At 44.3% G+C, this 123,963-nt stretch overlaps 1 protein-coding gene and 1 pseudogene across 1 annotated transcript; both read left to right on the forward strand.

Moving 5' to 3' along the window:
* Positions 1 to 7,379: 7,379 nt before the first annotated feature.
* CHRNA6 (cholinergic receptor nicotinic alpha 6 subunit) lies at positions 7,380 to 69,665 on the forward strand. The gene is made up of 6 exons (XM_088481459.1): positions 7,380 to 7,656; positions 33,735 to 33,874; positions 51,669 to 51,713; positions 56,154 to 56,263; positions 56,347 to 57,325; positions 68,149 to 69,665. Exons 1-6 carry the CDS (start codon positions 7,581 to 7,583, stop codon positions 68,275 to 68,277), a joined length of 1,479 nt encoding a protein of 492 aa, XP_088337585.1. The 5' UTR covers positions 7,380 to 7,580; the 3' UTR covers positions 68,278 to 69,665.
* On the forward strand, positions 15,035 to 27,016 carry LOC148513714 (uncharacterized; annotated as a pseudogene).
* Positions 69,666 to 123,963: the final 54,298 nt, after the last annotated feature.

Genomic DNA, 123,963 nt, shown 5'->3' on the forward strand with positions numbered 1-123,963 from the left:
GAAGGAATGGGACAGGCAAAAATGGAGGGGGCAAATGACCTTTGCCGATCAGTTCTGTGTTTTTCAGCCTGACATTCCCTGAAGCATAGGTCAACTTTGATACACAACAAAATCATGTTGTTCAGATTAGTAGGAAGCTCTCGAGTGACTAGATCATCCTTTAGTTGGTCTGACAACCCATGCCAGAAGGCCGAGGTGAGGGCTTCCTCATTCCATTTGAGCTCTGATGCTAAAATTTGAAATTGCACGGCATATTGACTGACAGGTTGGACCCCTTGTCTCAGTGTCATGATGTTTGATGATGCTGATACAGTACGCCCAGGTTCATCAAAAATCCTCCTGAAAGATGACACAAAGCCTGCGTAATTATCCAGCAGCGGATCTGAGCACTCCCAGAGTGGGGAAGCCCATTCTAAGGCCTGGCCGGATATCAGAGAGACTATATAAGCCACTTTAGTTCTTGCAGTTAGAAAGTTGTCAGGCTGCAGGGTAAAATGTATGTCACACTGATTTAGGAATCCTTGGCAGAGTTTAGGGTTGCCGTCAAATTTACTTGGTAAAGGAAGATGTAAGCTGGGAGATGATCTGCCTCCTGTATTCCCAGACGCTAATGCGGATGTAGATGCTGGTACTACAGGGGTAGAAAAGGAAGTTTGCAAACTATCCTGTCGCTTGGACATCTCTTGCAGAAATTGAGCCATCTGATGCTGCATGTTTTCCAGATTTTCTAAACGACCAGAAATGCACAGGAACAAATCCACTCCTGACTCCTGATCCATGGCCGGCTCCATGGGTCCAGTGCAAACTGTTATGTTATGGGTTGTTTGTGGACCCGGGGTGGTAGCAGGAGCGATCACAGAAGCGGATTTGAATAAGAAACTAGGTTTTTTAATAGGTGCTTGAGAAGACATAACATATGGCAGTAAATAAAAGTCCAGGAATATATAAATGTGCACAAGAGTTCTGTGGTGGAAGTAATGGGTTAAAGTCCAAGTAGAAACAATTAGAGCTGTCCAGATGTGCAGGTAGTGAGACTGAAAATAATCAACCAGGTATGCAGGTAGTGATGTAGGAAAATAATAGCCAGGTATGCAGGTAGTGAACTAAGGCACTGAGCAGGATGTCAGCAGGCTCAGGCACTCAGGTATGGGCAAGGGTGATGGAGGAAGCGAGGTAGTCCAGCGGAATCTAGGAGCTGACAGGCAGACTGGCAGACAGCGAATTCACAGGAACAGGATAAGCACAGAGAACTCCCTCTCAGCTAGGCTGAGATACACGTTGCACTGGCAAAGAAGGAAGGCACTGACCCTTCCTAAATACCCCATGCCGTGCTGTTACTGGCCGGAGGGAACATGTGACTCACCAGGATTGGCCAGCCGCATCACATGGCCAGAAGGCAAGATGGCGGCGCCCATGCCAAACGGAATGGAGACGCCGCCAGGCCTTACCAGCGCAGAGTGATAACAGGCCCGCACAACAACATGCGCAGCCAAAGCCCCCCACCAGACACCAGCTCCGACACCAGACAGCCCGCGCCACAACGACCTCACAGGTAACACCCGCCTAGCGCCATGCTGAAATACCCTGGCCGTGACAAATTGCTGATGATGTGTCACCAAGCATTGCCTCTATGGGTTGTGAGGGAAAGCTTGCAATGCCTGTGGACGCCTTATGCAATTCTACAACAGTGCATTGTGTCCAGCTGGCCAAACTGAATTCCCCCTATAAATATGGAGGAAGTGAGGAATATGGCGACAAACAAGGCAAAATCATGTCCAGGATGAGACATTATTGGGAATCTCCCGATATGTCTTTCTCAAGTCACATTATTTCCAGGTGTGCACCAATTACATTTAATGATACAATAAAAATACATGAAAATGATGTTAATGAGCTTTGCACACAACAATGTACCACTATTTGCCATTAGCATGCAATTATACATACAGTTCAACAGGAAAAACTTTGTTACATCAAATGTCATTATTAACCCACGCCATCACAGAAAAACTAAAATCAGATTCTACCCCTAAGGTAAATGACTACTGTCATTGGTAAAATATGCCTAATCTTAATCTGAATGTAGGGTGGGAACTTTAGAAGATTACAGTTACAAATAATGTGGTCACTTCTGAGCATATAGTATTATTCCAATCCTTGTTTTTATTACTAGACATACTGTATTTCTGTAAAAGAGGATAAATGATTTAATTCCCCAATAATAAATCACTCTAGATTATAGATACATTTCCTTCGGGGCAGAACCTTCCTCTGCTGCAGCAGTCCATATCTTTGTCTTTCTCTTTAGTAAAATTGGGCTACTTTTTCTGTAAATATCTTGCTAATCCAGATAAATCTCTTGCAGGTTTCTATCTTCTCCACTTCGCTTGTTTGGGCTCATTTTCAAAAGCGTGGGCATTCCAATAACACGTTTAAAATGCAGATGATGTACAAGCATTGTGCAATGTCATTTATACCCTAAAATATTTCTGAGCTTCGATCAAATAAATAAAATTAATGAAATCCTCACAGTAGGGTTTACGTTCCTGCTCTGCAGCGAGTACCAATATATGTGACCATGGTATTGCAAATGGGAATCCTTACAGCTGGACCAACTGATGATTGATTTAGGTCCTGGCGCTCAGTCAGCCTTCTATAATCAACAGGTTCAGTGTCAGGTTCACTGGAGAGGGCTTGTGGAGAGAAGATTTCAATTATTTATTGCTATTCATTTTGACCTTGGCAACCGTTATCAAACCTGTTTCCATAGACAGCAAGACTAGATTTTCCATACAAATAACATGTAATGCTTACCGTTTGATTCAGCTTCAATGTATTCTATGACAACAACAATAAAAAAAAATAGTGTGAACTATCATTTGAATAAAAAAAATGTTGTCACTTAGTTTAGCTGATTATGATTTTTTTTAGTGTTAAAAACCCAACCCCTCAAAAAAGACTCCCAACGCTGGATTTAGGATTAGGTCTACTGAGACCTGATAATCTGCTCTCATGCAATGTGCTGGATCAAGAATTTTTGTAACTAGAAGAGAACATAAAATTAATGAAATTTAGATCAATGTCATTTTGCAAAAACATCCATCCGTCTAGTGGAATATTGTTGTTTATGGATTTTCTAAGCAGGTACTGTTCATAACGCCCAATGTTCTCCTAATTTGGATACAGAATCTGGAGCATTTATGTAATGTCAACATTGCTGAGTCCTTTCAAGCCTGCCTGTGTTTTTAGGTGTCAAACTCTATTACTTTAGTTACATTACGAGTATTAAATGGGCCACATAAGAGCCAAAATTATTGGCCAGTTTGTCCAGTCAATACCATGTGTGGGCCCCCTCTAAGCAACTTGGTGACCAAGGACAATTGTAAGTGTTCTGACTTAAAATCTCTATGTTGTGTATATATCAACAGAAATAATTGACCATTCCTAAATTGTATAAGAGCACTTGTTAGTTACACACAACAAATAGAAATGGTACAAGTCATTATGGGGAGACCAATATTCATGAAAGCGCAAAATTAAGCACACCACAAAGGCGCTTCATGACAAATATTGTGGTAGTTAATTGAAAGACTACATCATTACCATGAATATTATTTCAGGTGACAAAATGGCTACCTTCACTTCGTGTAGGCAAAAATCACTCTCTAATATTAGAAAAGAAAAACTAGTGTAGTGTAGGTATACATACTTTCATTCTATAAGCCTGAATAGTTAAGTGCTTTTCAGATAATATAATTCACTGAATGAAAATGCAAAGTGCCATTTTTTCTGATTCACTCTCTCCTGGGTAGATTTCAAGACAGCCTTTTATGTATAAGTTCAAACACACCTGAGGTCTATGTGTAAACTCAAAGCCAAATAGACTCGTATGAAATTCCCAGGCTTGTATCTAACATTACAGAAACAGTTCAGTGTAGCCAATTATCTATATGGAAAGAATGCACGTGGTAGGATGTAACTCTTTTCTTTACATGATCTCATTACCCAGGCAGTTCCCTTGGTCTCAGAACTGCTTTCAAGTACTGTATTTGCTAATTCTACATCTTCGTTTGAAAATGTAAATGTAATTATATGTTTTCATAAGGGAAGAGAATGAGTATCAGAATGCATTCATTACCATCTGTGTATTGAAAATGACATGAAATATTCTGAAAACCATTTAATTAATAAGAAAAGTATTTACAGACTTACAGCAGACTGTGCAATTTAATTGCAAGTTGTTTTATTTAAAATGTCCTATATGTAATAGGAAAAAATTACTGAAATATAAGTATGTGCTATATACCAGTACTTGACAGAAAACTGTGAATGAAGTATTTCCTGCATTTTAAAATTAGTCATGAGTTAATGCCATTTATTATACTGTCTTCCATATCCAAAATGCTTGGGACCAGGGGTATTTTGGATATTGGAATATACCGTATTTTGGAATATTTGCATATCATCATGAAATCTCTTGGGAATCGGGCCCAAATATACACACAGAATGCATTTATGTGTTATATACACCTTATACACACAGACTGCATTTATGTGTTATATACACCTTATACACACAGAATGCATGTATGTGTTATATACACCTTATACACACAGACTGCAGGTAATTTTATACAATATTTTCAATAATTTTGTGACTCAAGCAAAGTTTGTGTACAGGAATGAAATTCATTTATGTTTCATAAACACCTTATACACATAACCTGAAGGTAATTTTATACAATATTTTTAATAATTTGTGCCTTAGACAAAGTTTGTGTACATTGAACCATCAAAAATCAAAGGTTTCATTATCTGAGTCATGCCAAAATGATTCTGTATTTCGGAATATTCTGTATTTCAGAATATTTGGATATGGGAGACTCAACCTGTATTGCATTTGTCAGCAATAAACTTGATTGCTTCATAGAAATACATGATGTTTGTGGGTCATTGACCACGACTAGGCTAATTGAATATCTTTATACAGTGTGTTTGGAAAGTCCCTCTGCAGTGACATTGGGGGAAATGTACTAAGCTCTGTAAAGTGATAAATTGGAAAGTGATAAACTACTAGTCAATCAGCTCCTAACTGTCATCTTACAGGCTGTTTTTGAAAAATTAAAATTAGGAGCTGATTAGTTGGCAGTTTATCACTTTCCAGAGCTTAGTACATCTGCCCCGCAGTGTGCTAAATGTGTGACAGACAGTGGCGGCTCCATAGATGGGGCTGCAGCACAGTCCAAAATTCAAATAGGGGAGCCACACCAACTGCTTCCCAAAATGATGCCGTACATCGCCAGCCGGAATCCTGGCAGTTGGTGTGGCTCATCTATTTGAATTTTGGACTGTTACACACTTAGGTCCTCATTTAGCAGTGCAGATCAGGTCTACGATCCTGCCCATAGACTGACAGCAGACTGTCATTGATTGACAGTCTGCTGCCATTTGTGGGCGGGGAGGGGGCGGCGATGGACTCCGTTTCCCAAAACTGAGGCGTGTCGCCATAGCTGGGGGGAGGGTAGAGGCCAGGATCTCCATCAGCTGACAGAGATTCCTGTCTTCTTCCTCTCATCTGCGGCGGCTGGCTGCATGACCCCATGGATCACCTTAGCCTGCCGATCTTCTGCAGATTATCCAATGCTGCGTGGACAACACAGCTCGAATAAGTAATGCAGCAGTAGGCGTGATGCCTCCTACTGCATTACCATATCTGCACACATGGAATTGCAAAGCTGCTTGTGTGCATCTTTGCAATTCCGTCCAAAGCTGAATCAGGCCCTTAGTACACAGTCACTGTGGAGGAACTTGCCAAACTCCCTTTATGTTATATACCACATTGGATGCTCCATTTTTCATGGTTTCATGGATAATATCAAATTTGGTAACAAAATATTTATATTTTTTACATTTCTTTATTTGTGAAAGAAAGAGCATAGAAATAACCAATCACGGGTGTAGAATCAATAAAATCCAGGCATACAGTATATATGAAATATAATCAACAAAATACACACAATATCATAACAGAAAAATAATATGTGAGAAGACTGTTGGGAACAGTGTTGTCTTTTTTTTTAAATTATGTTTAAGAGAAGGCATGGGAGGGAAAGGGTCACTGGGGGGGTGGGGAAGACATCTTCTCCAGGGCTCAAGCAGCCTGCCAAACAGAAGCCCAAAGAGAACAAAGAGAACCTACATCATTAAGAAGTACCATGGAGAGGGGAATTTTGGAAGGAGTAAAACAGAGACCGTGAAATTTGTGGATGTAGCTATGAAGCAATATAGTGTAATACTACTCCATCAATGCTACATGCCTAACTCGAGCAAGCATAGAATATATTGAATATATAATTGATATGTTTTAAATCGAACTGTATGTTGTGACTCATTACATCACACCACGTCTAGATCTCCACCATACTTATCACAGACTCCTATTGCTCTCCTCACTGTCTGCCATTATCTCACACAGAATACCCTAAGATCACCCACACCCCACTGAGTCTCGACATACAGATAAAACACTCATCATTACACCACCACCTAACCACCATACACATCTAGGGCCTGATTCTAAATGCAAATAACTTTGTACCTGGACAAGCCATATTGCAATGCAAGATGTACATTAATTATTTCTGCATGCAACGTAAACACTGGCTGCTTTCGTATGCAACCCAGATATACTGGACAGCTTTATCTTGACACTGCATTTAGATTTGAGCTTGTGCATGCCCCCTTCATAACTAAATCTCTCTGCACACTTTAAATCAACCTAACTTGATGTATTAATACTAAAACAGTACAAGTCTTTTCACCCTGCTTTAACTTATTTTAATTACTTTAGTAATAAATAAATTACTTCTACAATGACGTAGATTGTATATAAAGTCCTTCATGCCCTGCAGCTTAATATCACACATCTACCCCATGTAACGGAGTCCCCCAGGGGTATGGCCGCTATAATCTGAATATAAAGGTGCCTGGGAGACACACATATGTACTGTACATTGATATAAGGAATCCGAAGAGGAAATAATGTCAGCCTTAGTGCACTGACCTATAAAACACCTGCTATAGTCATTCAAGTATTGGATCCAGAGAAGTTGGTCAGTTATTCCCATACCAAGCCATGCAATGTAACATAGATATACAGTATAAATTGTTTGCAGTAACACCAAGTCTAGGTGGGTGAGATTGGTAGCAAACATCTGGGCATCAGTGATTCAGGTTGCATGCTGTTGCTGTGCATCTCTGGCTTTTTCTCTTATAATATCCTCAGTGTTTCCTATGTTTATCCCCTGGGGCTGTATTCTCTATCACATGAACGGATACTTTTCCCTGTGAATCTTTTGCTCATGAAAGAAACACACATGCAGTCTCTGTGAGAGGAGAGCGGATTACATTCTCCAATTTACCTGTACGTGTTTCAGGAAGATTTCTGGCTGTCGTGACACCTGTGTCTAGTCTCTGAAAGAGATCTTGGTTTTCAACAACGTTTGAGTCCATGTTTTTATCTGGATCCTGACATCACATTTGTTTGTTAACCTCCAGTTTGTTTTTCTACTCCAGAAGAAATGATTCTTTGCAAGGTTAAAAAAATTGAAACACTGTTCGTCTGCCATGTACTTACTCTGCTGACTGCTTTCAAAGGTAAGACTATTAAATATAATTATCTGCAATGTTGTGTATTATATAGTGTTTATTTATATTTTAAATTTAGCTCACATAGAAATTGTATATGCATGTTTTTATTTGTTGTTCTTTTGCATTCAAAGTGTAATTTACATATTGTTTTGTTCTTATTTTATATGTATTTTATTTTTGTTTTACCATTTAGAATTTATGATTTTTCAATAGGTAAATCAGTCATTGATTCGATATAATTGATATAATGGGGAGATGCCATTGTAGATCAATGGTTAAAGTACTGTACACCATACATAACAGAGGTGAACAATATCATTATTTAGAATACTGTGTATGTTCATTTCGAAAAGCTTCAGTCTTCTAGCAGTGTTTATATTTATTTAGGTATTTTGGTCAATGAGTCATTTTCTTTAATTTAATGTAATTTCTTATTTAATGGATGGTAATTATACAGCAAGGAAAAGGCAAAATTAAATTTCCAGAATACTCTGCATTGAATTGTTGGGAATAACAGGCCCGCTGGCACTAAAAGGGTTGAAAGACCAAGACAATTTAGTCTATGAAATTTTAATATGGTTTAGCCATGCATTAAACAAGGACTTAGGGGAGAGTTGCAGTCACAAGTACCTTGCGTAACATCTGCTTCACTTGTCATATCAAGATTAAGTGGATATTGCAGAAATGCTTTGTAAACCTAATTCTGGGATCCTTTCAGTGGGTTTGCTCAATAAAATGTTAAAGTCTTGATGTTACTAGGCTTTTAACCTAATTTACAAGTTGAACAGATTACTGTGAAGATAAGTGAAGTCTATCTTATCTATCTTGCGTGTGTATGTATGGGCCTGTGATTGTGGGCATGTCGGTGATGAGAGCAATGTAATCTCTCATATAAAGGGCTTTCTGGATAATTAGTGTAAATCTATTTATATATCAGTAAATAGTTAAGGCACAGGCACAGCAAATATGTTAAAGAAAGTTCAGCTACTTCATGTTTCGGCTAGGGGTATTTATTGGAGACATAGACCCTGCTATACTCTTATTTCATTTCTTCATAGTTGTCTGCATATATTTTGCATGACAGCTGGCTAGCTTTCTATGACACAAAAGTGCATAAGAACATAAGTAAAATGGCACCTAAGGTTCTCCATAATACCATATTTTGGGGCCTATATTATTATTATCATCCTTAGTGTGACAATGCTTTTATAATCCAATTTATCAAACAGTTATTTTTAGCTGTGAACAGTGGCTATCATTTACTGCCGCCTAGGACATGCATATGGAAAATGTGATGTATGGGAGGTGAGGAGGATGAAAGCAGATGTTGTTAGCTAACAGGGCCAAGCTCCAAAAAGCAAAAGTTTTTGGAGCTTGGTAAACAGAACCAGACCACAGTCCCCATTGAGAATAATATGAACTGTGGTCTGCAGTGTTTGTAGGACTAATGTGGGAGATATATTTGATATCTCCAGCTTTAGACTATTCTTAAATAGCCATGATACTTGCTGTTTCACTTTCACATAAGTTTAAGGAAATAGTGTTACTTTTTTCACCTATAGCACACTTCACTATAGGCAGAATCAGAACAAACTAAGAGCAGCCTCCGATCTGCACAAACAACACACCCCAAATTCACTCAAACCTACCAGTGTGATGCAGTCCCACCACACTCAGCACTATTGGAAGGTATACACAAACGACTGCTCATTAGAGCATTTATTCATTTTGGGTTATATTTACATTGGTTTATTTATATTGATGCAACTTTATGAAATGCACTTAGATGACATATAGATCCATTGTAAATAGTGATTGAGATTCAAGGTTGGTTCCTGGAATAGCCAAAAGGGATACTTACCATGGGACATCTGGATGGGTGGGGGTTTGGGGGAGGGGAGAGCTGTCATTAACATTCCCGGTGCTTAGTTAGAAGACCTAAAAAAGCTATTATATCACACCCTTGGTATCATTGGTAGACAAGAGATACCCGTGTTTCAAAGAGGAGTCTATTCATTCAGGTTAAGGTGGTACAAGGTCTCCTGGTACACACAACATAAATGTAAAACAAAAGTAATATTGTATTATCTCTCAACTTTTTGAAGAGCATAGAAAAACAGCATGTGCTTTGTGTAGATACCATGGCCTAAATGTAATAGCCTCAGAATTTCCAAGCTGGTTTAGCCTTTAAAATGATTGCCACTTTATAAAAACTGGGAGACTCACATAAATCCCTGCAGCGTTAGAAACTCAGAGGCTATTACATTTAACCCCCCTGACTTAGCTTCAGTTAGTCAGCATACTATAACATTATGCCAAAGGCCAAACATGACTGCATTCCAAGCTTTATCCAAAGACTTTACATTAGAACAAGACCTAGGGGCCTATTCATCAAAACATAATTATCACATGTGATAATTATGGTTTGAACTCGCTGCGAGTTCAAACGCAGTTTAGGAGGCATTCATCATGCCTCCTGCCCTAAATTATCACTTCCGAAAAACTGCTGTTTCTGCGAAGCAGTTTTTCAGAAGTGAGAGACTTTTCTCTTGTCCCTCTTCAGTTTTCACTGCCTGTCTTCAAGCTGCACATGCGCAGCTTGAAGACAGGCAGCGAAGACAGACTTAACCCCTTCCTTCCACTAACCTTGCTGGCGTCTTGTAAAGCTGCCGGCTACTCCCGTGTCGCCCGGAGCCTCCCCACCGCTGAGAGCTGCCAGATGCACTCTCTTTCTGCCGTGGCCGCTGGAGACTGTGCGCTCTCCCCCCCCTGCTGAGACCTGCTAGATCCTTGTCCCCTGCCGCAACTGCTGTAGGTCCCTCGCCGCGGCCGCCGGATCCTGTGTACCCCCGCTGACCGAGTAGGGCCACCGCCACTGCTGTGCATGGGACCTACTCGCCTAAGCTGTTGCCGGAGACAGCCGGCCCCCCCATCATGCCAGCTGCCCCTGTAGGATAGCCGCCTCCGCTGGCCGCTGCTGCTGGCCGCCGCCGCTGTGCCCTCTCCTGGCCCCGGCTCACAGAAGGACTGCTCTGAGAGCCGGGAGGGAGCATCAGGCAGGTGAGAGAGCACAGCAGGGAGGGATCTTTTCAGATCCCTCTGCTGTATCGGATGCTATTCGCCATCTCAGAGTGGCGAATAGCATCACTGTCAAGTTCCGAAAAGATGAGAGGTTATTGACAGTGAGCATTCAGGCTCTAGAGGGATTACCTACACAGTCACAAACTTACAACACATACCAACAACGAAGGTATACAGTAAGATGTTTTAATTGCAACACATAAGAAAGCACTGTAAAGCGGGAAACTGGGGGCCACTTAAGAAGAGAACACATAGATACACACAGAGAGGGCACTCACAAGATTCAGGAAAGTTCCAACAGTTACCTCACATAGTGACAGCAAATTTCCTCACATAGTGACAGCAAATGCTCTGCTGGAGAGTGATAGTCAGTGCTAGGGGTCAGGTCATACCTGTAGGCTAAAACCAGTCAGGTTAACTGAGAATACTAGGGAAGAACCTACAATGACGGTTGATATATCTGGTACTAAACACACTTTTCTTGTAGATACAGGTGCAACCAGAACCGTAATAAATTCTCTGTTTAATTTACAGGTTACCAACAAGACCGTATCAGCAATGGGAGTAACGGGGAGAGTACAGCATTACCCTTTAACCAAATCTGCAGAGGTTACTATTGGGCTGCTGCACACCAAGCATTCCTTTCTCCTGGCAGCAGCGGCTCCTACTAACCTGCTGGGAAGGGATTTACTGCGTAAAATGGGATGTGTCATATACTGTACCCCTGATGGTATATTCCTAGATATACCAGAGAAGGTTGTGCATGAGGTACAGGATATATAGTACACACCACAAAGGTTAATGCTGCACTCTGCTGTTCTAGAACAAAGTCCATCTCAGGTAAAAGAGATGTTATTGCAAATACCGGGTTCCCTCTGGACCAAAGATGGACAAGACACTGGATTGATGGCAAATGTAGCTCCCGTGATGGTTAACTTGAAGAGTGGTAGACAGGCTCCAAAAATCCCTCAGTATCCATTAAAGCCGGAGGTGGAGTTAGGGGTGTATCCCATAATTGAGAGGTTATTGCAACAAGGGATTTTAATTCGTACAGCAAGTTCAGCCAATAGTCCCATTTTTCCAGTGAAGAAGAGTGGGGGGAGGGGCTATAGATAAGTACAGGACCTTAGAGGAATTAACAAAGTCGCTGAAAGCCAATTCCCCGTAGTGCCCAATCCAGCTGTCATCCTTATGCAGATTCCACCGTCTCCTACTCATTTCACTGTCATTGATTTATGGTCTGCTTTTTTCTCTGTTCCTCTTCACCCTGACTGTCAATATCTATTTGCATTCTCCTACAGAGGGGTACAATATACATGGACACGATTGCCTTCATAACCCCAGTATTTTCTCCCAGGCCTTACACGACTGTTTGCAATCTTTTCAACCAAGCAATGGGTCTGTCCTAATTCAATACATAGACGATTTGTTGTTGTGCTCTGATTCGTTTATGTCATGTTTGAATGATACTAAATTGTTGTTGCTTCATCTTTCACAAACAGGACACAAGGTTGAAAAGGACAAATTACAGCCATGCTAGACTAAGGTCAAATACTTGAGACACTGTCTAACCCAGGGGCTAAGATACTTGACAACGGACAGAATTCAGGCCATACAGACCATGACACTGCCACAAAACCAGCAGCAGATTCGTACCTTCTTGGGGATGTGTGGATATTGCAGGACGTGGATCCCAGGTTTTTCTATTTTGGCATTACTATTGCAGGACTTATGGTGCGTACACACTGGGCGATAAAGTGGACAACTGAACGATAACGATATCGTTATCGTTCAGTCGTCCACTTTATCGTCCATTTTTAACATCAAGACGATGAACGATGACAATGACGCGCGTTCCCGTGGGTCGTTCGTCATCATCATTCATCGGGCTGACATGCAGGCCAACCTGACGATCTCGTCAGGTTGCTGCATGTCAGGGAATGGGGGATAGAGCCCGGCGCTGAACGATATCGTTAATGATATCGTTCAGCGGCTGTGCTCAATGTCATGAACGACATTGAGCACAGCCTGCCGGGGACAACACTACACGATATCGCTCAGGGAGCATATCGTGTAGTGTGTACCCACCATTAGTCTCATCCTCAAAACCCAACAGTGTCACACACACTGAGGAGACAGAGCAGACTTTCCTTAACCTTAAGGATAGTCTGACGAGAGCACCTGCCTTGGGAATACCAGATTATGAAAAGCCCTTTGAATTATATTGTATGAAAGCTGATGGCTGTGCAGCATGTGTCCTTACACAGAAACATCATGATGCTAGCAGACCGGTAGCATACTACAGTGCACAATTGGACACTGTGGCATGATCACTCCCGACGTGTTTAAGAAGTGTAGCTGCAACTGCCATTCTGGTAAATAAGAGCGAGGACGTAGTATTAGGGCATGATACAACTGTCTATACACCACATGCAGTATTTGCTTTGTTGAATTCAGCCCAAACCAGACATGTCTCTTCAGCAAGGTTCACAAAATGGGAACTAGCTCTGATGGCACCTGCAAACATCACCATTAAAAGGTGCAATACATTAAATCCCACAACATACTTACCATATATGCCTTGAGATGTACAAAGAGTGGAAGGAGGTGAGTTTTGCAGGTATGCTGATACACATGATTGTATGGAATTTTGAAACAGACCTTTACTGCAAGTCCAGGCATACGTGACACACCATTAGAAGATGTAGATTTGACATTTTACACGGATTGGAGTTGTCATAGACAGACACTATGAGAACTATGCACCGGTTATGCTGTTGTAGATGATGAGGATGTTATAGAAGCTGAACCTCTTGGTCCACCTCACTCAGCCCAGGTGGCAGAACTAGTGGCATTAAGGAGAGCGTGTGAGTTGGCAGAAGGTAAATCAGCTAATATATACACTGACTCTAGGTACGCCTTCGGGGTAGTACATGATTTTGGGGCTCTTTTGCATCTTAGGAGCTTTATGACAGCAGCAGGCACACTGGTAGCACATTCACAACACATAAAAGGACTGCTGACAGCAATTAATTTAGCAAAGGTAGTAGCCATCATCAAATGCAAAGCCCACACATGCGAAGAAGACCCGGTGTCAATGGGCAATAACAGAGCAGATGAAGCTGCAAAATGGGCAACAGGATTACGTGTAAATATACCAACTAACAAACTGATGGTCTTCCAGACAATAGACACACAGAAATTAATTGAAATGCAAGATTTGTGTTCCCTACAGGAAAAGGCGGTCTGGAGATCGAAGGGATATGGTCAAAAGTCCTCTGGACTCTGGAGAGATGGACAAGGTAGGCCTGTGGCTCCCAGGGCATACTACTCAAGCCTGGCTGAGGTAGCACATGGTCTGACACACCTGGGAAAAGAAGGTATGTGCACGTTAGTCTGAGCATATTGGTGTGCACCATGCTTTTCCTCTCAAGCTGAAAAAAGGGCAATGTCCTGTCTGATTTGTTTGTGGAAAAATATCGGAAAGACAATACCAACTGAGCCATCCCATATGCCTCCGACGGATGGACTTTTTCAGGTAATACAAATTGACTTAATCCAATTACCACCTTGCAGGAATCTCAAGTATGTATTAGTTTGTACTGATGCATTTTTTAATTGGGTAGAGGCATATCCAGCTGCCACTAATACTGCTGTTTTTACTGCTAAGAAGATTGTTCAGGAATTTGTATGCAGATACGGTATCCCTAGAATCATAGAAAGTGATAGGGGTACTCATTTCACTGGTGCTGTTTTCCAGAACATGTGTAAACTTATGGAAATCAATAGTAGACTTCACACCCCCTACCGACCACAAGCCAGTGCGAAGGTGGAGAGAGTGAACTGTACCATTAAGAATAAACTGAGTAAGATCGTGGCTGAAACTGGAAACTTAATCTGTCCCCCTTTGAGATACTGTTTGGAAGGCAACCTCATTTGATCATAGGTCCACAGTGTAAACATGAGTTTACTGTTCAATATCTTATAAAAATGAGCAGACAACTGAAACAACAGCAATAGAAACTCAAAATGTTGTTACCTGGTATGCCAGGAACAAAATTGTCATGATGTTGATCCTGGAGAATATGTTATGATCCGAAATTTCTTACGCTCAGGTTGTTTAACAGACCAGTGGGAAGGTCCTTACCAGGTGTTGATGACAAGTACCACATCTTTGAAAGTAGCAGAAAGAGATACCTGGGTCCATTCCACTCACTGCCGAAAAGTCAACCACCCGAAGGAGGTACAAGGCGAAGTTTTTTTTATATGTTTCAGGATTTCCTATTTCTGTGATGGAGTACAGATGATGAAGAGGGAGGCCGATAGTGATGTCGATAGAGTGAAGTCGGAGGAGAGGGCGATAGAACGATCAGGGCAACACATGGCCAAACTCGGTTCAGGGATTATTAAGAGATCTGTTAGCTATGGAACTCGGAGACAGTGTGAGGGGTTATTGTCTGAGGAATATTGTATCTGTGAGTACTGTGGATCCCTAGTTGATGAGAAATTCATCCAACGATGCCAGTCCAAGAGTAATCTGTAATTGGGCGGGCATCCTTTAGAGGATTACCATTCCTTAGTGGGTAAGGTCTTAAACCAGACTGAATGTTGGGTGTGCACTCACGTGCCTCAGGTACAACATAATGTAGGATTAGTACCATTCCCATTAAATTTCTCTGAGGTCCTTGAATTACGGGGAGGGAGGTCCATAGACGGGAAGTATAACATCACCAGGTCCCTTAGTTTAAAGCTCCGCCAATACTCCATAGATCGATCTTTGCTGTGTTTAAACATATCATACATAGAAAGACTGGAGAATTGGGAAGCAGACTTATAGGATCAGACAATGGCTCGCCACACCAGTAGTGATGAACCCCAGAGACGAGGACATAGGAACAGACCGAATGTGGTATCTATTGGAAAAATTCCTATGGGTTATTGTCGAAATGTTATTCAGGCTGAAACGTGTCTGGAGCAGATGGGGAAAATAGGCATAGGTAGTTTTGTTAAAACTTTATGTGATATTGTGCAGGACCGTAATATACCTTATGTCCTCCCAGATAATGTATACTATGTTTGTGGAAGAAGGGCTTATTCTTGGTTATCTCCGATTTCCAAGGGTTTATGTTTTATAGGCAAATTGGTCCAAGAGGTAATGACCCTTACACATGACGAAATGATTGGTATCCATAAAACCACACCACCTCCATACATACACACAGAGTATGAACATCGTGACAAAAGAAATATGATCCCTGGTGAAGAACATGTAGCCACACAGTTGATTAGTGAAACGACTGGCTTCCAAATTTTGGTAGCATTAGATCCCACCAGGTTCACTCGGAGAAATTTAAATTTTAGATATATCCAAAACCTGGCTAAATTAATAGACAATATCACCAAGATGTACGATGACACTTTCAGGTATACGGAGCTGCAGGCTTATAAAAAGGAGTTGGTACAGCATAGGTTAGTGTTAAACTGCCTGAAATCTATTACTGGTGGATATTGTGTGACTTTGGCCACCTAATTTAGTGTCAAATGTTGCACATACATGTGATGTCCCAGTTTTGTTGTGGGCCCGGGGTGGTGATAGGAGCAGACACAGAAGCAGATTTAAAACAAAACGTGGAACTTTTAATAAGTGGTTTGGCAGACATGAACAATGGGAGAGAATAAGTCCAGGGATGGCACTCATGTGCAAATGGGAACTGAGGTGAATGCAATGAGTAAAAGTCCAGGTAGTGGCAGATAGGAGCAGTCCAGTATCCAGGTCTTGTGAGGGTGGTGAAAAAAGACTTGTCCAGCAGTGTGAGGTTCTGGTTAATAGGGAAATGTCCAGTTAATGACAGGCAGGGGAAATCAGATGTAGTGGTTGAAAAGAAAAATGCAGTGTCAGTGGAGGCAAGGTGCAGGGTGAACAGCAGACTCAGGTTCTCAGGCAAGGGGAAGGTAATGGAGGATGCAGGGTAGTCCAGCGGGGTAGGAGAAGACAGGCAGGCAGATAGCGTTACACAGGAACAGATGGTGAGCACAGGGACCTCTCTCTCAGCTATACTGAGAAACACGTTGCACTGGCAATGAAGAGAGGCTCTGGACCTCCCTAAATACCAAGTGCCGTATCGTGACTGGCCAGAGAGAGCACGTGACACACCAGGATATCACATGGCCAGAGGCAAGATGGCGGCGCCCATGCCGAACGGAACAGAAGCACCACCAGGCCTCACCAGCCCAGAGTGACAACATGCCCGCAAAGAACCACGCACAGCCAATGCCCCTTGCCAAACACCAGCGCCATCGCCAGATGCCCCCCGCCACAGTGATCTCACAGGTATTTCCCGTTGACCACTATGCCAAGAAACCCTGGTCGTGACAGTACCCCCCCTTATGGGTGGCCTCAGGACACTCACCAGGTCTTTCGAGTTGAGTGGAGTGGAATTTTCTGACGAGTGCGGGAGAATGGATGTCTCGAGCATCAGTCCAACAGTGTTCCTCCAGACCGTAACCCCTCCAATCCAGGAGATACTGCAATCGTCCTCTGCGGATGCGAGAATCCAGGACCTGAGAGACCTCGAACTCCACGCCTCTCTCTCTGGATGAAAGGGGGGACAGGAAGGACCTTGCAGAATCTGTTCAATATTAGGGGTTTTAGGAGGGAGATATGGAATGAGTTTGGAATTTTTAGATAGGCAGGCAGCTGAAGGCGATAAGCCACAGGGTTGATTATTTCTGTGGAAAAGGGTCTGATGAACTGGGGAGCAAACTTCATCGAAGGTACTCTGAGACAGATGTTCCGGGTGGACAAAGAGACTTGGTCTCCAACTTGCATGCAACTTGCATGCAAGGTACCTTCCTACATCTCCTATCTGCCTGAAGTTTATAATGGGAGGATGCCCTCTCCAAATCAGAACGTACTTGAGCCCAATTAGATGCAAATCTCTGTACAGTATCCTCCACGGCTAGCACATCAAAGGCAGACTGGCTTCGAAACTCAGGAATACGAGGGTGAAGACCGTAGACGATTTGAAATGGGGTTTGATTTGTCAAGGAATGATACGAGGCATTATGTGCAAATTCCGCCCATGGTAGCAATTCAGACCAATTGTCTTGGGATGACGTCATGAAGATCCTTAGAAAGGTCTCAAGATCTTGATTGACCCTCTCTGTGGATCCATTGCTTTGAGGGTGATAGGCCGTGGAGAAGTTTAACTTTACTTGTAGAACAGAGCATAAGGCTCTCCAGAACTTTGCCACAAATTGAGTGCCATGATCAGAAACTATTTTGGTAGGTAGTCCATGGAGGTAAAATATGTGCTGGACAAACAGATGAGCCAAGTCAGGAGCAGTAGGCAGTTTCTTTAGAGGTATATAATGAACCATCTTCGAAAATCGGTCTACCACAACCCAGATGGTGGTGGAACCCTGGGAGCTAGGTAAATTGACATGTTGGAATAGGCAGGGGTAACAATTTACCAGCTGGGGGCTTTACACGAAGACTTATGCTGAGCACACGAGGTACAAGAGGAAATAAACTCCAATACATCAGTTTTCATGGACGGCCACCAATAACTTCTCTTTAAAAGTTCCAGAGTCTTCCGAGTACCTGTGTGACCTGCAAAACGAGAGGAGTGAGCCCAGGTGAGGAGCTGCTTCCTTAACTCCGGGGCCACAAAAGTTTACCCAGTAGGTAGCTGTATCTGTACAGTGGCAAACAATCTTGACTCCAGGACAGGGGCACTACGCAGGGTCTCCGAATCGTCGTTACAGAGGAGAGATCTAGACAGCATCTGCTTTCTGATTTAGAGCTCCAGATCAGAAGATCAGGGTGAACTGAAAGCTAGCAAAGAAAATTGCCCATCGGGCCAGATGAGGGCTCACACACTGGATGTTTTTGAGGAAGAGGAGGTTCCGATGATCAGTGAAGACAGTGAAGGGACATTTAGCCTCTTCCAGTAGGTATCTCCACTCCTTGAGCTCCAACTTCACTGCCAAGAGGTCTTGTTCACCTATAGCATAGTTCCTTTTGGCAGGAGAGATCTTATTGGAGAAAAACCCACAGGGATGAACTCGGTTGTCTTCATATCGGTGGGATAGGACTGCTCCTACTGCTTCAGATGAGGCATCAACCTCTAACAAAAAAGGTCTATTCAGGTCTGGTTGTCTTAAGACTGGAGCTGTGATAAAGGCTTGTTTCAAAAGCTGGAAGGCTGTCTCTGCCTCGGGTGACCATAGGGCAGGATTAGCGCCTTTATGGGTCAGGGACATAATGGGAGCCATCAGTGATGAAAATCCCTTGATAAAGCGTCTATAATAGTTGGTGAATCCGAGTAGTCTCTGGATAGCTTTCAAGGTTTGAGGTCGGGACCAATCCAGGATTGCCTGCACTTTTTTGGGATCCATTTTTAGACTGGAGCCAGAGATGACGTAACCAAGAAATTACACACTGGGTACACTAAAGACACACTTTTCCAGTTTACAGTAGAGGTAGTTCTTCCTCAGACAAGACAGCACTTCCTTCACATGGTGATGATGTTCCTCTAGAGAAGACGAGAAAATCAATATGTTGTCCAGCTAGACTACAACTGACACATATAATAGATCCCAGAAAATTTCATTAATGAAGCCCTGAAAGACAGCGGGGGCATTGCACAACCCGAAAGGCATCACAAGGTATTCAAAATGTCCATCCCTAGTATTAAAAGCGGTCTTCCACTCGTCACATAAGCAAATACGAATGAGATTGTAGGCCCCTTTCAGATCTAACTTGGAGACTATGATGGACCCCTTGACCCTGTCAAATAACTCTGTGATTAGTGGAAGCGGATATCAATTTTTGACCATTATATCATTCAGGCCTCAGTAGTCTATACAAGGTCTTAAACCACCATCCTTCTTGTGAACGAAAAAGAACCCAGCTCCTGCAGAAGAGGTGGAAGGATGAATAAATCCTTTCTCCAAATTCTCTTTGATGTATTCAGACATCACTGGTCTCTGGCAAGGATAGAGGATAGGTGCAGCCACGAGGAGGCATCTTGTCAGGCAATAAATCAATTGGACAATCCCATTCCCCGTGAGGAGGTAAGATATTCACTTGCTGTTCAGAAAAGACGTCAGTAAACATTTGATACTCCTTGGGAATTGCTGAAGATGCTAATGAGACTGTTTTCCTCACAGGTCGTATCTTGGGAAGACAGGATTTCTGACAGTCAACTCCCCATGAAAGGATTTGCATCGAGCACCAGTCGATCCTGGGATTGTGCTGGCATAACCAGGGTTACCCTAAAATGATTTCTTGGGAGACCTCAGGTATCACTAAGAATTTTAGAGACTCAGAATGGAGTGCCCCAATACGGACCAGTACTGGTTGAGTTTCCTTGGTGACAACTCTGTTAGCCAGAGGACGTCCATCTACAGCGGTCAGGGAAATCACGTGATCAAGGGATGAACAAGGAATCTGTAGCTTGTTAACTAAGCTGGAGGTCATAAAATTTCTGGCTGCTCCAGAATCTAGTAGAGCAGTAACGAAGACAGGTTTTGACTTGAGATCTATGGCTAAGATCAATACAAAATCTTTAGAATTTGGGGACGGGCTCATAACTCCTAACTTGATGCCCCCAGAGTCAGTTAGGAGCGGGCGTTTCTCGATTTTCGGGAACAGGAGGCCACCTGGTGACCCGATTCTCCACAGTATAGGCAGGGGTTTTTAAATATTCTTCTCTGGCGTTCCTCTTTGGAGAGATGGGTATGATTCACCTGCATTGGCTCTTCATCTGTAGAAGGACCGGTTGGATGGGTAGTAGAGGGAGGAGTAGATGACCTTTGCCGGTCAGTTGTGTTTTTCAGCCTGACATTCTCTGAAGCGTAGGTCAATCTTATTACAGAGGAAAATCATATCGTTTAGGTTAGCAAGAAGGTCATCCTTTAGTCGATCAGAAAGCCCATGCCAGAAAGCTGAGGTGAGGGCTTCCTCATTCCACTTGAGTTCTGATGCTAAAATCTGAAACTGTACGGCATATTGGCTGACAGGATGGGTTCCATGTTTCAGAGTTATAATACCAGATGAAGCTGATACAGTACATCCGTGCTCATCAAAGATCCTCCTGAATGATGACACAAAGGCTGTATAGTTATCCAGCAGAGAATCTGAACTCTCCCAGAGTGGGGAAGCCCAATCCAAGGCTGAGCCAGACAACAGAGACACTATATAAGCCACTTTAGTTTTTGCAGTGGGAAAGTTATCAGGCTGTAAGGTGAAATGTATATCGCACTGATTCAGAAACCCCCAGCAGAGTTTAGGGTTGCTGTCAAATTTGCCTCGCATTGGAAGGTGTAAGCGAGGCGATGTCCTGTTACCAGTATTTCCAGATGCAGGAGAGAGCGTAGGGATTGTTACCCCAGGGGAGGACAAGGAGGTTTGCAGATTATCCTGTCATTTAGACATCTCCTGTAAAAACTGAGCCATATGATGCTGCATGGTTTCCAGATTTTCCAAACGGCCAGCAATGCACAGAAATAAATCTACTGTAGACTCCTGTTCCATGGCCGGGTCCATTGGGCCAGTGCAAACTGTGATGTCCCGGTTTTGTTGTGGGCCCGGGGTGGTGATAGGAGCAGACACAGAAACAGAATTAAAACAAAATGTGGAACTTTTAATAAGTGGTTTTGTAGACATGAACAATGGGAGAGAATAAGTCCAGGGATGGCACTATGTGCAAATGGGAACTGGGGTGAATGCAATGAGTAAAAGTCCAGGTAGTGGCAGATAGGAGCAGTCCAGTATCCGGGTCTTGTGAGGGCGATGAAAAAAGACTTGTCCAGCAGTGTGAGGTTCTGGTTAATAGGGAAATGTCCAGTTAATGACAGGCAGGGGAAATCAGGTGTAGTGGTTGAAAAGAAAAATGCAGCAGAGTGTCAGTGGAGGCAAGGTTCAGGGTGAACAGCAGACTCAGGTTCTCAGGCAAGGGGAAGGTAATGGAGGATGCAGGGTAGTCCAGCGGGGTAGGAGAAGACAAGCAGGCGGCAGGTAGCGTTACACAGGAATACATGGTGAGCACAGGGAAATCTCTCTCAGCTATGCTGAGAAACACGTTGCACTGGCAATGAAGAGAGGCTCTGGACCTCCATTAATACCAAGTGCCGTACCATGACTGGCCAGAGAGAGCACGTGACACACCAGGATAGGATGGCTGAATCACATGGCCGGAGGCAAGATGGCGGTGTCCATGCCAAACGGAAGCACCACCAGGCCTCACCAGCCCAGAGTGACAACAGGCCCACACAGAACCATGCACAGCCAATGCCCCTCGCCAAACACCAGCACCACCGCCAGACGCCCCCCGCCACAGTGACCTCACAGGTATTCCCCTTCGACCACTATGCCCTGGATGTGACAATACATCACCAATAATACTAATGACCCCAAAGAAGTGATTGACCGGAGAATGGATGAAATCCTACAACTGAAATGGGAATTTCAGAAGAATCATAATTCTTCACTGTATGAGATGAAGGAAGAGGTAGAGGAATGGTTCTCATGGCTGAACCCTATAAAATGGATCTCCAGTCTAGGACAGTGGGCCCAGGAAATGACTGCTAGTGTAGGTAAGTTCCTTATTCTTATACTTGTTGTCATTTTAGTAATTGGTTCATGTGTCAGATGTGTTCCTACTGTGTTGAAGTGTGGAAAACGTACCACCAAGGTAAACAGTGAAAACTAAATCATGATGGTGGTGAGTAGTGGTAGTATAGGTACTAAAGTCAATAAAGAATTGCATTATGATCCTGAAATTGAATGTACCACCAGATAATAAAATGTGAATAGGCTTAGTCATGTATAATAAAATGTATCGTAAATGTTACATTAAACATCATAGATAATGTAGTCTCAATTCCCCCAAACTTCCTTTATAGGTTAGATGAGGTCCCACATCCTACCAATGGTCCCCTATAGATCCGCTGAGTGCATATAAGGGTTGTTTTACCCTTTCCTGAGGCGCACTATTGACGGTTCAATTACCAAAATGTGTCATACCATATAGAACATTAGATAATAATTTATTATACCTGACTAAATAGGTTAAGAATAGAATATGATAGTGTTATGTTTGCTATCAAAGGGTGGACTGTCGAAGTCAGATGACTGGATGAGATCAGTCTGACAATTAATATCTATCGATGCTATCGTCCTTTTTCTGATAGCAATGTGACTGGCATGCTACTGCGTGCCGGGGTCAATTCCACACACACACACATACACAGATGCACCTATGCAAATTCAGCACACAAATGCACATATATAAAATGGTTCCCACACATTATAGATAATAACTAGAGTTATTAAAGGTATTATGTGTTAATAAATATGATGTAAGATGTATGTAAAAGTTTTCTAAGGTTCGGAATACAATGGATATGTCATGTTTGGTATCATACTTAATCGCTCTTTATTTGCAGACATCCGTTTCTATCAGCAAAGAAGTCGCATGATGTGTCCGCTAGTTATGGATGATAGGGAGTTATTGAGTAGAATGCTATTTCTTGTATGCAGTGTTGTAGCCAGTTTTAACCAGTTCTTCTGCGGGTAGATACACAATGTGACCGTTGGAAGACTGATCCATAACCCTGATGACACCGTATGAACTGACCAATGACCAGATTGACCAGAAGCAAGAACCAATGAAAACCTGCCAACTTGTCTCCTTTGTTATCTCTGTAACGTGTACCGTATATATATAGGCTTGTGCACTGGCTGCAGTATACAGACATCTTCTTTGCGACTGCAGACTTCAGGACTGAATGACTGTATACTGGGACCAGTGCGCGTGCTTTTGTATTGGCTGTACTTATTGTATAATTATTGCTTTTTACTCTAATTGTTAAACTTCTACCGTGTTACACTTTTTACATAAAATAACTTTTCGTGCTTTGGAACCACACGACTAGATTGGAAAGAAATAATTTTTCATTAGCGACTATACGGCATTCATATTTCAAACACTTGACAGTTAGGATCTGATTGGTTGGAGCACCATTTAAGATTAGTAACGAGTGATAACAAGAATATTACTCATTGATAATGAGGCCTTTAGTGCCATAAACCCTAACACATTATTTCTACTTGCAGGACCATGAAGAAATTGTTTTTGCTTTTTTATTTGTCCCATCTATTGAGCACTTGATTCACTATCATTCTAGAACACCATTAAAAGTTATCTTTAATGTTTTGAAAAAGGATACAGATGGCTACTAATGTGATCGTTACCTAATAATGGGTACACACTGTACAGAGGGCCTGATTCAGACCCGCGAGCGAGCGCTGAGCGCTCGCAAGCGCGTCAATGTTGCCCAAGTGCGCATGTGCACGACAGAGGAGGCTCCGTTGTGTGCATGCACGAGCCCCGAATAACGATGGCCAAGCCGTCGTTATGGGTCTCGCGCCAAAGGGGGCGTGCTGTCGATGGTGATTGACAGCACGCCCCCTTTGGTGGGCGTGCCGGGGGCGTGGCTGCCCAGACAGAGGCGTTCCCATGGGAACGCCTAACGTCTGGGGCCGGCCCCACTGACATCACTAGTGATGTCAGTGGGAGTGCTTTTGGCTCTGATAGAGCCAAAAGCACTCCAGGGCTTGCGGCAGACGAGACCCTACCACACTTCCGGCGGCTATTGAGCTACCGGTATATCATACCCATTCCACCAAATATACCTAGAACGAGATGCATCACATTTTAAATGCAATGTGTCCCGCAACTGATTGCATCCACAGGGGCATTTATTAATGCCGTATGCATGTAGATTTAACCAAAGGATAGCTCTCCCAATATCAGCTATCCTTTGCGGTGTGTGGGTTTATTACCTGGGAGTCCTTCTGCAAATGTGCGCCCATCGGTCAGCGCATGCGTGAGCAGCAGGGTACACTGAGAGGGATCTTATTAGTATTATTAAATACTGCGGAGAAAGGCCCCCTTGGCTTCTATTAGGCAATGCCATCTATATATTGTGTTGCCTATTGGCTACAAGCTCCGGGAAGTTTTGCTTCCCAGAGCTTGATGCATATGAGGAAAGCACTCAAAGCTCCAAAAAACTGCATCTTTGGAGGTTGTTGGTGTTGATGCATCCCACTCATAGGGCCTGATTCAGACCTGCTCGCGAGCGCTATGCGCTCGCAACCGGGTCGATGGTGGCCCAGTGCGCATGCGCACGATGGAGCCGGCTCCGTCGTGCACATGTGCGAGACCCGCATAGCGACAGGCAAACCGTCGCTCCGGGTTTCGTACTAAAGGGGGCGTGCTGTGGATTTTGAGTGACAGCACGCCCCCTTTGGTGGGCGGGCCAGGGGTGTGGCTGCCCAAACGGAGGCGTTCCCATGTGAACGCCTCCGTTTGGGTCCGGCCCCACTGACATCACGAGTGATGTCAGTGGGAGAGATTTCGGCTCTGTCTTGACCATCGCGACCATCTTCATGGCCGCTCGCTATAGCTGTGGGTGGTCACCCTCAGCTATGCGAGCTGCCAGGAGGCCGCTCTAAAAAACCAGAAGGTTTGAGCATCTCTCGTCCCACAAAAATAAATATATTTATTTCCTTTATGAGCAGTATCAAGCTCATTACTGCATCTGTCTCACTTTTTAATTTGTGTACCCTAATTCGCCTATGTTTAGCCAGCAGCTTCCATCAAATATGATTAAGCTCAACTGGGCATAAATAACATTACAAAAGTGTATATTTCATGTGTATTTGTGACATGGGAGATGTGGGGGAAACATAGCCATAATTTAAATCGTAAATTATAATGAATTATTAAGTGCTATCACTTAATATGTATTTGCAGGGGTGTTTCAAGAGGGGGGGGGCATGTACATTCTCCATCACGGGCCCCCTCCTCTCAGTCCAACGGCCAGCAGCGCACTGAGCGGAGCGCGGCCAGTGCCACACTGATAGACTCTGGGCACTAGGTTGTGCCCAGAGTCTAGAGCGCATGCGCAGGTCACCGGGAACATGGCAGTGGTGGCCATTTTCCTTGAACTACGCATGCGAAAAATTATGGGAAAATGGCCACGGCGGCCATTTTCCATCCATTTTTACAGCGCTGGCACCGAAACGACGTGGAACTCTGGAGAGGTAAGTATAATATGGGTGCAAGGGGCCCTTGGGCACCGCACACCCTGCACCCGTTATAAATATGTCTTTGTGTTTTATTAAATAGTGTTAAACACATGATCAAATTAGGGCTAAATTTTTAATAAACCTTTTAAAATTGCCATAGTTTCAGGAGCTAGGCAGTCCTCAGTGATTCCATTACATTTACTATACCGCCACTTTTAAATTCCCTTTCCAACTACCTTATAGAGTGGCATTAGGCATTGCATTTCTCTGTCTTTGTTTTGAAATTCATGCATCCAAAGATATGTACAACCTTATTTGTAGTGTTCAGAGCAAAGGTGTGAAAATCATCATCATCAGCAGCTTATACATTTGCGTCCAGTTTAAGTAAGTACATAATACAAAAAAAATTTGGTTGAGGAATGGCACTGATTTGCCACACAGTGTTAATGTCCACCTGACTGCAACCACCAATAAGAATAATAGGTGTCTTACTCTATAAATAATGTTCAGAATAAAATCAGGGAATGTTCATCCGTGACTGGATTTTGAAAAACTTTGATTTTATTTTTTCAACAGTAAAGAAATCATCCTTCCATATATTCCGTATATTCTTTCCTCTCATTCAGTCTCTCAAAAAAAAGGAGAAAGAAGAATAGTGTAGCACAGTAGGTACAAAGGGACAAAGGTTTATTTATACATTAAACTCACATTCAGTAAGTTTTAAACAGGCATATAAAACCAACATCTATGGTCTCCCAGTGGAAACAATCTATTCAAGATGTACAACGCCTACCACTCCAGATGGTGTATGGGGTAAGGTCACAACAGGTCCTGGGAACCAGTAGTCCTTATATTGACAGGTGTTGGCAACAAAAAACAGTAAGCCCACCTCAAGGGAATTAAGTCTCATCCCCAGCTTAACATATTTCGGACCGCCTGTTCCTTCCTCAGAAGCTGGGTGATGAGGGTCTATAAAATCCTTAAATACACTTTAGATGGGCTAATCCCACCCCTATCTAACACATCATTTCCTGTCTAAAATCCCGCGTTTCCACAGACCAGAAGTGCTTCATCAGTATGTGCCAGTATCCCATATCTCCGCTGACCGGAAGTACATCATCCTGGATACCAAAACCGGAACCGGAAGTGCGTCAGCGTCTTGCCGCAGACCGGAAGTTGTCATAAAACACACACCATGTGTTTGGGCAAGTTGTTGAAGAAGGATTTTTGGGATACCACAATAAAGATGGCCGACATCCATAACAATAATCCATAAGAAAATGTTTCACATGTTCCATTATTCCCATATTCATTCCTATTGCGGGACGGACTTCCGAAGTGATTAAACATATAAAATAAAATAGACATCAAAGAGGATCTATCTTAGCAGCATATTTGTCAATAAAAATATAAATAGAATTAAAAATATAAAAAACATATAACCTTAAAATTACTAAAAATGACAGAACATTTGGGCTAAAAGAATAAATAGACATTCTCATAAAAAACACTTGATTTCAAACTCTCCATTAAGGCCCTTCAGTACTAGTGTATCCAATTTGTATATCCATCTCATTTCAGCCTCAGAAAGTCTCGTCTCTAGATCCTTAGATCTCCAGTTGGGGTAACTACCTGTATCCCCCAAAAAGATTTAATATAACATTCTTTACAGTTATGTTTGTCCTTAAAATGAGATGACACTGTGCCTTTTCTTATATTGAACATGTGCTCCGCTAGTCTAATTTTCAGTCCTCTACCTGTCTTGCCAATATAGATTAGGCCACATTTTTAGTAATTTTAAGGTTATATGTTTTTTATATTTTTAATTCTATTTATATTTTTATTGACAAAATATACTGCTCATATAGATCCTTCTTCAACAACTTGGACCAAACAAGAAAAAAAAACCATCCAGCGCTATAACAACTGAACTAAATATGAAATCTCTATGTTAAACACCAATGTGATAATTGAAATGATAATATTACAGTAGCAAAGACAAAATGTGCTAGTGATAATGTCCATATCCAGGTATGTGTGAACGGGTGGGTGTCGGAGGAGGCTGCAACTCCCCATATGTATTTGTCTCCCATTCCCCCAAAGCAGTAACTATTAGCAGCTCCCTGAGCCCCCACTCCCCATATGTCTCTGTCTCCCCCTCCCATAGCAGTATCATCAGCCCCCACTCCCCATATGTCTCTGTCTCCCCCTCCCATAGCAGTGTCTTCAGCCCCCACTCCCCATATGTGTCTGCCTCCCCTCATCCAGCTCTTACCTTTATGCTGTGTGGTGGGGCAGGGTCTAGCAGCAGCTCCGCAGGTGTTGCCTGCCTTTCCTCTGCACAGCTAGATCCCCTTCCGTCCTCCTCTGCACTCTGCAGCTGCTGCCAGCGAAAGTAAACCCTTCCTGCCTGTGTGAGAAGTGTCCTGACTGGCTCATGTTGCCAAAAATCTACATCTGGCCCTAGGCTTGGGATGCCCCTAGGCATTCCTGTTGCCCCTAGGCAACAATACCTATGCCTAGGGCCAGACCTGGTTCTACTCCCCCCCACTCTTCTTCTTTGCTGACCATCTCCTGCAATGCCCAAAGCTCTACTACATGACAGGGAAGGTTTACACGCATGTTCAGCACTCAGGGGGAATCCTAGGCATCGGGAAACCTCTCTAGAGGGCCCTCTGATGTATTATCACTAACAAAGGTACGAAGGTTGATTGAAAAGTCCCATAGGTAGATGTGGCAAAGCAATGCTGGTTATTGTGAAGCTCATACATCGATGTATCTGAATATGTGGTTGGACTTCCATAGTCTTCTTTGTTTGGTCACAGTGAGTGGAAGATCTTCATATGTTTTGTCATGGCGGATGAGGAAGACGTGTCTGTGAGATTACGTCAGAGATGTGTGATTACATTTTGTGTTAAACTTGGAAAAAGCTGAAATGAAACTCATGAAATGTTACGGCAAGCATAGAATCAACTAGCCATGCTGCAGTATTTCAGTGGTGGAAGCACATCAAAGAGGGCAATACGCGAGTGACTGACACATGGATCAAGTTAGTCAATCTTTTGATGTTATCAAGGGCCTATCATTCTGGAATGAACCCATCTGACTTAGATGGGCTAGAGAGGGGATGATTCCCTCGCCTACACTCCTTGAGTTCATTTAGTTTGCGTGACCACCTCAGTGGAGACATTCTTTGTAGAGTAGCCCATTGTGAACTTGTGAATTTATTTTTATTTTTCAATTTTATTTTATTCTTTATTCTTTATTTATTTCTTATTATATTTTATTCTATATATTATTTTATATCATTTTCATTTATTATTATTTTTTATATTTTTTACTTTTACTCCCATCCTTGTCTAAATTCAGTCCCCTTTTTTCTACTACTACATTTTTGTTGTTGTTATGGGCTATTATGTAGCCTCCTATTTTTTACACGCTATGGAGTTGATACCCCTTTCTCCACTACATATATGTTTTACATATACATTCTAATTAGCTCTATCTCCCTATTTATTATGATTATTGCTATGGGTTACTATGTATTATTTTGTTTTCTTTTGTATTAATTATGCTCCCCCCTTCCTTTTTCGATGTTATTATTATCCCTTCTTCTTCTACTTAGTAATTCATTTACATTCTCTCTTTTGATTTTCCTGGAGGTCTTTTAAAAAATCTGTCTCATTACTTTTAATTTAGCCCTCGTATATATATACATTTATTTATTTGTTGACTTAGCATAAATATTAAAATAAAGTAACAATTTATATTCCAGCCATGTTATTTTTGGGTAAATATAGGTCATATGATTTCACCATTAGTTCCATGTTCCATGCTTTCTATATACTATGAAATCAACTTAAACATACTTATAATAGCCCATATCAAGCCCTCTGAACAGTGTATAGACAGCTTATCAGGAAATGACAGCACATTACCTCAGTATCATGGATATTATTAGTGTGAGCCTGTGACACAGAGATACAGCACTGCATGAGCCATTATGGTCACTTGCCATCTCTAGCAACAGCAGAAGGCACGTACTTGCTCTTTGCCAAAAGCAGCAGCGCAGTAACACTGTGGCTGCTGCATGTGCATGATTAACTAAAGGAGATCATCTATATTGTCTGTACAATGTAGTAAATACAATGTATTCCAAAGAGGTAGCATAACTAACTTAGATAATCTCTCTGCATGAACCATGAAAGCTCAAAATAGTATTATTCCACATAGCCCACACTTCAACCTTGCGCAAATAGCTACCAAAACAACATATAATCTTGTTAGATACGCTATACTTCAGCCCAACAGCAATGCAGTTTTACAGCGAATAGCACAATATTATTCTGCTTGTCACCTTAGACATTGTATCTAAATATTCTATAATAATGATAAGGTGTCTGTGGAGGTATGTTAATGCTGCTGGAACAATGTACATAACAATAGGTTAAGCTACAATCAGTAAAAAAAGGACAGAACAATATTAAAATACATTAGTGAAAAGAAATAACAAACAACAAAAAATGGATTAATCAGTATAAAATGAAAAAGAATTGTAGAATGTTTTAATAACTATTTTTGCTTTGATTATTATGCAAAGTTTTTGAACAGAATTAATACCCCAGGGGTAAAACAAATGTGCCTAGAGGAATAGAGGAAAGGACTAAAGTGTGGAATTTTACATATAATACATCAAAATGCTAAATAGTTCCTGTGGGACACAAGAATCCGAAAGCAGAATACAGAATATGTGGTGTTGTAATGTCAACAATAATAGAGGAAATAGGACTTGGATTATATCAAAGGATGCCAGCAAGTGCATGGAAAGGACAGCTGAATACTTGGTTGTACAGGGAGAGGTTTTTGTAGCAGGAAGATGGAGGTTCTGTAGGTCACTTACATGACCTTACCTTGTATATACAGTAGTTCTGAAGTGCCTATCTACAAAATGACATTAATAAAATAATTCACAGAATTAAACTAAAATAATGCATTGGCTGCAAATCAGAGTTGTCAGGAAAGACTTTAAGAGCAGAACATATACAGCTCAGAGAAGAAACAGAGACGATATGATAGAAACATTCAAATAGATAAAATAAAAACCTATTAATACAGGTCAGTCAGGAAGGAAGTATAAATGTAAATGGGGTGGGGGCGGGGGACTTTGTACTTGTAGTGCAGAAGACTGAAAGGTAGCATAAGGAAGAACATTGTCATTGGAATGGTGATTGATATATGCAAAAGTCTTCCAGAAGGTCAGACGGAGACTCGTATGGGGTAATTCAATTCTCCCTTATCTGCCTCCGGAATGGTCATGAAAGGACTCATTTTTTATCACACCCCGTAGTGTGCTAGAGAATGGTCATAGATTATTGTTATCAGAGATGGAAGCTATGGCACAGCTGCTGCCTCTTTGTGCTAAAACATTCAAAAGGCGCAGGCGGTGTCTTCAGTAAAAAGACGTTTACTGCTGACTCATGTGATCCGTTGCTGCATCCGAAGACGCAGCCAACGGATCAGCTGCGTAACCATCGATCATCTGAGTAACCCTCAGGTTACTCAGGATGTCCGGCCAATTTACACAGCCGGGGACAGTGAAACCACTGACTTTGGCCGGCCCAGAAAATGAGGCCGACGCAGCCCCCGTTTTCTGGAGCACTGACTGTTGCCACCCACAAATGCCAGCTGCATGTCAATCAAGCTTTGGCTTTGGGGAACTGCGAGCAACTTCGCAGGATCTGACCTGCACATACGCAGTACGGCTCCTGCACATTCGCAGATCTTCAATCATCAAAGATTTATGCGAACAATGGCGTTCAGTAAATCTCTGAATAGGCCCGATGTGCGCAGCAGTACAACACAGCAGTACATTGCGGGGCATTTATATCCCTCCATAAGTGTAGATTGAATCAGCAAGGAGGTGCAGCTCTGCATATTTCTGGTTATTACAGTAGGTGAAACATGACATTCTTACTCCTCTATGGGGTTTCAAGCAATTACGAGGGCTGATTGAAAAGTAATGAAACTGATTTTTTTATTCAGAATCAGATGACTCCACAGGATCTGAACATTTTCTTTTCCAAAGTTGCGTCCTTCACATTCAATACATTTTTTGCAGCGTTTCAACAACGATCAAAGACGTGCAGTAGACTGTTTTGTGACATCTGTCCACGGGGAACCCAGTGCTGTAGGATCATACCGTGCGCATCAAAGAACAGCAGAGGCATGACTTTACACGCTGAAGGAATCACACAGAATTTTTTGTATGGAGGTAAATTCGCGTGTTTCCATACACTGGACTGTTTTTTGGATTCCAGATCATAACGACGAATCCACGATTCGTCACACTTCACAATCGATGTCAGGAAATCGGGTCAACTCCCTGTCGCATCTGCTCTCCTGTGAGATTTCTGAGTACCCACCTGGCACACACGCCATGCATTTTCAGTTCCTTTGTCACAATATGCTGAACCCGTTCATATTTTTTTATTTATTTATTTATTAACAGTTTCTTATATAGCGCAGCATATTCCGTTGCGCTTTACAATTGGAACATTATGAGATGCCAAGCCGAAAGTTTGCATAAAGTTAACCTTCTGTCATTTTGCAACATCTCCGCAGCAGATGTTGACATCTGTAAACCCGGTGGATAGTCTCCCAGAACGCACTTTGGGCCTCATTCAGACCCACTCGCAAGCGGCTGTCCGCTCGCAAGTGGGTCGATGGTGTGCACTGCGCATGCGCACGACGGAGGGAGCTCCGTCATGCGCATGCACCAGACGCGACGAGCGAAGGACTTTCCTTCGCTCGTTGTGTCTGATCAAAGGGGGCGTGCTGTCGATGTTGATTGACAGCACGCCCCCTTTGGTGGGCGTGCCGGGGGCGTGCCTGCCAGACGGAGGCGTTCCCAAGGGAACGCCTACCGTCAGAAGCCGGCCCCACTCACATCACTAGTGATGTCAGTGGGAGTGATTTTGGCTCTGATAGAGCCAAAATCACTCCAGGGCATGTGGTCAAAAACCCCGACCACAGGCTTCTGGTCGCACTGGCGATGGTCGCGATGGTCAAGACCATCGCGACCATCATCCTGCACGCTCGTATGTGCTGTGGGTGGTGACCCACAGCTATCCGAGCATCCTGGAGGACGCTCCATTTTTATGGAGGACGGCCCTCATTCAGAGCGAGCGCTCTGCTCAGAGCGTCCGGCTCTGAATGAGGGCCTTTGTCAGTTACTCGAGAATTACCCTCTTTGAATTGCTTCCACCTCCGAAATACTGCTGCACGGTTAATTGTTTCTCCACAGTATGCTTGCCGTAACATTTCATGAGTTTCATTTCCGCCTTTTCCAAGTATAACATAAAATTCAATCACACAACTCGGACATAACCTCACAGACACGTCTTCCTCATGCGCCATGAAGAAACGAAGATCTTCCATTTGCTGTAACCAAAGAAAACTAAGGCAGTCCAACCGCAGGTTCAGACACATCGAAGTGTGAGCTCCACAATAACCAGAATAGCGTTGCTACGTCTACCTATGAGACAGAAAAACATAGACAGTCTCATTACTTTTCAATTAGCCCTCGTATAACAAGTTGTACTAAACTTATATCCTGTGCAAATTGAATCAGCTCTATACATTAAAATAATTCTTGAATATCTTAATAGAAATATGCTACAACAAACATGTATCTATTGCTAAGACTTAGAAAATATTAACAAAGAAATAGAAAAAATGCCCCCCTCCAAAAAAACAGATAAAACCACAAAAACAAGCACAATCAAAAAGTACAGATTACAGTGTTTTTTTTCTGCTATCAAATTCTTTGTTTTTAAAGTACAAAAAGCTGGGCTGATTTACATGTTTTCACTCAGAACCACTCACTGCAGTATATTGTTTTCAGGTTCTTCACAGTGTGAGACTGAAGAGAGACTGTTCCGTAAGCTCTTTGCGCATTACAATCAGTATATACGGCCAGTGGAAAATGTATCTAATCCTGTTATGGTACACTTTGAGGTTGCTATAACTCAGCTTGTTAATGTGGTAAGTCATGTTTCCATAGGTCCTATTTTTACTTTCAAACATTGTGTATAAATTTGCTATGGATCTTAAAGTATTCCTTATTTTATACTATTTAATGTATTCATATGCTTTGTAACTGATCTTATCATCAACAGATTACTGGCACCTTTTGTACTTGCCCTATATATTCTATTGTCATTTTTATTAAATGAAAGATGTCCTGTCCACTTGAGATAAAGATGAGAAAGATAAAATACTAAACTACTAGTTTCTAATACTGGGCACACACTATACGATATATCGTACAATATATCTCTCCGACGCAGATTGGAACGATACATCATACATTGTGTACACCTGATCCGTTGTTCAATATCTTGTTCATAGGCCCATTTTATAAGAAAGCTATACCACTCTTGGGTGTGCGTATAGCATATATATATACTGTGTATATATATATATATATATTGTGACACAGTTGGGATAGGGGTCCCTCTCATGGGGTAGATAGACTCCCTCTTTGCACACACAGCAGCCGTAGAAACAGGAAACAAGTCAGGGGTTCTTGTACAAACTGGTCGGCGCCAGTCTTTATTGTGCCAAATGAATATAAACATAGCCAAAACATAAACATAAGTCCTAACCTGGCTGGGCACAAGCTACATGGCAGATTTCATCTCTATAATAATGGTAGGGCCTATTGCCCTCACCATCAACAAAACACGAGCACAGTACTTACAAGGATTATCACCAAGTGTCTCTGAACCGGCAAGTCTGCCTGCTCTCCCAGGTGTGAGACACTCAGCCACAAACAAACCATGCTTATATTAGCCATTTCCAGCTGCAAGCACTAATGAGCCTGTTACCAGGCTGAAACGCACAAAACCTGGAGTGGCCTGTGGATGGAGCCCTCCCTCTCCTCACATCCACACCCCCAGGACCCAAACTGGCTTTTCCAAAAGCCAATACTCTGGTCTGCTTACAAAACAGACATCTCCTGGGGGTTTTTAGAACACATAGGCCAAAAACCTAGGACAAATGTACCTGCCATTGGCCACTTTAACAGTGCTTCTATCACATATACCCCCCCTTTGTTTCGACCTGTGGGGCGGAACAACCGCAGCCCCCAAGCAATGGACATGTGGCAAAGCATCTGCATTGGCCGGCTGGCTTCCTGGCCTGTGTTCCACCATACATTTAAAGGTTTGTAATGCCAAGAACCATCTTGTTATTCTCACATTACTGTCCTTGTTTTCTGACATCCACTTCAGAGGGGCATGGTCAGTGATAAATCTGAACTTCCTTCCCACAAAGTAGTACCTGAGAGTCTCTAATGCCCACTTAATGGCCAATGCTTCTTTCTTGACCGTAGCATAGTTTCTTTCATGTACATTTAATTTTTGGCTTAAGAAGAAAATCGGGTGTTCTTCACCCTCTTTGCTTTGGGACAGGACTGCTCCGATGCCTACATCTGACGCATCGGTTTGTACAACAAACTCTCTGTCAAAATCAGGGGTCATCAGAACTGGTTGGGTACATAATGCTATTTTTAACTCCTGGAAAGCCTTCTCTGCTTCAGGACCTCATTCCACCATCACTTTATGTTTGCCTTTGGTAAGGTCAGTCAGTGGGACTGCAATGGTGGCAAAATTGGGTATAAACCTCCTGTAATACCCAGTGATCCCTAAGAAGGCTCTCACCTGCTTCTTATTCAGGGGTCGTGGCCAGTTTTGGATTGCCTCAATCTTATTGAGCTGTGGCTTTATCAAACCTCTGCCAATGGTGTACCCAAGATATTTTACTTCTTCCATCGACAGACAACACTTTTTTGGGTTGGCTGTCAAACCTGCCTTATAGATGGATTCCAACACTGCTTGTACTCTGGGCAAGTGAGACTGCCAATCAGGACTATGAATGACCACATCATCTAGATAAGCAGCAGCATACTGTCTATGGGGCCTTAGAATCCTATCCATCATTCTTTGAAAGGTAGCAGGTGCCTCATGTAGCCCAAAGGGCAACATTTTGTTTTGAAACAACCCTTCTGGTGCAGAAAAAGCTGTCTTTTCTTTGGCGTTCTCAGTTAACGGCACTTGCCAATACCCTTTGGTTAAGTCAAGAGTAGTTAAATACGGGATATGTTTAAGAAGCTGGCAGCCGCAATCCCTACCACCGGCTTCCCAAACCCTCTATCCCGCCTAGGGTTAAATGACAGGCATCTAAAATCTAGACACCTGTCATTTTCCCGACACCGGGAGACAGGCGCCCAGCATCCTGATCGAAGGGAAGCCAGGTGCCGCGAGCGGACAGCCGGGGGGGGGTGAGGGTTAGGTTTAGGGCACCCGGGGGGGAATCAGGGTTAGGCACCCCGCGGGAAACTTAGGTTTAGGCAGCGGGGAAGGGGGGGTTTGGGTTAGGCACTTAGAGGGGGGAGGTTAGGGTTAGGCACCTGTAAGGAGGGTTAGGGGGATTGGATAGGTTAGTTTATACTTACCTTAGGGACGATCGGGATTTCCAGTGCTGTCGGGCTTCCGCTGCCGGGCTCTGCTGTTTTGTCGGGCTGCCACAGCCGGGAATCAAACTGCCGATCATGCGGCAGCCGGGATCCCATACCGAATGCGTATTGGCTGTCCCCAGCCTTTCAATTAGTTTGTCTACCCTAGGCATAGGGTAGGCATCAAACTTTGACACACTGTTCAATTTCCAGAAGTCATTGCAGAATCGCACACTCCCGTCGGGTTTTGGAATGAGCACAATGGGACTTGACCACTCACTATGTGATTTTTCAATTACACCCAACTCCAACATTTTTTTAATTTCCTTCCACACTGATTCTCTTTGGGCTTCTGGTAACCTATAGGGCTTTAGGTTAACCTTAACCCCTGGGTCAGTGATTATGTCATGTTTGATGACTGTGGTTTTCCCTGGTAGGTCAGAAAACAGCACCCTATTTCTGATCAGAAATTCCTTAACTTCCCGCTGTTGACTGGCTGACAGGGTTTTTGCCACTGTCACTTCGGGTACCATGGGCCCTGGGTTTACTGGAGGGGCTCAGATGGCTGACAGTGCTGCTCTATCCTTCCAGGGTTTTATAAGATTTACATGGTATATCTGTTCTTGCTTTCTTTTCCCCAGCTGGTAAACTTTATAATTGACCTGCCCCACTTTTTCTAAGATTTCAAAGGGTCCTTGCCATTTAGCCAAAAGTTTACTTTCTACTGTGGGAACCAACACCAACACTCTGTCCCCAGGAGCAAAGTTGCGTAAGCGAGCATTGCGGTTGTATCCCTCTTCTGTGCCTGCTGGGCCTGTTCCAAGTGCTCTCTTACTATCGGCACCACAGCAGCAATTCTTTCTTGCATTTGAGAAAGATGCTCAATAGCTGTTGTATATGGACTGGACTGCCCCTCCCATGTCTCTTTGGCAATGTCAAGTAACCCCCTTGGATGTCTCCCGTACAATAATCAAAAGGGGAAAACCCTGTGGAGGATTGGGGAACCTCTCTTATGGCCAACAGCAAATAAGGTAACAAGTAATCCCAATCTCTACCATCTTTGTGCACTACTTTCCTTAGCATGTGTTTTAAAGTTTTATTAAACCTCTCCACTAACCCATCGGTCTGGGGATGGTACACAGAGGTTCTTAATTGGTCAATTTTGAACAGGTGGCATAACTCCTTCATGATTTTTGACATAAATGGGGTACCTTGGTCAGTCAGGATCTCCTTAGGTATTCCCAACCTGCTAAAGACATGGACTAATTCTCTAGCAATGGTCTTGGTTGACATATTGTGTAATGGTATCGCTTCTGGGTACCTGGTAGCGTAATCCATTATCACCAGAATATATTGATGGCCCCAGGCAGATTTCATTAATGGCCCAACCAAAGTCATAGCTATTCTTTCAAACAGAACCTCAATAATTGGTAACGGTACCAGGGGACTTTTGAAATGTGGCCTTGGAGCATGATACTGACATTCAGGGCAGGATGCACAATAGTCAGATACCTCTTTATGGACCCCGGGCCAAAAAACCTCTGCACAATTCACTCAGTAGTTTTCTCTACCCCTAGGTGGCCTGCCGTTATATGACCACGAGCCAGATCTAACACTGTTCTTCTGTATGCTTTGGGAACTATTAATTGTTCCACAATATCTTCGACCTTCTTAGTCACCTGGTACAATAAATCCTGACATACTGCCATGTGAGGATATGACAAAGGACTATCGGGGTCTATGGGTTTACCATTAATCACCTTGACATTCTCCCTGGCTTTTACCAGAGTAGGGTCATTCAACTGCTCCATGGCAAAGACCTCTCTCCTGACCTCAAGATCAGGCAGGCGGGCCATGGGCCCAATAACCCTCCACACCTCAGTGGGAGGCACACCACTTGGCAAGCCACCATCACGCTCCGCATTCTCTAGTTCGCCAATCATACTATAAAAAGCAACATCTCTGACTCTGCTACTACGTCAGTAACCCTCTCAAATGAGTCAGGGTGATTTACCTCTATGCAAAATCGGCTTTTCCAGAAGTGAACAAAGTCTCTCCCCAATATTGCATCATACATTAAGCACTGTACCAAACCCACAGAGACTATTGCGGAACCACATGGTGTTTCTATGTTCACTTCTGCAGTAACATAATACCGGGTATCCCCATGTTGGCAGGTCACACCAACAGTTTTCCCCTTATACTTTATTATTATTATCCTTTATTTATATGGCGCCACAAGTGTTCCGCAGCGCCTTACATAGTACATAGAACTAATAGGTGAACAAGAAACAAGTAACTTACAGTACATTACAGTGCAGGACAAGGACACAACTTTTATACATTGCTGAAATAGTGATTAAAGCACTCACAATAAGCTGCCGGGAGTTAGCAGTCCCGTGTTAGGGGCCCTAATGGGGAGTAGAGAGTAGAAGAAAATATAAAGAGAAGCACATGAGGGAAGAGGTCCCTGCTCATGAGAGCTTACATTCTAAGGGGAGGGGCAGACAGACAGGCGTGACACCGTAGGTGAACATAGGAAGGAAAGCGCATGAGGTGGGTTAGGATGAGACCTGGAAGGCCTTGATGAAGTAGTGGGTCTTGAGAGCCCGTTTGAAGATTTGTAGAGAGGTGGAAAGTCTGATAGGGAGAGGGAGAGCATTCCAAAGGTAGGGAGCAACACGGGCAAAATCTCGGATGCAGGAGTGGGAGAAAGTAATCAGTTGTCAAGAGAGGCGGCATGCATTAGTTGAGCGAAGTGGACGGGTGGGAGTGTGAAGGGAGAGAAGGTCAGAAATGTATGCGGGAGAGGATTTGGTGAGGGCTTTGTAGGTGAATGTAAGTACCTTGAATTGGCATCTGAAGGGGAAGGGGAGCCAATGTAGGGCTTGAAGGAGAGGGGAAGCAGATGTAGAACATCTGGAGAGGAAGATGAGCCGAGCAGCAGCATTGAGAACCGATTGTAGTGGAGAGAGGTGAGAGACAGGGAGGCCAGCTAGGAGAAGGTTAAAGTAGTCCAATCTGGAAATGACCAGTGAGTGGATGAGGGTTTTAGTGGCATCCTGGGGGAGGAAGGGTCTAATCCTGGAGATATTTTTTAGGTGAAAACGGCAGGACTGCGAGAAATGCTCAATGTGCGGTTTAAAAGAGATGGAGGAGTCTAGGATAACTCCAAGACAGCACACTTTGGGGCTAGAGGAGATAGTTGTGCCATCAATAGATAATGAAATTGTGGGAAGTGATGTAGTGGAAGAGGGTGGGAAGATGATCAGCTCAGTCTTAGACATGTTAAGTTTAAGAAAGCGCTGGGACATCCATGAAGAGACAGCAGAGACACAGTTGGAGATACGGGTAAGGAGCCAGGGGGAGAGCTCAGGGGTGGAAAGGTAGATTTGAGTATCATCAGCATAGAGATGATATTGGAGGTCAAAAGAGTTGATGAGTTCACCTAAAGAGGACATATATAGGGAGAATAGGAGAGGTCCAAGAACAGAACCTTGGGGAACTCATACTGTTAGTGGAAGTGGGGGGGAAGAGGAGTCATGAGAGGACACAGCAAAGGAACGATCAGAGAGGTAGGAGGAAAGCCAGGAGAGGGCAGTGCCACGTAAACTGAGAGAGTAAAGGATTTGCAGGAGGAGAGGGTGGTCTACAGTGTCAAATGCAGCAGAGAGGTCAAGGAGAATGAGCAGAGAGTAGTGGCCCTTGGATTTGGCAGCAAGGAGGTCATTGCTGACTTTCGTGAGGGCAGTTTCAGTGGAGTGGAGAGATCGGAATCCAGATTGAAATGAGTCAAGGAGGGAATGGGAGGAAAGAAAGGTGGTAAGGTGGTTGTAGACAATACGCTCAAGGAGTTTGGAAGCAAAAGGGAGAAGAGAGATGGGTCGATAGTTGGAAAGTATGTTAGGATCAAGGGTAGGTTTTTTAAGAATGGGGGAGACTAGAGCATGTTTGAATGCAGAAGGGACAGTGCCAGATGATAGGGAGAGATTAAGGAGGTGAGCCAGATGGGAACAGGCAGAAGGAGACAGGTGGGAGAGGAGAGAGGAAGGGATAGGCTCAAGAGGGGAGGTGGAAGGAGGGGAGGACCAGATGAGGGCCATGACTTCCTCTCCAGAAGCAGGGGAGAAGGATGTCAGAGTTGGTGAGACAGAAGGGGAGGGGTGGTAAGGGAAAGGAGGGGGAGGAGTGCTGAGGGTCTCATGGGATATGATGTCCTCACGTATGGAGTCAATTTTAGATGTAAAGTAGGTGGCAAAGTCGAGGGCAGAGAGCGAGGAGGGAAGGTGAGGAGGGGAAGGGCAGAGTAGGGAGTTGAAAGTGACAAAGAGACTCCGGGGGTTTGAGGACTGGGATGAGATGAGGTTCTTGAAATATGTTTGTTTGGAGAGAGAGAGGGCAGCACTGTAGGAATAGAGAATAAATTTGAATGGAGGAAGTCAGCCTTAGAGCGTGACTTTCTCCACTGACGCTCTGCAATTCTTGAACACTTTTGTAGGTATCTGGTGCATTTGACACTTCAAGGGGTTCACCAGTTCAGCTTTCATAAGTGTAACCAGGCTACCAGAATCTAACAGAGCCTCTACTCGGTTGCCTTCTACAGTGAGTATACACATATGTTTATCTGTCTCAACCTGCCGGTTAGCAGTACAGGCTGGTTGGGCAAAAAAGACATCCTGCAGCTGCAGTTGACATGAGTAGTATCACATTGCATAGGTTCAGAGGTAAGCGAACAATTAGCCGCAATATGGCTGAAACCACCACATCGGAAATATTGAATTACATTAATATCTAGTCTTTTACGGGGTAGGAACCTTCCTGGCCTGGCTGGCCCGTCTCCAGGTTCCATACCCCCAGTCTTGAGTACCTTCCACCGCCCAGCACCCTTCTCCCCTGGAACAGTCTTACCAGTGTCAATGGAAGTTTGCCGATGCACCATCGGGGCTCGGTGGGGCACACTCATTAGCTCCTCAGCCGCCACGTATGTCTCCACCAGTTCGACTAGCTGGTCTGCGTACTTAGGGTCTGCACGGCTCACCCACTTGCGCAGAGATGCAGGTAGCGATCGCAGATACCGGTCCATCACGACTCTTTCCACAATCTGTGGTCCTGTCAGCGTCTTGGGCTGCAGCCATTTTGTGGTTAGATGAATGAGGTCATGCATCTGTGAGCGTGGAGGTTTTTCCATTTGGAACTCCCAGCGGTGGACTCATTGGGCCCGAACAAGTGAGGTGACTCTCAAGCGGGTTAGGATCTCCTGTTTTAACTTTGCATAGTCCTTGGCATCATCCAGGCATAAATCATAGTAGGCCTTTTGTGGTTCTCCAGACAGGAAGGGTGCCACAAGACTTGCCCACTGCTCTTTAGGCCACGTCTCTCTTTCGGTGGTTCTTTCAAAGGCCGTAAGGTAGCCTCCACATCATCACTCTGGGTCATCTTTTGCAGAAAGTGACTGGCCCATATGGTGTGAGTGTTAGTTAGCAGAGCAGGGGAAGCATCTCCAGACCGGACTACAAGCTGTTGTACCACCTCTTTTATGGCCTGGCTGTTTTCTGCTATGGCCTGGCAGGTTTCCTCGATAGTGACTTGTTGTTGCCTCTGGGCTGCCTCCAAGGCCAATAGTTGCACCTGGGTGGATTCCTGCTGAGCCCTGGTAGCTTCCTGCTGAGCCCTGGTAGCTTCTTGCTGAATTTTGTTTGTTTCCTGCTGAGCCCTGGTAGCTTCTTGCTGAGATGCCGTAGCTTGGAACAAGGCTTTAACAATGTCCTCCATTTTGTCCTAGGGTGTAGGTTGGAAGCAGAATCTGGCTTCCCTAAGCATCTGTTGATGCCACCTCTATGGACTTCAAAGGACACAACTTTATATCCACACTGATGAATTGGTGTCTGTCCCTTTAAATTTTAAACAAAAATTTTTCCTTGCTGCAATTTCAGTGTGTGATTGCCCGCATTCTCCACCAAATGTGACACAGTCGGGATAGGAGTTCCTCTCCTGGGGTAGATGGACTCCCTCTTTACACGCACAGCAGTCGTAGAAACAGGATACAAGTCAGGGGTTCTCGCACAGACTGGTCGGCGCCAGCAGATTCCTTCTCTATAATAATGGCAGGGCCTATTGCCCTCACCATCAACAAAATACAAGCACAGTACTTACAAGGATTATCACCAAGTGTCTCTGAACAGGCTAGTCTGCCTTCTCTCCCAGGTATAAGACACTCAGCCACAAACAAACCCAGCTTATATTAGCCATTTCCAGCTGCAAGCCCTAATGAGCCTGTTAACAGGCGAAAGGCACAAAACCTGGAGTGGCCTGTGGATGGAGCCCTCCCTCTCCTCACATCCACACCCCCAGGCCCCAAACCGGCTTTTCCAAAAGCCGATACTCTCGTCTGCTTACAAAACAGACTTCTCCTGGTTTTTTTTTTAACACATAGGCCAAAAACCCTTAGTATGTGACCACACCATCTACCACACCATCTACACGAAAAATATCATACAAACTCGGCACTGAGTGCCGAGTTTGTATGATATATTTATATATACAGTATATATATATATATATATATATATATATATAATCCAAAAAGATTCTGCACTCACACCTTTATCCAAAATTTTGTTCAGGGTGCACTTCAAGACAGAAAGTCCATTATATAGAAATATCGTATCCTCCAATATCGTTGGATGAAGGCACTCACTTAAAAAATATCATTTTATTAAGTATTAATAGACATAAAAATCCAATATGTTTGTTTATGTCAGACACCACTTCATTTGTGTCTACGTTTCGGTCTAATGACAGACCTTTATCAAGACAAGTGTCTGTAGCAATACATCGCACAAAAAAATCTAGAAAGAAAACAAAAATAAAAACAAATCACTATCTTATAACAAAAGTCTATCTGGCCCCATTCTATTTAACACCCCAGATGGACATATACTGCCAACATACCATAAGACCCGTGAACTCAACAAATGTAGTTCACCCTCACAGAAAGAAAGTCACTGGACATCGATCTCTATAAAAAACAGCAAGATATCACTGAAATAAAGTACTATAATGGAAACTGGAATATACATTAACAATATCCCCAGCGCCTAATAACAGATAGAGCAATCTAGTAAAAGAGAACAGTATATAATGAAATAATCTCAAGATAATGGATCATAACAAACACCCCTATACTAGATGTGAAGTGGTTGAAGGTATGGAGACAATAAGAGGAACATATATCCACATCTGTATTAACCCATAGTACATGTTATAATCAATTCTGATGGATGGCTGATCTCCCATAACCCCTAGATGTTAAATCAGATAACTGAAATATGCACATATGTACAATGTCTCCCAAGTCAAAGGTAAGGAATACCTGTGTCAACAAGGTTCCAGTCATTCACAGGGCCCGCATATATATCATTGCCCAATGATAACGATCACCTGGAAAACCATATTAATTTGTATAAGAACCAATGCAGGAAACACATATGTAAATATACTACCACCTATATCCCTTCGCCTACTACAAACAGCAAGATCAACAACATGAGTAACTGACTGCCCATAGCCTATGAATAACTAACATGAAAAAAATCAATGGACAGACCGAATACAATCCTAGTCGGGAGTTACAGTTACCTCTATAAACGCTGTTCCACTCATACAGGCTGTCCGCGCGGAAGACGCTGTCCGATCATAACGATCACCAAGAGACCAGTATCCAGCTGTCATCCATGCCCCCCTAAATACTTCCTTAACTCGCACTCAAACGAGCGCCGCCATCAACCCGCGACGCGTGAATCATTCAGGCGCGGACTGACTAGGTCAAATGACTGAAAACACGCGGTGGCCATCCCCGAGGCCCAACCAACCGCGTGCTAAGGGCAACCTTGCCCATATTCCAAACACAGCCAACCAAAAATAATAAAATAAAGGGGATACGGCAGCCATCTAAGAGGGATAAATATTCTATTAGTGGAAAGGGCACATTATGCCCATACTTTCAAAACAACCCTAAGTGATAAAGTAAAGGGAATACGGCAGTCATCTTGAGAGATAACACTTCAATGAACAGAGAGGGCATATTTTGCCCATACTTCCAAAACAACTCTACAAATAGTGGATACCATTCAAAATAGAACAGGACCAGATAGAAAATGAACCAGGAGACCTATGATATACCAAATATTGTTCTTACTATACAAGATGATAATGCAGTGTGAACCCATGATGAAAATACATAAATCATAAAGACAAAACTCTAATTAACATATATGAATAAAAATTAAAAAATATATAAAAATAAAGAAAAAATATACAAATGTGAAATAAACAAAAAAATATAAATATACTATAGAACTGAATAAAATAATTAGAAGAGATAAAGAATGTAAGAACAAAGAATTAAAGAAAAACCAAAATGAAAAAAAGAAGAACTCATCCCCTAATATCGTGCATAACAGAAAAACTCAGAGTAAAATAAACAACACAAGAAATAATTACATCAGATCCTATTTACCTGAACCAAGGTTCAAATACCACTTTAGAAAACAACAAACAAAATAGAATCCCAAGGTGCATATAAATAAAGAAAGCCAAGTGCTCATAGCATTATAGAACTAACCAGACAGACCAAAGATCAAGATTATCAATCTAAATAAACACATTTAGTGGATTGTGTTCATTGAGGCCACGTGGTGCTACCGAGTCCAACGTAAATATCCAATAACATTCTTTTTTCTTTAGAAATGTCAGTCTGTCACCACCCAATTGAGGTGGTGGAATCCAATCTATAAGTTTACTTTTCAAACTGGCCAAGGGATGCGATTTCTCCAAAAAATGTCTGGCAACCGGTTTGACCATAGATTTTGTCTGGAAGGCTGCCCTTATTGACGCCCGATGGTTAGCCATGTGATCACGGAATCTCCTTGACGTTAGTCCAACGTAATATAAACCGCAAGGGCAGATCAGGATATATATGAGATGATCCAGATTACAATGTAGTCGATATCGGATCTTTATTTTACGTCCCGTGTGTGGGTGAGGAAAGGTAGGACCCGTAACCATTGCACTACATGAAATACAATTACCACAAGAGAATGAACCCGTTTTTTTTGTCATTAGATCCAAAGTAGTGACACCATCTTTAGGGAAAAGAGTTGGTCTCATTAAAAGTGCTTTCAAGTTAGGCCCTTTCTGGTACGCCATCATTGGTGGATCCATGTTTTTAAATGGTAAGAGAGGATCAGATTGAAGAATTGGCCAATATTTCCTCAGGGATTTATTGATTGTAAGCGAATTTCGGTCAAATTTACTGGTGAAAATCATCCTATTTGATCTCTTAGGTTGCACTGTGGATTCCTCTTTTAAAAGCAGATCATATGCTTTAGTGAGACATCTAGACAATGTGCCTTGTGTATATCCCCAGTCCTTAAATTTCTTAGACATTTCCGTCAACTGTATTTCTCTTTCACTCACATTGGAGTTTATCCTCGTGACTCGCAAAAATTGCGAAATCGGCAAGTTTTCCTTCAGTGCAGGGGGGTGATGGCTTGTCGGGAGCAACATCAAATTCCTGTCAGTTGGTTTCGTATATAAGGTAGTAGCTAAACGGCCTTCTTGAAATTAACAGTTGTAGGATCAACTTGAAATGTAAAACACCAATTGGTTAGATAGGCTGAAAAGTCAGGTTGACACTTACAGAAAAGATCTCATATCTTTCAAACGTAAAAAATTAGTCACGGTGGCTTCTGACTGTAAAAATCACCATGTATATAGATGGCTTTTAGGTGATCAAGTTAAATCACGGGGTGGTTTTTCACGTATATATATGTATAGAAAGCAAGCTCCTTCTGCCACTTACGATACTGGTTCATCATATTCAACCTCAGATACTGATTTTATTGATGGCATTTATCCACCTACCAGGAACAATGATTTTTTAGTACAAGGTCAAGATCAGGAACCAACAACCAAGGAACAAAGAGACCTAAGAACCAGAGACCCCACCCGAGGAGGGGTGGACACAAGGAGGCACGCCCGCAGGTGGCGGATGTAAGTGTAGTTTTCAATTTATCCAAAACACCTCTGAACTGGGATGAGACCAATCTTTTAGCCAGGGGTCTCTCATTTGTACCTACTTACCAACATTGTGGATTTAATCAATCGGTGGATCTATATAGGTTTGGGAGAAATCTACGGTTAAAAGAATATTTTGATGAAGCAACACCTGTAACCAAGCAGAAGATGTTTAAAAAGAAATCACACTTTGATCCCCAGTCTAAGAATGCCAGTCTCAAGACATATTTGAGGCTAGTACAAAATCAGCTTGTTAAACATCAACCATCTAAGTCATATAACAATTTACCATCAAAGGAATTATCGGCATTAAAACGATTAAGAGAAAACCCCAATGTTGTCATCAGATCTGCTGATAAGGGGGGTGCGATTGTGGTTCAGGACTGGATAGATTACGACACAGAAATATGTCGGCAGTTGTCGGATCAAGCAGTATACCTTAAGTTAGATACTAATCCTATGATTAATATAAAATGCCAAATAGACATTTTTCTGGGAGAAGCCCTGATGCATAGATGGATTAATGAAGATGAATGGCATTTTCTCACAGTAGATCATCCAAGATGGCCTATAATATATACACTTCCAAAAATCCACAAGTTAATCATATGTCCACCCGGAAGACCTATTGTATCCGCTATAGGTTCCGTTTTACAACCACTTGCCGTTTTTGTTGACAATATATTACAACCTCTGGTACTTAGTAGCGCTAGTTACATTCGTGATACTGGTGACTTTTTGCAGAAAATAAGGAAATTGGTCAATATAAATAGTGATATCGTTCTGGCAACGATGGATGTCAACTCACTATATACGGTTATTCCGCATGGAGAAGGTTTGGAGGTTCTAGAGAAGGCTTTAAAGAAGGGTCCAGGTGAAGTTGTGCCTACTAAGTGTATCCTGGAGTTGGCATCGTTTGTGTTGAAACATAATTATTTCAGATATAAGGATGCGTACTACATGCAGCTTACGGGAACAGCTATGAGCTCCAGTTTGGCGCCCTCCTATGCTAATCTTTATATGACACACTACGAGGAACAATTTATTTACCCTCAATTTGGTTCTCAAATAGTATTTTATTGCCGATTCATCAATGATGTTTTTCTTCTATGGCGTGGAACAACTGCATCCTTTGAAGCAATGGTCTCTGCTCTAAATGCATTGAACACCCCAATTCATTTTACATTTCAAGTTGATCCTACAACTGTTAATTTTTTAGATGTATCCATCAGTGTTCAAGAAGGCCGTTTAGCTACTACCTTATATAGGAAACCAACTGATAGGAATTTGATGTTGCTCCCGACAAGCCATCACCCCCCTGCACTGAAGGAAAACTTGCCGTTTTCACAATTTTTGCGAGTCATGAGGATAAACTCCAATGTGAGTGAAAGAGAAATACAGTTGACGGAAATGTCTATGAAATTTAAGGACCGGGGATATACACAAGGCACATTGTCTAGATGTCTCACTAAAGCATATGATCTGTTTTTAAAAGATGAATCCACAGTGCAACCTAAGAGATCAAATAGGATGATTTTCACCAGTACATTTGACCGAAATTCGCATACAATCAATAAATCCCTGAGGAAATATTGGCCAATTCTTCAATCTGATCCTCTTTTACCATTTAAAAACATGGATCCACCAATGATGGCGTACCAGAAAGGGCCTAACTTGAAAGCACTTTTAATGAGACCAACTCTTTTCCCTAAAGATGGTGTCACTACTTTGGATCTAATGACAAAAAAAACGGGTTCATTCTCTTGTGGTAATTGTATTTCATGTAGTGCAATGGTTACGGGTCCTACCTTTCCCCACCCACACACGGGACGTAAAATAAAGATCCGATATCGACTACATTGTAATCTGGATCATCTCATATATATCCTGATCTGCCCTTGCGGTTTATATTACGTTGGACTAACGTCAAGGAGATTCCGTGATCGCATGGCTAACCATCGGGCGTCAATAAGGGCAGCCTTCCAGACAAAATCTACGGACAAACCAGTTGCCAGACATTTTTTGGAGAAATCGCATCCCTTGGCCAGTTTGAAATGTAAACTTATAGATTGGATTCCACCACCTCAATTGGATGGTGACAGACTGACACTTCTAAAGAAAAAAGAATGTTATTGGATATTTACGTTGGACACGGTAGCACCACGTGGCCTCAATGAACACAATCCACTAAATGTGTTTATTTAGATTGATAATCTTGATCTTTGGTCTGTCTGGTTAGTTCTATAATGCTATGAGCACTTGGCTTTCTTTATTTATATGCACCTTGGGATTCTATTTCGTTTGTTGTTTTCTAAAGTGGTATTTAAACCTTGGTTCAGGTAAATAGGATCTGATGTAATTATTTCTTGTGTTGTTTATTTTACTCTGAGTTTTTCTGTTATGCACGATATTAGGGGATGAGTTCTTCTTTTTTTCATTTTGGTTTTTCTTTAATTCTTTGTTCTTACATTCTTTATCTCTTCTAATTATTTTATTCAGTTCTATAGTATATTTATATTTTTTTGTTTATTTCACATTTGTATATTTTTTCTTTATTTTTATATATTTTTTAATTTTATTCATATATGTTAATTAGAGTTTTGTCTTTATGATTTATGTATTTTCATCATAGGTTCACACTGCATTATCATCTTGTATAGTAAAAACAATATTTGGTATATCATAGGTCTCCTGGTTCATTTTCTATCTGGTCCTGTTCTATTTTGAATGGTATCCACTATTTGTAGAGTTGTTTTGGAAGTATGGGCAAAATATGCCCTCTCTGTTCATTGAAGTGTTATCTCTCAAGATGGCTGCCGTATTCCCTTTACTTTATCACTTAGGGTTGTTTTGAAAGTATGGGCATAATGTGCCCTTTCCACTAATAGAATATTTATCCCTCTTAGATGGCTGCCGTATCCCCTTTATTTTATTATATTTGGTTGGTTGTGTTTGGAGTATGGGCAAGGTTGCCCTTAGCACGCGGTTGGTTGGGCCTCGGGGATGGCCGCCGCGTGTTTTCAGTCATTTGACCTAGTCAGTCCGCGCCTGAATGATTCACGCGTTGCGGGTTGATGACGGCGAGTTAAGGAAGTTTTTAGGGGGGCATGGATGACAGCTGGAAACTGGTCTCTTGGTGATCGTTATGATCGGACAGCGTCATCCGCGCGGACAGCCTGTATGAGTGGAACAGCGTTTATAGAGGTAACTGTAACTCCCGACTAGGATTGTGTTCGGTCTGTCCATTGATTTTTTTCATGTTAGTTATTCATAGGCTATGGGCAGTCAGTTACTCATGTTGTTGATCTTGCTGTTTGTAGTAGGTGAAGGGATACAGGTGGTAGTATATTTACATATGTGTTTCCTGCATTGGTTCTTATACTAATTAATATGGTTTTCCAGGTGATCGTTATCATTGGGCAACGATATATATGCGGGTCCTATGAATGACTGGAACCTTGTTGACACAGGTATTCCTTACCTTTGACTTGGGAGACATTGTACATATGTGCATATTTCAGTTATCTGATTTAACATCTAGGGGTTATGGGAGATCAGCCATCCATCAGAATTGATTATAACATGTACTATGGGTTAATACAGATGTGGATATATGTTCCTCTTATTGTCTCCATACCTTCAACCACTTCACATCTAGTATAGGGGTGTTTGTTATGATCCATTATCTTGAGATTATTTCATTATATACTGTTCTCTTTTACTAGATTGCTCTATCTGTTATTAGGCGCTGGGGATATTGTTAATGTATATTCCAGTTTCCATTATAGTACTTTATTTCAGTGATATCTTGCTGTTTTTTATAGAGATCGATGTCCAGTGACTTTCTTTCTGTGAGGGTGAACTACATTTGTTGAGTTCACGGGTCTTATGGTATGTTGGCAATATATGTCCATCTGGGGTGTTAAATAGAATGGGGCCAGATAGACTTATAAGATAGTGATTTGTTTTTATTTTTGTTTTCTTTCTAGATTTTTTTGTGCGATGTATTGCTACAGACACTTGTCTTGATAAAGGTCTGTCAGTAGTCCGAAACGTTGACACAAATGAAGTGGTGTCTGACATGAACAAACATATTGTATTTTTATGTCTATCATGACTTAATAAAATGATATTTTTTAAGTGAGTGCCTTCATCCAACGATATTGGAGGATACGATTTTTTTTTATATATATATATATATATATATATATATATATATATATTGCATGAGAAAGTCCCGGCACTCCATAAGCCCCAAGCTGGGCAAATACCTTGCTCCAGGTGCCCTCAATGAGGCAGAGATCACTCGCCTCTATCCAAACCACAGCATACAAAGCGGCACTCAGGAGACTTGACACTGGGGTGAAATAACGTGTTTACTTCAACGTTTCAGGATGCAGAGAACCCGTCATCTGTGTGTTGCTGAAGACGGGTTCTCTGCATCCCGAAACGTTGAAGTAAACACGTTATTTCATCCCAGTGTCAAGTCTCCTGAGTGCCGCTTTGTATGCTGTGGTTTATATATATATATATATATATATATATATATATATTAAGATTCGTACATATGTGATGAAAATTAATAATATGGGGACCGCTCCTCCATTTACAATAATGCGACCTTAGTAATAAAAAGTAAGTAACAATTGTGTAGAATGTTCCAAACTAATATCACAAGGAAACAGGTATAGCTTAAAACAATGAATTCAAAGCCTTCAATAATAATGGCTTGGTAGGGTCTTCCATCCAGAAACGTGGAGCACCAATTGGACAGTGGTATGTCGGTCCCAACTTGCCGGCATGCTAGTTCTGTGCTGTAAAGCATCATAATCGTGTCAGCTTTAGACTTTAATGAAGGCAAAGCATCATGTAATGTTGTAAAGCATAGGCGGTCATGATGCTTTACAGTGCAGTACAAGCATGTGATGCCGGCATGATGTGTTCGATATACAGCTATCCACATTCTTCTTGTCGATATTCTAACAGTCGATAAAGTAACTGCAACCACATCCTTAGTAATGTATAAGTGTATAAGTGTTAATAATCTGTGAAAAAGCCTGTACCTTTAAAATAGAAGTTCACTCATCATGTTTTACACAGCAAAAATATAAAAAACTATTTTTTTGTGGGGCACTCTTACATATGAAATATAATGTAGGTTTAGTTTAAAATAAAAGAGCACGTAGACTTGCATATAAATACACATAAACATAAATAATATTTTTTTTACTTTATTTTTTAAAGGATGAAGTTAATCAAATCTTGGAGACAAACTTGTGGCTTCGCCACGTAAGTACTGTATCTGTCTATTCTATAAACGGAATGTTAAGAAAAATACTCTTATGGAGTCACACAATGCTTTTTTATGTGTATATGATCCAAGTGTGATACTTTCATTATTCTTCTAGAAATTGCTATAAAAATATTGGCTGCACGCTCAAAACAATCTTATAGTTCATACCTACGCATTACATGCTCCTGACGAAGGTGTCCAGAGACACAGAAACGCGTTGAGCAAATCTTAACCAGTATACAGCATGGAGGAGAAGTGCTCTGCATCGGCATACAACTGAGAAAGCACACTACCAGCCTTTCCCACAACAGTGCACACATGGTCCGGAATTAACCTCACACAGCGGAGGTATATATCGAGTGACACCCACGGCCGGCAAAAGAAGATTGTGACCACTAGCGTCCATCGCTCCGCTGCACCAGAGAGCAAATTCACATCTATTCGGGAGGTATGCAGTCGGAAAGCTGGCGGACCTAATCCCGACAGCCGGCTTCCCGACTGCTTAATCCCGGCGAGGGTTAAATGACAGGCGTCGAAGTGATGCCGGGTGCCGAGAGTGGACAGCCGCGTGGGGGGGGAGGTTAGGTTTAGGGTTCTCGGGGGGACTTAGGGTTAGGCACCTCCCCGGGAGGTTAGGGTTAGGCTTGGGGGAGGGAGGGTTAGGGTTAGGTACCCCCGGGGGGGACTCAGGGTTAGGCACCCCCCGGGGGACTTAGGTTTAGACGGTGAGGAAGGGGGGGTTAGGTTTAGGCACTTAGAGGGGGGATTAGGGTTAGGCACTGGGGGTGGAAAGTTAGGGTTAGGCACCTCTAAGGGAGGGTTAGGGGGTAGAATAGGTTAGTGAATACTTACCTGGGGACGATCGGGATTTTCATCCTTTTCGGGTTGCTGCTGTCGGGATTTGAACCGCTGGCCAGGGGTCCGGCGGTAAATCATGCCGATTCCATTCGGGACACTGCCATGTTCACACTTTACAATTATCTTCAGACGCTATACTGCATCTACTGGGTTACGGATCCGGAAGATTTACCCCCGGGGGCTCCCTTACACGGAGAAGGATTGAGACTGTGAGTAGCCTGCATACAAGGCAATCTCTCTTTTTATACTTTTGCACCCTACAGCGGGATACAAAAACAAATATTAAGCTACATAATATCAGACAATCCATAGCTCTATTTTTCCGGGATTTTTATTGGATCCTTCTTACATTTGGTTTGAACAGTTACACTGTTTTGATTGCAACATAGTTTGCTACAAAGTGAAATATTAGTTACCTATAACTGGATGAATTCTTTTTTCATATATATTTATACATTTGTATTATTTTGTGACAGTATATGCTGACTTGTTTAATGTCTAAATTATATTAAAATATTACCTACATTTTAATGGGACTATAAGATGGTTTTGAGCGCACAGCCAATATTTTTTATAGTATTTACCTTGGAGATTTGGCACTTTCTTCTTGATTGGCAGCTGCACTCTAATAATAGACTACATTGGTGGTGCTAAAAAACAGCACACTTATATATATATGTTTACAAGTTTCTGTTCTTCTAGAAATTACACACATACAAACAGACATTTTGTGCAGAGTAATGCTGGCCATTCATCTGCACGATTTCGGGCCGATTGCCCAATTTTCGACGAGTCATATGATGGATCTTGTGAAATTAATGTATTTTTTAGTAAGATACGATCCGATGCGCGCTCCCGCAGCTCCTATAATCGGATCTCATGATCAAATGTGCAGCACATCTTGTCCATCGTATCGTGTGCAGATCGTGCTGTTTATTTTGTTCATGTGATCCATCGTGTTGCAATTCAAGTAATTTCAATGACTGTTCCCAATGAGCGCGTGAAGCACAGGATCGATCATACGACAGATCCTGTGCTAAGAAAAACAACAAATATGCTGCTGGGACTGCCAGGGAGCTGCGGAGAGTCGGATGGTGAGTCATGTGTAAATACTGGTCGTGCAGGTGTATGGCCAGCATTAGAGGCATTGGGGTAGATGTACGAAGCCCAGAAGCGGTATCAGCACACATTATGTGACCTAAATAAAAGGGGCGTGGCCGTGTGGGGGATCCCAATAACATCACTCCAGGTGCAGCCCAGCATCACCGGAGATGCTGGGCTGCCCCCAGAGACTGGGCAATCTGCACTGTCGACTCCTTTTCTATGACAGGAACCAGGTGCCGCAAGAGAAAGTCACACTGCAGCAGGGGCATATCTACCCATCGGCCAGGATGACACTCACCAGGGGCGCCGTTCAAAGGGGGGGGCGCCGTCCGGCAGTGCCACCAGCAGCCAATGGGTGGACTACCCCACTAGTCTCCCTGGCCCCAAGTGCAGGGCAGACCGCAGTGAGAGCGGTCTGCCCTACACAGTGTACAAACACACAGCCGCTGTGTGCTTGTTATAGCAGCCAGCCAATGAGAGTCAGACAGACTCTCATTGGCTGCTGCGTCCACGGAGAGAGCCGGCTGGAGCTCACTCATGAGCTCCGCCTTCCGGCTCCCCCCGCAACGTGTGATGGGAGAGACTGTAGGGGGCACTGTATAGGGGGTGGCCGCTACTGGGGGCACGTTATGGGGGGGAACTGTATAGGGGGTGGCCGCTACTGGGGGTACGTTATGGGGGGTGGACGCTACTGGGGACACTGTATTGTGGGGGCTGCTACTGGGGGCATGTTATGGGGGGGATGGATGCTACTGGGGGCACTGTATTGTGGGGGCTGCTACTGGGGGCACATTATGGGGGGGTGGCCGCTACTGGGGGCACTGTATAGGGGGGACTGCTGCTGGGGGCACTGTATAGGGGGACTACTACTGGGGCAATGCAAAAGGGGGACTACTACTGGGGGCACTGTATATGGGGGACTACTACTGGGGGCACTGTATAGGGGGACTACTACTGGGAGCACTGTATACGGGGACTACTACTGGGGGCACTGTATAGGGGGACTACTACTGGGGGCACTGTATAGGGGGACTACTACTGGGGGCACTGCATAGGGGGACTACTACTGGGGGCACTGTATAGGGGTACTACTACTGGGGGCACTGTATACGGGGACTACTACTGGTGGCACTGCATAGGGTGGACTACTACTGAGGGCACTGCATATAGGGGACTACTACTGGGGGCACTGCATAGAGGGGACTACAACTGGGGGGCACTTCCTGAAATTATGTGGGGTAGAGGGTGCCAGTCCATTACCTTGCCAGAGGCGGTCGGATCCCTAGTTACACCCCTGCACTGCAGCGGGTGTGGTATAAGAGATAGACAGTAATTAGTTAGACAATGTCTAGATGGCCACTAGATGTTAGACAGACAATAGTTAGACAGGGGAAAAAGTTAGGCACAAACAAAAGTCAGACACACTAAAGTTAGACATGTATAAAGTTTGACAGGCACAAAATGTCGACAGGGACAAAAGTTCGACATGAAAATGGTCGACACAAAAATGGTCAACAATTATTTTTTTTGTTTTTTAGCCCTAATCTTCACCCTAACCCTCCCTCCTGGTGCCTAACCCTAACCGTCTGGGTAAGTGCCTAACCCTAATTGTGGGGGTAAGTGCCTAACTCTAAACCTAACCCGAATCCTAAAAAACAAAAAGAATGTGTCGACCATTTTTGTGTCGATCTTCTTCATGTCGAACTTTTGACCCTGTCGACCTTTTGTACCTCTCGAACTTTTTACATGTCTAACTTTAGTGTGTCTGACTTTTGTCTGTGTCGAACTTTTATCCTTGTCTAACTACTAACTGTCTAACATCTGGTGTCTATCTAGACATTGTCTAACTAATTACTGTCTGTCTATAGTCCAGAACCCCACTGCAGCAACTGGCTCCTGTCACTGCAGGGGAACCAGTATTTTGGTGTCATCGCCTCCGAGGGTGACACCCAGGTGCGGCCCACACCCCCCTCATGATGCCACGGGAGTTAGGTAACATAGGTAATCTTGCTAAAAATATGTACACATTAGGTTAGGTTAGTAAGTACTTAACTAGGGACGATCGGGATTTCCAGCGCTGTCGGGCTGCCGCTGCCGGGATCTCTCCAGCTGTCTGCCTCACGCTGCCGGGATTCGAACTCACGGCCATGCGGCCGGCGGTATTTCATACCGCTTCCAGCTAGAAGTCCCTTGTTCAAAATCTGAGGCAGACCCCACATAACCTTCCTGTATCCTCTCAATTGTGCAATTTATGACGTAGTCTCGGTAAAAATATAGTTGGCTTTGGAAGCAAAACCCCTTCTACTAAAGAAATCTTTCTCCTTGCACAGAGATACGACCATTACCCACTTACCTTTATCCAGATGTTTTGGGTCGAAATGACTGCCTAGAAGGTCCACATTACTGAGGATGTTTAGATCCATATACAGTATAACAATGAATATATAAATAGTTTGTATTGTTTTATTTTGTAGATTTGGAATGATTACAAGCTGCAGTGGAATCCTGTGGATTACGATGGCATTGAATTTATGCGTGTGCCAGCAGACAAGATTTGGAAACCTGATATTGTTTTATATAATAAGTATGTAATCTACTTTAATTGTTGTATCCATGTGTTTTAAAATTAGACAACATCCTCATGTACACAATGTTCTCTTTCCGCAGTGCCGTGGGAGACTTTCAAGTGGAAGGAAAGACAAAGGCCTTACTCAAATATAATGGCTTAATAACCTGGGCTCCACCAGCAATATTTAAAAGTTCATGCCCAATGGATATAACTTTTTTTCCATTTGATCATCAGAATTGTTCAATGAAGTTCGGGTCTTGGTCTTATGATAAAGCAAAAATAGATCTGTCTATCATTGGGTCAAAAGTAGACATGAAAGATTTTTGGGAGAACAATGAATGGGAAATAATAGATGCTTCCGGTTACAAACATGAAATCAAGTACAATTGTTGTGAAGAGATCTACACTGATATAACCTATTCTTTTTATATAAGAAGACTGCCAATGTTTTACACCGTTAATCTTATTATGCCCTGCCTATTTATTTCATTTTTAACAGTGCTGGTCTTCTACCTTCCATCAGACTGTGGGGAAAAGGTCACTCTTTGCATATCAGTGTTGCTTTCCTTGACTGTGTTCTTGTTGGTAATCACTGAAACAATTCCATCTACATCTCTCGTAATTCCACTTGTTGGAGAATATCTCTTATTCACTATGATATTTGTAACTCTGTCTATAGTGGTCACAGTATTTGTGCTCAATATCCATTACCGGACCAGAACAACACATAAAATGCCAGTTTGGGTAAAAAATGTCTTCTTGAAACACCTGCCTAAATTGCTGATGATGAGAAAGACTGTGGAGAAGAAAGATCGACCTTATTCCAAAAGAACCAAGAAGAGAACTTGCAGTAGCACAACAAAACTTACCAACTCCCAGTGCAGAGATGTAGAAGTGTTTGAAGAGGAAACATATTATCACTGCATGAAATCAAGGGAACGCAGCGCCAGAAGCCGCAGACTACAGCAGCGGGACACTTGTAATGCAGTTGAACAATCTCCTGGGGAAATGAAAGACGTTGTCGACAGTATTCAGTTCATGGCAGAAAACATTAAAGATCATAATGAAAGGAAGGAGGTAAAATAATAATAATAATAATAATAATAATAATAAAATAATATATATATATATATATATACTGTATATTTCTACTTCAAGGTCCATAGGGTATCCACAGGATACCTTGGGGTATAGGTGTGACGTCAGTCGCTGGGCACCATAGAGTTAAGCTTTTCAGCCTCCCAGGATGCACTAGGGTCCCCCTCCTATACCCCGCCCCCGAGCCAAGGCACCTCAGTTTAGTTTGGTGCCCGGCCGGCGTCGGGTGCACCTGTCGGAGTGGGGGGCTAGAAGAGCCCCTGAAGCTTTCTTCAGTGCAGCTGTGGCTGCACATCTGGATGTACAGCATGGACAGTCAGTCCTGACGTCCATGCTGTCTTCCCTACACCTCCGCCGGTACCAGAACGCCGGTACCGATCCGGGGATGCTGGTGAGCATCTGGGGTCACAGCTAGCGGTGACCCCAGATGTTCCGGACCATGGCCGGATCCAAGGGGGACAAAGGTAAGCAGCGGGGTCCCGCGGTGGGTCCCCGCTGGTCACATGGTCCTAAGTCCCCAGGCAGGGGGCTCCCTGGGGACTGGCTGCAGCGTGGAGCCAGGCGACCAACCTGCGCTTTCCACTACCCCCTGGGACAGCGGACCGCAGCAGAGCGGTAGCGCTGCGGCGTCCCAGGGGTTAAATGCATGCCAGGGGAGCGCGCCTTCCCTGTCTCACAGCCGGCGCCTCCCCCGCTGCACACAGCCCTCTCTGCATGCTGCCGACTGGTCCTGTGGCAGCGCTCCTCCCCCAGGCCAGCCTCCTCTCTGCTCCTCGGCGGCCATCTTCTCCAGAACGCATGGTGAACGCTGCTGGAAGCGCTGGACGGAAGCATCGTGGTCTGGGTCCCCCCGCATACCTCTCCTCCGCTGTGGCTCAGGTCTGTGTATGCAGCGCTGTGTCCTACCAGGCCCTGTGTCTGTGTAGTTGAGTGATCAGCGCTGTTAGTGCAGGAATTGTTATTTCTCTGCATTGTATGTGACTGTGCTAGCGCTGCCTATAACTTTTCTTCTCTAAACTGTCAGCTTTATTACTGTCCCTGTTCTTTCTGCTAAAGCCCTTGTGGTGCGGTGCTGCAGGGTGGCCTCTCGCCTATTTAATACTTAATTGGTGAGAGAGGTCACATACGTGGTGCCATCATGTCTGAAAGTGATTTTCCCCTCCGGCTACAGTGTACCACGTGCAAAGTACCGTTAGCGGAGGGGGAGGGTAGCGCGGAGGGCCTTTGCCGGCAGTGTTTGTCCATGGCGCGTCTATTACGGTTACAGCACCGGTACAGGAGCCGCCCTGGGCTTGTTTCGCTCAGGCGTTAACAGCTTTAGTGGGCCAGTTAGCTCCGCAGCCCGCGTTTACTCCGATGGGTTTGTCCCAGCAGTCTGTGGTGTCGTCACCCATGCAGGGGTTCCCACGACAATTGGTGGTACCCCACAGTCTCCCTATTTCCCCGCTCCCGGGTTCTCAGGAGCCAGCGTGGGTTAACTCCCTGACGAGTTCTGTACAGCACTTGTCGGATGTGTTGCAAGGGGAGTCTGTGATGCGGCCTCATAAAAGGCCGGTGGCGTCTCTGTCCGCTCCTTATGAGGATGACGAAGGGACGTCTGATGATGGGGAGATTCTGGATCCTTACGATCAGGAACCTCTCCATACTAAGGACGCTGATGCCAAGTCCAAAGTATATATTCCTGGACTTATTCGGGCGGTCCGCACAGCCTTGGTGATTGAGGACGAAGTTCCCCCAGCGGCTAAATCTAAGTATGCCTTTTTCAAAGATGTGAAGGGCGATGCCACAGTCTTTCCTCTTTCGGGTCAGTTGGTGGACCATTTAGAGGAGGCGTGGAAACAACCTGGCAAAAGATACCAGCCGCAGAGACGCCTGGCGGTGGCTTATCCGTTCGCGGATAATTATTTTGCTAAGTGGGAATCCCCTCCACAGGTGGATTCTCACGTGACCCGTCTTGTCCGTAGTGCCACATTGCCGATGCCATCCATGTCCTCCCTTAAGGATGCTACGGACCGCAAGGTAGAAATCTGCCTGAAGTCCGCTTATTCCCTTGCAGGGGGGGCAGCACGGCCGGCTATGGCCATTTGCTGGGTTGCCAGAGCGATGGAGCGCTGGGCGGATTCATTAGAGGCTTCTTTTGAATCCGACTGTCCGGCCGAACAGGCGGAGTTGATTGGCAATCTCCGTGACTCGGCCGCCTACATCAACGAGGCGGCTCTAGACATTAGTACTCTGGTGTCTAGAATTTCTTCAGCAGCGGTAGCTGCTCGTCGCACCTTGTGGCTACGATCCTGGAAGGCGGACGCAGATTCCAAGAAAGGTCTGGAAGCGTTGCCGTTTACCGGAGAAGTTCTCTTCGGTCCGGATCTGGATAAGATTGTGGCCACGCTGGCGGCAGCCAAATCTGCTTGTCTCCCGTCGGCCGCTGCTCCTTCTGGTTCTGGACCATCGTCCTTTCGGTCATCTAGGGCCCAGGGCAGGCCCAAACCACAGTCGTTTCCTCGACAGGCTGGCCCTAAGAAATCGGTCAAGCCCCGGAAGCAGGCATGGAGTACCAGACGTCCGGCCCCCAAGCCAGATGACAAGCCTGCGGCCTGACGGTCCGGGCCTCCCTTTGGGGGATCCCAGGGTGGGAGGCCGCCTGCTACAGTTCGCCCAGTGTTGGTCGACCACTACGACAGACACTTGGGTTCTGGAGGTGGTTTCCCACGGATACGCCCTCTCCTTCCGGCACAGACCCCCGGCTCGCTTCTTCACCACGGGTCTACCATCAGACCGGAACAAGGCTACGGAGCTGCGGAAGGTATTGCACACTATGCTCCAGGCTGGAGTTATAGTGCCTATTCCATTCTCCCAGAGGGGCCAGGGTTTCTATTCAAATCTATTTTTGGTACAGAAACCCAATGGGTCATATCGTCCGATTCTCAACCTCAAAGCACTCAACAAGTCTTTGCGGGTCCCGAAGTTTCGGTTGGAGACCCTACGGTCCATCATTCTGGCGCTGGAACCTGGGGACTACTTGGTGTCATTGGACATACAGGACGCTTACCTGCATGTCCCTATTCTTTTGCGCCATCAACAGTTCCTCAGGTTTGCAATCCGCAGCGACCACTTCCAGTTTCGGGCGTTACCTTTTGGCCTGGCAACAGCACCACGTGTTTTCACCAAGGTGATGGCGGTCATGGCGGCTTCTCTGCGGCTGCAGGGATTTCGCATGTTGCCGTATTTGGACGACCTGTTATTGGTGGCAGGATCTCCAGAGCTCCTGTTACGCCACTTGGACCTGACCATTGCACTGCTGCAACGGCACGGCTGGCTAATCAACTGGCAGAAGTCCACTCTAATCCCGTCTCGGAGGATTCTGCATCTTGGAGCCTTATTGGACTCGGGACAGCAAAGGATCTTCGTGACGGAGGACAAGATCTCTGCTTTACAGTCAAGGGTGCGCAGTTGCCTGCACAGCCGCCGGGTGTCCTTACACTCGGCGATGAGGTTACTGGGCTACATGGTGTCGGTGTTCGACATGGTGGAATACGCCCAGTTTCACTTCAGACCTCTGCAGCACCTGATCCTGTCCAAGTGGAACGGGCTGCCTCAGTCTCTGAAGTCCCAGACGATTGTGCTCACCCCGGAGGTTCGCCTGTCCCTTGCGTGGTGGTTACAGACGACCCACCTCAACAAGGGACGTCCGTTCTGGGTTCCAAATTGGGTCCTGTTGACAACGGATGCCAGTCTTTGGGGCTGGGGAGCAGTTTCGGGTCCACACTTGTTCCAGGGCAGGTGGACGCCGACAGAAGCGGAGCTTCCAATAAATATCTTGGAACTCCGTGCGGTCTTCAATGCTCTCCAGCAGGCACAGCGGTTTCTCCAGGGTCGCCCGGTGCAGGTCCAGTCGGACAACGCTACCACCGTGGCCTACATAAACAGGCAAGGAGGAACTCGCAGTCGGGCGGCTCTCGTAGAGGTCTCTCGGATCCTGGTTTGGGCGGAGCGCAATCTTCCGGCCATATCAGCGGTCTTCATCCCGGGAGTGCTAAATTGGGAGGCGGACTTTCTAAGTCGCCAGGACGTTCATCCGGGGGAATGGTCCCTGCACCTGGACGTTTTTCAACTACTGGTGGACAGGTGGGGTCTCCCAGAAATCGACCTCATGGCGTCCCGGCACAACAACAAGTTGCCGGTGTACGGGTCTCGCACAAGAGATGAAGGGGCATCTCTGGTGGATGCTCTGTCCGTCCGGTGGACGTTCCGGTTCGCATACCTGTTCCCTCCGGTCTCCCTTCTTCCACGGGTAACCGGAAATTCAAACAGGAAGGAGGGACGCTCCTGTTGATAGCTCCCGCGTGGCCCAGACGGCACTGGTTCTCAGACCTTCGGGGTCTGTCCGTGGACAGTCCTCTGCGGTTGCCGCTACGACTGGACCTTCTGTCTCAGGGTCCTTGCCTTCACCCGGACCTGACTCGGCTGTCTTTGACGGCGTGGCTATTGAGACGGCCATGCTGAGGTCCCGGGGGTTTTCCAGCTCTGTGGTGCGTACCATGTTACGAGCTCGGAAACCGTCTTCCGCGAGGATATACCATCGCGTGTGGCATACGTTCTCCCAGTGGTGTCGACCGAGAGGTTATGCACCGCGGGAGTTTCGTCTGTCTCGGATTCTCGCCTTCCTGCAAGCGGGACTAGATCATGGGCTTCGCCTTGCTTCTTTGAAGGTACAGGTTTCGGCCCTATCTGTCTGGTTTCACCGTAGGATTGCTACAATCCCGGATGTGCGCACCTTTATGCAGGGTGTTCTCCGCATCCAGCCGCCCTTTGTTCCACCTGTGGCACCTTGGGATTTGGCTGTGGTCCTGAGGGCTCTCCAAGGACCGCCGTTTGAACCACTGGGCTCAGTGGATCTTAAATGGCTAACAGCTAAGACTGTTTTCCTTCTGGCCATTGCTTCGGCCAGACGTGTTTCTGAGTTAGGGGCTCTTTCTTGTAGACCCCCTTTCTTGGTTTTTCATGGGAACAGGGCAGTGCTCCGCACTCGGCCCGAGTGTCTTCCCAAAGTTGTTTCCCAGTTTCATGTTAACGAGGAAATAGTTGTTCCGGCCTTTAACTCACCGGGTCTTTCCCTGGGTGAGGCCTCTTTGGATGTTGTGCGGGCCTTAAGGACTTATGTTGACCGCACTTCTTCGTTTAGGAAGTCGGACGCTTTGTTTGTCCTCTATGGCTTCCGTAAAAAGGGTTGGCCTGCTTCAAAGCAAACTTTGGCAGCCTGGATCCGTATGGCTATTTCTGAAGCTTATCTTCATGAAGGCCTACCGGTCCCTCCTTCTCTGAAGGCTCATTCCACTAGGTCTGTGGGTCCTTCGTGGGCAGCTCGACGTGGTGCCTCGGCAGTTCAGATCTGCAAGGCTGCTACGTGGTCCTCTGTCCATACCTTCATGAGGTATTACAGGTTTGACACCTTCGCCTCTCAGGATGCTTCCTTCGGGCGGCGGATTCTCCTTTCTGCACAGGAGCGTCCCCACCCTTAAAGGATACTGCTTTGGGACATCCCCAAGGTATCCTGTGCATACCCTATGGACCCTGAAGTAGAAAATATGAGATATGGTAAGAACTTACCCTTGTTATCTCTATTTCTACGAAGTCCATAGGGTTCCACAGGACTCCCGCCCTGTCGCACCTGTGCTGCAGATGGGCTTTGCTCTGGTCACCGGTTTTCCATCTCCCTCTGGTGAGAATGTGATTCTTGTATGTGTCCAGATCTTTTTTCTCTCTCTTCCTTCTCCTCCTCCGGCCTATGGCTTGATAACTAACTGAGGTGCCTTGGCTCGGGGGCGGGGTATAGGAGGGGGACCCTAGTGCATCCTGGGAGGCTGAAAAGCTTAACTCTATGGTGCCCAGCGACTGACGTCACACCTATACCCCAAGGTATCCTGTGGAACCCTATGGACTTCGTAGAAATAGAGATAACAAGGGTAAGTTCTTACCATATCTCATATTATAATGAAGTTCCATTATATTCGTGCAGTTCTTCCAAGACTTTCAAAGCTAATCCTCTACGAGGGCCAACAGTATAGGCTGTCATGATAACAATATTTGGAGTGTACTCAAACTGCATCTAAATAATGTTACTGTAAATTGCAGAGTCACCAACCTTAAAGTAGAAGAGAGAGATGCCCATAGTCCTAATTTTATTCTTTCTTTTTCATCAGGGGGCATTATTACAACCCTTTTATGATGACTGCAGGAAGGACTATAACTAGAATTGACGGGACCACATAGTAAATGAGACCTCTAGCTCTGTTCTATCCACTTATTTCATTTGATTAATTTTTATGCAGTATCACAGGACATAACAAATCACCTTCACAGTGTACACTTCATCTTAAAGTCAAAACACTTTTGTAATATGCAAAATTCCAAAAGAATACCCAGCACTGCATTATTTTCAGCAGTGTGCAATAATGCAGTGTGGGTGCACAAATAATGGATGTCCAATAATGCTTATTTTGAAATTAATTAGACATTATATGGCAATTTTGTTAAAGCAGTCTGACCACTTTAACAAGCCCAATTGATGCTGGAAGTTATCCACACACATTTTGGCGAGGTTAAGTTGGTGATTATGCAAATTATAAACTTGCTTGAAGAGTTGGAGTTTCAGGGAATGCTGGAAGGTTTAGATTAGACTGTGGGAAAATTTTGTATGAGGGAGGAAATTGCAGAGTAAGTACAATCTAAACAAATCCTGTGACCAGACAGGGTTCAAATAAGGAGTGAGCATGAAAGCTGTAGGAGGGTTGGATCGAGCTAGGAGTCATTTTGAAACAAGTGAAGAATTAAAGTTAGTGCAGATTTTTTTATTGACTTTGTGTGTGTTAGTAGAAGTATTTAAATTGGATTTGGTAGTGTATGATAGAGCAGTACAAAAATGTTTGGTGAGGGAAATTAGTATAGCGCTTCCTTTCAAAATGGATTGTAGGGATTAAAGGCTAGTTACGGGAAGACCAGTATGGAATGAAAATAGGCAATACCAAGTTTAGGAATGCATGTACTAAACACTTTGTCATGTATTGTTCAGGATATAAAAAGATTAGGATTGATTTTGGGGAACAAAGGAAAGTTTATCCAGAGATCTTATATGTTTTTCAAGAGTCGTTGTATAGATAAAGAACAGTAGATGACATAGGACTGAGCAGTAGCCGCACTAGGGGGTATATTTACTAAAGTGAGAGTTTTTAGAAGTGGAGATGTTGCCCATAGCAACCAATGAGATTCTAGCTATTATCTTCTAGAAGGTTCTAGTTAAATGTTAAGTAGAATCTGATTGGTTGCTATGGGCAACATTTCCAGTTGTAAAAACTCTCACTTTAGTAAATATACCCCTAGGTGTCACCCTCAGAGGACATGACATCAAAATGCTGGCTTCTCCTCAGTGACCTGGAGCTGCACACTAACATCACAGTGCAGCGACCGCCTCCCAGTCACTGAGGAGGAGCTGGCAGTGCAAGGAGAGACTCTTGGGGCAGCCTGGAATCTTTGAGAGTGCTGGGCATGCCCCCAGAGTGATCAAATTGGGGGTGCAAGGCCACTCCCCTCCCAGCAATGTCACGTACCCTTTCCAGGCAGGCGCGTTGAAGGTGCACGCAGGATGTTTCTTTGCCACACCCGGGTGTCACTGACCCCAGTGCCCCCACTGGGACTCAGACATGTGTCATTCCAACTGATAAAGGCAGCAGAGAAGCGGTGGGTGCTCAGAAAAAAAAATTAAAGAGTGATTTGAGAAGTAGAAAGCTAGAGCAGGGATTGCAGAGTTTGTGTGAGAAGCAAGTGGTCCAAAATGTAAAATGCAGAATGAGACCAAAGAGAATTAGACGTACGTAGTGTCCTTCAGTTCACACTATAGTACAGTAATTGACCACATTCACAGGAATGAAGAAGGCCCAATGGCCTGGATACCAGTGGAGAAGGAGATGAGCATGAGAGACAGTAAATGGCCTGGATACCCATGTTTTTTTCACACTGGATAAATTACTCCTGTGCTGTACTGGATAATATAGAAGTATTGACTGACAGGGGTGCTGAAATGGGTGGGTGGGTACTACATAGCTGGGCCTGGGCCGGATGAAGGGGCACATTGGGCAGTGAGAGTGAGTATCCAGGAAGTCTGCTACCATTGAGCAGCAGCAGCAGTTTCCTCTTTCTTACTGCCGGATGTGCAGCTGCGCTGCTATGCAGCAATAGTGGGCAGGGGACAGGAGGGGGTGATATAGCCCCTTTCCGCCTGGAGCCACCCCTGTGCTGAGCACACTGCACCAAGCAAAGTCATTTTTTACTTTTTTGTGGGGGCATGTCCAAACCTCCTGGATTTGGTCACGCCTCCCCCAGTACCTGGGCCCGTCTGAGCTCTCGACAGCCCCCCTGGTTACTGATTCAAACTTACATTTAGGGACACAGGGTAGACATAGTTTCATCTTTGTAGGCATAGAAAGTAGTGTATTTAGCTATGTGAGAAGAAGAGCTACACCCTGCTGATCATTATAGGAGAATAACATTGCTAGTGGAAAATAGAAGATCCCCAAGTGACAATTTGTGTTGGTGTACTGAATATTTTTACTATATGTACATTTGTACAACTAACCCTAACCTGCACTTATTGTACCTGTATAACCACTACCATATACTAATTGCTGCACCTTAGGCATTTGTGTAACCCCTATTGTCAGCATATGCAAATCTCTATTCTGATTATTTCTCTCTTTTCTTTGTCATATTTAACTCATTGCAGTGATTTTTGTCTACGCAAATTATTTCCTGTAACAATTATTGCTTACATCAAACCAGGGGCGTTTCTAGATAGGAGGGGGCCCATGTGCAGTCTCCGACACGGGCCGCCAGCGCCGGAGTTATAGACTCTGGGCACTAGAGTGTGCCCAGAGTCTATAGTGTATGCACAGATCACCGGGAAAATGGGCGCGACGGCCATTTACCCTGTACTGCGCATGCACAAATGACAGGAAAATGGCCGCCGCGGCCATTTTTCCAGTGGCTTTACAGCGCGGGACGCCAGCGCAGACGTGGGTCTCCAGAGAGGTAAGTAATATTATGGGTGCAGGGTGTGCGGTGCCGGGTCCCCCTGGACCCAGGGGCCCGTGTTCCCCGCACACCCTGCACCCATTATAGATACGCTCCTGCATCAAACACTTCTCTACGCTGTTTTTTTCAAATATAACTTTCAAATTACTCATAAGACAACAGCGTACAACCCTTAATTTAGGAAATACTCCCTGCAATATAGCTGCCTTGTAGAAAAGGCAAACAACAAAAACACAGCTGGCCGGGAAACTTGCCCACTTATCCGGGCAGCCAGGAGCACCAACCGATTTTCTGACATGAGCATGTATATACAGGGTAGATTCAAGTGTGGGCACCCAAACATAATTATACGCCTATTATCTAACACGTTATTCCACACAATAGTAGTGCCCCTTACACATTATGCCTCCCCACCCCCCAGCAACTCACCTCCCCGTGTCCCTCTCGCCTCCCCCTGTGTGCCATCAGCAGCCAGCAGGTGTGGATTTGGGGCCGGGCAATTACAGATAGCGCACCGGGAGGCAGAGGCAGACATGGACAGACAGCGCCATTTTAATTTAAATCAGGAGCTGCTGATTGGCTGCCGGTCCGCGAGCTCTGATTGCCTCACGACCAGTGGCACTATCTTTCCATGATTGCCTACCAGTGCGCCAGCTGTAATCAGCTGGTGGGCTGGCACCAAATCAACATCGCTGACACCCGGGCCCCTCTCGACGGCCCTGATTGGACTCGCCCACCTTGTGTGCGTGACTGGGGGGAGGGGAAGTGACAGGCCACAGAGGCAGCTCGGGCACCATACTGTATCAGCCGCACTCCTTGCAAACACGGTAGTTACACCAATGTTTGCATGCATGTCTACAAACAGTGGGGTCCTTTTTAGGATCAATGGAATGGGGTTATAGGCGAAGACAATGTAAACAAATAAAGGCTGCAGGCATACTTCAGGGTCAAGTCTTCAACCTGGGCAAAACCGGGTATCTCAGCTAGTCCTCTAATGAGTCAGGTTACATACAGCTGTATATATGTATGCAGCATAGTAAATACCTCACTGCTTCTGTTCATTATGGGGGCTCCATTTTCCTCAGCATTCAGCAAACATTACACATACCCAGCAGGCACTTCCTCACTCTGATGAATTCCTCCCATAAGGCTGCTGCTGATCTTCTCCACTGGTCAGAGAAGCATGTAATGAGCTCCACCAATCAGAGCTCGACACATGCCTCTCTGACCTTTTGTGCTAAGTCTTATAACTCTTTCAAATTTGGGGGAGGAGCCCCTTGCCCCCCCCTCCCATTCCAGCGCCTATGCAAACACCTAAAAAAATGTCTTGTACCCCTTTTACACTGGCCAAATAACCTTGGTTATTGCCATGTCAACCTGGGTCTCGGCTCAGTGGTTAAGGGTCCAGGGTTGGTTTCCCGGGTTGAGTGACCTGGAAATCCATCCCAGGTAGTGAGCAAGGTTGAACACAGGAACAACCCTTATAACACTACAGTGTGAACAGACAATAACCCGGAACCAGCCTGCAATGTAAACGGGCTTAAAGCTGCCGTGACTATTAGTTATTTCTGTATTTAATTTAATTCATTTAAGCCTATAATGCAGCGCCCATGCTTTATTTTATAAATTTTCTCTGAATAGGAGAAATTTCAGAAACTAGAACATGATTCATTGCTTTATAACAAATGGTTTGCAATTAATTTTTTCTCTTGTTTTAGGAAGAAGATGACTGGAAATATGTTGCTATGGTCATCGATAGGGTCTTTCTCTGGGTGTTCATTATACTGTGTGTTTTAGGGACCACTGGTTTATTTCTACAGCCTATGATCGATGGCAAGAAAACATAAAACTTTTATATAGGATTTTTTTTAACTTTTAACATGTCATTTTTATAGAATTCATAAATACACAATTCATACAAAACTTACAGATGTTTAGTCCATGTACATTCACTCCTAGTAGTAGAAAAGAGTGCACTAATGAATGACAAATATAGATCCAACAAGTATGAGATCAATGTGTAGTAATATGTATACTTACATACAGGTGTAATGCCCCTTAAGCTGAGCACTGTTAGTTGGTTGCACCCTATAGTTGGGGTGATTGTTAGTATAGCCCCAGAAGAGGGGATCATTAGTTAGTGGCTGGGTCAGATAATTTAAAACTGTTCCTGTACAATGCTTGTGAGAGATGCAAGAGGTAAATCAGATAGAAAACCCCACTGCAAGAGAGGTGTGTGGTTGGTATGGGGCAGATGACTTGAAAGTATGTGACGAATCCAGTAGCATATAGAAGTGTATTGATTGAAGCTCGCATAGTTTAACATCCTACTGTATGCTGGCCAATTAGCATTAATGTCCGAGCCATATCCAAGTTCAAGTTGATTGTAGTTAAGTGGAGGTTTGCTGAGCAGAGAACCGAGAGAGAGAAAGAGAGAGAGAGAGAGAGAGAGAGCTGCAATAAAAACAAGTGCTGAGCCAAGGTCTGAGTAGAAGACTAGTGAAATCCAAGCAGAGCTACAGTGACAATAAACACATTTGAAGGATGATGGGACTAGTGTACCAAGCCTGAAACTGTCAGGTCAACCTATTGAGAGAGCAACACTGGGAGTTTGACTTTAGTGATCAAAGTACTTGTAGACTGTGTAACATTCCTGTCTAAGCATAAAGTATCCACTTAAATGATGTGGGAGCAACCTGATGGTGGGGGATCAGGAAGCTGCGACATGGGACAGTGTAAAGGACAAGAGTGAGAATGATTATCCTGAAGACATGTATTATTAGCTCTTATGCAACACCTAAGAGACACTGTAATATTTATGACAACTACTAAGTATGTGCGATGTTCAATAAAGCAGTGGACTTCACTGAGAGATGACCTAGCATTTATTGCAAAAACAGCAAATGCCATTAATGTAATGGTGATTTTCTACAGTCAACCAGGTTTTCAGATTTGCAGGTGCAAGAGCCCTTTCAATCCCACAGATCCAGAAACTAAGCTAGCCTAGTGACGTAGGAGGTAAGTGCAAAGGCAGCATTACTTTACATCCAGTATACAGTGTTGTTTGTCAGCTGCCAGAAGACCTGTATAAAATATTAGAAACCATGACCAGATCATTTGGAATTAACAAATGGTAGATATGTGCAATCATGTGTCCAGAAGTATGAGAATCTTTGTACTGATGATCAATGTCAAGTAAATCAACATAAAAGTACAATATTTGGCACTTGACAGAAGTTGTAAAATGGTGTTTCATAAAATAAAAAATAAAACTAGTCTTGTGCACGACATTTGGAGCAATGTAATTCATAACAAGTTTCTATAGTATGCCGTGTTTTAGAAGCTACCAACGTAACTCAACTGTGACTTCCACCAATTGGTCAGGAGCTAAAACATAAAAAACGAACATATCCGATGACGACTTTCATTACATGGGGCAGTTTATATCTGAAACCATTGTAAGCATTGGGTATTTGAAATTGTGTGAGTTTATTATAATTAGTACTATATTAACCTTGTTGTACAGATTCCACTTTGATAGATTTGGGAAAGAATAGGTAAAGGAGGTTGGAGAATAGTGCATTTCGTAGTCATTTGGTGGCTATTCAAATACTGATTGCTTTATCTTTGTGCATTTGTCTGTCTTGTTCATTTTGTTTATTTATAAATTTTTTTTACTTTTCTTTTGTGTCAGTAGGGGACATGTATCAAGCCTAGGAGATAAAGTGGAGATGTTGCCCAAGGCTTCTAAGGCTGGGTACACACTTATATGATAGCTGATTTGCCAAATCGGAACGACAAATGGGGCATATAGTGCAGTGTGTATGCCCGATTGCACACTCCTGCAGATAGCATGTGATGTATGATTGGCCGTGCTGCACGAAAGGTAATTGCCCCCGACCATCGGCAAGATTGCCGGTCATTCTAGTGAGTACCTACCCTTACTGTCATTTCATAGACTGTGCTAGATAAATAACAGTTAGAAGCTGATTGGTTGCTTTGGGCAACATTTCCACTTTATCTCTCTCCAAGGCTTGATACAGTATCTCTGTCATTTGTGTGTGAGAGGAGGTTGGGTGACCTCAAACATTAGTGGAGGAGGGTGGATAGAGCAGGAGGAGGCAGAGGATGAGAAGACAGCTAGTCACTGTGCACCTGGAAAAACTATTAGGCGTGCAATGTTAGGTTCAGCACTGAGGAAAATTGTAACCTGGTTCATAGTATAATACCAGTGTATGACCGCATCAATGGCACTCTGGTACACAAGTCATTGTTGCCCAGAAACTAACAGAGCTGTCAGTTTGTGTTCGACTCTATTATCTCTTTGGGCTACATCAAGCACAATCTTGCAAATTGTCAGAGCACTTCTCTGAAGAAACTGGAAGAGTAACGCAGAGCATCAAAAGGCACTGGCGTTGGACCACCACTGTGTATTGTGATCTATGCTTATGAGGAGGAGCTGCGCCAGATAATCTCTCCAGAAATCCTAACAAGCCTTCATGTAGTGGACATCGAACGACTGCCCTCTCAGTTCCAGCCTGGCCAGTAACAAACACTTTTTAATTGTTTTAAGGAAAACTGCAATAATTAAAGTATAATTGTATATTTTAAATAAAAAATGTTCAGTCTCGCCCAGAGGCGTATTAAGAGAGGAGGGAGACAGTGTGCATTCCCCGTCCAGGGCCCCTTCCTCTCTCACCCGCCGGCCAGCCGTGCACTGACTGCAGCAGTAAACTCTGGGCACAAGTCTGTGCCCAATGTCTACTGCGCATGCGTAAGTCACTGGGAAAATTGTGTGGCTGCCATTTTCCTGGCAATTTCCCTACTCGCATGCGCGAAACGCCAGGAAAATGGCAGCGGGGGCCATTTTCAAGATGTTTTGTGCAGCGCTACAGCTGACGCAGAACTTCGGAGGGGTAAGTATTAAAAAATATGGGTGCAGGTTGTTCGGTGTGGGCTCCCCTGGCCCGTGTGGACTGCACGCCCTGCACCCTTTATAAATACGCCCCTTGTCCTTAAAAACAAGGTAGATGCATAAAAGGTTTCTTTATAAATATATAAAACAAATACTATTTAAATTTTCATTGGAGATGATTGCCCAAGGATCCATTACATTAAAATAATATGGGATCAGATCCCTAAACACAAATAATGTTTTTGCCCTGCTGTCCTGGCCCATTTATTTTGCTTTTTTTCAAATGAAGTCCCAAAATTGTCCTTCAACTAAGGGGTGTATTAATATTAGTTTAAATTATTAAGAAACTCATGCATTTCATTTTTTTAAATTAATCAAGCAAGAGGCATATAAATTAATTACGCGGTTGAGGCCTTTTTTTTAACTATCAAAACAGCACAATAATATCAAATCACATAAGTTTGTCTAAATTTTGGGCTAGCCTTAGGCAACCAAAAATGTTACTTTATTGATTTTTATAAACAAAAGAAAAATGTCATGTCAGGAATAATGGAGACCAAGGGCCTGATTCAGAGCCGCTTGTAAGCGGCCACTCGTTCGTTCTGAGCGATGTTTGCACAACTGCGCATGCGTACGGATCGTAATACGCATGCGCGAACCAGTCAGTGCGGCCGAAAATCGTTTGTTCGCTAAATAGCGAATGCCTGCTATTTTGAGTGACAGGAGGAGGCGTATGTGGGTGGTAACCGGGGAAGGTACTTGAAAACGGGGAGTGGAGATCAGAGGTCAAAACGGGCGTTTTATGGGTGTGCATAATTAATACAGCAGCGTCATTGACCACGTCACTGGCTTATTTTATAGTCAGAACTGCTCGCAAGATTACGGTAAGAAAAACCAACCACAAGAATAGCGAGCAGTTCATACGCTGGTCGATGTACTCGATTAATCTAATAAATAGCGGACATGACGTAGGATGCGAGCGGCCAGGGGGCGTAGTTTTCCAAAAAACGACCGCATGTTTGGTTCGCTCGTTCAGACCTAGAGGCGTGAACAGACCGCAAAGAGCGAACGGTTCATTTGAATAGCAACCCCTTTTTCTGAACTGGCGAGCGCAAATAGCGTCCGGCTCTGAATCAGGCCCCAAGCTCTGTAATTTATATATGTAGTGAATAATAAAACCTTGTCAATTGCAATACTTAAGCATTCTGTCAGGACCATCATATGCCATTCCTACACAAACACCACCAGTACAGCTAGAGGAGAAAGAAGCGGACATATTCCTGACTTTATTGAGGAACCAGCAGAGGAGAGCACAAAACAAGTACATCAGCCCACAGAGGAATAACATTTGTTATAAACCAGAAAACATGTTTTTCCACACTATAAATTATATCAGATATATACATATAAATCACTTTAAATTTGGTAAATTGGTTAAATAGTCAAAAACTCGGCATGTATTTACAATACAACTTCACTCATTTCTCATAGGTAGAAAACAACAACCCTAAAACACTTGCCAACATTAAGGGGAAACTGAGTAACATATACCTCACTAAGGGGCCCATTTATCACTGTATATCTGCAGATTAATCCCCGAAAACTCCTGTTTTCGGGAGTTAACCCACAAATATTAAGTTTCCCCCAGATGTAATGTGATCCCTCCATTCCCGCCAGCAGCCGCAGTTCCCATAGGTTTCTATGGGGATGTGATGCTGCCAAATTTACCAACTTCCCTAATGCGATGCATTCCGGATAGTGGCCCCCGCAGCTAACTCCATCTGAAGATGGTGTTACTGCTGTAGCCTACGAGCTGCACATCGCATAATTAGCAGGGGGGGTTCCCCCGGAACCCTCCCCGGCAATGGCGGCCGCACATGTGCAGTCAGCGGGACTGACTCCGGGCACTTCGCGTGGATAGGCTACTTTCAGAGCCCCTGTCCCTGCGGGAGCCGGATGATACATTCCGGCACTATGATCGCATTTTGCATTGCGATCATGGGTGGTAATGTCATGCCCAGATCACACTGCAAATGTGATCATTAATAAATGGGGCCCTTAGGAAGAGTGGAAGAACCTTTCATAAGTGCAATATTTGTAGGGTTTTATAATTAACTTACATGTGAAGTACTTCCAATTGAGCCTATCTCATGTCACATTTAGGGTTATTAGATCCTAGTAAGGATCTGTGGACAAGGCTGACGGGTTGTAGCAGAATAGAGGTGGTAGGATCAAAGGTCTACTCATGGGTGAGATTCATGTGGTAAATGTCTGGTGCCTTTAGAGGTCAGTGATACATACAAGTGATGGGTGAGATTCATGTGGTAAATGTCTGGTGCCTTAAGAGGTCAGTGATACATCCCAGTTTGCCCATGGAACCAAATGAGAAGAATTCAACCCCTTCCCCTAATAGTAAGGGGTTGCCAACAGATACTGCAGAATGACTATCAGAACTGGGTCACTGGAGCCTAAATCCTCAAGGAGGAACCTAATTCCAACATCCAGTCCCCAACACCAGGAATTAATGCTGTAGCAAAAACTCTGCATGAACCCAAACACTCTAGGAATGGACTCACAGAGTAATAGCCACCATCCATAGAGGTACCAATGGTATAGTGAGTAGTGAGTCCCTAAGTAGATGAGTAGCTGCAATGATGAGTATAGGCAAGGACACAAGTTAACTGAAGTACAGTGAGGATAAAGTCCACATGAACCTGCAAAGAGCAGAAGAGAAGTACTCAGGGGACTTGCTAGTAGATGAGCTCACTGTGGAAGAAGATTTGGCACTGGTAGCACTAGCAAAGTTGTAATGCCCAGGAGACTTCAGAATACAAGCAGGCTGGAATCACAGATTAACTCACAAACTTGGATAGTAGATGAACCTGATAAGAACCAGAGGTTGCAGACATTGAACAGAAATCACATGAGTTCAGTACCAAATATTACTACAGCCACACACAAGGTAAATGGCTTATATATGCTTTGAATGTGTTGTAATAGGTCGCATATATGTTAACTTGCCTCAGATGTCTAATCGAATCAATATCGCCACCCGTAAGGTTGGAAAACACCTAGCAGATATATCTTCAGATCGAGTGATCTGCAGATATATCTGTAGATGATGGTCGTTCATACACACTGAACGGCCATCATCTCCCAGGCAGCCACAGGTCCCTCTGGCCAGGGGGTGTGGCGGGGGCGGACCCTCTCCACGGCTGCATGTGTACGGGCGGTCGGCAGACGGCTTGCCTTGTACACGCTTGCCGATGGACTGATATGTCTGCAGATATACCTGTCCATTGGCTTTGCAGCACAGCCGACACGATATGTCTGTGAATGACGTCGTTCACAGACATATCGCTGGTACACACTGGTCGATGGGCACCAGATATATTGGCCGATCAATAGATCGGCCAATATATCTGTCAGTGTGTACCCAGCTTAAGGCCTATCTATTGTTTTGCCAGATATTTACAGTGATTTTTCAACTCACTGACTATTACACATGGCAAGGTGTATGTTTAACTTTAGAAACATTATCCAGAAACTATAACGAAAATGATGACTGACAGAATACAAAGTACTAACTCTATCTTTCCATTGGTTGCATTTGTTAGTGTATAGTCGAGCTTACCGATTCGGGAGTGTTCATGACATGCGTAAAACCTTTGTGTGGATTCAGCAACAGGGACGATGCTGCCCTAAATATTAACTGTCTAAATTGATTGAAATGTCCACACAGGCTATATATATATATACATATACATTTTATATATAATTAAAAACACATAAATATAAATGTGTACAGACTAATATAAAGCCTGTGTGCACATTTCAATCAATTTAGATACTTTTGACAGACTGGAGTTGTACTTACCAGTCGGCGGTCACCACAAAACAGGGACGGAGACTTGGTGGAGTTGCAAGGTCCTGCAGGGGCTTGTGGGAAAATTTCTCTCTTTCCCTGTAGTTTTCAGGAAATTTAAGTATTTTCTTCATATAACGCTATTCTGAGATGGCGTTATATAAAGTAATTATTTTTCGAGTAATTTAATGCTTTTCGCTTTGCTGACTAGCAAAAAAACGTTAAAGCACTGTAGAGATCAATGGCTGATCCCTACAGTGCGGTACTCTGCGAGATGGGAATTAATGGAGAAGATAATTGTGTTATCTTCTCCATTAACCCATTGCTGAGTATTGGATTTACTTAAAAAGATGCGGAAATGATAGTTTCCGCATATTTTATGTAAAATACTCATTGCTGAATAGACTCCCAAGAGAGAAATAAAGAACATTCAAATATCCAGTAAATTAATGAAAAGGTACCAGCTAATTATTTCATTTGCAGAGTCCTGTTCCGCAAAGGCCTGCTTGTCTTGTGCTTCAACACATTTGAAATCCGTCATTGCACCTGTTACCAGACTTGTGCATGAAACAGTCGGAAGCTGCCATCAAATACAGGATCTTTGCCTAACTTCCTTGGTCCCCTAATATTTTAGGAGTCTCTCGGACATAGCTGGGAAGGTAGCCATTTATAGATTAATTCTCCAGACAGGCTTGTAGGTACCTGGGAGGGGAGTGTTCAGTGGCTTTCTTGTCCTAGCCACCTCAATACAAATGGGAGAACACTCCCCTCTTTCCACTGGTGGCAATGTAAATGTACTGTGCATGTTTCCAGCCTGAGGCATGCCTCAAGCGAGATTTGTTAACGGGACAGGTAGGGCAATTATCTCCTGCTGTTCTACGTGTCTAAACTGTATTTAAAGAACTATGTAAGAACTATGTAAGCCCATGTAAAAATATATATCATATAGTTAAAATGAACATACTCCCTAAGATCCTGTACCTCTTCCAAGCAATGCCCATGAAACTCCCCCCCTCATTTTTTGTTAGAGGTGCACAAAGTTATCCGTAATTTTGTTTGGGTGAGACGGAAACCCAGATTTAAGCATATTCATGTTTTTAGGTAAAAAATGCAGGGTGGCCAGCAATTACCCATGATCTCTGCTTATTATCAGGCTACAGTTTTACAGAGGATCTTGGATTGGTCCAGGGTTCCGGGGAGGAAACAGTGGGTAGAATTGGAATCCTCCTCTCAGGGGCAGTTCTAAACTCTTGGTTTAGGGGGGGCAGTGTGTATATATATACTGTATATATATTGTGATAGAAGCACTGGAGAAGTGTGGAATGGCTTCTATGTATGTCCTAGGTTCCTGTCATATGTGTTTTGAAACCCCCAGGAGAAGTTTTTTGGGAAAAACAGACTAGAAATGTCAGCTTTAGGGAAAAGCCAGTTTGAGTCCTGGGGGTGTGGATGTGAGGAGAGAGAGGGCTCCATCCACAGGCCACTCCAGGTTTTGGGCCTTTTGGCCTGGGAGCAGGCCAATTAGTGGTTTCACTTGGAACTGGCTCATAAGAGCTGTGTAATCTCTTGGTGGCAGTGTCTCACACCTGGGAGAGCAGGCAGACTAGCCTGTTCAGAGACACTTGGTGATAATCCTTGTAAGTACTGTGCATGTGTTTTGTTGATTGTGAGGGCAATAGGCCCTACCATTACTGTAGAGAGGGAATCTGCTGTGTAGCTAGTGTCCAGCCGGGCTAGGTCTTATGTTTATGCTGTTTATGTTTATGTTTATATTCATTTGGCACAATAAAGACTGGCGCCGGCCAGTTTGTACGAGAATGTCAGACTTGTATCCTCTTTCTATGGTTGCTGTGTTTGTAAGAGGGAGTCCATCTACCCCAGGAGAGGGATCCCGCTCCTGACTGTGTCACAATATATATATATTGTGACACACACACACATGTATGTATGTATACCTATATATATATATATATATATATATATAGCATATATGCACACTTGTAATATATATATATATATATATATATATATATACATACATATATCTATCCATAATGATAGAACCCCGTACTCCACCAGTCACTGGGATGCTCGCTTGCTTGGGCTATCTCAGCCCCTCCTCCCACACATGCCCCAGCAACTTACTGTACTTGTTCCTGATACCAGGGCCATGGAAAGCCGGCTTGGGTCAATAAGAAGGAGGCGGAGTGGCATAGGATTTGTAGTTTATCTTTTATAGCTTAGACGCTAAGCAGTGAACGATAAACTACAAATCCCACGAGGCATTGCCAGCAGCATAAAAAGTCACTCAGCACCCATGGCTGCTACATTAGAGTCTGAGCACTAGGGGATGTCCCGTGGTTGGGGTGACCATGACATGAATGGACTGATGGAGGGAAAGTTCCTGATGAGCCCCTGCAGCATGGCACACTGGTCAGTAACCCACACTGTATGCATATCTAAGCAGTGCTGCTAATAGCTCCAGCATGGCTCTTATTGTGCTTGGAGGTAGAAACAGCCTGTCACATTTGGAGGGAAGAGAGTGAGGAGCATATTACATATAGGGGGTGAGGGGAGGAAGTGATGGGCATATTATCTACAGTATAGAGATTAAAGGGAGAGAGCGATGGGCATATTATATATAGGGTATAAGGGGAGGGAGTGATGGGCATATATATATATATATATATATATAATTATATATATATATATATAGGGGATAAGGGAGGGAGTAATAGGCATAGTATATGTAGGGGATAATGAGGGAGAGTGATGGGCATATTATATATAGGGGATAAGGGGAGGGAGTGATGGGTATATTATATGTAGGGGATAAGGGGGGAGAGTGATGGGCATATTATATGTAGGGGATAAGGGGGGAGAGTGATGGGCATATTATATGTAGGGGATAAGGGAGGAGAGTGATGGGCATATTATATATAGGGGATAAGGGGAGGGAGTGATGGGTATGTATATTATATGTAGGGGATAAGGGGGGAGAGTGATGGGCATATTATGTGTAGGGGATAAGGGGGGAGAGTAATGGGCATATTATATGTAGGGGATAAGGGGAGAGAGTGATGCGCATAATATATGTAGGGGATAAGGGGGGAGAGTGATGGGCATATTATATGTAGGGGATAAGGGGGGAGAGTGATGGGCATATTATATGTAAGGGATAAGGGGAGAGAGTGATGCGCATATTATATGTAGGGGATAAGGGGGGAGAGTGATGGGCATATTATATATAGGGGAAGATGGTGTAAACTACTGTGGATAAACTCCGAAAAGCTTTGCATTTTGGGGTTTAGTACATAGGGGTCAGATTGTAGTCTCCATTGATAATAATGGGGACTGCTATCTGTAGCGCTAATAAGCAATTTGCCGGAGATTTGTGTAAAATCTCCTGCATTATGCTTTTAGTACATATGTACACTACATAAAATTTTATGTAAAAAAATGGCTTGTTACATAGGCCACTAAGTCACTATGGGGTCTATTTACTAAGGATGGAGATATAGTGAACGTAGTAAAGTAACAGCCAAACAGCTCCTAACTGCTATGTCACAGGCTGTGTTTGAAAAATGACAGTTAGGAGCAGGTTGGTTGGTACTTTGGACCTCATTCAGAGCCGGTCGCACAGAGCATGCAGTCGGTCTGAATGAGGGGAGGACCTCTTGAATTTTCAAGACGTCCTCCTTTGCGGTGGTAAGGCTGTGGGTTAACACCCACAGCCTTACGACCGCCTAAGGTGATGGTCGTGATGGTCAAGACCATAGCGACCATCGCGGCTTACGACGAGACCCTAGGGTAGGGTCTCCCTTGTCGTAAGCCCCGGAGAGCTTTCGGCTCTGTCTGAGCCGGAAGCTCTCCACTGACACTGCCCCCAAACGGTAGGCATTCCCATGGGAACGCCTCCGTTTGGGCTGCCACCCCCCAGGCCCGCCTTCCAAATGGGGCGAGCTGTCAATCAACATCGACAGCTCGCCCCCTTTGGATTGAGACCCGCTACGACCGGCGCTGTCGGTTGTAGCGGGTCTCACGCATGCGCACGACGGCACCGGCGCCGTCGTGCTCATGCTCTGTGGGGGGCCATTGACCCGGGTCTGAATGACCCCCTTTATCTCAGTTCACTTTATCTCCACCCAAGGCTTAGTAAATATATATACACTACACTGTAGAGACAAGGGGGAGATAAGACGGTGAGTTGCCTCATGAAGCCACTGGGGAGAGGGGGCAGAGTGCTTAGAACGGGTCATAAAGACAAGGGAGAAGAGAGGGAAATTGTAAAGAAAGGGAAATAAAAAGGATAGAAGTAAAAAAATTAATAATGAATGGCAATAGGAATGGCTTTGATGTGAGGTCACTGTCTGAAAATGGGATGAACCAGGACTGGAAGTGGGAGGAGAAATGAGTAAAGAGGGGAGGAGTCAGGATTAATTCTTAAACCGCCCCCCAAAAGAAAAGTCTAGATCCACTCCTGGCTTGGGCATAGATTTTATAAATCGTGGTATACATATAAATTTGGAGAAAGCCCTTCAAACTACTTTTGTGTGCTCCTCTAGCTTAGAAGTCCGGGAAACTCAATATAAGCTTTTGACACGATGGTACAGATGTCTGAGGTATCAGTATGATTTACCGCCGGACCTAAGTCCAGCGATTCAAATCCCGACACTGGAAGACCGGCAGTGAAGATCCCGACAAGGTAAGTAACTTAAATATTTCTAACCCTCTATCCCCCCCCTAACCTTAACTCTCCTTTAGGGGTGCCTAACGCTAACCTCCTCCCTGTAAGTGCCTAAATCTAACCCCCCCTCCCCGCAACCTAAACGTAACCCTCCCGGGGGGGTGGCTAACCCTAACCCCCCTTCCCCTAGCCTAATCCTCCTGGGGGGTGCCTAACCCTAAGTCCCCCTCAGGAGCCCCTAACCTAACCCTCCCCCCCACAGCTGTCCACACCCGCCGCCCGGATGGCCTTTGTTCGGTATGCCGAGCGTCAGGCCCCCGGCGCAGGGATAATGATAGGTGTTGGGATTTCGATGCCTATCATTAGACCCCTGCCGGGATTTGACAGTCGGGAAGCTGGCGGTCTGCATTTCGACCATCGGCTTCCTAACTACATCCCGATGTCCGGTACTATTACATAAGTTACTTCCTTCTGTTTCTCCTCTATGTTGAAGATGTGGCAAAGATAAAGGTACTCTCAGGGGCGTATCTATAATGGGTGCAGTGTGTCCGGGGAACACGGGCCCCTGGGTCCAGAGGGGCCCCGCACCGCACACCCTGCACCCATAATATTACTTACCTCTCCGAAGTCTCACGTCGGTGCTGGGGTCCGGCGCTGTAAAACGACTGGAAAATGGCCGCGGCGGCAAATTTTCCCGGTGACCTGTGCATACACTATAGACTCTGGGCACACTCTAGTGCCCAGAGTCTACAACTCCTGCGCTGGCCGCGCACAGCTTAGTGCACTGCCGGCCGCCGGGCGTAGAGGAGGGGGCTCGTGTCGGAGACTGCACACGGGCCCCCTCCTCTCTAGAAACGCCCCTGGGTACTCTGATACACATATGGTGGGACTGCCCCCAAATATCCCCCTTTTGGTCCAAGATTATACCATTAGCCTCCGAAATTCTAACGGGACCAGATTTTTGGTTACTTTCATATACTAATTTCTCAGTATAAAAAGTCCCTCCTTAAGCATATAAATAATGCTGCTAGGGCGCTTGTTCCAGTACGCTGGCACTCAGCGGTAGCTCTCTCGGTATGGGATTTGGTGCCAACAAATGTACTTTTATATGAATATGGAGGATATCTTTTATACAGCCCTAGAGACACACTCAACTTGGTTCAATTGGATGGAGTTTGTCATCTCCCTCATATAAAGCTACTGGATCTCATTCAGACCCGTTCGCAAGTGCCTGAGCGCTCGCAAGCGTGTCGATGGGCAAGCCCTGGAGCGAGAGAATTTCTCTCTCGCTCCGGGGCTTACTACAAAAGGGGCGGCTGTCGATGTTGATCGACAGCTCGCCCCATTTTGTAGGTGTGGCGGGGGGGTGGTTTCACAAACGGAGGCATTCCCAAGCGAACGCTTGCCATTTGTGGGCGGCCCCACTGACATCACCAGTGATGTCAGTGGGAGAGCTTCCAGCTCTATTAGAGCCGAAAGCTCTCTGGGGCTTGCGGAAAACGAGACCCTACCTCAAGGGTCTCATCGCAAGCCCCGATGGTCGCGATGGTCTCGACCATTGCGACCATCAACCTGGTCACTCGCTATAGCTGTGGGTGGTAACCCACAGCCTAACGAGCGGCCGGGAGGCCGGATCATTTTTTACATGCGGCCGCCCTCATTCAGAGCGAGCGCTCGCATTTTGCGAGCGGCTCTGAATGAGGTCCATAGTCCCTAGGAATCAGATGGAAACTTATTTCCATACAGTTCAAGTTTTATCTGACCGTTGACTTTTTACAGTCTTATAATTCACCTCGGTATCTGTTTTTCAATCCCCGTACTTTCCTTCCCCCTCCTTTCTTTGTCTTCTCTCCCCCCCCCCTTTTAAATACGGTTTGATGTATATTTTTTATTTGTATATGTGCCCCACAATTCATTGCCTCAATCACCATCTACTGGTGTACATGACACTGAAGTATTTCTATAGCAGGAGAAAGTGGTGTAGTATGATCATGCCCCGTCTCTTGCACACACTGTCCAGTTGGCAGGCATGACTGTGGGACATCGCAATTGGTACAAACTCCAATTGAGTTTCTCTACTGTGCACATTTATGCTACTAAGACCCTCACTACAATGGTAAGGAACTAAGGTAAGTGGCCTCCTGATGGTTTATGTTTTTGTGGTTTAACTTAAATATTGTCTAAAGTTTACTTATTAACTGCATAAACATGTACATGTGCAGCATATTGAATTTTATGGATATGCACCTACACCTAGCATATAACAACACGCACACCCACATGTATGAATATATGTACTTGCTGACCAAAGTAAAAAAAAAAATCACTCCTGCCTGCTAGCACTTCAGTACAATCCCTTATTTAATATCAACTTTACCATTGCTCTCTAAATTAATGCTCATTCTGATAAATATTCATGTGTTACAATAGTACATTTTAAATAATGTTCTTATTACATTTAGACTTGTGTATGAAATTGTGCCTAAAAATATCAATGCTTGAAAATAAAATGTTGACTAAACTCTGTCACTGTATTATTTAAAATCAAACCTTTTTGCATGGGGAATGATGCTCTGTACCAGCTAACCAAGTATCACCACCATGTATGCCTAGTGTCCACTCCCTGAATCATATTATATATCTCATCCTATTACATAATATCTTGTTTTTACCTCTGGGCACTATTCGGCATTCTACAAGCAATACACTGATCCCACCTAACTCCAGTAGAAAAATAAAACTATAAGATTATTTTGCCGCACCTGCTAATCTATGAATCTAAACTTATAAACGGTATGTAGTCAGGAAGCCGGCGGTTGAAATACCGACCGCCGGCTTCCTGACAGTGAAATCCCAGCATAAGACTAATGATAGGCGTCTAAATACCGATGCCTATCATTAGCCCCATGCCGAAATCGTGACATACCGATCGTAGGTAAGCCGGGCGTCGTGAGCGGATAGCCGCAGGGGGGTGGGGGTTAGGTTTAGGGTCTCCCGGGGGGACTTGGGGTTAGGCACCCCCCCGGAAGCAACACCAACCACAGTAAAGGAGCGCTAACAGATATTAAATAGGCAATAAAATAACAGCAGCTGTATAAAGAGGTTTGTCAGACCTCAATTGGAAAAAACATAGAGAAAAACAAAGATACAGCGCTGTGAGTAAATGTAATACGTTCGCATTTAATAATTAAAATACATATACACTAAATTCATTCAATAAAATTGTCATCCAATCCACCATAAATCTCTAGTCCATATGTGCTTTGGACCAAGTATAAGTCCCGTATATTGGTGCTCAAATGCTATATAATCCAAGCAAGATAATTACCAAGTCGAATGTCCATATATGATTGGGGGGTTCTAATTAGCAGTGTTGGCAAACTTCCGCATAAATCCTGGTCCCCTGGTCAAAGGTATGGCGAATAGCAGGTACAGCTGATTTAGCACGTTCCTGGGATCCTCCGACTGGCACTTTCGAGTTAAAAGTAGGTGGTGGAGACTGGTACAACCACTCTCTGACGCGCAGCTTTATCAAAGGTGATGATATGGTTGTAAGGGGGCCTTTTTATAGTGTAAGGTCCAAAATGGCTGCTGATTAGCAGCTGTTACCATTTAACATGTATACAACACATCGAATAATATGACAGTCATAAAAAGTTTTCTAATAAAAGGAGACAGACTTACCCAAGCTGGGAATAATTATACATGTCCACTAATGTGACATGATTAGTAATAGACCTGCCGCTAGTCGTTTACAATCCTAAGCGTCCACGTGATGTAAACAAAAAGTTCGTAGAGTGCAGAGGGTCGTTGGCATAGTAACCATCTATGCAGAAGCTGATAGGTCCGATCCCGACCTCGTGACGCACTCCCGCGTCACGTGGTCTGGACCCACGTGTTCAGTGCGGGGGGGTTGTTGGCATAGTAACCATCTATGCGGAAGCCGGTAGGTCCGATCCCGGCCACGTGACGCCCACCTGCGTCACGTGGTCCAGACCAACGTGTTCGGCAAGCATTCCGGTCACATGATGTAAACAGCAGATGTTCTAAATACAAACCCGCATATGTAATGCCCAGTCCGATCACATGACGTGGAAAGAATCTAGTGATTTGTATCCTAACAGTGGGAACAATAATAGCAAATATTCTATATTAATCACATCCTAATAATAGTATCTTATTCTACATAAGGATATATAGGCATATGGGACTTGACTATTCTATCACGAACCTAAGTGTGTAGTACACACTCCGATCGTAGGACGTGAAAAACCGTAATGTGATCTATACTAGACCCTAATGGTAGAGACACACATTCTAAATCAGTCACATACTGTTAATAATACCTTTCTCTACATATAGAAATAGGAATATATAGACCTTAACACATATATCATGTGCTATATGGTTAGGGATACTAGTGCATAACAAATTGGACGAGCTGTAGATATAAAGATAGAAGAATGGGGAACAGGTGTTCCAGTTTAAAACCATATAAAAACATATAGAGAGACCTGAATGGATATCAGACAGTTCGATCACGCATTGTAGGTTTGACTAGACTTATTGTTATGAACAATAATCGTTTACAGCAAACAAGTCATCTACATGTAAACACACACAAATGTTATATGTCCATTCCACCTATATTTATACATAATCTATAACCATGAGATATATGACATTAGTATCTAAGTACATACATCTCATGGTGAAGAATTGGGGACATTCGTCCAATCAATAGAAGATAAGTAGATAAATAGAACCACATACACAATAAATTGTATAGAAGAGACTAGAGGACCACTAGTACGCGGAGGTAGCGAAATTCCAAGAGAGGGAATCCTATTCTACCGGGTAATCGAATTTAGTTCTATCATTTCATTCAAACCCCTAGGATAAAGGGAGGCCATCTTGAATATCCAGTATAGTTCTTGTTTATACAGTTGTTTAAAACGATCGCCCCCTCTATCAGTCATGGAGATTTTTTCAATTGCAATTAATTTAAGTGAACTGGGATCCCCTCCATGAATCTCATGGAAGTGCCTAGATACACTATGTGAGGGAAGTTTGTTGATTATGTTTCTTCGGTGCTCCATAAATCTCATTTTGAGACAACGGGTAGTACGACCCACATATTTCAAATTGCTCCCACAGATGAGGACATAAATGAATGTATATGGATGTTTTTGGTTCCATTAACTATGTAATCACATGTGGTGCAGCGATTGGGTTAGGCTAGGGGAAGGGGGGGTTAGGGTCAGGCACTAGGGGGGAGGTTAGGGTTAGGCATCCCCCTGGGAGGGTTAGGTTTAGGGTGCGGGGAGGGGGGTTAGGTTTAGGCACCCCTGGGGGTGGTTAGGCACTAGGGGGAGAGGTTATGGTTAGGCACCCCTAAGTGAGGGTTATGGGGTGGAAAGGGTTAGGGATAGCCTTTATACTTACCCTGTCGGGATCTCCATATGCCTGCCTTCTCTCTGTATTTCATCAGTATAACATATCGATTCCCCTATAAACATACACATATGTGAAAAACTACTGGGTGTATGAAATCATAAACAGCATTTGCAATGTAGAGGAAGAATTTTTGAAGCTTCATAAAACTCTATTGTCTTTATACTATGTATTGAGTACAGCTGCCTAAGACATTTCTAGTGCTTTTTCAATAAGTAACTATCCTAACTAACTATTTTTCCATTCCCCGGAAGATAGTGGGTTTGTGCTTGTAACTATATTAGTGATAGTAGCAAAAAGATAACAGAGAATGGGGAGAAGTGTAATAGTGTGACGAATAAATGTAGACATATCTGGGACACTCGTTTACTAAGCTGCTTTAGCCAACGGCAAAACTACTGCTTTGGTTGTATTTAAGGAAAAGAGATAGCGCATTAATGTTTTCCCTATGAGTATACTTCTACAGAATTCAGCAAGGCACGGTATGTATTCATTTCACCTCCACTTTCAGCTAATTAATTAAAGGATGACCATTTTCAAACAACTTATGTCCTTTCAAAGCTTTACTCCCAAATAAATATAGTTACACACACAGAATGAATATCGGTATGGTCAATAGAAAACACATATTACTAATAAGCATAGAGTTTAATTTACAAAGCGTAAAAGAGACAATCCTCTTTGATGGTGCCATGTGTCGCAGGGTGTGACTGACCCACAGGGGTACAGGGGAAGTTCCCGGTGGGTCCCACTGCCTGAGGGCCACACCCACTAGTCCAGAGGTTCTCAAACTCAGTCCTCATGGCACCACAACAGTCCAGGTTTAAGGACATCCGTGCTCGACCACAGGCCTCTTAATTAGTACCTCAGTCAATTTGATTTAACCACCTGTGCTCAATCATGGATATATCTAAAACCTGAACTATTGGGAACCTCTGCTTTAGTCTAATTTCAGGTTCCACACTGTGCCCTCAAATTATACATTGTTACTGTAATTAGGAGAGCAGAAACATGGATGAGCATGGGTGCTTTGTTTGTGTCTGCAGAAACTACACCCAGATTAGCTCTCCTGACAATCAAAATCAGAGCTTGGGTTACCAGATCTGGGGCGGGATGCATGACGTATTGCATTCAGTATGCATGCCGGTGTTCATTAAGCCGGTATGCATGAAAGAATGCGCAAAGGACCGCTATCTCAGTAAGAGCGGTCCTTTGCAAATGAGGGATTTCTGAGTCTCTGACCCAGAAATCCCCCTGGTATCCTCCTGCGCATGCGCAGGACGCATGCGCCACTGCTAAAGCACTGCGATCATCTGATATAAACTGAAGAAATGAATGCTCGAGGCGGAGTCCTAGTAAGGGGCGGGGCTACACGGCACTGGAGCAGGGCCAGGAGCAGCATGATGGGAGAGAGCATGGAGGAGCTGCAGCCAGTTAAGTCACAGTGGCAGAGTTTAATGTAAGTGGGAGGGAGAACCCTAATGTCTGTATGTATATATGTGACAAGTGTGTGACAGTATGTATGTGTGAGACTATGTGATGACAGTATGTATATGTGACTGTGATCACAAAAACAAACAAATCTCAGGTGCACAACTCCAAATTATTAATAATATATAAATGCAATACAATTTTGCAATCAATAGAGGTTTTTAGCATAATCTTGGCCAAGGTTATGGGCCTACCCACCATATCCAGGTAACCTCTGTAGGGTAGGTCCCTAACATACTACGATTCAAATCCAGAGCGCAGGACACCCCCAAACTAGCCCAGCTAAGCCACTCCAGGGCACCGCCATAGTAAGAAAAGTGCAGTGTGAAAGAGATAGTTAGGAGCAGCTACTGCTGCATATAAAGAATGAAAATAAAAAGTGAGGTACATATATAATAAACAAACAGTGAAGGGTTAAAATGTGTTATAAAAGAAAAATGTGTTATAATGCGGTGCCCTGAAACAGATCAACAAAGGCAATCCAGGGGGACCCATGCCCCAAAAATGAACCAAAGTTGCACTACAGTATATAAAACTTGTAGGACTTACCTAGAATTGTGCCTATTACTAGTGTGCATATTCATTACAAGACTCCATGCTTTTAAACCAATAAGGTATGTTACTGTGATGCCTGTATGTATGCATGTATGTGTGTGTGTGTGTGTGTGTGTGACTGTATGTATGTGTGACTATGTGATGACAGTATGCGTGATTATGTAATGACTATATGCATATATGTGTGACTATGTAATGACTATATGCATATATGTGTGACTATGTAATGACTATATGCATATATGTGTGACTATATAATGACTATATGCATATATGTGTATATGTGTGTCACTGTATATGTGTGTGATAGTTTTGTATGAATAAGTGTGTGTACTGTATGTGTATAATGTTACTGCATATGTGTGTGGCAGTATGTATTCATACTTGCCTACCCTCCTGATTCGGCCGGGAACCTCCCGAAAATCGGGTGCCGCTCCCGCCCCCTGGGACGGCAAGCAAGCCTCCCGGCCTCGGCGATGTGTCCGCTCCCCCCCCACGGTTGAAAGTATAAACCTGGGGGGGCAGTGACATGATTCGCGCTGAATCGTGTCATCATGGCTCTGCCCCCTGCTGCACCATGCCATTAATGTTGGCATTGTGAAGAGGGGGCGGAGCCACGATGACATGATCACGCTGTCACGCCCCCATGATCCGCACCCAATGAAGCATCAGCTGCGGACCCCGCCACCTTTTACAACATCACGCCCCCCGCTGTATAAGCCCGACAACTCCCTCTCAGAAGGAGGGAGCTATATGTCGGCAAGCCTGATGTATGTGTGGTTATGTGTACAACAGTACGTATGTAAATGTGTATGTGTGTACTTGTATGTGTGGCTATATGTACAACAGTATGTATGTAAATATATGTGACTATATATGCCTATGTATTTGTGTGGTTATGTGCAGGGCTGCCAAGAGAAATCCTGGGCCCCGGTACAGCAACTGAAGGCGGTGTGGCTGCAGTATTTTGGGGGCATGACTGCATCTCTTTTAGGGCATGTCTTGTATGTGAGAAACACACACTCACAGGAGCATGACATAGCTCCCAGCAACTGGGTCAAAAGTACTCAATATTACTCTGGGTACACCTCTGCACGATATCGGCCTGATTTGGCCAAATTGGAAAGTCAAATCGGGCATATTGGACAGTGTGTATGCCCAATTTCAACGCTCCCGCATGCGATATCCTCTGGTTGGCCGCGCTGTGCCGACTTTTAGAAGATATTGTGTATGATGCCATGGCATCCTACATTGCGCCGTAGCCCCCTACATCATGCAACTGTGTATGCACTTTCTGATGCAGATCAACCGGCTACACATCGTTCTGAGGCGCTCGTATCAGATGCCACGGTGGAGTCTTGATGAAAGATATTCCTGGGATGAAATTCACAGGGACAGTGGTAATCGCTTCAGGATTTTGACATGGCTCTAGGGTGGTTCTGGCCTCTTCCTCCTGCCCAATTATATTTTATGATGTGTGCTGCTGGAGGATCCCAAGCCCCCTTTTCCTGTGTGTGCTGGGACACATTAACACAGGTGATAGCAGCAGCACACTACATATAGGCAGCCACTGACCTAGCCCCAGGGAAACATAGGGAGGCTGCTGGGAGCATGCAGTTGGAATTGGGGGCTTGCTCTTTGTTTCCCCTCTTTCTTGGGTCCAGTCTCTGGCTGCTGTTTTGTAGAGGCTGATCCTACTCTGATCCGAGTCTCCGGCAGCTATAAATAGCACATTACATGTACACCGGCTATTGGAGGGGGAGACAGGGCAGGATCTTATTGGTCACAGCACATATTGTTGGCAATGCATCTCAGCTATCATTGGTTGCAGGGCGCAACCCCCAGGACCCTATTATTTTGTGAATGTGGATCCTCCACTGTAATTTTGGGGTAAAGGATGTGCTATAGAGCGTGTGCCATCACTATATACACACACACACACACACATATATATATATATATATATATATATAAGCACTAATCCACGGCACTCACCATTCCTAGATTTGGGGTGCAACATGGTATGTGACCACATTGTTTAAATAGAAATCACAGGGGCTCTGCACTCACCATAATAACTAATAAGAATAATAAACATAATAAACAGTGGGGTTTTAGTTCATGAATTGATCAATGCATTTAAGCTTGCAGCCCATCGTCATGGGACCCCACTTTACTGCAAGTCCCTACTCTGTTGCTCAGAATTATAACATGGACAAAGCCATCACATTAGTGTTAAACTCAGGGTATGCTATCAAGGTTTAAAGTTCACTGCAACTTTGCTTTTAAACGTGAGACAGTTACCAAGCACACCTGTTGCAAAGCACCTAGGAAAACAGCTGACACAAGTTAATTAAACTAGTTAAAAGGGGTGCATGAGAAAATGTGATCACAAAAATGATTAATTATAAAAATTAATCAAAATAAACAAAAAGCACTAATCCACGGCACTCACCATTCCTAGATTTGGGGTGCAACATGGTATGTGACCACATTGTTTAAATAGAAATCACAGGGGCTCTGCACTCACCATAATAACTAATAAGAATAATAAACATAATAAACACTGGGTTTTAGTTCATGAATTGATCAATGCATTTAAGCTTGCAGCCCATCGTCATGGGACCCCACTTTACTGCAAGTCCCTACTCTGTTGCTCAGAATTATAACATGGACATAGCCATCATATATATATAAATACGGTAGGATGACGGTACTCCAGATTAGAAATAAAGAGACTGCAGCGTTACATGATTTCAACGTTTCAGCACTTTATTGCTCCTTCGTTGGGAACAGCATTACTAATCTTATCTGGAGTGCTGCCATCCCACTATATTTATCTATTTCAGCAGCATGCTTTAACACAGGAAGGAACCCTGTAAGCAACAGCCTTATTAAATCAGGGAGTGCCAGCTCTATATATATATTGTTTAATCGTCAGTATTAACCTTTAATATATTCCTGCCTATAAACCTCTAAGATTCACCTGCCTAGAACCTCTAAGACAAAAACCTGCCTAGAACCTCTAAACAGAACGCTAATTGCGTACGCAGTATAACCGCAAATAAAGACAGGAGTGGAATCTGTGTTTCCAACGCACAAGTATTATTCAGGTAAAAGTACAGTCAGTTACATGCAATCTATACATACACAAGTTAGGCATAAAAGGAAATAATACAGACCCAAGTACAGTTATACATATGCTGCGCCTCTAGACCCAGAGATAGACCTCAGACTAGATATCCTCAGTACACCCAAAATTCAGCATGAACTGGCAAACCAGTATTTGGACACATGTATTTATTCCCTCCCAGACTGAAACAGGACAAAGGGAAAACTTCCTGCTGATCTCATTGGTTCCCAGAGGAGAAGCATATGTTACGGCACATTTAACAGGTTGTTTCAAATAGACTTTCCCTGCCTCCAACAACAGGGGTCTTTCTAGTAACGCCTCCTGTAACATTCCATCAGCTAAACATTTTGTTGCTTGTAAGTTCTGCGATCCGTAACTTGAGTTTGCATGATGCGATCTCTCCACCGATAACACTGGGATGCTGTAAAATGCGTATACGCATCAGAACGAAACCAAACACACCTTGCTTATCATGTATAATACCTTAGTTATCAAAAACCTCTATTTCTTAGCATTTAAACTAACTTAACCAACTTGAATCATACAAATGATGCTAATGGAACCTTGTGTGCGAATATGTAGTGTGTGGGTATTCGGGGTTTGGTATAAGGACGCTAGTTATTAATGGGTGAGATTTAAGTGCATAATCTCTCATACACAAAGTGAACATCCAGCAGTGTGGATGGCTGAGGGTTGTAGTTCTACATGCCCTCTGTCAGCAGGCCCCCACCTGTTGTGTGTTCAAAGGAAAACAAAACCTCTTTTGTTCTCACAGACTCTTGTGTGAAATGCAAATGTATTACCACCTCAAGCTGTGGAGTTTGGGGCCATCCTGTCTAGGATTCAGACAAATCCAATTGTGTAGATCAATGCCTGGATTATATTACTATTGCCACAACTATACTTTATCTGCATCCAGGGATTCCCAATTTGTATGTAAAAATACCCATTGTCTATTCTTATTTACTTTTACTCAGAAAGCTTGTTTTTCCAGTTGCCCTTGGTAGGTTAACAAAAACATTGCCATCTGTTCTTAGCTCCTGAGTTATAACTTGAATTGACGCTGGCCACAAAATGGTGTCTTGCGATCTCATTTCCAAAATGGAGTCTTGCGGCCATTCGCAAGATGGCGTCGCCGCGATTAAATTTTAAACTGAACTTGTCTCAGCCAATTATTTTTGCATGATGCGATCTCTCCACTGATAACACCGTGATGCTGTAAAAAGCGTACGCATCAGAACGAAACCAAACACACCTTGCTTATCATGTATAATACCTTAGTTATCAAAAACCTCTATTTCTTAGCATTTAAACTAACTTAACCAACTTGAATCATACAATTTGATGCTAATGGAACCTTGTGTGCGAATATGTAGTGTGTGGGTATTCGGGGTTTGGTATAAGGACGCTAGTTATTAATGGGTGAGATTTAAGTGCATAATCTCTCATACACGAAGTGAACATCCAGCAGTGTGGATGGCTGAGGGTTGTAGTTCTACATGCCCTCTGTCAGCCGGCCCCCACCTGTTGTGTGTTCAAAGGAAAACAAAACCTCTTTTGTTCTCACAGACTCTTGTGTGAAATGCAAATGTATTACCACCTCAAGCTGCGGAGTTTGGGGCCATCCTGTCTAGGATTCAGACAAATCCAATTGTGTAGATCAATGCCTGGATTATATTACAATTGCCACAACTATACTTTATCTGCATCCAGGGATTCCCAATTTGTATGTAAAAATACCCATTGTCTATTCTTATTTACTTTTACTCAGAAAGCTTGTTTTTCCAGTTGCCCTTGGTAGGTTAACAAAAACATTGCCATCTGTTCTTAGCTCCTGAGTTATAACTTGAATTGACGCTGGCCACAAAATGGTGTCTTGCGATCTCATTTCCAAAATGGAGTCTTGCGGCCATTCGCAAGATGGCGTCACCGCGATTAAATTTTAAACTGAACTTGTCTCAGCCAATTATTTTTGCATGATGCGATCTCTCCACTGATAACACTGGGATGCTGTAAAAAGCGTACGCATCAGAACGAAACCAAACACACCTTGCTTATCATGTATAATACCTTAGTTATCAAAAACCTCTATTTCTTAGCATTTAAACTAACTTAACCAACTTGAATCATACAATTTGATGCTAATGGTACCTTGTGTGCGAATATGTAGTGTGTGGGTATTCGGGGTTTGGTATAAGGACGCTAGTTATTAATGGGTGAGATTTAAGTGCATAATCTCTCATACACGAAGTGAACATCCAGCAGTGTGGATGGCTGAGGGTTGTAGTTCTACATGCCCTCTGTCAGCAGGCCCCCACCTGTTGTGTGTTCAAAGGAAAACAAAACCTCTTTTGTTCTCACAGACTCTTGTGTGAAATGCAAATGTATTACCACCTCAAGCTGTGGAGTTTGGGGCCATCCTGTCTAGGATTCAGACAAATCCAATTGTGTAGATCAATGCCTGGATTATATTACAATTGCCACAACTATACTTTATCTGCATCCAGGGATTCCCAATTTGTATGTAAAAATACCCATTGTCTATTCTTATTTACTTTTACTCAGAAAGCTTGTTTTTCCAGTTGCCCTTGGTAGGTTAACAAAAACTTTGCCATCTGTTCTTAGCTCCTGAGTTATAACTTGAATTGACACTGGCCACAAAATGGTGTCTTGCGATCTCATTTCCAGAATGGAGTCTTGCGGCCATTCGCAAGATGGCGTCGCCGCGATTAAATTTTAAACTGAACTTGTCTCAGCCAATTATTCAGCTTCGACAGTATATATATATATATATATATATATATATATATATATATATAGATAGATAGATAGATAGATAGATAGATAGACACACATATTCAGATATACATATCTATATATTATATCTATATGACATATATCATATATAAATATATATGTATATATATATATATATATATATATCTAATACACTAATTGTGGTGATGCATTATATTTAACAGCTTTCAGCAGAAGTTGCCACAAACTTGCAGCCTCAAACAGACTCAAACTTACAGCAGTCTGTGGCACTCTCGGCTCTTCCCTCAGTCAGTCACTGTCTCAAACTCCATTATTCACCCAGCCAGCCTGCCTTTCAGTATTGGATCTCAGTCCCCGCACGGAGCCTGGTGCCTGGTAGAGAGGGAGCCTCGCGAGATGATGACGTCTTCATCTCGCGAGACCGTGAGCTCTGCAGCAGCACGGCGCCTGCAAGTGCGTACCTCTGTTTGTAGTACTCTGCAACCCACAGACAGTGTGAGTGTGGTGACCGAGGACCCAAACAAATAACACCCCCCGCCCAAATTGCCACCTGCCCGAACTGCAGTCCGCCGCGGTTTAATCAAGGTGAATGAGAAAAAGAAAATAGACAAAAAAAAACAAAACACAAAAAAGGGTATTGATGTGCAGCGCGGCCCGGGCCCCCTGACATGCACGGGCCCGGGTAATCAGTACCCGCTCCCCCCCCCTCTCAGCGTCCCTGGTTATGTGTACTACAGTACGTAGGTAAATGTATATGTGCGTGCCTGCATATGTGTGGCTATGTGTACTACAGTACGTAGGTAAATGTATATGCGCGTGCCTGCATATGTGTGGCTATGTGTACTACACTACGTAGGTAAATGTATATGTGCTTGCCTGCAAATGTGTGACTATGTGTAAAACAGTACATATGCAGTGTATACTGTATGTGCATACCCCCCAACCATCATGGACTGAGGTGCGACAGTCCTGTTTTTTGGGTGCTGTCACACCTGTAGACTGGAGGAAAGGTAGGGAGGGCAGCCCAGCCTATAGGGAAGTGATTTGCATCCCCCAAATGTGAAATGAAATGGGGACGTGCTACTGTATGTGGCCATGCACCATTTTCATTAATGTGCCCAAAGCTTGCACACAAGGACTTGATCCCCATGTCCCAAATGTTGCCCTCCTGGGCCTCCCCAGCCTTAAGTTGCAGCTCTACTTTCTGTCACTTTTTCTTTTTGAGAGAAAACCTGGGGCCACTCACTTTGGTTTGCCCCCCAACCTGAAAGTTGCCAGCCCCTGCTGGCCACACCCCTTAAGCATGGGCCCTTACCACTGCTTTATTCCAGTGGGTCCATCATGCCTCAGTCCGTCACTGTATTCCGCAAATGCAACTAGATTTCTACCAAAGCACATGGTTTTGTGGAACAAGATGCTGACAATGGCAGATTAGCTGGCAATTCGGGTATTGAAAGGAGAGTGGTCAGCTGACCGCCCGTACACACAGTACAATGCACCAATATATCTGCCCATCCAATGCGGTATGTCTGCGAACGACAGCGTTTGCAGACATTTCGCTGGTATACACCGGCCAACACGCCCACGATACATTGGCTGTTCAATTGAACAGCAGATATGTCAGCCAGTAAGAATGCTGAAGCAAAACAGGCTTAAAGTAAGTAAAATAAATATAAAACAAATCAATAAATAATGGGGAAATAAGTGTTTCCCCACAAAAAAAAGTTGAATCAAGCACCAGTGCTTATATCCTGGACTGATTACAGTACAGCTAATGCTAGGTAACAAACAGCATGGAGTCTCCCTGCAAAAGCTGCAGCCAGCACCAAGCTCTGCCATTAGAACAGAAGAACCTAACACTTTGGCTACAACTGTTATAGTGAAAGCCAGCCCCAGCCTGGTCAGCATGGTGTGAACATCCTAGGGGAAACAGACCTGCAAAAAATATGTTCCACAATCAGCCCCATACTGCTAGCATAATAGGGGCTACCAAGCCCTGCCAGCCATGAACTGATTGGGCATGCTGACACTGGCAGAACTACCAGCATGCCCAAGGCTGACAGCACCTGCTGGCATATGTATAACTACAAGTGTCAGCATGCCCAAGCCTGTCAGCACCTGCTGGTGCATGCTGGCATATGTAGAACTACAGGCACATTCATGTCATTTCAGCTAGCTTCTACTAGGTACAGTAGTGCCGCAGAATAAAGCAAAAGTAAGAATAAAAATCCATAGAGCATTCAATTATTTTATTGAAAATAAATACTCACCCATGCACTGATTGCTATCTGAATAGCACATCTAAATACATAGGAGCCTTCCATACAGTACTTATCTTCACTCATTAGGAATCTCTGTCGTATCATTTTTCTTATCTAACTACTGTCGAAGCTGGATAATTGGCTGAGACAACATCAGTTTAAAATTGGATCGCAGCGACGCCATCTTGCGACTGGCCGCAAGACGCCATCTTGGAAATGAGATTGCAAGACGCCATTTTGCGAATGGCCGCCTAAGCGCCATCTTAGATAAACTCACACTTTAGTACATGTGGCGATATTACTATTAGCATCATGCGATTGCATCTTACACCATTTCTCATACACACATTAATATGCACAATAGCGCTGTTAACTAGTCGCATATTAGCGAATGCATAAGATTCTGTATGCAAACGCCAATTATTAGCTCCATGCACACGCATCTGCCCCAAGTTAACTAGCGTCTTTACATCAAACCCCACATACTCACATATTACATATTCACATACAAGGTTCCATAAGCTTTAAGGTATAAGATTCAAGTATGTACATTTATTATAATTGCTAGGAAATAAAGATCATTTTGTAACTAAGGTTTTATACGTGATAAGCCATGTTTGGTATTGTACTGATGCGTACTCTCTCAACAGTATTCCGGTAATATCGATGGAGAGATCACAACATGCATTCTCAACTTATGGACCGCAGAGACTTCAAGCAACAAAATGTACATTATATGAACAACTGTTAGGATTTGCATGAGGAGGAAAACCAGAGACCACCAGTTGTTAGAGGCTGGACTGTGTCTATTTGAACCAACCTGTTAAATGCCTTGTAACATATGTCCTCTCCTTTAGGACCAATGGTATTAGCAACAAACTTCTCTATTGTGTTGTTTATTTCTGGGGGGTATAAATATGTGTGCTCTGACCCTGGGTTCTTAGTCTTCGTGCTGAATGCTGATTGACGAGGGGTTTCTTGCTGATGCCTACATCTGGACCAGAGAGCGCTGCATATGTATAACTGTACTTGGGTGTGTATAATTTCTTTGCGCTAAGATTATATGAGGATCATAGCGTGTAACTGCTGTACTTTTTACTTGAATAATACTTTGTCCTTTGGAACCACAGGTTCTAGGTCTGGAGTCTTTATTTACTGTATGACTGCGTACGCAAAATAGCGTCATCCTTAGAGGTTTATAGGAAGGATATTAGAAGGTATAGGCAGGGGTATTCATAAGGTTCAAAGGCAGTGTCGTTAGTTGGGGGCTCGTAGTGAAGTCACTTACCCACTCACACGGCACTTACGGTTATCGATTTCTCACCAAGAGTGGCCACATGCAGGGTTTACCTGCAACCGCTCGGTGCTGAGAGATCGCTACCCGTTTTCGTGTAAGCCAGGGACACTGACTAGAATCCAGGGACAAGAGAGGAAAAAGTTTGTTTTCCTTTGTTGATTGAACCTAACATTTAAAGGGGTGCCGCAGTATTGAACACGCGGCTGAGTCGCAGTTTTGAGCACAGTAAAGATGCACTTTTGTGTACGCAGCTAAAGGTTGTCATACTGTTGTGTGGTAGTCGCATTATTGTGTATGCAACTGGTCGCACAATAGCGTATACGTACTTCCGGTTGTGCTGCCACGTGTTTGAACAAAGCCGTTGAGGTTTACATTCTTTTCAATTGTTGTCAATATCTGGGCTAACGTGTATTTTTCTGCGCAGGAAAAAAAAGTGTGTAACAGTGAGTATTTGTTGGTAGGGGTAACTTGTTCCCTAAAGTTAGAGGTACCGTATGACCTTTAAGTGCTAGCCGCTCGGTAAGCAGCTTACCGTTGTATACACAGTAGCAGGTGTACATGTTGTCTTTGTTGTAGAGAGGTGCGTGGAAGTAGCCGACTTAAACTTCCATAGGTGTGGAAGTTGCCTTCTTAAATCTTATCCGGGTGTGTGGATTAGCCTTCTTCAAATCTTCACAGGTGTGTGGGCACTGCCATTTAAATCGTCCACAGGTAAGTGAAAGTATCTTGACTGTCTTTAACCAGTTGAAATCTTTATTGAAAAACGTAGGAGTTGTCTCAGAATGGGAGCCATGCAAACAATAAAGATGTTAGACAATGATGTGCTGCTAATGGAAGCGCCGTTTGGATCGCCCGTCGTATTATGCATACTAAGTACGGTACTTATGCAATAAGGTATTGTGATGTATGGTTTAAAATGACGATGAAGAGTGTTAGACCTTTTCCCAGAATTGGTAGTTTTGATAAAGATGTATTAGATAATATCCGGGATCACATCAGTTTGATGCGCTCCCAAGAGAAAAAGGTCAAATATTCTGAATGTTTAAAGTTGTGGCAGCATGAAGGGGATGCGTGGCTTAAAAATGCGCAAGCGACGCAAACTAGCGTTGTGAGCGCATTGCCAGAGAATACATCCACGACGCTGAATTGCAATGCGGGCAAGCCGCAAAATGGCGCGCACGTGCAGCAAGGTAGCGTTGCGGAAGGTATTGCCAGCAGTTAACGCGCAGTACAGTTATCAAAAATACCCATAAAAATGTAACAAGCAATTTGTACCCTCTCTTAAGCAACTATAAAGAAAATGTTCATGATGTGGATGATGAGCCTATTTTAATGTCTGCCATTTCCCATGCTGTACAAATGGTAGATGCTACGCCACGACAATCACGAGTGGTGCCGCCATCTCCATCGGTTACAGCAAGGGAAGTGCTAACACCCTCTGCACCCATAGAGGAAGTTGTTAATACCATACGTAGCAGCAAAAGCCAGGTAACAAGGTCAAAGGTAGGAACACTACCGGTCTGCATCCCATTCGGACAATAACTGTTCTGAATGGAAATGCAGATGCGAACGGTGTAGTGCCCATGAGGGAAGTGGTAATGCATTGTCCTTGGACAAGAGCAGAACTAAATTCCATCATAAATGATTTCCCCGATCCCAATAAGAAACTAGCCAAATGTCAGATTTTTGAGGCATTTGGGTAGTTCTCATGAGCCAACTAATAAAGATTGGCGTGTGGTGTTAAGGGCCTGTCTGCCACGCAATACCGACGTGACAAAATTTATCACGGATTGTGTATTGGATGGTGACGTTCTCTTAACGGACCAAGTAAACCAAGGTGACATTTCCCGCATTGTAACTCAATTGGGCTTATGACAACTGAGACCCTACCCTAGGGTCTCATCGTAAGCCCCAATGGTCACCCTAGCAGTCATTAGAGCTGTGGGTGTAAACCCACAGCCTAACGACCGAAACAGAGGCGGGCGGCAGTTTCTGAGCGACCACTTGCATCCTCCGACCGCCTCTGAATGAGGCCCTTAATTTCTTCCTCAAAGCCCAATCGTGTCATACACACAGAGGAATCACAGCAGGCTTTCCTTAATCTTAAGGATAGTCTGATCAAAGCACCTGCATTGGGAATACCTGATTATGAAAAACCTTTTGATTTGTATTGTACGGAAGCTGATGGTTGTGCTGCAGGTGTCCTTACACAGAAACATGGTGATGCCAGTAGACCCATAGCATACTACAGTGCCCAATTGGACACTGTGGCAAGATCACTCCCCACCTGTTTGAGAAGTGTAGCAACTACCGCTTTATTGGTGAGTAAAAGTGAGGACGTAGTGTTGGGTCATGATATGATTGTATACACTCCCCATGCTGTATCTACTCTGCTGAACTCTGCTCAAACCAGACACGTCTCTTCGGCTAGGTTTTACGAAATGGGAACTAGCTCTAATCGCACCTGCAAACATCACTGTTAAACGTTGCAGCACGCTGAACCCAGCAACATATTTACCATATGTACAACTTGATGTACAAAGGGTGGAAGGAAGCGAGTTGCTGGCGGAGGGTGAGTTCAGCTGACATAATGATACACACAATTGTATGGAATATCTGAATCAGACCTTTACTGCTAGACCTGACATACACGACACACCTTTAGAGAATGTAGATGTGACTTTTTACACGGATGGTAGTTGTCATAGACAAACAGACACAGGTGAATTATGTACAGGTTATACTGTTGTAAATGACACAGACATCATAGAAGCCAAACCTCTTGGTCCTCCTCACTCAGCCCAGGTGGCATAGTTAGTAGCACTAACTAGAGCGTGTGAACTGGCAGCTGGCAAAACTGCTAACATTTACACTGACTCGAGGTACGCGTTCGGGGTGGTGCACGATTTCGGGACTTTATGACGTCTGAGAAATTTTATGACAGCAGCAGGCACACTAGTGGCACATTCCCAACACATAAAACATCTTTTAGAAGCAATCCAACTGCCCAAAGTGGTGGCAGTAATCAAGCGTAAAGCCCATACATGTGAGGATGACCCGGTGTCACTGAGCAACAACAGAGCCGATGAAGCTGCAAAATGGGCAGCAGGGTTAAAAATGTTTTCTCCCACTGAAAAAATGTCTTTCCAAACAATTGATATGCTGAAATTAATTGAGATGCAAAATTGTGTTCAATCCAGGAAAAGTCCACTTGGAAGTCCAAGGGATGTGGGCAAGAGTCCTCCGGGCTCTGGAGGGACGGACAAGGTAAGCCAGTAGCCCCCAAGGCATATTACCCCAGCCTGGCTGAGGCAGCACACGGTCTGACTCATCTGGGAAAGCAAGGTATGTGCAAGTTGGTGAAAGCATACTGGTGCGCACCAGGTTTTTCTTCACAAGCAGAAAAGATAGCAATGTCCTGTCTGACCTGCTTGAGGAAGAACATAGGGAAAGCGATCCCTACCGAACCGTCCCACATTCCACCGACTGATGGACCTTTCCAGGTAATACAAATTGATTTCATCCAATTACCACCCTGCAGGAATCTTAAGTATGTATTAGTGTGCACTGATGTATTTTCTAATTGGGTTGAGGCCTACCCAGCGGCCACTAATACTGCTGCGTTTACTGCCAAGAAAATAGTTCAGGAATTTGTATGCAGATACGGTATCCCTAAAATCATCGAGAGTGACAGGGGTACTCATTTTACAGGTGATGTTTTTCAAAATATGTGTAAGCTGATGGGTATTAATAGTCGACTTCACACCCCCTACCGGCTGCAAGCCAGTACCAAGGTAGAGAGGATGAATGGGACTATTAAAAATAAGTTAAACAAAATCATGGCAGAGACTGGACTAGGTTGGCCAGAAGCATTACCGTTGATCCTGCATAGTATAAGGACCACTCCCAGACCCCCTCTAAATCTGTCACCATTTGAAATACTGTTCAGTAGACAACGTCATTTGATTATAAGTCCACAGGAAGACTTGAAAGGTAACAACGAGGTTACTGTAAAGTATCTTATATCAATGAATAAGCAGTTAAAACAACAGCAGCAGAAATTGAAATTGTTGTCCAATGATATGCCTGAAACTAACTGTCATGATGTTGAACCTGGAGAATATGTAATGATCAGAAATTTCTTGTGTTCAGGTTGTTTGACTGATCGGTGGAAAGGTCCGTACCAGGTGCTGCTGACAAGTACTACATCTTTGAAGGTGGCTGAGAGAGATACCATTCCATTCCATTCCACTCACTGCAAAAAGGTCAACCAACCGGTGGAGAAACGAGTCGGAGACAAGGCTGATAGCGTGAACCTGTCGCTCGTGAGCTTGTGCCGGGAGGATTGAAAAGGTCGTAGTGAGATATCTGAACTAAAAGAAATCTGCAGGTCTTGTTGTGGCAATGGACAGGCCTGCTGTGTTCATTTTCATATTCTCTTTTAGAGTGTTCACCATCCTGGTCGGTTCGGGAATGTCCGGTTTCTGTGAAGGGGGACCGATTGTGGAGAGGGGAGTACATGGCAGTGCTGATGGAGTGGAGTCATAAGGAGTGCAATGCCAATCAGAGGAGTGTCTGACCAATCTTAGTACTGTTATTGTTAAGAGAGCTGTAATTCCGGATACTCGGGGACGGTGTGGAGGTTTATTGTCTGAAGATTCCTGTATTTGTGAGCTTTGTGGGTCCCTAGTTGATGAGAATTGTATCCAACAGTGCCAGCCTAAATATAACCCGTACTGGGGTGGGTATCCTTTAGAGGATTATCATAGCATGGTAGGTAAAGTGTTAAATCAAACTGATTGCTGGGTGTGTTCACATGTGCCACAGGGACAGCATAATGTAGGGTTGGTGCCATTTCCGCTGAATATCACGGAAATTTTAGAATTACAGAAAGGGAAAACATTGGATGGAAAAGTCCTCTCATCCAAACAACCTCATTTCAAACTCTATCAATTCCAAGTAGATAGATCACTTTTGTGTTTAAACATAACCAACCACAATAAACCCGGGAGTTGGGAAGTGACAGGGAATAATCAGACGACGACCTTCTCACAAAGAGCTGATAATGAGTCCATAAACCATGATCTGTTACGCTCAATTAAATCTAGTGAGAGACATATTAGGTACCGATATGCATTGAGTTCCACTAAATAAATTATTGGTAAGGTGCCAAATGGTTATTGTGCTAAAATAATACAGCCAGAAACTTGCATGTACCAGATGGAAGACCCAGAAAATAGGATTGTTTGCAAGGGAAATGTGCTTAATGATAATGATGCATACCATTCCTTATGTTCTCCCTGATAATGTATATTTTATATGTGGAAGAAAAGCGTATAAGTGGCTCTCTCCGAGTTCCGAAGGTTTGTGTTACCTGGGAAGAGTAGTCCCAGAAGTTATGACCCTCACACATGTTGAAATGCTTGGTATACATAAAAACACACCATCACCATATCTTCACACACAATATGAACACAGAGGCAAACAAAATATGATACCTGGTGACGTGCACAAAGCCACTCAGTTAATTAGTGAGACAAACTGGCTTTCAAGTTTTAGTCGCATTGGATCCCACCAGGATTGCTTGGGGTACATTAAACTTTAGATATATTCAGGAACTTCCTAAATTGATAGATAATATCACCGAGATGTACGATGACACATTCAGGTATACAGGGAGAGAATTGCAAGTGTACAAGAAAGAACTGGTGCAACACAGGCTAGTGTTAAATGATTAACTGCTGTTACTGGAGGGTATTGCGTAAAGTTGGCCACCCAATTTGAAATCTTATGTTGCACCTATGTCACCAATGATACCAGCGACCCCAAGGAGGTGATAGACCGAAAGATGGATGAAATTCTGCAGTTAAAATGGGAATTTCGTAAGAACCATAACGCTTCAGTGGCTGAAGTAGGGGAGAAAATAGAAGGATGGGTTTCATGGCTGAACTCAGTGAAATGGTTCTCAGGTCTAGGGGAATGGGTCCAGGAAGTGATCACCAGCATAGGCAAATTCTTAATCCTTATACTGATGGTCATCATAATAATTGGTATATGTGTCCGGTGTGTTCCTATTGTGTTGAAGTGTGAAAAATGTAAAAATAGAGTAAAACGAAAGAACGAAATTATGATGGTGGTCAGTATGAATACCGAGGTAAATACAGAACTGCATTACAACCCTGAACTAGGAAATACCATCATTTAATGTATTATATTTAGACCTGCATAAAATGTATTATTGAAATGTTATTTTAAACCACCTCAGATAATGTAAAGTCTCAAATTTCCCCTTCAAGACTGCCTTTATAGGACTGGTGTATCCCCACACCTTTCACATGATCTTCCAAGATCCGCGGTGTGCGTATAATAGTAGTTTTATGTCCCAAATCAGAGACACATTATTGATGGATTAAGAATCACCTTGTGCCATCCCATAATAACACTAAATAGTATATAAATGTAAGCCTAAATTATATTTTAAAAATAAGATTGTAATAGCATGTTGTTCGCTATCAAAGGGTATACTGTCGAAGCTGATAATTGGCTGAGACAAGATCAGTTTAAAATTGGATCGCAGCGACACCATCTTGCGACTGGCCGCAAGACGCCATCTTGGAAATGAGATCGCAAGACGCCATTTTGCGAATGGCCGCCTAAGCGCCATCTTAGATAAACTCACACTTTAGTACATGTGGCGATATTACTATTAGCATCATGTGTTTGCATCTTACACCATTTCTCATACACACATTAATATGCACAACAGCGCTGTCAACTAGTCGCATATTAGCGAATGCATAAGATTCTGTATGAAAACGCCAAATATTAGCTTCATGCACACGCATCTGCCCCAAGTTAACTAGCGTCTTTACATCAAACCCCACATACTCACACATTACATATTCACATACAAGGTTCCATAAGCTTTAAGGTATAAGATTCAAGTATGTACATTTATTATAATTGCTAGGAAATAAAGATCATTTTGTAACTAAGGTTTTATACGTGATAAGCCATGTTTGGTATTGTACTGATGCGTACTCTCTCAACAGTATTCCGGTAATATCGATGGAGAGATCGCAACATGCATTCTCAACTTATGGACCGCAGAGACTTCAAGCAACAAAATGTACATTATATGAACAACTGTTAGGATTTGCATGAGGAGGGAAACCAGAGACCACCAGTTGTTAGAGGCTGGACTGTGTCTATTTGAACCAACCTGTTAAATGCCTTGTAACATATGCCCTCTCCTTTAGGACCAATGGTATTAGCAACAAACTTCTCTATTGTGTTGTTTATTTCTGGGGGGGTATAAATATGTGTGCTCTGACCCTGGGTTCTTAGTCTTCGTGCTGAATGCTGATTGACGAGGGGTTTCTTGCTGATGCCTACATCTGGACCAGAGAGCGCTGTGTATGTATAACTGTACTTGGGTGTGTATAATTTCTTTGCGCTAAGATTATATGAGGATCATAGCGTGTAACTGCTGTACTTTTTACTTGAATAATACTTTGTGCTTTGGAACCACAGGTTCTAGGTCTGGAGTCTTTATTTACTGTATGACTGTGTACGCACAATAGCGTCATCCTTAGAGGTTTATAGGAAGGATATTAGAAGGTATAGGCAGGGGTATTCATAAGGTTCAAAGGCAGTGTCGTTACTATTAATCCATAGGCATCTTCTTTTCTTCAGTATTTGGGGGAAAAAAAACCATATAGGAACTTGGAAGTCAATAGACTTGATCCACTGAGATTTGCAACACATGATAGGCCCAAGGACCAATCACAGAAGCTTTGTGTGAGAAAGTTACTCTGATTGGTTTCTTGCATATACTGTATAACCCATGTTGAGCAGGAATGAACTTTATTAATATACTTAACACTTAATGATGCTCTAACTTTGCATTGCAGCTCAACACTTCTCCCTGATCATGTATTCTCAAATCAGAATTGTAACATTTATATTGAAATGTCTATAAATTACTTCCTTAAAAGGGGGGCAGGTCGCTGTGGAGGTGGGCGGGTATGGGGTGGTGATGGGCAGGGCTCGGCAGAGGTGGGCAGGTCCAGGGCATGATAACTGGCATTGTGGAGCGGGGACACGATGACAGGCTATGCCACCTGAGCCGCCCACTTCCCCGCCCCGTGGAGACTTGTCCACCTTTCTGGGTGGCCAGGAGTGCCACCTAATTTTCAAGCGCATCCCGGCCATTCTGGGAGGGTAGGCAAGTATGGTTTACAGTTTCATGTATTTAAGCTCTGAATATATGCAGAAAAAGATGTATGCTAAAATTAGAGTCCTTACCTAGATATGTTAAGTCGGACATATCTCTAGATGGAATGTGCATGGCCAGCGGTTCAAATCCCGGCAGCAGCAGCCCAACAGAGGAGGAAATCCCAATCGTCTAGAGAGGTAAGTATAACTAATCTAATTCCCCCCCCTAACCATCCTTTAGGGTGCCTAACCTTAACCTCCCCCCTGTGCCTAAACCTAATCCCCTCTCTAAGTGCCTAAACCTAAACCCCCCTTTCCCGCTGCCTAAACCTAAGTCCCCCGAGGGGGTGCCTAACCCTAACCTTCCCCTGGGGGTGCCTAACCCTAACCCCCCCTTCCCCTAGCCTGACCCTAACCCCTCGGGGGGTGCCTAACCCTAAATCCCCTCCGGGAGCCCTAAGCCTAACTCTCCCCCCCCCCTTTGATTTTGACGCCTGTCATTTAAACCTTGCCGGGATTAAGCAGTTGGGAAGCCGGCGGTCGGCATTGCGTCCTCCGGCTTCCCGACTGCTTCCCCTCAAGATGCATCCAACTCAAAACCAGTATTATTTTAGCCAAGTGTACAGGTGTATATATTGTTACCTAAAGATAGCCTAGATGTAGCTTGATAGTCCTTAAGTTGCATTAAAGTATTTGTAATAAGTAATCTTGTGTAATGAACACAAACACAAGTTACAGACCCTACAACATGACCCCTTCCACCAGGTACAAATGCTCTGCTCCTGGACTTCCCTCTTAAAGTATGATTGCAGTCACCAATCGATGACAAGGGGTTTTAAAACATAGGTGACTGCAATCATAGATTAAGAGGGAAGTCCAGGAGCAGAGCATTTTGTACCTGGTAGAAGGGGTTATGTTGGAGGGTCTGAAGTTATGATTACAGGTTGAGTCTCCCATATCCAAAATGCTTGGGACCAGGGGTATTTTGGATAACGGAATATTCCGTATTTTGGAATAATTGCAAATCATAATTAAATATCTTGGGAATGGGACCCAAATCTTAACACAGAATGCATTTATGTTTTATATACACCTTATACACACAGAATGCATTTATGTGTTATATACACCTTATACACACAGCCTGCTGATAATTTTATACAATATTTTCAATAATTTTGTGGCTCAAGTAAAGTTTGTGTACATACATGAAATAAATGTATGTTTCATTTACAACCTATACACACAGCCTGAAGGTAATTTTATACCATATTTTTAATAATTTGTGCCTTAGACAAAGTTTGTGTACATTGAACCATCAAAAATCAAAGGTTTTATTATCTTAGTCATGCCAAAATCATTCCACATTTCGGAATATTCCGTATTTTGGAATATTTGGATATGGGAGACTGAACCTGTATAACCATTTTTCTTATGCATCACATACAACATGGAACTATTACTCCAGAACAGGAACAAGAACAGAATAACTATGCAACTGCAGCACTTAGTTCCAGGGTGTTAATCCACCGCTAAGCACTAAGACAATTGCCGGTGAAAAAGTCCTGGGCTTTTTGCCTGCCGGAGTTTTGCGCCGTCATCGCTTGTTTTGCCTCTGGAAAAGTATCGCGCTCGTCACCGCGATTTGCTGGTTACAAGGCGCAGACTTTTCACACCGGCGAAAAGTCTTTGCAATTGAATAGGGCAGAAAGATTCCGATAAGTGAAATTACGTCATCGGCGAAAACTTTTCGCAGAGAACGGCTTTTCGTCGGCAATTGAATATGGCCCTATTACTCTAAAATACATATAACATAAATAAAATTTTGATTTGAAAGGCGGCCTCCTGGCCGCTCGCTAAGCTGTGGGTTACAACCCACAGCTTTAGCGAGTGACCAGGAGATGGTCGCGATGGTCGAGACCATCGGTGCTTGCGACGAGACCGTTGGGGTAGGGTCTCGTCTACCGCAAGCCCAAGGTAGCTTCCTGCTTGAACAGAGCAGGAAGCTCCCTACTGACATCACTGGTGATGTCAATCGGGCCGCCTACAAACGGCAGGCGTTCCTTAAGGAATGCCTCCGTTTGTCCGGCCACCCCCCCCACCCTGCCTACAAAACGAGGCGAGCTGTCGATCAACATCGACAGCCACCCCGTTTGTAGTGAGCCCCGGAGTGAGTGAATTTGTCACTCGCTCAGGGGCTTGCGCTTGCGCAGTGCGAGCGCTGCGCGTGCGCAGGCCCTCACCATCGACCCGCTTGGGTCTGAATGAGGGCCTTGATGTAATAGTTTGTGAGTTGCAAACTCGTCAGAATTGTGCCAGAATATTTGCCAAGCACTAGTCAGGCTAGTAGGCAGCAAAAAAGCTGTTAATGTACCTATCTTGCTGTGCTTCATCTGTTTTGATGATGTTTAAATTAAATCATTAAACAAAAATAATAACAACACGATTGGGTCCTCCCTTCTAAGTATAACCAGCACTAGTGCTTTTGCCTGGGCTCGTAAGGGGGGCAAAGACTGTGATGTCCCCTCAAGTTTTCCATTACAAAGAGCAGGCTTGACCATCCAGGGCCCCGTGTCATTATTTCATCAGTCCTAGGCCGGTTGGCACCAGGACTAGTTTCCCCAGGATGTGGGGCCTGCAAAAACAGCATGCATACCCTCCTCCTGTGTACAGTCAGCCCCTGTACCAATAGCACTAGGGCTCAGTTTTGGGTATGGAGGTAATGAGTAATTAATATTATAAAGAATATTGTTCTTTACAGGTGGACTACTGGTCCCAGCAAGGCTGCCAGGGCATTATGGCACAAGGTGAACCACAAGTGTCAGCATGCCTGGGTATCAGCGACCTGGCACCTGTAGTCCATCTGTAAAAAATGTTGATACTCACCAGTAAAATCCCTTTCTCCGATAGCACAGGGAACACTGGAGCTCAAGACACTGGGGTGTCTCTGGGCTACAAAATAGAATTTGCAGAATCCCCTCCACATTGTTTTTTCACCACAGGTTTCCCCTTCAACAAGGGGCTCTCTTAGGACAGCCTCAGTTGTCCTGCTTACATCTCAGTTGGACCTTAATCCGGTCCTGCTGTTCCTCCAGCCTTCTCTGTTCGAAACTTGGAGGACGTGGAACTGAAACTGCGCTCTTGGAAGACTGTCCTCCTATTGGCCTTGGCTTCAGACAGGCAGGTCTCGGAGTTGGGGAGCTTTCTCTCTCTCTGTCTTGTTGGTCTCCTTAGTTCAATTTCATGATGACCATTCGGAACTCTGGGCCTGATTCAGACCCGGTTGCGAGCGCTCAGCTCAGGTCAATGGTGGTCCACAGCGCATGCACGAGACCCGGCTAGCGACGGGCACTCCGTCTTTCCGGGTCTCGCAAAAAAGGGGGCGAGCTGTCGATGTTGAGTGACAGCTCGCCCTCTTTGGTGGGCGGGCCGGGGGGGTGGCTGCCCAAATGGAGGCATTCCCATGAGAACGCCTGTCATTTGGGGGCGGCCCCACTGACATCACGAGTGATATCAGTGGAGAGATTCCGTCTCTGTTAGAGCCGAAATCTCTCTGGGGCTTGCGGCCACGAGACCCTACCACAAGGGTCTCGTCGCAAGCACTATGGTCACCCACAGCTATGCGAGCGGCCAGGAGGCCGTTCTAAAAAAAAAAAACCTGGCCCTGATTCAGAGCGAGCGCTCTGTCAGAGCGACCGGGTCTGAATCAGACCCTCTGTTCCAAAACCGTCTTCCTAATTTAGGTGGTTTCGACTTTCCACATCAACCAGCTAATTGTGGTTCAGCTGTCTTGTGCGCGCTCTTCGGATTTTGGTGGCCCATATTGCGGAAGTCAGATTCCTTGTTTGTCCTTTAGGATGCTGCTTAACGTGCTCAGTCTGCTTCTATGCAGATATTGCCACTTGAATCTATTTGGCTATCCAACAGGCGCATGTTGCTAGTGCCCGGCCTTCGCCGGTTTTCTATTCTGCGCTTTCCACTCTTGCGGTGGGTTCTTCTCGGGCTGCGCGTTGTGGCACCTCAGCAACTTCGTTCTTCCGTGCTGCCTTGTGGTCCATGGTCCGTATTTTCTTTTGTTGATTTCTATAATTTTTGTTACATTCACGGCCTCAGAATCTGCTTTTGGTTGCTGGGTTTTACAGGTTAATCAGGGCTTTCCCACCCGGAGGAGGAAAACTTTGGTACGTCCCCAGTGTCTTGATCTGCAGTGTCTCCTGGTGGATGAAGGAGAAAATAGGATTTTGGTACTTACCAGTAAAATCCTTTTCTCCGATTCCATAAGGGACACTGGACTCCCTCCCAGCGCTGCATTTCCTGCCATTATGTTCTTTTTTATTCACACATTTTCACTACATTCTGTTGTTATGTATGTTTCTATTCAACTTTGCCGTCCTTGTGGTTTGATTCATTCTCCTCAGGTATGTCTTCTGATTCTGTTTACGTCTCCACGGGCGGTATTTTCTCTAACTGGGGCTTCTGGGGGAGAGGGGGAGGAGTCATTCTAACTTATAAATTTAAAGTGCCAGCTCCACTCATCCACCATCTATACACCGTCCTAAGAGAACCCCGGGGTATAGACGGGTGGTCGAGTGGAGCTGGCGCATTAAAATTTTTTTAAGTGTGAGTGACTCCTTCCCCTCTATTCCCCAGAAGCCCCAGTTAAAGAAATGGAGCCCGAGGAGACGGAACCAGAAGATATAACTGAGGAGAAGGAAACACATAACAAGGATGGCAAAGCCATCGTAATGCAGTTAACATAGTGAACAACAACAGAACACCATGGCTGGGAGGGCGTCCAGTGTCCCCTGTGGAATCAGAAAAAGGGATTTTACTGGTAAATACCAAATCCTATTTTCTCCTTCATCCACCAGGGGACACTGGAGCTTAAGACACTGGGGACGTCCCAAAGTTTTCTCCCCAGGTGGGAGAGCTCTGAGAGACCTGCAAAACCCTGCTGCCAAAAGTCGACTCAGAAGCTGCAAAGATATCAAACCTATAAAAACTAACAAAAGTGTGAACCGTGAAACAAGTGGCCTAACGGCATAACTGAGTAGCTGAGGCCGCCATGACAAGCAGCCCAAGAAGCACTCACCGAACGAGTGGAGTGTCCAGAAATCAAAACTGGAGGAAACTGTCGAATGACCAGACGGATCCATCTGGCTAAAGTCTGCTCGGACGCAGGCCAACCACGTTTAGCAGCATCATAAAGGACGAACAAAGAATCTGACCTACGTAATGGCGCTGTATGGGCCGCATAAATTCGAAGAGCCCGTACCACATCTAAAGTGGCGGAGGACTGGGAGTCATCCGACAACACCGGAACCACAATAGGTTGATTGATGTGGAAAGCAGAAATTGATTGGGAAGGAAATAAGGCTTTATACGGAGCGCCGCATGATCATCATGAAAAATTAGATAAGGAGGCCCACAGGAGAGAGCTTCTAACTCTGACACACGCCTAGCTGATGCCAAGGCCAACAGTAGCACCTTTTTTCCAAGAAAGAAGTTTGAGGTACACATCCCTAAGGGCTCAAACCGAGATGACTGGGCAGTGGCAAACGCAGGATTTCTAGAGGGGGGTTTCCAAATGCTTGATTTTAGAGCGAATGTGGCCAGTCCATGAAGAGTGCAGAATTAGTACTCAACCAGTTTTATTATGCGTCATACAAAGTGTATTGTGTGTCATAATCCCAGCATATACAGGACCAGAGGTCTCAGTAAGCCATTAGATGCACCAGTAGCCCATCCTGCCTGAGCTAAATGTATTTATTTTAGATGTGGGCACCATTCCAGACTATTGGAGCAAGTCCGGGAGCCTGGAGGAGCAGCAGAAGAACTAAGCATTGCCCTGGACATATATGTATATATTGGGCTCTATAGCAGTGCATCTCTAACAGTGAATGTTTTCCAGATCTCCTAGTTGGTGCACAGGTTATTTATTACTGTCTGATACATGTTAAAAGATCCACAAGTGGTGCTAATTATTTCATTTGTGATACTGAGAAGAACATGCAACACTAGCAAAATTCTATTATATTACTATGTCTACTATGGTCATGTGTGTGCTGGGGAGGGGGGTTTCCAGGCAGACGGAAACCCCCCCTGCGTTTGCCTATGCTGGGGGAACCTCAGGACAAGGTTCAGGTCCCAAGGAGCTGTAGGTGGGACAAATGGAGGTTGCATCTGAAGAACTCATCCAATACAACTGGAAATAGGGGTGAGCGCAGTATAAAATTCTTTGTATCTAAAGAACTCCCTGCAAAGCGGCATTGAAAAAATATTGACAAACCCAACAACTGAACCCTTAGAGAACCCAAACGTAAACCCGCGTCCAAACCCTTCTGAAAGAAAAGAAGACGGGACAAACGAAAGGCGGTGGTGGGAAACCCCCGCTCCTCACACCAAGCCACATTAGCCCACCAAATATGAAGATAGTGAGCTACGGTGACCGGCTTGCGAGCCCGGAGCTTGGTGGGGATCACAGATTCTGGAACCTCGCTCCGCCTTAGGATTGCAGCCTCAGCAGCCATGCCGTTAAATGAAACTGCTGTAAATCTGGGTAAACGCATGGACCCTGATGCAGAAGGTCTGGAGAGGCAAGGAACAGGGATCCCGTACGAGGAGTTGCTAAAGATCTGAGAACCAGGCCATGCGTGGCCAATACGGAACCACCAGGATGACAGTTGTTGTTTCCCGCTTGATCCGTTTCAGGACACGTGGAAGTAGAGGAAAAGGAGGGAAGAGGTACACAAGGTGGTAACTCCAAGGAACCGTGAGCGTGTCCACTGCCTCCGCATTACTGTCTCGAGTCCTGGAGCAATAGCCTTATGGTTGTGTCTGGAGGCCATGAGATCTACTGGGGTCCATGAGATCTACTTCTGTAATTGCTTATCTCCTATTTGCTGGAAATCCTCCGGATGAAGAGCCCATTCTCCGGGATGGAGGTCCTGATGACTGAGATAGTCGGCCTCCCAGTTTTCCACTTCAGGAATGAACACTGCGGACATTGCCATCACGTGGAGTTCTGCCCACCGAAGAATGCGCTTCATTTCACGCATGGCCATGCGACTACGTATCCCTCCTTGACGATTTATGTATGCAATGGCTGTTGTGTTGTCCGACTGAACTCGAACTGGCTGATCGTCCAGTAGGGAAACCACCTCCAGAAGAGCAATGAGAATTGCCCGCAGTTCCAACATATTGATTGGCAATTTTGCTTCCTGATGTGAGTAACAGTCCTGAAAGTGATGGTCCAGAACTACCGCTCCCCAACCTCTGAGGCTGGCATCTGTTGTCAGAATGATCCAATCCTAGATGCCGAACCGCCGTGAGGTGGTCGGTCTGAAGCCACCAGAGAAGGGAGAAACAGGCTTGTGGAAACAGCCGGATCAGACGGTGCATATGCAAATGTGATCCTGACCATTGGTCCAGAAGGTTCAACTGGAAAGGAAAAGAATGAAATCTGCTGAACTGAAGAGCCTCGAATGCCACCACCATCTTGGCTAGAAGATGTATGCATAGGTGAATGGACACCCTCCTCACCTTTAGGACCAGGAGGACAAGTTGGTATACTGCATGAGCCTTGACTAATGGGAGAAATATTCGAAGTGCAGCCATATCCAAGATAATTCCCAGAAACTGGAGGCGTTGAGATGGAACCAAACTGGATTTCTAAAAATTAACTCTCCAGTCGTGATGGATGAGAACCTGGGGTGTCAGAGCTACATGGTTTTTGAGAATCTGAACCGATGGAGCTTTGATGAGGAGGTCTTCCAGATATGGAACAATCGTGACACCTAACGATCTGAGGTAAGCGATCACCGCCGACAATACCTTGGTAAAGATCTGGGGTGCCGACGAAAGACCAAACGGCAGAGCCCGAAACTGAAAATATTCCTCCCTGATTGCAAATCAAAGAACAGCCTGATGTGGTTTCCAAATTGGAAAATGAAGATAAGCATCCTTGATATCCAGGGATGCCAGGAACTCGCAATTACTGAATGAAGAGACTCCTCTTGAACCTGTAAAACGCCAGATAAAGATTTAACGATTTCAGATTAAAAAGAGGTCTAACAGAGCCTTCTGGTTTCAGGACTACAAACAGATTGGAATAGAATCCTAGATAACGCTGAAGAGCTGGGACAGGTATCAAAACTTTGGAATCCACAAGTTTTTGGATTGCCTGCAGAAGCACCGTCTGTTTCTGTTGGGAGACCTGTGGTGAAAAACGATGTGGAGGGGGTTCTGCATATTCTATTTTGTAGCACAGAGACACCCTAGTGTCTTAAGCTCCAGTGTATCCTGGTGAATGAAGGATAAATATTAAAAGATAGTACTCAATCACCATAGTACAAAGTCCTTTACTTAAAATAAAAACTCTCCCACACCCCTTGTTTACCAATTTATAACTCAATCCAATGATATTGGTCATCTTCTGTCTATGTAAACATCCCTACTACTTTGCAAAAAATGAACAGGGCTGCACTGATTGTGTGGGAACTTCCTCGCTCTGGCACATCCTTCACAGGATTTTCCATCTTTGCAGCCATAGGTGTTGTCAAGAAACTGGTTCGTTCCTGAAGCTCTTGGTCTTGCTGATGAATCCAATAATCTGGTCAATATGATGTCACGACAACTCGCTTCCAACTTGTACCATGTATAGCAAAGGTCCAGTCTTAGAAACCACTTTTCCTTTTTGCCATTTATATACTCAGTGACTCTGAACGAGGACTTTTTGGCCCAAGTTGAAAATATATTTGTTGAACATATCTTTGCACATCAGGTTGTAATAAGTCCCACTGAAATCTCAGGCTCCACTGCAAAAATAGCATGGCTGGAGACTATCTAGTAGTGGAGTGTTCTGTGTTACAATATACAAACAAAAAGTTGTCGTTTGTTCTCTAACACCTTTACTTTGGACACTGCCTTCATGGCTCTTTTAAGTGTTTGTATAAATCTTTCTGCCAGCCTGTTGGTAGCAGGAAGATGATGGGCTGATGTAAAAGTCTTATTCTACTTTTATTCATAAAATGCTGAAATTCTGTGGGTATTAACAATGGTCCATTTTTACTGCAAACTTGTTCTGGTATTTCGCTCCTGGTGAAGATAAGAAGAGATATGGTAAGAACTTACCTTTGTTATCTCTCTTTCTACGCAGTCCATAGGGTCCACAGGAGACCTTGGGTATAGGCGATGATGGAGTCATCGGGCACCACACAGTTAAAAATGTCCTCCGAGGATGCACCGGGCCCCTCTCCTATACTCCGCCACATGCCAAGGCACCTTCAGTTACGTAACAAGCCATAGGCTGGAGGAGGAGATAAAAAAGAGAGAAGAAAGTCTGGAGCACACAAGAATCACATTCTCACACAGAAGGAGGCGGAAAATCGGTGACCAGAACAAAGCCCATCTGAAGCACAGGTGCAACAGGGTGGGAGTCCTGTGGACCCTATGGACTTCGTAGAAAGAGAGATAACAAAGGTAAGTTCTTACCATATCGCTTCATTTCTACATCAGGGTCCATAGGGCTCCACAGGAGACCTCAGGGATGCCCCAAAGCAGTCCCTTTAAGGGTGGGGACTCTCCTGTGCAGAAAGGAGAATCCGCTGCCTAAGGGAAGCAACCTGAGAGGCAAAGGTATCAAATGTATAATACCTCATAAAAGGTATGGACAGAGGACCACATGGCCGCCTTACAAAGCTGAACAGCTGAGGCGCCATGGCGACCTGCCCACAAAGCTCCCACAGACCTAGTAGAATAAGCAGTAACAGAGGGCGGTACCGGAAGCCCTCATGAGTATAAGTCTCAGAGATTGTCATACGAATCCACCTAGCCAACGTTTGTTTATTGGCTGGCCATTCCTTCTTGTGGAATCCATAGAGGACAAACAAGGAGTCTGACTTCCGAAGGGAACTGGTACGGTCCACATATACCCTGAGAGCACGTAGCACATCCAATGAGGCCTCACCTGCCGAGAGGTCTGGAGAGTTGAAGGCCGGTACTATAATTTCCTAATTTATGTGGAAACTAGACCACCTTAGGAAGGAACCCAGGGCGAGTGCGAAGCACCGCCCTGTCCTGGTGAAAAATCAGAAACGGAGGGTGACAAGAAAGAGCCCCCAAGTCTGACACCCTTCTGGCGGAAGCAGTAGCCAGAAGAAATACAGTCTTAGCCGTAAGCCATTCGAAATCCACTAAGACCAGGGGTTCAAATGGAGGGCCCTGGAGAGCCCTAAGGACAACAGCCAAATCCCAAGGAGCCACATGAGGGACAAAGGGAGACTGAATGCAAAGGATACCTTGCATAAAAGTGTGGATATCCGGAAGAGGAGCAATCCTACGTTGGAACCACACCGACAGGGCAGAGACATGCACCCTCAGTGAGGCAAGGCAGAGACCAAGATCTAAACCCGCCTGCAGGAAAGCCAAAACTCTAGATATCCGAAACACCTGAGGATCGTAATCCCTGGGACGACACCAATTAAAGAAGGTATGCCACACCCTGTGGTAAATCCTGGCAGAAGCAGGTTAACGAGCTGAGCATGGTGTTAACCACATACATAGAAAAACCTTTGGACCTCAGGAGGGATGTCTCAAGAGCCACGCCATCAAAGACAGATGGCCCAGGTCCGGGTAAAGGCAAGGACCTTGAGACAACAGGTCCAGACGTTGAGGCAACAGGAACGGAGTGTCGATGGAGAGACTCTGAAGATCTGAGTACCAGTGCCATCTGGGCCATGCTGGAGCCACCAGCAGGATCGTGCCTCCTTCTTCTTTGAATTTTTTAAGTACTCGAGGAAGAAGGGAGAACTAAGGAAAAAGGTATGCAAGCTGGAAGGTCCATCTGACTGACAGAGCATCTACAAGGAGAACCTCAGAGTCTCTTGTTCTGGACCTGAACACCGGCAGTTTGTGATTGTGTCGGGATGCCATGAGGTCTATCTTCGGAAGGCCCCACTTGTCCACTATGAGCTGAAACACTTCCTGGTGAAGAGACCATTCCCCTGGATGCACGTCGTGACGGCTGAGGAAGTCAGTTTCCCAGTTGAGAACTCCTGGGATGAACACTGCCGAAATGGCTGGGAGATTACCTTCCGCCCATGTCAGAATGCGTGACACTTCTGTCAATGCTGCCTGACTACGAGTTCCGCCTTGACGGTTGATGTAAGCCACCATCGTGGCAATGTCTGACTGAACCCGCACAGGCTTTCCGTGACAAATAAGTCTGGCTTGCTGGAGGGCCCTGAAGACTGACCAAAGTTCCAATATGTTTATCGATAGGGCAGACTCCTCCACTGTCCACCTTCCCTGAAAGAAGTGTGGACCTGTCACTACGCCCCAACCCTGGAGACAGGCGTCCGTCGTCAGAAGGACCCAGTCCAGGATCCAAAAGGGGCGCCCCTTGGTAAGGTGACCCGTCTGAAGCCACCAAGTCAGAGACAAATGCACCTCCGGACAGAGCATCATTGTTTGTGTCCTAATGCGACATGGTGATCCGTCCCACCTGGAGAGGATCAATTTCTGTAGAGGCCGGGAATGAAACTGGGCATACTCCACCATGTCGAATGTCGATACCATGGAACCCAGTAACTGCATCGCTGAGTAAATGGACACTCGGCGACTGTGTAGCCACTTGCGTACCCTCGTCTGCAAAATGGAGATCTTGTCTTCCGTCAGAAAGAGCCGCTGTTGTTGAGAATCCAGCAGTGCTCCGAGATGGAGCATCTTCTGGGAAGGAGTTAGGGCCGACTTCTTCCAGTTGATCAGCCAGCCATGAGTCTGTAGCACAGAGATTGTAAGCTGTAGATGGTGGTGAAGTACCTCTGGAGACCCAGCTAGCAGCAGAAGGATGTCCAGGTAGGGTAACAGGTGGACCCCCTGTAGCCGCAGATGGGCTGCCATTACCACCATAATTTTGGTAAACACCCAAGGTGCAGTAGAGAGGCCAAACGGCAGGGCCTGAAACTGGAAATGTTGTAGCACAGCAAACCTGAGAAAATGTTGGTGAGCCGAAGCAATCGGAATATGCAGGTATGCATCCTGAATATCCAGGGACACCATAAAATCCCCAGGTTCCATAGCCAGTATAATTGACCGCAGGGTTTCCATCTTGAACCGAGGTACCTGGAGAATTTTGTTCAGGCACTTGAGGATGAGAATAGGCCGATATGAACCGTTTGGTTTTTGAACCAGAAAGAGATTGGAATAATAACCCGTTTCCCTCTGGGGTAACGGGACAGGCACTATGACCCCTGCCTGGAGCATAGAGTGCACTACTTTCTGGATTTCCAACCCCTTGACCTGTCTTGACTGAAGGCCTGTGGTGAAGAACTGACGGGGAGGCCTTCTGCGGAAGGAGAGGGCGTACCCGTGAGAGACCACTTTCTTTACCAAAGTGTCTGTGGTGGTCTGACACCAGCACTGGGCAAGTTGAAGAAGTCGGCCCCCCACCTTGGGGTCCCCCAAGGGGGGGCCCATCCCGTCAGGCTGAGGGCTTATCGTCAGACTTGGAAGCCGGGCGTCTTGTACTCCAAGCCTGTGTCTTGGGCTTGGTAGCCTTTTTGTCTCCTGACGGCCTAGGAAAGGACTGAGTCTTAGGTTTTCCCTTAGTGCTATAGGGCCGAAAGGATGAGGTTCCAGACCCCGAGCGAGCTGGGGCCGATGGGAGACAATCAGATTTTGCAGCTGCCAAAGTGTCCACAATTTTATCCAAATCCAGACTACACAAGACCTGCCCATTGTAGGATAAACACTCCAACCCTTTCTTAGGGGTATATACAATTACCCGCGGGACTTCTCCCACGAGTAATTGGGGCTCGAAAGTCCCGCGGCGTGGGGTTAAGCTATTCAATAAAATAGCTTTTTCCCCGTGCTGGTAAATGTGGCCTCGCTCACGGGAACACACTGTTTCCACGAGAAGTGCGGAAACAGTGTGTTTTTCTGACGCGCGCGAGGCCGACAAGGGCGGCTTCGTGCAGCTGTTACCTCGCACCTACATGAGGTGCGAGGTAAAGCACGACAGCGGGGGACTCGCGCGCGGGGTCTTGTGGACACCCGCGCGTGGAGTCCCCATTAATTGACTCACCACCAGCGCAACAATTAGTCGCGGGGTAAATCCCGCGGGTAATTGTATATACCCCTTAGATTTTCGCATCTGCTCTCCAAGAGCGCAACCACAGAGAGTGACACACCGAAATAGCCGCAGCTGAAATTCTGGATGTTAAGAGGCTAATGTCTAAAGCAGCCTCATTAATTTATGTAGCGGAATCCCTGAGATTGCACACAAGCTCTATTTGATCACTGGTAGCATCCGGTGGGAATGACGACTCCAGAGAATCCGCCCAGCGCTCCATCGTTCTGGCAACCCAGCAGATTGCCATGGCCGGTCTGGAGCCTCCACCTGAAAGGGAATAAATGGACTTCAAGCACACTTCCACTTTCCTGTCTGTAACATCCTACAAAGAGGACCTGGACGGCATGGGCAGAGTCGCACTCTTTACCAGGCGTCTTACATGAACGTCCACTTGAGGAGAAGTTTCCCATTTAGAGAAATAATTTTCCACAAAGGGATAAGCGTAAGCCAGACGTCTTTGAGGTTGGAAATGCTTCCCATGTGATTTCCATGTCTACTCCACTAGCTGATCAGACAGAGGAAAAATTGCAGCGGTACCTTTAACATATAGGCATGATTGGACTTAGGTGCCAGAGGTTCCTCGTCCTCAATCACCATGGCTACACGTACCACCCGTATGAGATCTGGGACACAAATTTTTGACTTAGGGTCTACGTCCTGCTGGGGGGCTCAGAGTCAGGCATGGATCTCCCCGTCCTCAGACGTCATCATCATAATGTGTTAACTGAGATGACATTAGTTGTCTCTTAGCAGGCCGAAGCGGTGATTCACCATGTAATATCTCTGTCAAGTTTTGCACCGTGGTAGAGAGTTATCCCAAATAGGCTCCGGAGACACTTGAGGTGCTGGCTGCAGAGGGAGGCACTGCACCACCATCATCTGCCAGGGGACCCGCTTATTGGGAGATGGGACCACCGCCTGCTGTGTGAACTCCAGCTGGGGAAACGCAGGGGGAGCTGCCAAACGTCCCACAATGGTATTTAAATTTTGTGTAAAACAAGCCCAGGGAGGCTCCTGCAGAGTTATAAACAGAAGGAGTACATGAAAAGGCAGAACATGTTGCACATAAGCCCCCAGCAATCACATCCCCATCCCCAATTACTGCATTACATTTGGAGCAGAATAAGTAGGAGAGTATGGACGCTCTATGTGACTCACCACACAGAAAAAAAATTTGTAACTGTAAGGTAAATTCGCACCCTGACAGCACTGGCACCGTGAGGGCTGCTGAGAAGGTAAAGTATAGGGAAAGCAAATTGGCTGACAGATGAAAAGAAAGTTCAGTCAGACAGGGCTAGCATAAGTCACATACAATGCAGAATATCCACCTGCACTAATGGCACTACAATCAACTACACAGACTCAGAGTCTGGTAGGAATAGTGCTACATACTGGAGGAGAGGTATGTAGGGGGACCCAGGCTTCACACCGCCGATGAGACCAGCGCTATGCCAGAACAAAATGGCTGCCGGGAGACTGAGAGGAGGCGGACCCGGAGGAGCGTTGTCGCAGCCCACCAGACCGCAGTGGAAAGGCGCTGTGTGCAGCAGGGGAGGAGCCGGCTGTGAAACAGGGAAGGCATCCTCCCCTGGTCTGCTATTAACCCCCGGGATGCTGGAGAGTGCCAAAAACTCCAGCCCCTACATCCCTGGTGGTCTAGTGGAAGCGCAGGCTCAGTGCCTGGCTCCAAGCGCAGCCGTCCCCAGCCCTGAGGCTAAAATAGCTGTGTATAAGTGGGCGCCTACCGCAGACGCCCTCTGCTTACCTGTGTCCCCGTGAAGTCTGGCCACAGTCCAGGGATCCTCCAGGGTCTCTGCTAGCTGATACCCCGGAAGCCCGCTGAGATCCCCGGATCAGTACCGGTGTCTCGGCACCAGAGTGGCAGCACGGACATACATTGTACTGTCCATGCTGACCTCTCTGAGGAATAAAGAATATCTTCTGGGGCTGTTTGAACAGCCCCTCTGTGCAGTGACCCGACTACGGCCAGGCACCTACGAAAATGAAGCTGCCTTGGGGTGGGGTATAGGAGAGGGGCCCCGCTGCATACTGGGAGGACATTTTTAACTCTGTGGTGCCCAATGACTCCATCATCGCCTATACCCAAGGTCCCCTGTGGAGCCCTATGGACCCTGATGTAGAAATGTCTCAGTACGAAGGTGGTGGACATCATGATAACTACTTAGGATAATAAATGGCTTTTCAAAAGCAATATGTATTCTCTGCCACAGAGAAGATGGCAACTCCCAAGGACGTAAATGGGCCAGTAGCAGAGCATTTTGAAGCCTCTAACATCTTTAACACCCTTTAGTCAAGGTTTCAATTTGGCTAGTACTGGCCACCACACATAGCATCTTGCTAGATTCTTCATTTTGATGGTACCCAAATATCCTTTGTGTAGTTTGGCTAGGACTTTAGGTTGAAGTGTGGAGAATATCACCACCCGAGAACCACACATCAAGGTTCCCTGGCACACTGACAATTGATCCTTATGGTCAGAAAATCCATGGTACACCTGGTTGCCACTCTTGGGCCAGCCTTTAAGAGTTAGATCTAATATTTTAGACAGAACTGGGTAATTTTTGGTTTCCTGGTCAGAGTATTAGTCGCGGGCATTTGATCAACAAGCAATTAATGAGAAATTTCGAGGAGATCTATCTTATTGCCCTCATAAGAGTGGGGGCAAGGTGGGGAATTGGCATTACTATGTTGCTTGGTTCCTCTGAATCCAATTTCATAATTATGTACCGCCAACCAAGCCCGATGTTGTAACCGAACAGCGTTCATGGCTGGTACCCCATTTCAAGGACTAAAGATGGAAACCAGCAGTTGGTGGTCAGTGCCCAGCATAAACTTCCACCCAGATTTGTTGAAGCTTCTTCCTCCCCCACACCAGACTGAGGGCTACCCAATTGATTTGTGTATAATTTCTCTGGCATCAATGAACATGATGCATAGGTAGTCTTGCCATATCATATCTGTGTAATTCATATGTGTCTCAAATTAAAGGGGTGATATGACAAGCCTATGCATATGCAACTGCATTTTCCATTCCATTTCTCATGATGTGGTTAGATTGAAATAAGGAATTATTTCTTATAATACCCAGATGTTTTTAAATATGAAGTACTGCAATTGATGCATATCACTTGAGTAGTTATGAGAAATGCCATTGTTGGAGAGGTTAATATCACTTAAGCAATCAGGTAATGTACATTAATTACTGTTATAATCAGTGGTGGTTCTTGCCTTTGCTGGCCGGGCTTTGTGTAATTGTATGCATGAGCAGGGTTGCGATCCTGCACGTGTGCACAAAATAACAAGTTGACCAGCTTCTAGAGACTGCATCGGCTGCAGGCCCTAGAAGTCTGGTAGGGCTGACGTGATAGCAGCGGAATGGCTTCCCATGGAAAGCTTTGTCTGCTATCGCAGTCCGGACTGGCAGGCAGTCTTAGATGTTTTCTTTCCCTGGGACTGTCTAGTTTTTAGTGATTAGCAGGGAAGATTTCCAATAGGAAGTCACTGGTCACTGCTAGGCAGTTTCTGCTGGTGGTGGATTTACTTAGGTAGGGGGATGCAGCCATGGAGCCTGTAGGTAAAATCTGCCACTGGTTATAACTTATAATCTATTAATTATAGTACATTCATTTTGACTAGAAGCATAAAAGCTCACTGCTAATAGCATTGTGTGTTCTGAGCGTAGCTGTCATGTAATCCTTAGTTACCTGTAGGGGATTTCTGAGTTATCCTGGGCTCTGTAATGTCAGTAATATATGCTGGGCCTAGCAATTATTATTATTATTTCCAATGTGGAGACAGGTCCATAACCAATTTATTTATCAAACATTGACAGTTTTAACAAATCTTTTAACCAGGCCATGCCTTATAGCAATAACTCATAACTTATGCTTTGATGTTTCTTTTCTTCTATTGTGTTCCTTTTACCATTTAAATGGATTGCATTTGTAACACCGCAATAGTTGAAATTCTGACTATGGGCTTTATTCAGAGATGTACAAAATGCCGATCTTTACACAGATCGAGCGATTGTTTGCCAATACACATGTGCGTAAGCCGCACTGCGCACATGCAGCAACTGTTTTGCGATCACACCTGCACAAAGGATTCACTTGCAAAGAGAATGACTGGTAGTCAGCATTTGGGGCAGGTAACAGGGTGGCTAGGCAAACGCAGGAGTGTCTGACCGTTTAATCACCGTTTCATGGGTGTGCATAAATTGGAATGGGTATGAAATTCTCATCAGCGGCAGCCCGACAAGAGCAGAGTTAGAAGCAGCGGAAGCCCGACAGCGCTGGAAATCCCGATCGTGGATAGGTAAGTATCTACTAACCTAACCCCCTAACCCTCCTTAGGGGTGCCTAACCCTAATCCCCCCTCTAAGTGCCTAACCCTAACCACCCCCTTCCCCGCTGCCTAAACCTAAGTCCCCCCCGGACTCTGCATGTCATTAGAGCTGCAGTGTTTGCGGCTGGTCAGACTTGCAGCATGGCTGCACGATGTGCGTCGATGTTACCAATGTTTGCGCTGTTGTACATCATCAGACGGATATGAGAAGGCAGCAATGGGCGTCCCTATGCTCAGCTGTGCTTTGGAAGGCATTAGCATTTTTTAGTAACTGCGATCTGTGAGAGAATGCAGTTGTGATTGCATTAGCGTACATCTCTGAATCATCACATATTTGGGATTGTTACCAAGATATCTAATCCGTTCAGAAAGTTATTGAGCTTTGGCTATGATTAATAGAATTTTACCCAATATAATTTGTTTCCTAAATCGGACGCAAGTTTATTAGTTTTAAAGGGGCGGGGGGGGGGGGGGGGGGGGAGAGACTGTGCTTAGCTCATCTTTGCTAACTTAATTATAGACATATTTATCAAAGTTATCCTTGGCTGTGGCATGTGAAGATGGTGTTAGCCCATAGTAGCCAAGGGTCATGCAGGCAGAGTAGGTGCACTGACACAGAACCTGGTACCTTCCAGTTTGTTGTCAGGATGGGCTCTTATCGGTGCCCGTGTCCAGGTAGGAGAATACTAAATTTGAGTGAAGATTTACATTTTTACTTTGCTAATTTAGTCAATATTATCATACCCACACAGCATTTAAACTGCATATATGATAAATGGGACCCTAAATGTGGATACATGAATAATACAGTAATTATCTTCATAGCAGGTAACTTGGGTGTTGGTAGATTTATGAAGCTGCTAATCTCATCTCAGTTTTTACTGACTGGGAGTCAGGATGATCTTTCTCACTGGAGGGTATGCTGAAAACAAAGATAATTTAATTGCATGATTATTGCTTTGCTAGGATTGTCATTAGTTATATACTTTACCATACATTAGTGTTAACAGGGAGTCTCTTTAGCTCCAAAGGCAATTCTAAAATCTATCTGATCGATAACAAACAGAATAACAGTAACAATTTATGAATATTTTATGACTGTCACTTGATGTATGTGTATCCTGTTCCGTAGATGGCAATCCCAGCTTTCTAAATCAGTAACACTAAACTCAGTGTTTTGTATTTCTAACTGAAAGCATTTGGGATAGTTTTCCCAAAGGTGTTGGTTTACCAAAAACAGCAGAAATATAGGCTATTCCTTGTTTTCAATATGCTGATTTATAGTAATGGTACAGTCACTATAATTCCTGTTTTATCGCATGTAAAAGATTTAACTGGGGAACAGTGGATTAATGCAGAACATTGTACAGAAAAGCCATTGTA

This window comes from Taudactylus pleione, unplaced genomic scaffold, assembly GCF_031769625.1.
Source record: "Taudactylus pleione unplaced genomic scaffold, aTauple2 ptg000273l, whole genome shotgun sequence".
Taxonomy (NCBI): Eukaryota; Metazoa; Chordata; class Amphibia; order Anura; family Myobatrachidae; genus Taudactylus; species Taudactylus pleione.

Excerpts from the sequence above, each read along its gene's own strand:
- CHRNA6 (XM_088481459.1), top strand. The coding sequence starts at position 7,581 with ATGATTCTTTGCAAGGTTAAAAAAATTGAAACACTGTTCGTCTGCCAT. Across the intron at positions 33,875-51,668 it reads TAACTCAGCTTGTTAATGTG|GATGAAGTTAATCAAATCTT; the intron begins GTAAGTCATGTT and ends TATTTTTTAAAG. Across the intron at positions 56,264-56,346 it reads GATATTGTTTTATATAATAA|TGCCGTGGGAGACTTTCAAG; the intron begins GTATGTAATCTA and ends CTCTTTCCGCAG.